The 144,179-nt window shown below is 43.6% G+C and overlaps 4 protein-coding genes across 4 annotated transcripts; 2 read left to right on the forward strand and 2 right to left on the reverse strand.

The window, feature by feature from the left end:
* Nucleotides 1–14,680: 14,680 nt before the first annotated feature.
* On the forward strand, nt 14,681–38,973 carry LOC8033972 (monocarboxylate transporter 2-like). The gene is made up of 5 exons (XM_029982635.2): nt 14,681–14,760; nt 17,368–17,656; nt 21,849–21,992; nt 23,869–24,696; nt 38,254–38,973. Exons 2-5 carry the CDS (start codon nt 17,401–17,403, stop codon nt 38,475–38,477), a joined length of 1,452 nt encoding a protein of 483 aa, XP_029838495.2. The 5' UTR covers nt 14,681–14,760; nt 17,368–17,400; the 3' UTR covers nt 38,478–38,973.
* Nucleotides 38,974–41,269: 2,296 nt separating this feature from the next.
* On the forward strand, nt 41,270–64,086 carry LOC8033971 (monocarboxylate transporter 13). Its single transcript, XM_040220399.1, has 5 exons — nt 41,270–41,496; nt 52,294–52,558; nt 56,259–56,402; nt 57,193–58,023; nt 63,821–64,086. Exons 2-5 carry the CDS (start codon nt 52,297–52,299, stop codon nt 64,054–64,056), a joined length of 1,473 nt encoding a protein of 490 aa, XP_040076333.1. The 5' UTR covers nt 41,270–41,496; nt 52,294–52,296; the 3' UTR covers nt 64,057–64,086.
* Nucleotides 64,087–65,888: 1,802 nt separating this feature from the next.
* LOC8033970 (MFS transporter asaE) lies at nt 65,889–78,580 on the reverse strand. The gene is made up of 4 exons (XM_002407035.5): nt 78,364–78,580; nt 76,022–76,165; nt 67,102–67,923; nt 65,889–66,142 (listed from the first exon to the last, which is right to left on the reverse strand). Exons 1-4 carry the CDS (start codon nt 78,578–78,580, stop codon nt 65,889–65,891), a joined length of 1,437 nt encoding a protein of 478 aa, XP_002407079.3.
* Nucleotides 78,581–92,910: 14,330 nt separating this feature from the next.
* Nucleotides 92,911–102,665, reverse strand: LOC8033975 (monocarboxylate transporter 12-B). The gene is made up of 4 exons (XM_029982624.4): nt 102,500–102,665; nt 98,970–99,113; nt 94,010–94,849; nt 92,911–93,164 (listed from the first exon to the last, which is right to left on the reverse strand). Exons 1-4 carry the CDS (start codon nt 102,573–102,575, stop codon nt 92,911–92,913), a joined length of 1,314 nt encoding a protein of 437 aa, XP_029838484.4. The 5' UTR covers nt 102,576–102,665.
* Between the last annotated feature and the right edge of the window lie 41,514 nt (nt 102,666–144,179).

Here is a 144,179-nt window from a genome sequence, read left to right on the forward strand (position 1 = left end):
TGGTTCACACTGCGATATTTATATAAGCTTGTAAAAAACAACCCTCAATGTCCGACACAGCTACCGACGGTGCTCTGTCAAGCTGTCAATAAATTGTTGTCCTTTTTACGGGTTCTGATTTTATGTATGCTGCATGATTGTTAGGCTGAAGGCTGATCACTAATTTCTGAGGAATTAGTAAATATGCCCAACAAAGTTTAAAAATATTAAAAGAAGAGGAAGTCATTTATTGGAGTGACGAGTTCTAATTGTGTCAAAGTGCCATGTGTAACTAAGAGTCCGCTAAACTGTGAAGAAAAAAAAAAAAGGCGTTTATCTTTTTTTCACAACCTCTCAAATGTCCGTAAGTTTTCCTCCGCATCTCTCACTTTTGGGGTAAAATGTTCTCCGGTGAGGTTTTCTCCGGTGAGCTTTCCTCCGCAGTCCCACCCATCAACCCCCCCCCCCCCCCCCACACACACACACACCAAAAACAAATCACGAGGTAAATTTGAGACCAAACTACGAACCAAGAACAGTCGGACTGAAATATTTTGAGTGTTCTCTAAACTACAAAACACACATACACGCACACGCACCCACATAAAATAGTATAGCTTCATATTTCAAGTAACATTCTAGATTAGTCGCCAAATTGTATTGAGACCTGCAGGTTTCAATAAAACTTAATCTACGGAGAATTTTATATGCCAAAGGGAACATAATTCTTTATGGATCTTTTTTAATATTATTATTTATCGTATGGCCATTTTTATATCAATTGATTATTTGTATCAATATCTGTGTCTGGCCAAAATGCACCGCGATTGGGGGGATGCACTAAAGCACCTGATGTCAAAAGTTACCTCTCAAGTTCCCCGCGGCGAGCGCCCCCTCCTTTTTGCTCCGCTTTAAAAAGCTCCAGTTTCAGAAGATCATGGATCGAATCCCCAGTGTCAGGTGATCTGGTCCTCAACGTGACGGCGGAGCATTGAGATTTTTACAAAGATACAGTAGGTGTGCACTGGAGCTTGTTTAACGTAATCATGCCGTACCCGTTACTCAAGTAAGAAATAACTAAATAAACCTTCACGTTCTTCAGGCCGAACACGCTCATTCAAACTAAACACATTCACGTCTTCCGATGTTCGAATTGGAAACAAGAAGACAATATCAGTCACTAGCACAACATTTGGAGTTATAGCTATTATCAACAAGCATTGAACCAAAGGTTTCGTCGACTCTGGAGCCAGTGCGGATTCACAGATCCGACAAAATAAGTTCTGACAAAAACTGGTAACCCCGCAGCTCATGGCTCCATTCAAATCACAGAACCAAACACTCGTTCCATTCTTCTTACGTTGTTCTAAAAAAAAGTATTTGGATCCATCTAGGTTGTTGAATATTATAATTACGCTTCTGGGGAGCTTTCTCCTTGAGAGCGGAGTGCACCGCTGGGGATGCAGATTTATACAATATGCCAATGATACGTCATTCTAAGGTTTTCGGCGGTTAAATATAACCTTATTTTGTTGTTCCTTTCACATGAAACAGTCTTTGTAGATCCTGAACAGATTAAGTTAATACAAGGAACAATGCTAGCTGAAGCGTGAAGAGGGTAAGACGGGGACAGTGAGGGTGGGGCTTTTGACACGTGGGGAACACGAGACGGGGTAATTGAACGCGGTTTTCTTTTTTTTAAATAGTGCTAATGACGCGGGGCTTCTGCGACAGGAATTTTCCACGCGGGATAATCGCACTACATCCTGCAACTCTTGTCTCGCTAATTGTGAGTTTGTCTTTACAATTCCTTTATGTTTTAAGAGACTATCATTCACTCATCTCAAGCTTTATCCCATGTATCTGAAACCAAAAGCAAGCGAGATCTCACAAATATACTATACTTTCTTTAGGGAGGACCGGCATCTCCCAATCTGCCTTTTGACATATCTTCTCCAATCCCGAAAAAGTGTCAGTCAGTTCACTTTATAATCTTCAGGTAACACCGCGTAAATTAAGAACTTTTTGGCTTTGGCTTTGAGACTGTGTGAAATATTATAGGCAGAAAGTTTGGTGTGAAGGAAACAATTCACTGTCTGATAGGTCCGGGCTGAGTCATTTTTCGGCAAGCACAACAGAAACGCGTTACACGTTTCAATCAATCAGGTCACGTTGGCTCTTTTTGGTATCAGGCTTCTAATGTTAGTAACTAAATTAGAATGATCAGAAGATTTGTTATTGACAACATCGGGTTTCGCCTTTCTTCTATGAGAGGATGACCTAAACAAACGCCGGCGTTGCTATACCGAAAGAGAAATCAAGTTTTGTCTGACACCTAGCGTCACCTGGCTCAAAATATTTGCAACCCTGAGCAGGCTGCGGCGCGTCGCTGCTACCATTCTTTCTCTGTTTGTATAGTACTTGCGTCAATCGTTGTTGTCGCGTGTTTGTGTTTGCCAAGTACGTTGTTCCGTGCATACATGGCTTCAATGAAGGAGAATCCAGGGAAACGCCGGAAGTCGATCAAACTGCCGCCACCGTTGCGTAAAATATTGTCACAGCCGTGAAGGCGTGGCGGAAGTGAAACTCCACAGGTTCTCGTCGCGGCCTTGGGATACGTAACGGCGTCACAAATCGGTGAATGCAGTAAGGTGTGTGAAGTAAGTATTTCATTTACATTCCAGAGCTCCAGATACAGACCTAGATCCACTATTTGACCCGATATCTGCAATTAACAAACTCGTAGCACAGCAATACATTGTTGTTGTTGTTTTTTTGTTGTTTTTTTTTCTTTTTTGGGGGGGAGGTGATTATATTACGATTACGAAGGCTAGTTTCGATTCGACGACTCTGTAGGCACAGATTGTTTTTTAGCTGGCAGTCGCGCTAGTGTTCCTTCAAATGCTTGTTGGATCAGCGTTCGCCCAGGAGTTGTTTTGCAAGCTACACTTCCTGGTACTCACACCTTCTACCGCTTATTTTTCTACTAGTTATGTGAACCACACCACCTCTTAACGATGGCAAAACGTTGCGAGCATGTGTCGTTGTCGTTGTTCAAGCAGCTTTCAACAAGATGATTTGCATCGCCGTTAAACGAGTACCCAAGTGGTTTTAAAAGTTAATTTTGCACTAGAGTTTAAATGTGCATAATGAATTAATTCCTGGTTCACCGGCTCTATGAATTTTTTGGGGCTGGGGGGAAAACTAGGAAAACATATTACCTACAGATTCGTATGAAGCAAAAGTTAAAGTACACAGTTCACTTATCATTCTGCAGTTTGCATACAAGTCAGGTTGAAGCAAATTCTTGAATCAAATGATCCAGTGACGAAGATGGCACAGACTGGGCATCCAACGAGAACTCGAAGATTTGCTCGCTCTATTTCGTCAACAATGAACCAAGAAACATTGAAAAGCACCCCGGTTACATACCGACCGTGTTCCCAAAGTTTTACAAGAAGCCGACTGGAAATCCTGATGCCTGACTGGGAAGGTTTAACAGGAGAATCTTTGCTCTGATTGACTATGTTTTAATCATCATTCTGTGTTAAGTGCCATTCAACAGTATACCAACAGTGTCTGCTCTTGCTGAAACACCACACTCATGCGCTGTTCAACGAATGAACAGTGTATATAACTGCAGTCAGAAAGTGATCCTACAGTTCAACTTTCAGCAGTTGTCGAAAAATTTTCATGACATCCAAACAAGATCAAGATTGAGAACATTTATTGGCTGGTGCATGGTATTTCCCTTGGCATTCCTACAACTTAAGCAGTGAGAGCTTTAAAAAATGTACAGGTTCGCTCAAAGTAAAACGAAGCGCCGGAGCAGCGGCCAAATTGCATCACCGGGATACCTATCCGCGCCGGCTGGAACAGATAGTGCCGTCTGCGCGTGCCGTTCGCGGTGTCCTCTGTGTTTGTTGCTTAATCTTCGCATTAACGGCGTCTCGAGCTTGCAAACGCTGTTCCGATAAGCACCGCTAGGTGTTCGACTCGCACTGGGAGATAACGCTAAGGGCAAGTGGGAGAGAAGAACGAGTATCTTTCCGTGTGAGCTGAGCACCTGGGGGTATTTTTAGGAAAAGCGCTGCGCCCCTCGAGCCACCGATAGCGTATGCGTCAGAAGACATCACGAAGATTCGTCCGAAAATAATCTACCAACAATTCTTGAGAGCCGCAGGAAGCGAGGTACTCGTAGATAGGCTGATTTTCACGACGAACGCAAAAACCAATTTAATCACAGTAACGGTATACGACCGAAAGCACTTGGAGAACATCCTCCGAATCACGGAAATCGAGACAACAGATGGCACGGTGGAGGTAAACACGTACCAAGCAACGATCGGCTCGCTTCCACGTGGCGTTGTACATGGCATCGACCCCTTAGAAAGCGTCGAGGAATTTCTCGAGAACTCAAACACAGACTACCTCGAGACACACCAGGCGATACCGCTCGAAAAAAAAGGAACATATTTGTTGACGTTCAAGGACGACGGAATTCCCCAAAAATAAGATACAACGGAAAACTGATCAGCGTCTACGCCTACCGGCCTGCTGCGATCGTGTGCTTCAACTGTCACGGCCTAGGCCACAAGGCCGGCACATGCACAAATGAGTCCCGCTGCAAGGACTGTGGGGATTTATGTGAAGAAGGTCACAAGTGCCAGAAACTATTTTGCTACACCTGCAAAGGCAACGATCACGTCGCGCTACAGCAGCTGTGCCCAGCTAAGACACAGGCCGACCTCAAACTCCAACAAAGAGCCAAGGCACCCCTTCTCAACAACCAACAAAGAGGACGTCTGAGAAGCAAATTTGAAAAAAAATCAACAGCTTTGAACCGCTTCGGACGCGATCACAAAGCAACAACTATCCTAAGCCGTCACGAGACAAGAGCACCTCATAAGCACCCGAGCCCGACGCACCACAGAAGACCACGACGAACGCACAGCCTACCTTCGCACAAATAATGACGGATCATAGAGAATCGACGCTACAGCTACTCAACAAGAGAAAGGAATACGAGAAACTCAGGAAGAAACTCAAAGAAGAAGAGAACAATCTATTCAGAGCAGCGATAGAAAGACGCAAAGAAATTGCCATGGTGCAGGAGGAGATCGACAGGATCCACAGATGCTCGCTTTCCGCGTCATTTTCACCACCACCATCAACACAATCGCAATACAAACTTCAACAGCAGCAACTGAGGTCGACACCTAGCACATCGGCAAAAACGACCAACAACGAATCAAGCACAGACGATTACACCGAGACATCACACACCCTTACGACGGAAGAAAAAATAATGAAGTTTAAGCAAACGCTGCAAACCAGAATTCAAGCCCAAATGCAAGCTCAGAGGGGAGGCCATTAACAAGAGGATGGAAACGTACGAATATATCCTAACCCAACATGGTCTCACCAAAATAATAAGAAAACGATGAGTGGCCCTTTAACAATTCTACAGTGGAATTGTAGAGGACTGAAACAGAAGCGGGAAGAACTCAACTTACGATTAGTGGAGAACCCACGAGATGCCCTACTAATACAAGAAACGAAATGTGACATCATCTCTTTAAGGGGATACAAAGAGTTTTTCACACCGTCTATTCACCACAAACAAAAGGGCAAAACAGTAGTACAAGCACAAGCCGGGATATACCTCTACAAAGAGCTCCCTTTCACACAAATAGACACCAGCAAATGGTGCAACGCCTCTCAAAAAGTCGTAGCGGTCCGAACGGAGATAAGCGACAAAAGAATTTGTCTTCTGTCCACGTACGCCAGATCAGGCACCCTTGAACACGAGAACGATGACTATTCGTGGATGCAAGAAATTAGGCGGTCTTTTCCCAACGACGAGATGGTAATCGGTGGAGACTTTAACGCTCCAAACACAGAATGGAACTACAGAACAACCTTCGTCAGGGGACAGAAACTGGCAGAGGCATACGAAAGGGCAAATCTACTCTTAATCAATTACTTATCCGTAAACACCAGATATGCCACAATTCAGAGACACGAAGATACCACACCAGACCTGACTTTTACTACCCAGAAAATCAAAGCGAACTGGGAACTGATCAAAGACAAATGGGGAAGTGACCATCACCCCATTGAAATTCAGATCGGAAACGTCGCAAAGCACAAGAGGAAAAGAACAACAAGGACGGTCATATGAGATAGATTCAGAGTAAAAATGACTGAGGATTTACAGGACGAATCTATTGAACAGTTCACCAAGTCATGCTAAGGGCCACAGACGAGGCCAACAAGAAACGGCAAGTCGACTTCGACGCACCAATCCCAGACACCAAACTACTGTCTTTGTGGCACCAACGATCCAAAACGCTCGATGAGTACAGACAAACTAAAAATCCCAATACGCTCAAATTAGTCAACGAGTTAACGACTGAGGCCAAAGAATACTCGGGAAAACTAAGTCAAGACAACTGGTTTTCACTATGCGAATCGTTTGACGAGCATAAATCGCTTGCAAAGCTATGGGCAATTTTAATGCCATGTTCGGAAAGACCCAAAACCAAACAAACAGTACCAAACATGGCCCTCGGTCAAGATCTAACAATAGAAGAGATTGCCGAAGAAACGGGGCCAATATTCTTCCCCCAACCGGGCAGAGACACCAGATCAAAAAATATACGAGATCGAAGATGTCAACGTGAACAACCCGAGTAATGTAGATTTCACACCTTGGGAATTAGAGGCGGCGATAGAGAAAGTAAAAACAAAAAGCACACCCGGACCTGATCAAATCAGCGGAAGCATGATCCGGAATTTACCTACAGAAGTCAAACAGAATGCGGTATGCCCGACAATACGAAAAATCCTAGATGCGGCTAGAACAACACAGGAGGAGAAAAATGTAACGATACTCCTGCGTTGGATCCCGGGACACACAGGGATTAAGGGAAATTAGATTGCCAACAAAGTCGGGACAGAGTATGGTCGTTCCCTCCTTTCCGACAGACCAGGCCAATCTCAACGAGATCACCCGTACTCTACTGTATTAAAAAGTTTGAGTAAAGAATACGATCCTATAGCTACCATAAATAAGGCAAAGAAACAACTACAGCAACAACTACGAAACAGGCATCCCGAAGAACAGGATCCTATCCCTTCTGGGCTCAAGAGACACCAAACAGTTTTCTTGAGAAGGGTAAGGACAGGAAGTGCTATAACCCCGCACCTCCTCAAGAAATGGGAAACACAAGCAAAGTTCAGACAGGACCCGAAATTCATACCAAAACCACCAGAGTGTAACTTTTGTAGAGAAAAGATCCCACCAAATATCGATCATCTCCTGTGGGACTGCAAACACTTCAGAAGAGAAAGGGAGGATGCACGTGCAACTATAGATCCCGAAGATAAGCCCGAAAACCTTAATAAATGGATAAAACCAGCAGTTCACAGGAACCCCCTTCTGTGAACTTGTTCAGTTCACAGAAGGGGGTTCATTACCGTTGTCTTGAATGCTCGCATCGTTCTGCGTACCTTTCCGCAGTGGTCGTCCCCTCGGACTGTTCTGACCGTTCTGCCGAGGGTGGTCCTCCATAGAATATTATAGTAAACGAAAAAAGAGAGGACACAGAAGCCGATTCGCGGCCCAGATATTGCGTCTAAGGCAGTCAGCTCAGCGGCGCTTATGAGTAAAATATCTTGAACTTAGTAGGCAGGTTTTGCGAAGAAATAACTCGGCTAAAATTTGCAATGTTTTAAGATTATTTTGCGCTTTTAATATGTTTAAATAACTATCATAATTTGCACTACATAGACCACTTGATTTACCGCGCCGGCTCAAATGAGCGTACACGGGTCTCGCCGGTTTCGCGTGGTCGCACGCAGCCGCTTTCGACGAAGCGGCCGCTCCGTGAGCAGCGGATTGCTGGCCGCCGGCACGCTGATCCGCTTGTTGTGAGTGCCTGGAACGAGCTTTCTTCGCAGAAGCTTCGGTAAGCTCAGGTGTCCTCCCTTGAACAGAAGGTAAGTTCACGGGTTCCTACCGTTTCGTCAAAACACATTTCATGGAAACACCGAAACGCGTTCCGCAGACCACATTTTATGGCATGCGTTTCTTTGACACTATCACGTTTCGTGGAAACGGTTCTAGTAAAAACGCGCTCCTGCGACATTTCGTCGACGACGTATTTTCTTTTCCCAAGTGCGTAAAGCAATCACGTAAATGAATGAAAAACTCCCTCCCCCCCCCCCCCCCCCCCCGCCCCCCTATTTCCAAGCTAGCCAAGACACAAATAACTTGTTGCGAAAACAGCAGAGATCTGTTCGACGAAATGCCGAAAGTTTGGCAAGCTGTGCGGTTGAAACTGCGCGGGACGTTTTTCAATGAAATGAACTGTTGATGAAACGTAGCATGTTGACGAAACGATCCTTGGATGCGACGAACTGATTCCCACCGCTATATAGTATTCGCTACGGTGTATTATCGTTCATTCTGGCCACCGCCTATTTTGAACTCTTTCGCAATGAATCTGTGGAACACGTCGTTGATGATCCAAATGATGTCTCTTACTCTTTTCTCGCGTTCCCAGGTGATATTCTACAAAAGATACTGCTGTGTTTCCTGATGCCTCAACAATGGGAACGCATTTAAAAACCAGGCGTTAAGTTTTTCCGGATTCCATGTAACCCAACTCGAATCAAATACTCAGTAATGCTAAAAAAGAATATTCATGAGGACATTGTTTCTTAAAAATTAACTCGGCAGAATCGATCCTCGCTATAGGTTACGTAGTACCGGGCACTATAAGAAACGCCAGTTCTTCCGCAGTTAGAAGGACAACTTTAACTAAACAGGACAAAGAAAAAGTAAGTGTGAAAACCTGGTTGTCTACATATGAAATTTTGCCCTCAAATGTTCGCAAAGCAAACATCATAAAATGTTGACAACAGACCCAATAAATATTTTTTTCGATTCCGATTTACTTTGTGTTGTCACATTCAAGCAAAGAAGAAAATATTTAAAAAAAAAGATTTATTTTATGTTCCGAATAAAACTATCGTCTAAGGTTACCTCGACAAGGGCTGGAATTTGACTATATTTTAGTGGGCTCGGAAGAGATGAGTACTGCTTCTTTAACTACGTTGCACCGCTGAGTAATAAGTAAAAAAATTATGTCAACGTGAAACCCTTAACATTTCGCCTAGCACAGCAAAACCAAACAATGTCACAATCTGAGAAACCATTTCGTATTTTCTTTTGCCCCTTCACCTTCAGTATGCGAAATGCAAGGGATAAAAAGAATGTGGATTGCAGGTCAAAGGCTTGGATACTTTATGCCAGGTTTTTGTGGAACGCTTCTTGTTTATTATTTTGATCTGGACCTTGATTCGTTGATATGGACTGCTCACATTATGAAACATAGTTTTTCTGTTGAATGTAGGTTTCCATGGTAACGAGATATGACTGTAAATTAAATCACTATATTGATGACACCAAGCCTTCTCTTGCATGTGTGGCATTTGCGTTGAACCTTTATTTATCTATTTGCGGACTGCTCCATGCTGCTCTCTCCGGCTTAGGACACTGTGTACTTGTACATAGCTCTTGTTCGTCAAATTTTATAGTGGTGTGTTGCGTGCCATGTAAAGAACACGGGTTATGTACTGTTTTAATGCCTTTTTTTTCATGAGCCAAAAATATTCTGTTATCTAACTTTGGGCATCTGCTTCTGTTGTGTCTGACCATGATGGATGCTGCATGATTTTTTATTGTTTGGTAATGGCTCGCCTGCAATGAGTTTCAGGCTATGCCAATTCGTTTCTTTTGTATTAGCCGGAAATTAAAACTTTGATTTATCCGGTGAGTGCTTCGCACTTTTATTATGCTCTTGTGGCTGGTAATCAAAGGGATGACTTGTTTATTTATGCACTTACTTTCCGTGCCCTAGTCGGCTCGAAAGCGAATGGATCATTCAGCATGTTCCCTGTAAAAAGTTTTTTTAACTCGGTCCCGCTAAAAATCTATTTCGAAATGTCCGATATGCCGAACTTCTTTGTATTCATTTATTTTTGTCACTATCTGTTTCTTATAAAACATACGGAGCTTATGAAGAAAATTATGTATATATGTGTGTGGTTCAATAAAATGTTCTTGAAACACTTACTGTTGCTTAACTCGCAATACTTCACGAGCTAGGACTCAATGCCGCTATTGTGTAACTTATATGTTTTACAATAGAAAAACAAGATATTCACTTTTTTTGCTTTTTTTTTTGTGACGTAAGTGGAAATTTGGTTTCACACATTTTGCGCTGCTTTTATGAGAAAAAAAACGCGACTATATTAAAGAACAAAAAAAAAAGAACTAGTGGGACCGGAAGAGCCCCGAGAGCCTAGCAAGGCGAGGAGGAAAAGAGAAGGAGAAGGGTACCGGAACGGAAACGCTCTAACTTAAAACCGAAGCTACCCTGACCCGAACAAGAACCAAATTATGTTTCATGTCGCCTGCAAGGAGCGCTAGCTGTCACTGGTCTATCTGGGCAGCTGGGGGTTAAGGTAGTGCCCCCTCTTTCCCTTGTGTATATTACTCTATGGGTCCTCCATTCATAGGGTGCGCGGACCGCGCAGTGGGCGCAAGGAGCGAGCTGCCGCGCGCGGCTGCCTAGCGTCCGGCCGAGCGTCCAAAACATGCACGCGTAAATCCAGAAATTGCAACAACCCTCCATCCATCCTCCGGCTGCCGTAAGCCTAAGCTCCGGAGCTGCTGATTTCGAAAATATTCACAAATGCCGTGATTGATTCCCATGAGCCGAGCAAATAACAGTGCCATCTACATATTTCCTCACTACGCAACCATTCGAGGCATCCTAGTCTAAACCTGCCTGTTGCCCTGGCTTGCATGTAACGCTTTTGCGTTGCACTATAGCGTTACACGTTTCCAGAATATGCAGCCCATAAACACATTGTATGTTAAAAAGAAATGTTGCACATTATACTTGCGCTGCACAAAGTAGTTCTTAGAAGATATGGTTGTCGGAGAAAGGGGCTATACACTTTATACGTTTTAAACGTGCATATCTTTACGAAATAACGGCAAGCTGATATTAAATTCACCGATGTACATCCTAAATCAACACGTAAAAGAGTAAACAAAATGATGCTCCGCGAAAAGCCGGACTTTTTTCACTGCGGTTCTTAAGGTGAAAACGACTACTGTTGGCAAATGCTTGGAGCACATGCCATGCTTCGGATAGTAGAGATATTTAGAATTGGGGGTCCTGATGCTTTGGATGCCCCAAGTTGTTTGGCGGCCCTCAAGTGTTGGGGCCCCCTATTCTGAAATTCCTATTTTTTGAGCGCCGATGTGTTGGTGGTTGCTAAGCGCAGGGAGACCGGTGCCCTCTCAGGTACCGAGCTCGTGTATAATCCGCGATACGCAGTCGGTCATAGAAAGCCATCAAGTTTTTGCGCTGAGAAGGAACAAGAGCGCAATATGCAGTTAATATAATCTAAACCTCTTATTCTGGCCTTTACTTTTGTGGATGTCGCTAGCCTAACATGTTTGAATTACTTTTTTTTAACGTTATGTTTAACAAACATTAGACTGAATTTTGACCGTTATCCTCACACGTGGAAATTGAAAGCCAGCTGATGCGTCTAATGTAGCTTGAATGTAATATTTAGCGGGTGCCTTACTTCGCATTAACAAGCTAACGATGTCATTACAAGATTAAACGAGTCATTCTATAATGTGTAAAATGTAGAGCAACATACTGCATATATATTTTTTCGCAAAAATTTTACTTTTTTGTGCTGCATTCGGGCAACATTTTTTTTTAACAACGAACGTCCTTGCATTTTTTTTCAAAAGTTTTAATGTTCGCAGAACCACCCTAACCTCACACTTGCAAACTTTAGCAACCTTCCTAGTATTTTCAATGAACGAACTTTCTATATATAGTTTATGCAGCAGAATTTACAGACTTGTATGCTTAGTTCAACTACTCTACTCAAGTTACTGTAGTTTAACCACTTTTCTATGTAGTTTAGTAAATTTCAATTGCCGTTTTCGGGGGTAATTAGTAGAGTACATCAATTACTTTTTTTGAGAAACATCTACTCAAATTACAAATTATTTTTGAATTTTAGTGGTAGGTTCGCTGGTCGTCAAACATTTCTGCGCAAAAATGAGCGAACCAATATGTCGCAAGTGAGGCTCAGTAAATGCGGGGCTAGTGCCGAAATCTGGCATTTTTTTTGTGTCCCGAAGCTCAGGGAGACTTGACGCATTTAGAGAAAGGGTTTGTTCCCGCTTCTCCCCAACGTAGGAACTCTCACCAGACACAGGAGGTGTCTACACAGCAGCCTCACTCAAAGGAGGCAACAAAATGCAGCACCCGCCCTGAAGCCCATCTGGTGCTCTCGTAGTTTGTGCTGTACTTAAATCGCGTGCTAAGGGGGAACGCATAGGTGACCTCTTGGCTTTACCTTTCCACCTAAAACTTAGCATATGCAGGTCTTCCGAGATTGGAAGATCGTTTGGGAGACTTAATAATTCCCCCAACATTTTTACCAAAAAAAGAAAAGAAAAGGAAAACAAGCTGGAGTAGGAAGTACTTTAAAGGGGCGGTGCAACGATTTTCAGACTTCGGTCAAAGATTTCTGGAAGTTGCCCCCTGACACTTCTGAAGTAAAGAACAGAAAACCGATTTCGCCTGCGTGTCCTAGTTGTTGCGTAAAAAAAAGATAAAGATTGACATTTCGGGCACCCCTCAACTCACTCCCAGTCTTCAGGGTCACACCTGGTCGCACTCCCAGTGACGTCATTCGGAGCGCCGTGTAGCTTCCCGTGTGCTATCTCGGAGGACGCTTCCCCTCCCTCTCTCTGCGTACATTAGCGGGCGCTATGCTGCAGCTTAGAGCCGAGCAAGGTCTCGTAATCTTTCCGCCGTAGTTCCTTCGGCTGCCACTTGGGGCTGCAGGTGGGGGAAAAAGCTCGACTTTTGCGTTGCGATTATGCAGCGAAATCGCGACATTTTTAATGAAGGAAGTGTTTTCTCTATCCTCTGGGATACGATAAACAACGTAAAAGTGACGAGATTCAAATTGTTTTAATCATAAAATCGTTGCACCGCCCCTTTAAGAACATGGTACTTAAAGTACTATTTCAAGTAGGATTAAAAAACTTGTACTTTACTTGAAGTACATTCTCTGAGCATGTACTTGTGCTTTACTAACATCTTTTTTCTGGCGTATCTTGATGTGAAAACGCGCTGTCGTTTTTCGAGAGGATGATCTGGTCATTTCTCTGAGTGAATTAATGGCAGTTATAAGACCGATAAAAATGAGCGTCTTATAAGTGTTAAATAGTTCGTCAGCGAGAGTAAAGCAACTACTCCATGGCGACTTGACTTTATCCGATATTTGTTGCCATTTCCGAAAAAAACAAAAACGGATGCTCATCCAATTACCCCTGGAGCAATGCATACCAGATAAAAGAATGTAAACAGAAAGGGTAAGAAAGGACAGCATGAAAGGTTGTGTTAAAAAGTATTTGTACTTTACTTTAAAAGTATGTTGTATTTATAGTACTTCAAGTACATTGCGCTCGGTGTACTTACGATACTTGAAGTACATAACCTCTAATTGACTTTGTACTTTACTTCAAGTACTTTTTAGATGTACGTTACGCAACACTCTTAACAAGCAAACACTGTCTGCAAAATCAAGCTCAGGCAGTGCTAAACCTCGAAGTAGAAATGTTACACTCCCAGTACATCATTGACCAGAAAACAAAAAGTACAAAACCAGTAATCACACACAAGCGGAGCCCGCTGTTAAAGCATTTATGTGAATACACAAGCCGCTCTATATTCGGCTAGCAAAATTTTGCTAACGAATCAAAAACAATATTACGTACTGTACATTTATGTACTTTCTTGTTACTATAAAAATATAAAAGTAACTTCAAAAGTAATTTGCTACTCTGTTACGGTAGTAATTTACTTAATTACTTTCCATTTGAGTAATTTGTACTCCACTCAAATTCCTTTTGAGGCCAATAATCAGTAACTTAAATTAATTACATGTTTTGAGTAACTTGTACATGTCTGACAATCTATGATTTCCGTCTTAAACTCCCGTGAAATACTCTGAATTCGCTATTATATAAAACATTCTCAGGATCCGGTAACTAAAATACTAAACTGAAAAAGCTAGCCGGAAAAAAAAATATAAAAACACGCGCTTCACTTATGCGGGAGAGAATTCTCAAATTTCACGGGCACCCTATCGGAGAGATAGTGGGAAATATGAAGCCAGCCGGGAATGACCTTTTTCGGAATATCAACATAGAAAACGTTCGCAATATATATATATATTTTAATTTTATTTGTATATTTTTTTACCCTCTTCTTTCCGTCATGTCTGTGTTGTGTCGCTTGGTTTCTCTCTCGGTTTCACGCCCTCTATCTCTCCACAAAATGCATATGAAAACGCCGACTGATCCTTGGTCGCAGTCGATACCACGCGCCTCTGCGCTTCTCCCGCATATTGTAATCCACTTCCTGCGGCTAAACCGCAGAGATAAGCCAACTCTTCCGGTGTCCAAAGAGAGCGTCCGTTTTGCCTTGTTCTCGAGAAAAGTGCGCATCCTCATTATCGCGTGCGATAACAATCCGGCAGCAACAGCGGCTTTGGAACTGGATGCAAGAAAGTGCCTAGCGTTGGCTTTTCTCAAAGAACCTGTTATATTTATGCTTTCTTGCCTCGGCAGTTTAGGGAACAAGCGCGTGCCTCTCGGTAAGTGTGTCTCTTCAATTCTTGCATCTCTCTTGTGAAGAGAAATAAACCCTTCCGGAAAATCCCAGGCGACCCCGCGGCGAGGGGAATTGTGGGGCTGTTCCGATATACGCTCGGGGGCCTACACAAACGCTTAGTTTGTCGTGGAAGCGGCAGAATTCATTATCTTTCATAATTAGGAGCTCAGAAACACCAAAAAATAAAGCGAACACAAAAATAGGTCATGACATACTCCTGTTTGCTTTCTTTTTCTTAGTCAGGAGGTGTGTTTACCCGCCCATTGGTGATGTTTTAGAGGTAATTAGCCTCAAATATTGACTTGCAATCGCCTAGCGTGGACACATTTTTTTCTTCAACCAATGCACGAATATGAGAAGTTTTAAGACGGATGGTGTACTGTGTTGTATAAGTCTTCAAAATAAAGTAAGTAAACAAGTGACTCGCTCTCAAGTGTATGGCATCAGAAACCATTTCTCATCAGAACGCCAGTTGCAACAAATTGATCTTAAAAAGTAAATATTCTGGTTCAGTTTTTTCTGTGCACTGGAATGGCGAAAATTCTGACCTCACTTCTATTTACGCGGGTTAAAATTCAGCACGTGCAGGTACAAACTTCCGATCCTCAATTTATTATTCATAATGCTAGACATCCATTAAAATCATCAAATATCTGAACAAATGCATATATCAAACTTTTAATTATAACGAAACAAATATGAGATAAATTGTTGATGTGCTGATAAAAAATTAAGAGATGAGTATTAATCACCGACAAAACTTTTCTATTTCTTTTGTGATTACTACGCATAATAATAATAATAATAATAATATATTTATTTCACACAAATGGGAATTTAAGTACTAGATACGGGCATATCAAAGCCTGCAGAGGGCTTGTATGATGACGCCCATAAAAAAAAATTCAAAATATAATTATCATGATTCCACAATGTAAGACTGAAAGTCGAATTTAAAACACAAAAAAAGCTTGAAGAAGAAAAAAGCATCAAGAAAAAAAAAGCGAAAAGCGTTAAAAGAAAAAAAAAAGAAAGCACGGAAGAAGAAGAAAAAAGCACTTAGAAAAAAAAACACGAAAAGCGTTAAGCGAAAACGAAGTAAAAGGGGAGAAAAAATAAACAAAAGGCTAAACTAAGTTAAAATTAACTTAGCTAATTACAGTTCAAGCTCGAAGCATGCAGACACGGCAAAGAGATGCTAGATGTTTTTCTTCAGTTGTTTCAGTGATGTAATGTCAATGAAAATGTCAGGGAGGGCGTTGAACAAACACGGAACGTAGTAATCCCGAGTGCATTTACCGTACCAGGTCGAACAAACTGGCACTACAAAACGAGGAACGCGACTTCCTATAATCCTAACTTCCTATAATCCTAATATAATATCGTCGAGAAATAAATGTAGCCCTTTAATTACATTTAGCGTGTACCCACGTGTGGTTCTATGAAATTTCATGGTTTGTAGGAAAACGTATCGGCTTGGCGTGCAACAATCATCGTCCTATTTCGCACGCTTTTCATTCAGGATACCAAGTAAATCCACGTAGGCAACGGATAAATACGAAGATGATATGCACTAAATAATCTGTCATAGTAAAGGATAAAGCGTAAATGGCATACATACCCTCCCACTATTTGTTATAGTGCCATTTACTTCGACCGAATCACTTTGTTTACACGTGAATGAAAAGCGATTTGACGACGCAATACTATAACAGGTCGAGTTTTCGGCTTGCGTTCTCTTCGAGGTTTTACTGTTTGACAAGATGGAGTTCCCATAGTAACAGTACATAAATGCTCCTGTCAGAATTACTCTTTCTGGTTTATCCGAAGAACCGCAAACTAGTGTACAGTGTTTTAAAATCATTGCTCGGTGGCAACTTAGTTAAATACCAAGTCGTCTGGTTGTGAAAGTGCCTGTTTCGCTGTCTTAGCTTTTCCCTTGTGTAGAAGTGCGCTAGGAACCTTGAAGAGAAGAACTATGTTTTAAAAAAATGGTTTACTGTATGCTCCACATCAAAATACATGTACAGTACTTCAGAAAGCCCGAATGCTTTAGAAAAACATATTTTTGGCGCGCGCACTCCGACACACATTGCACAGTTCATACTACGCTCTCTCACCTCTGAGTTCGGTAGCGCTGCATATAATTTGTGATCAATGGCTCTCACGAAAAACGTTCGGATGTCACACAATGAGTTCAAACACAAAAGTTGAGCAAATTTAATATTGTTATTTTATATTTCCCCTAAGTAGCTCTTCCGGCATTACGTGCGTGGAGTTTATAATAAAATAACCGGTTGGACAGTGCTAAAAATACAGAAAAAGCAACAAAAAAACACTGGGGGATTCTTCTGTTTTTCTTATGCCAAGAGCGTAATGTTCGACCTCTGGTAGACTTAAACACGGAGGAAACTAGAGGAAGTCAGTGCTTGACCCTTAACAACGCAATTACTTACATTCCTACATACTGAGCCTCACAATTAATTCAGTAAAATATATGACTTGCTTTGTGCAATGCCACGGTATAGTGTAGCTATTTGAGACGTTGTGGAAGCTCAATTTTTACTTGCTAATTTTTTTCTTTCTTTAGGTATTTACTTTGGTGAGACGCTAAGAATCGTCGATGATCTATCTCCACCTGGTCAAAATGAACGGAAGGCACGAAAGATCTTTCTGTCGTAAATGGTACAACCGGCGGACCAGGGGTGTGGACACGTGCTGGGGCGTGGCTGCCGTGGCCTTCCTTTCTCAAGTCGTCCTGTCGTTCGGCGAACGGAACGCGGGTTTTCTTTACGTCGGCTACATGGAGCTATTCCTCATCGACAGACAGCAGGCAATCTGGCCCCAGACCGTAGCTTTCATTGTCGGATACCCAGCAGGCAAGTGCTCGACCGACTGGACATTCTAGCCTGCGATGTTATTTTACATGAATTTTATTCCAGCATATAAGAGTATTTAAAAAAAAACAGTAAAGAAGCTGCGCATGACCTGCATGAACGTGTGTTTTAATCCTCGCCGAGAAAGATGGACAAGAAAAAGACAGAAATGAGCAAGACACGGCACGGCGTACGCAGTGTCCTGTCCAGTTTTGTCTTTTACTTCTTGTTTTTATTCAAGTTTCAGACGTTAACTTGTGGAAAAGTTTGGATTATGCACACCTTAGTTTAAATTTCGATGTTGCGGTCGGTATTTTTTTAATCATGAAAGTATCAGCTGATGTTTTGTGTTCTAATTTGTGGTGTTCCGTGTTATTTCTTAAGAATGCCAATTTATATAAATCTATTGCTATCGTTCATTTAACTTGTTTGATGTATTTGCTCTGATTTGGTTTTAGAGTGTCACGTATTTTATATCAAATGTACTTTCCGCCTTATTGAAATCTAGGCACCCCTCTATTATGCTGGGCTTTATGCCTTTATATCTACCAAAAAGTTTAAAATATATTAGGAAAACATAATTGTTAGAAAACATAAAAGATGGATGTGATTTTTAGTATCAAGACGGGTGCCCCCTTTCACCAATAATGGCTTTTCCTGTCTCCTTAAAAGCTGCTTCAATCCAAAGATTTAGTTTTGAGATTTTGTACAGTGACGCATCGCCGCCGATCGGGCACAAAACACGCAATACTATTTTAACCATATCCGAATACATCGTTTATGCTTTGTACCGTCTGAAATTAAGTTTATACAACCAAATATGGAGAAGTTATAATTATGGCAGGAGACAAATCTAAAGAGTCATAGAAAGTAAATATTTTAATTAAAGAGCAACAACAAAAAAGCGGTGCGGCGCTTCTTTATTATTTTTTTTTTGTATTTCCCTTTTCTCAGTTACTGACCGCGGCCAATTTTACGCATAAAGCAATTCCTCATGATGTCCCTCGGTCGAGTTTTTCCATTCGTAAAACACGGGCCATTTCCAATGTACTTATGATGGTTCAAAAGCTGCCTCATTTCTATGTTTTTCATTTTTTATCTTGCGCTAGGGGTGTTTTGTTTACCAGGGGGCCGCGATTCTCACTTGGGCCCCTGAAAAGTCGCATGAGTCCCGCTGGCCACGGTTTTGCCAGCCCTGAATGATAATAATAGCCCGAAAAAAAAAATTCATTCAGCTTAGATCTTTAAGCGCAGGGTTTCGGAGTGAAATTAACATTAAACGGCTTAACTAATGGGCATTACTTAAAGTCAGATTATTGCGAACAGAGTTGTGGCCTTGCTGCTTCTCAGACAATTATTTCAATATTATGCTCTCTATCCACGTAGAATTACATTTTTCGACTACTCTTACGTATATTTTCTTTCATTCCAAGCCACAAAAGCTCAGGTGGTATGAATATTAATTAATGTTACCCAAGCCCGTCCCCAGCACGTAATACGTACTTAGAAATAACTGATTGATACAAAACAGTGTGCGACTTTTCAAGGCTAAAGAGGAACCATAGTACTCTATAGAACAGACTAAAGAGGACTCTAGGTTCAGCCCTATTTAGTCAATGCAGCGAGGAAAGTTTTATGAACGAAAAACGCACCGCCTTGAAATATAATCTTGGCACTCATGACATAAATTTAAGACGGTTCATGTCATTCGAAACTATCAACAAACGCGTAACGTTTTGCCTTAAGAAATAGACAAACTTTGCGGTAGTGATGAGTCCAAACTTTATTCACGCCGACACTGCACCGCGTGAGTGTGCACCCATTATCGAGCTCGCGTATTTGAGAAGTGTATGCTGCGTGCGTGTTTTGATGACAAGCATAGGGAAGAAATGTATTAACGCAAAATGCTCTAAACGTGGGAGAAATACTTTGTTCGTGTAGGGCGGAATGTTAACTATGCATTGTTTGAAGCACTACAGTTCAACGTTCTTGAACTAAAATAAGCAAAACGCCTTAATATATGAACACGTGCTTAAACAAATCATTCACCAAGCGTAGCGCCGGAGTAGAACATTGCGGTCCCAATGTGATTTTCCGCTTTTGTGCTAAGATTGGCTGTGTATTCACCAGGAATGTTTAAAATGTACCTTTCACAAATAAAAGTAGAGTTGGGACTCTAGTACTACGGTAAAAAATCAAAATTGAACGAACATAAATTTGTGTGTTTTGATTTTGCTGTGATTTCTGCTTTTTTTTTTTCGTGCCACAGTTTAGTTTGTCTGTGCTTGTGCCGCATCTTCATAAAAAGTGTTTTGCTATTTTGTTTTGTTTTTCGCAACGGCTGCTTTATTTAATTTTTACAAGCTGGCTTGAAGTAGGATGCTAATCACTTTGATGCCGATTAAATGCGCTAGATTCTCGGAGGTTGTGAAAATAGTTATATCTTAACCGGCCATTCATTTTGTTCTAGTTATGTATAAACTGTATACTGTGTTTTTTGCCCTTCCCAACTACTTCATATTTTTACATGGCAACCCTCACAATAAAACCATCTGTAGAAATCGGCAACCGCAGTGGCCACTATTTCTGATCACTCTACTCAAAAGTAACGGGCCTGACGGATTTTGTCATTGAATATTTCTAACTACTAAATTATGATGTCTGCAGCTAGCACCCCGCAATCACTTTTGGTACCGCTGTGTCGGAAAATATATATTGGCGTATCTAACAGAACCACTGTGAACCCCTTATTTTCGCGGCCCCGATGTTTCGCGAAAGGGACAGCTGGGTCTTACTCACGAGAATTAAAGGTGCCTCAAAAAGTTTTTGAAATTGCCTAAATATGGCCATTACTCACTCTTCTGGCTCCAAACATCCTAGAAATCTATATATCATGACGATAAGCGGCAGATTTTTTATCAAAAAAATAAATCAAAGGTCGCAACACACCAATTTCATCTCCGGCGATGGGAGGGCATGCGGCGAAACCAGAACCATTGTCAGTCAATGGCAAGCGAAGGATCCTCGCCTCCGCCCGCTTGAACCGCGGAGTGATATCTCGAAATTGCGCGGCTCGTTTTCCACACAGCCCGGACTGCGATTCAACCCAGCGGTCGCGCGTTCGAGCGCTCAAGAGCTGACGACCAAACACATCACACCCTCGAAGGACAAGAGAAAGAAAAAAAGAAAGTGGTTTGTTGTTTCTGAGACGATTATTAGAATATTATGTTCTCTCTCCACGTACAATTACATTTGTCGAGTACTCTTTACCTACTTCTATCATCTACAAAAGCTTACACATTTTCTAATAACAGCGTTTGCAACTTCAACAGAATGTCGCGTTTTCATTCATCACATGCCGTCGCACGTGCCGACAAAATGGACCTCCCAGTGCCGGAGATAATTTTGATCTTTGATTGTTTCTTTTTATAGGGAAATTGGCCCTGCATCGTTATAATTTATGAATTTCTAAGATGCTTAGAACCCGCAGTGTGAGTTATCACTATATTTAGGCTATCTCAAATACCTCTTCAGGGCACCTTCAAGTTTCACCAAATCTAAAGGCTGGAATTCACTTCTCCAGACCAGACAAAATATTTGTGCCGATCTAAAGCTCAGGAAATTTCTAAGTCGCTAAAATCGTGAATATTAGGGGCTCGCGAACATTAGGGATTTTACAAGGTTCCATATATTTGGCAGCTTTATGCAGGATACACTTGCCTTTTCATTTAATTAACGTCTAAATCTCATACAGTGAAATGAAGCAGTACTTGCTTCAAGATGTGCCAGGTAGCTGCGAGGGTGCCTATCTGACGCGTACCATTATTTTTACTTTGAACAAGATGAGCTTGCAATATCCAATTTGAAAAAGTACAAACTTTTACTGCTCCCTTTATAATCACTGGTCAATACGTTTTGACAGCTTCGAGGCCACACATCGGCCTACAGACTCCCGTTGGCGGGAATGAATCCTGGTCGAGGTGCGCTAATCTGACGGAGGCTTAATGCGAAGGAGGCACTCTGTAAGCGACACATTAGTAGCACGTCAGAAGGTTCCCGGGCGGTCTGACGTCTTACTCAGTATTTTTTCTTGGCGTGCCAGATGCCTTTTGCAAGTTTGGCAATTAAACCCCCAGTTTACCTCGACTGACCAATGAGTGAAGTGCTAACTGTTCAAAATCTATATTGTTTATAGGGCTGGTTGTGTCGCTGCTTCATCGATGGCTCTCTCTTACCGCGATTGCGCTCATTGGTAGCCTCTTTACGTGCGTCGGACCAATTGCTGCAAGCTTTGGAACAAATATTGTTTGGATGTCAGCTGCTATGGGTTTCGTACACGGTTAGTCAATTTACTAAAATATGCTTTCTTCGGTATTTTTGTTTTAACACGCTGTTTGGGCAGAGTATTTGCGAATTGTCACTTTCTTAACCCATATTATTTATCTTGAAAACCTACTGAGGTTACTAAGCTCTCATAATTTATTCACTAGCCTGAGATAAGGTGAACTTTATTCAGACACCTCAGTGGTGTAACCAACGTTACTAGAACCCTCAGTTGGGAAAACCGTTGAAACATGGGCCGCTGGCGTCCGCCGAGACCGAGCTAAATACGATAACAGCGCCACCCTTTAAAATTTGCTTTTACTGTGGTCACCTTGAACTTTCAAACGCATCTTTATGCGTAAAAACCAACGGGAAAAAGCTATTTTTGTAGTAACTTTTATTAGAGTTTAGTACAAATTGAGGGCGCGTGATGTTTTCTAAAATCTTTAGTCTGCAAGGTTTTGCGGCTAAGTTAATATTGTTTTTTATACAACCATGCCTCAGCGGTGATTTCAGGTAGCACCTCCCGACCTAGGTGCATCTTACGTTCGGTAGTAACTCCCGGCGCGTCCGCTGGGGAGACGGGGGTGGCGCCTCTGTAATCCCTTCCACTGTCTTTTTCGGCGCGATAATGGCCGATTAAAGCCGAAATAGAAGTCCCGCGTAGTTCCTCAAGTGGCCACTGCGGGAGAAACGGCGGCGTTGTGATCGAAATTAGCTCGGTTCTGGAGGACGGGTTTGTGCCAATTTTTCAGAGCAGTCTCTGTGGCAGTTTCCCAACTGAGTAATATAGTAACGTTGGTTGGAACTGAATTAAAAAAAAAAAATCTAAGTGACAGCGATCTTAACATCTGGACAAGATTCACGAAACAAAGAGCAGCATTTAAAACCACTTTTTTGTTTTCTAAGAGGTTTCTTTTTCCGGCATCCTCTACCCTGAATGTTGAAATTGAATGGTGGCCGATTAGTTCATGAAGAAACACATGTTATTTAGGTAACAGAAGGCTCCGGTTATGCTGCGGTTTGTATTTGTGAGCTGTAAGGTGTTCTGAATGCCCAACCGTCACCAGACGGTGGCGTTAGGGCCACAAATTAAGCTATGCTTTAAGTACGGGGCCCGAAACGCTTCTCCGACTGGTGTGTTTAGCGTCCTACTCCGCCCATGCATAGAAATTGGTCCCCAACTGGCAACACAAGACGTCATAAAAGCTGAAGGGTCATGCTTTAGAACGTCGCTGCCCTAGTGGTTTGTAGTAGAAGTTCCAACAAAGAGTACGAGGAAACTAGAATGTCGCTGTCTTCAAGGCGTTTCAACTCCTGACTGCCGAAGCTTCGGTGGACTTTCAAGCTTAAGAGACCTGCAGCAGAACAGGCACCTGCAACGACCACCGCAGCTGCTGCGACGCAGCCACGGTTTCGGGCGCCGACAGCCTCACACTTCATCGGGCGCAAAGCGGGGGACCACTTTTCTGGACGCGGTAAACACACCAGTCGGAGACGCGTTCTAGGCAGCATTATTCAGTGTAGCGGAACTTCAGCCATTTGTCGCCTTATATTAGTGTTGTCAATTATGTCAACCTATATCGGAAATAACGCAAATTGCTTTTCCGCCCTCAGAAATGCTAAAACTAAGTCCGCTAAACAGCGAAGGCGCATCGCCTGAGCTTCCTAATTTTGTATCTAAAGCTGGCAGTGCTCGAATTTTGATTGTCGCCAACTGCGCGCAATCTGCACCTAGGTACCAAATTGAGGGCAGTCACAACGCAATTCGGATATCTAGTGTCGATACTCTCAGCGTAGATATTTTGGGGCTGAATAGTGATAGCCTGTGCATCACAGGCTAAATGCTGACTTGATCCTGCTTGAAATTTTTCGATTTTCATTACTTTCAGGTTTAGGGACTGGAATCTTCTTCGTTATAGTCTCCATGATCCTGATGATGTACTTCAAACGCTACAGAGGTATAGTAACCGGAATTAAAAATCTAGGAGGAACAGCGTCTTCAGCAGTATTTCCAAAGCTGCTATTATTCCTGAAGGATGCCTATGGATTTCGGAACAGTCTATTTCTGTACGGTGCCTTTTCTATGCACCTCGGAGCTTTTGTTATTTTACTTAAAACACCACCCTGGACACAAACACAAACCGTCGAACTTAAATGTGACAATAACAGTGATGACCGTACTTCTGAGGTCGAGGAAGGAAAAACAGAGCGTCCAGTAACCAAGAATCTCGACAGCCATGAAGAACAAAAGTCAGCGCCAAGTATCTTCCGAACGCCCTCGTTCTACGTCATTCTGGCATCGGGCGTCACCGGCTTCTACACCCAAAACATTTTCTTCTCTACCATCGTCGATTTCACCGTTGACAAGGGGTTCGTCGAGTCCGATGCCGCGTCCCTAATGACGTATTTTGCTGTGTCAGAAATTGTGGGACGCCTGGCGCTCCCGCTTCTGGCTGATCACGGATACATTCGTCGTACGACTCTGATGACCTGGAACTTCTTTCTCATGGGAATATCCATGCTGTTACTTGCCCAATTCACGGCTTTCGCCTGGGTGCAAGCAAGCTGCGTACTTTTCGCAGCGTTCTTCGGCAGCGCAGTGACCATCGAAGGTGTCCTCATAGCGGACTATCTGGGGGTGCCGAGGCTGTCTCTTTGCTTTGGACTCATCGGAATTCTAAGCGTGCCTCTCTTTCTGAGTAACCCACTCGTTCTCGGTGAGTATGGCTTAAAAGTAGGATTGACCATTCTAAATTGCTATCACTTCACCGATCGCCGGTTCGCGACCGGTCGCTACGAGCTCGTTCGAGTGAGATGTCAAAACACGAGAGCCAGTGGTCAGAGTTTACGTGTCATCTGCACTCCCCAGGCATCTCTCTCAAACTACAGGCTTTCCTGGTTCATTTTAATCCAAATGGTGGTCAATTTAATCAAAGTGCCACTCAATGTACTTCAAGCGCCATTCCATTTAATCTCGGCGCTACCCGATTTAATTCCGGGGTCAGTCAGTTTAATCCACAATATACTTTTTTTTTTTTAAGCTTTACAGATATTTTTTTTAAAAAGCCCTGAAAGTTACACTTATGCGGTTTGTACAGGTGAGTTATACGGCCAGGCGTACAGAATATAAGGGGCTAATAGTAACGATCAGTCGGATATTTAAGGGAAATTTGTTCATTATCTTTGAATTAGATTAGTGAAAACAGACATATGGTTCTAATTAGAAACTTGGTGCCTGCAGTGGCTAAAACGCGCAACACACGTGCGCCCTACTTCACTCTATCCTACGTGGGAGGCGAAGGGGTTACTTCGCGCCACGACCACCAGGGAGCAGGACCGCGTGCGCTCCGATGCGCTCCGATAAGAAACCGAAACCTCGAAACGCATCTACATGAAGCGTTTTTACAGAACGCCGTAAGATGCTGCTTCTTCAATATATTTTTCTTAAAAGGGTTGATTTAAAGGTTTTCGATGAGGCTCAGCAGGTTTCTGGTTGGAATCATATGTTTATTTTAACGAATTAAACAGTAAATTAACAAAGTATGCTTAATTAGGAGACCGATCGTTACAATTAGCCCCCAATACTATGTCCCGCTGGCCGTATAACTCACCTACACAAACCGCACAAGTCTGGCTTCCACGCATTTTTTTTAAACGAATCTGTGAAGCTTGAAGAAATCATTCTGTATACATGCACGTTTTTGTCTTCAGTGGTAGTGTTTCACTTACACTTTTGATAAGTTAGAGTAACTGTACATTTAGATTTTGTTGGGGACTACTGATATACTGGTCACTATTTCGATCATTTGGAGTTGTTATAGGAAATACAGCTCAAGAAGGCCGGGCGACGGAAAGGAAGGCTGGGAAGGGAGCAGACAGAACGCTGGAGAGGAAAGGGAGAAACCTCCTCTTTTTTACCAGCAATTCGTATGCTTTCTTCTACCTGGCAATCCTTTCCCTCGGCCTACCTTCTTGAGTTGCAACGGACTGTAGTCGCACGAGTGACATGTGAATTACTCTTTTGTAACCTCAATATATTAGTGGCGCGATGCACTTTAGTTATGGATGAAGAAAGAATAAAACAATTAAAAGAGGGACAACACAACCACATCTTTCAACTAGCAACAGACGAGTAAACTTTCAACAGCGAGCAGCCGGCTATACCCAGAAGGAGTAGGGGAGAGAAGGGAGAGAAGGAAAGAAAGAAATGCGAAGTGCAAGTCAGGGTGGTATGGTTATCTCAGATTTTAAAAATTCAACCTCAGCTCTGCCAACAAGTGAACAACAACAGGATTCCGGTTGGCTGCACTGTCAAACACGAAAAGAAATTCGTTCCATGCAAAGAGAAGAAAATTTACTCCATCCCCTTGAGCTGCGGCCATCAATACATCGGACAGACCGGCAGATGCACCAGTCACAGACTCCGAGAACATCACAACGAAGTTTCTAAGGCCTCTCCAGATTCTTATCCTCCCATAGTCATACATGCCCGTTCGTGTTTGCGTTGTCATCCCCTCTTTGATGACACAAAAATCCTGGGGGGGGGGGGGGGGGGGCATGCCAGCAGATTCGGCAGGGAAATCATAGAATCATTCGCCATGACCACAGCAAAAAACAACGTGTAAAACCCTTCCCTCCTGCTGATGAAAACTGAGGTTGAATTTCTAAAATCCGAGATAACCCTACCACCCTGACTTGCACTTCGCGTTTCTTTCTTTCCTTTTCTCCCCCTTCTCTCCCCTACTCCTACTGGGTATAGTCGGCTGCTCACTGTTGAAAGTTTACTCGTCTGTTGCTAGTTGAAAGATGTGGTTGTGTTGTCCCTGTTTTAATTGTTTCATTCTTTCTTCATCCATGACTTAAACCAACACGCTCTTCTCCCAAGCACTTTAGTTGAATTTGTAAGCGGGCCAGACGTCGGGTGATGAAAGATGTTTATTCAGGAAAGGCAGCGGCTTATATAGCCGAGGCGGGACGTGTCTTGTCACGTGTACCGGCTTGGTTTGAGACGTCACGATGACTCAGACTTGAGCCATGCTACACCTCCCCTCCACTTGAATGCCTCTCGGGCAGAGGGTACCGAGGAGGCTCTTGACGTACTCTTCAACTTCTCTGAGGCTCTGGAGGGTGTTCGACGTCTTGAGCGTGGGAGGCTTCCCATGCTCCAGGCGCCCCAGCTGTGGCAGGGGCTACGTCGAGCGGGGCCAGAGGCTTCAGAGGTTCCGCGTCGTGCGGGGCGGCTACCTCCCGGAGGTGCTCTCGGGTGCGGCGGACTTCGCGGCCGTCTTCGGTCTGCGGGATCATCTCGCGAGGCGTGTTAGCTTGGCTCAGGACGGTAGCAGAAGCCAATGTTTGTTTGTCTTGTTCGTAGGGCGTGACCTGTTGTCCTCTTGACAACGTCGGCAGGTCCCTGGCGCCGCGGTTGTAGTACTTTCTTTGCCGTGGGCGGATCTCTTGTAGTCGATTCTGGACGTCCTTGTCGGCACAGTCTCTGGCTCCAGGTGGCTTGTGGGCAAGAAAAGTAGGGTTCGTGTCTGCCACCCCATCGATCTCTGCCAAGAGTATCTAAGAATGTCATCCCGAGGGGTGTTCCGCTACTCCATTAGAGCCAAATAAATGTCGGCAACTTTGAGGGAACATTTCTTACGCAGCTTCTTAGCTTTCTGTACAGCTCTTTTTGTCATGTCGTTGGAGCGTGGGTGATACGGACTGGAGGTGACGTGGGTAATGTCTAGCTCCTCTAGGAAATCACAGAATTCTCTGCTGGTGAATGGTGGGCCGCTGTCGGCGACCAACCTCAGAGGTAGTCCGTGAACAGAGAAGATCTCCGCGCACCACGTCTTAACCGAGTTCGCGGTGGTGCGCTGTAGTTTTCGAATGTAAAAGAAAAAAGAATAGAAGTCCACGATGACGGCGAACTCTCGGCCACCATAGGAGAAGAAGTCTAGCCCCACGACTTCCTACGGCAGCGCAGGGACATCATGGCTCAGAAGAGGCATTTTGGCGTTCTGTGGCTTATGAGTCCGACAAACCTTGCATGCCATGCAAAACTGCTCTATATCCGCAGATATGTTTGGCCAAAACACTACAGTCCTAGCCCGGGCTTTCATCTTTTCCGCTCCCGCGTGAGCCGCATAAAGAAGACGCATGATTTCGACTTTCTTGGAGCTAGGTATGATTACCTTGTTGCTGCGAAACATCAGACCATCTTGCGTGTGTACCTCTTCTCGGTATGTCCAGTATGGTCGAACCGCCTCTGGAATAGCTTGCTTGTTGTCTGGCCATGTCGTTTCAGCGAAGTCACAAAACATGACGAGCTCAGGATCTTGGTTAGTAGCTTCTAGCAGATCTCTCAAACATCGCTGGGAAGCTGAAACATAGTCAAGCACATTTACTTAAAACTGTTCGGCTTCGACTTGCATTTTGACTTTGCAGGGGAACCGTGACGGAGCATCCGCTAGGAATAGTTCTTTCCCCGACTTCTATTGCAATCAAATAGGATAGCGTTGCAAGGACAATCACATGCGTTGCAACCGCAGTGGGCACTGATGCAACGGCTTATCGAAAATTGCAACTAGGGGACGGCCGATCAGTTTCCACTGTCACACTTGCCTGGCCAAAGATGTAATCGTGAAATTTTGCGCAACCATGCACAATCGCCAACGTCTCTTTCAATTCGTGCCCAGGTTTTTGCGAGTCAGTGAGTGAGCGAGACGAAAAGGCGATAGGTTGGCCGTCTTGGATAAGCACGGCGCCAACCCCAAACTGACTAACGTCAACCAAGAGCGTGACGGGCTTTTTAGGGTCGAAGTAGGAAAGAACCGGTGCCGTTATCAGTGCCTGTCGCAATTCTTCAAAGCTTTCTTGCTGTTTTTCCGTCCAGACCCATGCTATATCTTTACGTAGCGAGGTCCGAAGCGGCGCTGTTAATAGAGCGCCACTTCGCTTGGGAATAAAACGCGGCACGAAATTCATTGTGCCGAGCAAAACTTGCTCCTTACCTTTTTTGACTCCGGCATCTGCAGGATGTCGTCCACCCGCTCTGGGTGGAGGCGCAGACCTTGCGTCGTAACGACGTGTCCCAGGTAGCGGACTTGTTGCTGCAAAAAGATGCACTTCTTGGGGTATAATCTGAGGTTGTGTTCTCGACACCGTGTCAAAAGCAGAGTCAGGTTATAGTCGTGTTCTTTCGTTTTCCGCCACAATAGTACACCATCGATCACGATAGCAACACAAGGCAACCCTTCTAGCAGTCGGTGCATTGCGGTTTGAAAGATTACAGCGCAGAAGCGATCCCAAAGGGCATGTGAAGAAAGCGATAGCGCCCGTAAGCTGTGCTCATCGTGCAGAGTTTAGAGCTAGCCTCCGTGAGTTTGATTTGCCAAAATCCGGACGCGGCATTCAAAGTGGAAAAGTACAGTGCTAATCACACTTGCGGCTCTCTCCGGGGAGCGCTAGACTGGTGGCATTCGCGGAAACTAAGCTAGTCACGTGGTGCAACATGGAATGGCCCGCTCGAGGGGTGTCCTGCCCACTCTATCAGCTGGCGGCGAACGCGGAAGGCTGCTCGCACGCTTTTTACAAACATCATTGCTCGAACAATAAACAACCTAAAGCATAAAGGCGTATCAACGATGTTGTCATCAAAAAACAGAAAAAAAATATATCAGGAAGCACTCTTATAGCTTATCAAGCTGGTATAAGGCTTGCTACTATGCAAAAAACAAAAGTATATCAATTGACCGTATTCAAAAGGACTGCGCGTAGTATCGAGAGAATCCTACAGGAAAAAAACACTGATCGCCGACAATGACACCGCGTTCGCCGCCAGCTGATAGAGTGGGCAGGACACCCCTCGAGCGGGCCGTTCCATGTTGCGCCACGTGACCAGCTTAGTTTCCGCGAATGCCACCAGTCTAGTCCCCGGAGAAAGCCGCACGTTCGTGCGTTATAGACAAGTGTGATTAGCACTGTACTTGGACTCAGCAAGCCGCGGAGCGGCACCCTTTAGCGTTGACATGGGGTAGTTCTCGCACAACAACGCTTTGATAAGTTCTGTTGGATCCAGACAGATACGTATCTTGTCCTTTTTAACAACTGTGACCATGTGGCTAGACCATTCCGTTGCCTCGGTTACCTTTGCAGTGACGAATTGCTCCTCCATCCGCTGTAGCTCCGCCTTCACCTTTTCCTGAAGAGCCACGGCTACTCTTCTAGTTGGCACGACGACACCCACGCTGCCCGGCTTGAGCTTCGTTGCGTACCCAACGTCCTTCAGCTGTCTGAGTCCCTTGAATACTTCTGCAAAGGGTTGTGCTGGCGGGTAAATCTCTTCGAGATTGACGTTTTGCACACGGCGTATAAACCCAAGACGTTCGGCGAGTATACCACTTAGTCACCGGCACATTGTGGTCTACTACAAAAAATGTTTCTTCGTGTGTCCTGTTGTTTGCGAAGAGCGGCAGCCTTACTTTGGGCCTGCGAGATGGTCTTGTGACCAAAGAAAGCAGTGAGCGTAGCGTTACAGGCTTTGCTGGAGCTTTTCGGGGAGCCTCGTCACGGCATGCCGTGAAATAACGCAACAATTTGCACCAGTGTCCAACTTGCGAGTCATTGGCTGACCCTCTATCTCGACGGTTGCGCTTCACTGGTCTGTCGCGATTGTGTTGATAGATAAAGCCTCAAAGAAAAAATCTTCGTCGTCCTCTATGCGCAGTTCCCGAAGATTTTTCTTTTCTTTGTTCGCCCTCGTTTCATTTGTTGCTCACGAAGTTTCTGACGACTTGCACGCTTGAGCAAAGTGATTCAGCCTTCCGCATTTGTTGCGCGATTTTTCTTGCGCGGGACAAGCTTGGGCACGCTGCACTGTGTAACCACACCTACTGCAGGGTTTAGCCCTCGCTGCGACGGTGTTCACTGCGGTGTCGAGCACCGCTTCTGCCGATTCACTTATTTCGCGGAACTGCTGTTTTCCTCGCTCCTGAATGCGGCACATTTCGACTCTCTTCTGATAGGTCGGGTTTTCTGCTGTCAGTTTCTTCTGCAAGCCCTTATCTTTAATGCCAAGGATAATACGGCTGCGAGCATACGCTCTTCTAGCTCTCCAAATTCGAGTTTTTCGCTAGAATTCTGAGTTCTTTCAACCAGTCGCTGAACGACACGCCTTCCTTCTGATCCCTTGACCCAAAGCGAAATTCCTGGACGGTCCAATTGGTTGCCGGTCCGTAGAAGTCCTCAAATTTACGAATCAGGGTGTTAACATCATTTCTGTCCTCCTCAGTCTCGAACTTGAAGCTGTTGAAGGCTTTTGGCCTTCTTCGCCAAAAGTCACCAGCAACGTTTGTGCCTGCACTTCTTTCTATTGCTTGCTCAGTTGCGACGCTGTAGAAAACAATGCAAACTCATTCCTCCACGTTTTCCATCCAAGCAATGTGTCGCCTGAGGTGTCCAAGGGCTTCGGTGGCGGCAGCTGTAGTTGCCGTGCTGACGGCGTCGACAACTCGACTGTTTTTCTGGGGGCACCACTGCTACCATGTAAGCGGGGCAGACGTCGGGTGATGAAAGCGGTTTATTCAGGAAAGGCAGCGGCTTATATAGCCGAGGCGTCACGGGTCTTGTCACGTGTACCGGCTTGGTTCGGGACGTCACGATGACTCATACTTGAGCCACGCTACAAATTGACGTTTTGTTTACTCTTTCTCATTACATTGACCTATTATTTATACAGTTCAGAAGATATAAGTGCAATTGCAATTTGTGATTACGCTTTTTTTACTTCTTGCTATTATCGACACCGCTGACTTGAAATCGCTTTCAGTTCTAATTCTTCAACATATTAATTCCACAATTTACATAATAAAAGTTCAACAACATGTTTATTACCCTCTAGGTTCGAGGAATTTGTGACTCAAATATTACTTAGAACAAGCTCATTTGACTCATTTGACATTCTGATTACGTTTTGGTTATAGGTACTATTGTCACAAGAAAACTTTGAAGAAGCCAACTTTTTGTTACTCAGTCAATTACTCTAAATAATTAGTGACAAAGGCGGCTTTATGTAAGTTCAGCTAAAAGTTTGATTTCTCTTTTGACTAATCCGTGTTACTGTTCACCCAATTGATCTTAAATTAACTAAATTAACTTAGTGATTATTTGTTTATATTTTAAAATTTTAGTCACATGACTGAGTTTACATCAGCATTATTGACATTTTGATTACTTCTGAGTAACTACTGACCTATTTGACTTTATACTCGTCTGATTGACATAGTCCTCGCTTTCAATAATACTTTTAGCTTTTAGAGCGCAGCTCTTAGGCGCCCGTTTCCGGCTTGAGCGGCGTCGGCGTCGCCGTCGCCGTCGGCGTAACCGCGCGGTGCATTATGGGTAAATTTTCCCGAAGGAACCCGAGGTCCTCCCAAGGTCCTCCCGAAGGAACCCGAGGTCCTTCGGGAGGACCTCGGAAGGACCTCGAATTCCTTCGGGAGGGCCTTGGGAGGACCTCGGGCTCCTTCGGGAGGACCTAGGGAGGACCTCGGGTTCCTTCGGGAGGACCTAGGGGGGGTTACGTGACGATGACGTCATCAGTGATGATGACGATGGCGATGCGGATGCCGATGACGTCATCAGTGACGATGACGATGGCGATGCGGATACCAATGACTTCATCGGCATCCGCATCGTCATCGTCATCATCACTGATGACCTCATCGTCACGTGACCCCCCCCCCCCCCCCCCAGGACCTCGGGTTCCTTCGGGAGGACCTCGGAAGCACCTCGGGTGTCTTCAGGAGCACCTCGGAAGGACTTCGGGTTCCTTCGGGAGGACCTCGGAAGGACCTCGGGTTCCTTCGGGAGGACCTCGGGAGGACCTCGGGCTCCTTCGGGACGACCTCGGGAGGACCTCGGGTTCCTTCGGGAGGACCTAGGGGGGGGGGGGGGGGTCACGTGACCTGGGGGTCACGTGACGATGGCGTCATCAGTGATGATGACGATGACGATTCCGATGACGTCATCAGTGACGTCATCAGTCATGATGACGATGGCGATGCGGATGCCAATGACGTAATCGGCATCCGCATCGTCATCATCACTGATGACGTCATCGTCACGTGACCCCTCCCCCCGAGGTCGCGTGATCTCCCAGGTCACGTGACCCCCGAGGTCACGTGACCCCCCCCCCCCCCTTCTGAGGTCAACTGATCCCCCAGTACCCTTCCCTCCTCCTCCTTAAGAGCTGCGCTCAAATTCGGCGTTACAGGGAGTTGTAAACGGCTTTCATTTTTTGCAACCAAGTCATTTATTTTCAGCTCAGTTATCATTTGGGTCACTCTTCTGATTACTTTCGGTTACTATGACCCAATGGAGTTTGATTCGCCCTAATTGACATCTAGATTATACTTGACATTATTATGAGCAAATTATAGACTAACCATTTTATTATGAGCACGACTAACATAATGATAACTCTTTTGATTACTTCGAGTCACTATTAACCCAACGGACTTTGATCCATTTTAATTGACATCTTGATGACTTGAATATTGTGAGCTAATATTTAACCAATTGCTTTGTTATGAGCTTAACTGCTGTTATAATTAGTAGTTTGATCACTTCAAGTTACTATTTACTCAATCAATTTGATATCAGGTAATTGACAATATTGTACCTTTCTTGATTACTCCGATTTATTATGGAACCGGTTGACCTATGATTAGCTCAATTCACAATATTGTTCCTCTGTTGACTTCTTCGAGCTACTTTTGACCTATAGATTGTAATACGGCCTAATTGGCATTATGATAACAGTTTTGATTACTTTGGGGTAATATTCAACTAAATTATGTTTTATGAGCTCATTTAACATTATGAATACTGTTCTTTTAGTACTTCGAGTTCCTATTGACTTAATAGATCTTAATTCAGCAAAATTGACATTTTGGGGACTCCCTTGATTACTTCAAGCTACTATAACACTAGTTCACCTATTACGAGCTCAATTCACAATATTATTACTCTTTTCATTACTTCAAGTTACTCTTGACCCAGTTGACTTTAATTTGGCGTAGTTGACATTGTGATGACCGTTTTGATTACTTTGAGCTAATATTCAAAGAACTGATTTATTATGAGCCCAATAGACATTATTATGACTATACCTCTTGACTACTTTAAGTTAATATTAGCCCAATGGACTTTTATTTGTCATAATTGACATTTTGGTGACTCTCCTTATTACTTACAGTTATTAGATCACTAATTGATATATTGCGAGCTTAAATCACTTTATTATTTCTCTTTCGGTTACTTCGAGTTACTTTCGACAGAACGGGCTTTAATTCGGCCAACATATAATTTTGATAGCTTTCTTTAGTACTTTGAACTAATATTAAACCAATTCATTTATTATAAGCCTAGTTGACATTATCGTTACTCTTTCGATTACTTTGAGTTACTATTGAGCTAATGGTCTTTATTCCGGCATAATTGACACTTTGGTAACTTCCGATTATTTAGTCTTATTATACCGCAAAAGGATCTATGAGCTCAATTCAAATTATTACTCTTGAGTATTTCTATTTTGATTACTGACATTATCATTTGACATTATCATTGCTCTTTTGACTACATTGACCCATCGAATTTTAATTCGGCTTAATTGACATTTGTGTGACTCTCTTGGTTAGTTAGAGTTATTATACAACCAATTGAGCATTTATGAGCTCTTTTTAAGTTATTATTATTAATTTTTAAATATTTTGAGTTAATTTTGACCCGCTGGACTTAATTCGGCCTACTTCACATTGCAATGACTCTTCTGATTACTTTCAGCTAATTATCATTCATAATAGATCAATTCGATTAATGTAGCTCAAAGTAATAAAAAGTTACTCCAATATCAATTAGGCCATATTAAAGTTTATTGCGCCCAAGGTAACTTGAATCAATCAAAAGAGTACAAATAATGTGATTTGAGCTCGTAATAGATCAATCGGTGGTATATTAACTCGAACTAATAGGAGAATCAGCGAAATTTCAATAATGCCAAATTAGAGCCTCTTGGGTCAATACTGGCTCAAAATAATAAAAAGAAGTATCATAATGTGAAATAGCCCCATAATAAATAAATTCGTTTAATATTACAAAAAGTAATCAAAAGGGTCCCCACAATGTCACGTGGGCCGCATTAAAGTCCATTGGGTCAAACATAACTCGAAGTAATAAAAATAGGAATATGACTGTGAATTCTGCTCATAATAGATCAATTGGTGCTATAACTCCGTGTTAGCAAAATAGTCACTACGATATATATTGGGCCGAATCAAAGTCCATTGGGTAAAAGTAACTCCAAGTATTCATGTCAACTAAGGTTATAATTAATCAGTTGGTGGAATATTAGCTCAAAGTAATCAAAAGAGCCATCAAAATGCCATGTGGGGCGAATTAAAGACGGTTGTATCGAAAATAACTTGAAGTAGTCAAAAGAAGCCTAATGAAGTGATTTGAGCTCATAATAAATTAATCGGTGATATAATGACTCTAATTAATCAGGATAGTCACCAAAGAGTCAGTTACGAGGAATTAAAGTCCATCGGGTCAATGGTACCTCGAAGTAATCAGAAGAGTAATCATCATGTCTATTGGGCTCATAATAAATCAGTTGGTTGCATATTAGCTCGAAGTAATCAGGAGAGTAACCAAAATTCTAATTATTCCGAATTAAAGTCCATTGGGTAAATAGTAACTCAAAGTAATCAAAAGAGTAATTACAATGTCAGATAGGTTTCAATTAATCAAATGGTTAAATATTAAGTCAAAATATTCTAGAGTCATCCAATTGTCGTGTAGGCCGAATTAAAGTCCATTGGGTCAAAAGTAGTTCTAAGTAATCAAAAAAGTAATTTTCGTGTCCAGTAGGCGCACGAGTCAATTAGTTGAATATTAGCGCTAAGTAATGAAAATGGTCATCACAATGTCAATTAGACCAAATTGAGATCAATTGGTGAATAGTAACTCGAAGTAATCAAAATAGTAATAATAATAGTCGAATCAAGCACGTGAGTGATGAAGTTGTGGCAGAGTAACTCGAAATAATTAAGTCTCCAAACTGTCAATGACGCCAAATTAAAGTGCATTGGTTAACTCAAAGTAATCAAAAGACTAATCATAATGTTATCTTAGCTCATAGTAAATAATTTGGTTGAATAATACGTCAATGTAATCAAAATAGTCATCATAATGCTAATTATTAAAATCTATAGGCCCACAGTAACTCAGAGTAGTCAAAAGAGGAATAATGTGAATTGAGTCAATATTAGATCAAGCGGTTGTAAAATAACACGGAGTGACCAAGAGAGGCACTACATTATCAATTAGCTGACATAAAGTATATTGAGTGAATAGTAACTCGAAGTAATAAAACTACTAATTATAACAACAATTAAGCTTATGAGAAAGCAATTGGTTGAATTTTGGCTCAAAGTAATCAAGTCATCAAGATGTCAGTCAGGACGAATTAAAGTACATTGGGTCAAACGTAACTCGAAGTAATCAAAAGAGTAATTATTATGTGATTCGTGCTCATAATAAATCGGTTAGTCTATAATTTCCGCAAACTAATGACAAGAGAAATTATGATGTCAGTTAGGCCGAATGAAACTCCATTGGGTAAATAGTAAGTCAAAGTAATCAAGCGTGACAAAATGGCCACTAAGCTGAGAATAAATCATTTGGTTGTGTAAAAGCTCAATGTAATAATGAGAGTGAGGAGTGTGTTAATTGGGCCAATATAAAGTAAAATTAGTCACTGTAGTTACTCAAAGTAATCAAGATACCAATAATGCTGATCTAAACCAAGTTATGTGCTAAAATATCGGCAAAAGATTGAAAAAAAATGTTACTACTGTTGTTTAAGTTAATTTTAGGTTGATTGGGTGAATAGTAGCACGGATTAATCGAAGGAGTAATCAAACTCTTTGCCGAACTTCGTTGAAGTCGCCTTTGTCCATAATAATTGAGAGTAGTCGACTGAGTAACGAAAAGTTGGCTTCTATAAAGTTTTTGTGCGTCAATAATTGCTTTATAACCAAAAAATAATCAGAATGTCAAATGAGCTTCTACGAAGTTTTATTTTGTCAATGATTTCACGAAGTCATCGAGAGAGTAATCAAAATGTTCGTTGAACCTTTATTTTCTAAAGTGCGTTATTAATAGGTCGAAGCACCTAGAAGTGCAAGACATACGTCCACTAAGCTTTAAGTAAAGTCAGATCTGTCAATAATGGCGCAAAGTAATCAAAAGAGTAATCACAAAGTGCAAATATACTTATATCATCTTAACTGTATCAATATTAAGTCGAAGTAATGAGAAAGAGTAAACAAAAACAATTCTGGGCACATAAAATTAAAGATTACTATTAATATTATTAAGACGCCAATTCACCCAAGGAAACGTTGAGTACGCCACTAATATCTCGAGGTTACGAAAAGGGCATGCGCGTGTCAGTCGTGTGACTAGCAACTCAAAGTTATCGAAATAATGATCAATATAGTCCCCAACCAAATCTGATTGTATATATAATTACTCTAATTCATCAAAAGTGTAAGCGAAACACTACCACTCAAGACAAAAAAGTGCATGTATAAATTGTGGGTTAAATTGACTGACCCCGGGATTAAATCAGGTACCGCTGAGATTAAATTGAATGGCGCTTGAATGACATTGAATGGCACTTGAATTTAATTGACCACCATTTGCATTAAAATGAGGGGGGAAACCTGTATAACGTCCCCCTTATTTATTTTAACTCAAAGCAAAAACCTTGAATATGGCTGCAATATAACCAGGCCATTCTTGTTATACGTTAAGACCGCAATAAGAGATATCCTAAGATATGCTAATATTACTCCAAGTCTAATTCACCTTCTTGGTACAAAACTGGAGTTTTTATTGCATCTTCAACGAGCCCCCTATAGTCCACCAGTTTTCTATATAAAATATGTGCTACAAAACATATTGCTTGGTTATTAGAAAAGCGACAAAATGAAAATTCTAGCTTGTCTAAACCCGCGCTCTGCCATTTTAAATATATATATATATATATATAAATATAATAATAATAATAATAATCTAATATATATATATATATATATATATATATATATATATATATATATATATATATATATATATATATATATATATATTTACGCACAATAGCGGACCCCTGTGGTGTTACAAAGTCAATATTCATTCCGAGCATTTACTTCTAGGGTTTTCCCGGGACCAGCTGGGCTCGTACGACAACCTTTACCGTTTTTTATCGGGACTGTATTTTTTTATTGGCATTCTTTGGTCCCTCCTGCTTTGGTCAGAACAGAGAAATGACGCGACTTCAAGTACCAGAAAGAACCCCGAGGACTGTGCAGTGTCAACGGCATTCAGAGGCGTTATTGCGAATGATGGGAACGGACATAGTTTAATAGAAGAACTTTAGATACCATGACGACAGCACGCCAAGTTTGACCGACTATTTACGGTTTACCTTGAACAAAGAAATTTATCTACACTTACATGACTCAGTGAATCGGCATAGCCAACGACCACCCCCGGATTTCGCGGGAATCTCGCTTTTTATTTTGTGCGATCTTAAATGGGCAACAAGGCGGTTTGTTTGAAACCTACGCAATGAATGGCCTCAATGTGCATAAGATAACCAAGCAAGAAGGTGTTAGCAGCCATGTGGTTACAGTATCTTAAGGCATCTGTTGCTATACCAACGGGCCGCCGAACGCACGTTGAAAACTGGTTTTGTGTAAACGTCACTTATGTAATTGCTGAACATATCATGTGATAAATCTGTTCACATTTTTAACTTTCGAAAATTCCGAGGCGACAATCATAACGTGCAACGAGTGCCTCAATACCTCGCTCCACCAGGTCCCCGAACTTTAGACGAAAGCTGGAGACAATAAAACTATGAACTTCTGTGACCCACTTGCTCCGTGTCTTTTTGTTTGAGCTATCGACAGAGTAAAGTCCTATAGATAATTGCTTGCAGATATACGCAGACCACTGCACAACCTTATCACCATTGCGCTAGCTCTCGAATGCGGCAAGTATGGACTACAAAGCGCCGACACAAATGATCAATCGAAATAGCTTAACCAACATTATAGGTATTTTTGTCACTGGCTCATTCAAAAGTTTCATGCAGCACACAAATCCGTCGTATTTTCTTTCTTTTTTTGCGATAACATTGGACGATTACAAAAGACGCTGACTATTCGGAGCTGCCCCTTGATTCTCGTAGCCAGCCAAGACATGCTCGGTGATCAGTCAGCCACTTCAGAGGTTCAAGCAAATATCAGGTGTTGTTCCAAGGCGGATCATGTCACGTCTTATGAAGGCTAGTAATATTTATGTTGTACAAGACGTCCGACAAAGGAATTTAGAATAACATGTTGAATACCTCCTACGGAAAGTAGTGAGAGATTTTTTTTTCAAGTTTCTCTAAATAAAGACACTTGATGCACAAAGGCAAAAATGATAATCTAGTTCAGCTACTTCCAAAGATACTTGGCAAGAAGACAAAAGCCTGTAGTGAATTGATTATGTTGATCAAAAAGGTAAAAATAGAGCCTGTTGTTATTATCACCTCATTAAAAATTGAATTTTCTGGTGAATTTTCATATACGCTATTTGCCGTTGGGCACATGCCTATCGCGAAGCACCTGGTTGAAATAAAAGGTAATTACAGGATAATTTGTAATACGCAAGAGAATGGAGGATACATCCGGAACGGTCCTTCATACAGTGCAAGTGATAAAGAGGGTTCATATATTGAAGGCATGGCATATATATGCTGTGCTTTAACTCGCTGACAGTCTCATCACATGAAGCCATCTGCAGATCAGTTTGTTTGCCGATACAATGTACCGTGTAATCCTAACCAATGTGTTCAAATAAAACTAAGCTTTTATAAAGCGTGCAGAAGACAGCACAAAGGGGCGCGATATCTGCTTGAGGTAAATTATCTTGTTATAAAAAAAAAAGGGTAGAAATGCCCATTTGGTGAAATTTAGAGAGCTTTTCCTAGTATTATCTTAGTTTCAATTAGAAACATAAATAAAATGATGAGTAAAAAAATAGAGGTATAATTAAGATAGTATGTAAACTCTCTAATTCCAATGTGTTCCTACATGTGTTCCGACATGTACATGTGTGATTGAAACAACAACCGCTAGGATTGCCCTTTACTAAAATGACCGCACTCGCGCAGAGGTGTTGCAGTTCATTTGCAGCCCATTCTTAAATGTCGTTTTGTTCTGGTTCAGAATATTCCTGAACTTAGCGCGTGCATAAGAGTAGCGGTAGCACGCTGCTTGAAGACAATTGCCTTTCCGCCACCGACGCCAAATCCGCTGTGCCTTTCCGTGTGTTTTCTTTTTTTAGATGCACAATTTGGTTTTATTAAACGGTTATTTTAAGTTATAAATGAATCTGGTTGTTTTTATTCATTTTGTTATTTTTACTACTGTTCCGATTCTGATTTGGTTCAATTAGTGTAAAGATAACATTGTGGTATTGCATAATGTTTTTTGTGAATAAACACGTGATACGAAAATAAAAATCCACATGAACGTTTTTTTTTTTTAACAAATCAGGGTTACACTTTATTTGTATTTCTTGATCTCACGAGATATCCCTGGTGAAATCGAGGATCCTCCCAAGCGGTCCGACCTTCCTTCTTTCAGAGAAAGCAAACTTTGCATCTTTCTTGCACCATGAGGCAGGGCACCAAGTACTGTAATGTTCTAATTGGGGACATTAATAAAGCGTCACAAGCCAAACAACCGAGTTGACATTTGTTTTGCTTTCCAGGGAGAAGCAAGAACATCAAAAGGTATTCAGAAAAATACCTGAAAAAGGTGAAAGCTGGAAGTAAGTGGTCTCAAACACAAATGTTTGTCAGCAAACAAAAATTCCCAGAAAGTAGACGCCAGCAGCCCCACGATGTCCCTTGCCGATTCGTTGGAGCAAAGGGTATCAGACTCCAAAACCACCTTAGAGATATATGTTGCTATCCGTATATCATGTTATTAAGCGCGACATATTCTCAGCTGTCGAATAGCGTTGTAATGCTGGTTATACACCGTCCCACCCATTTTACGATTCGTAATTTTCGTGTATAACTCGTGGCGAAAAGGTGGCCACGAAGATCTCGTTTTGTCGGTGTTCCCTCCTCAGCAACCTCTCTTATCTTTGTGGGTAACTTACAGACACGATAAGGATAAGGCACGTTACAGGCGCAGCACAGAGGCGTACCGAGGCCACGGACAATGCGCCAAGCTCCTACAATGGCTGCGCCACTGAAATTGCGGATCCTGGACACGCCTGTTCAGTATCGCTTTGTTGGGCCAGCTAAGCAGCGTGGGTAATCGTATCCAAGGCTTCCGAGACACTAATTTTAGTGCTCTACTAAAAGGACGTTCTACGTGCGGTCATTTGCATGAGTAAGTATGTTTTTATCCTTATCTGACAGTTTCTTAGCTAAGCGTCGTAATCCCAATTATCGCAAATGCTTTTTTAGGGTATATCGGGTTGTATGCCCGCGGTACACAATCCCGAAAGGGCGAAGCTTGAGTAGAATAAATACTCGCGTACAGTCTAAAACTGCCAAATGTTTTCCTCGCGCTGCTGAACACAAAACGAACTCGGAAGAAAAAAGAGGGGGGTGGAAGGGGGGGGGGGGGGGGGGGGGTAACCAGCATTGCTAGCCGCGCTTTCACAAATATCAACAATGTACAAGTACCCTCAGGATGTCGCTCGTTTCCGAAGCAAAATAGAACACCCTCTTATCCGGTGCAAAGGCGAGCACTCGAAACTGCTACAGCGTGCTCTTTGCGTCGACCGTGAATTTAAGCAAAGAAGCGAAGGCTTCACGTTGAGAACAAGGTGTTGACAACAAACTCGCTGCATTCGCTGCAGTTTATTATAGTTACGTTGGCTGCCACTCCATATCTGTTCAAGACGAAACGTCTTAAGGATTGCTTATGAGGGCCTTAATTGGAAGCGCGACCCCTTTCTTGTTCGCTTCCGATTCCCAGAATAGGATTAACAGAAAAATTCCATCACACACGCTGCTCCGCATTGCATGGGATATATCGCCCATAATAGTAAGTGAAACTATAGACCAGGGGTGCTCAGGCTGAAATATGTCACTAGTTACATAGGAGTACCATTTTAAGCGAAGAGCTGCACTAAAAAGGGAACGGAAAAGTTTTACTTTTAGATTTAATGTAATTTCGTGGTTACGGAGAATTCTACACTTGAAGCAATCGCTCATTTTTTTACTGACCCTGATTTCGTGGATGAAAGTGCCCGTATTAACGAGACATCACTGTATATGTCGTGAATGATGACGAAAATACATCATTGTCATTATTCAAGGCAACTGAGCCAAAATATTATGTTAATAAAACAAAAAGAAACAGGTTGCCCCCAACATAAATAACCCCTTCAGTGCGCATGGCATTGTTCGCAGGTGCCTTTATCTTCACGTCGTTATATGCCGTACTTCCAATGTAAACATGAAAAACTCAACTCAATTTTATCGTAACCCTTGACGTTTGCTACAGATGGGACGCATTTGTTTCCAGCTCCAACGTCCTAACTCTCGCAGATATCACTGAGAAAAACATGTGGTCATAACAAAGAGTTGCGCTTATTTTTCTTCCCCGGCTTGTGCCGCTAAATCACGATCGCGGACTTGGATTGGCAATTCTCCATTCACGCGTTATTTTGAATTCAAGAGCCTTGCGTCACCGCTAGACAGTGATATATTTGCGAATCCTTGCGCTTAACGCGAATGATTTTGAAAGCTCCAAGGCAAACCCAGCCTACAGGCTGATTACGAGCGCTATTCCAGCGAGAAAAAAAAACGTTTGCATAAATAAGCCAATATTTACTAAGTACTATTAAACGTTTTCACAGTGGCATAGGAAAAAAGATACTGCTTTTTGTTTTGATTTTTTCTTATGCAAAGTGCGAAAAATGGCAAAAAACGTTCTGGCTAACACCACTATACTCACAGATGGCATAACATGAAGCAAGAAGCGTGAAAGCTTCTTTGAGATCCATACCCAAAAGCGCATCCAGCAGATTCCCATTGTGTGGTACCTTCTGTAAGAAATAGCAACAACCAATTATCTTTTTCTACATTTTCCTTTTTGTTCGGGGTAAAAATCAAATGTTTTTTCTGGCCTATTTTTTTTTTCTCACTCTTACTTTCAGAATTTCATCGTGATAAATGCATCACCTAAAGATAGCTTTGTGAAACCGTTTCATTGCACTCCGGTCATTGGTTTGCTTATACGAATGGGTTTTACGCCTGAATAGCGCTAGGAAACACACAGTAGTAATGAAACGGATTATTGAATTCCCGTACTAACATTTCCCCATGAACGTGTGGTTATCCTTATTAAGTTATCTATATACAGGGCCTTGGTTTTTAAGCTCAACGGTTTTGTTAAAACAAGACAAAAAGCCTTGAAAGCTGCACAAATGCAGTTTGTGCAGGTGAGCTATACGGCGAAACGGCCGTAGTATAGGGGACCAATCGCAACGATCATTCCAACAATTAACTAAAATAGGATAATTAACGTTTTAATTATTGAAAATAAATTTCGCATGGTTATAATTGTAAACTTTCTGAGCGTCACTGGAAACCACTAAATTAGTCAATATTAGACAAACTTGGAGCACGTGGGAAGCACTGAGCTCACGGTTTTTCTGCCTTATCATACGCGTATTCACAACCCAGTATTTTTCCTGTGACACTTCTGGCGCTCTACTGCGCTTCCAAAGAGCTCAGTCATTCTCAGAATTACTGATTTAGAGGTTTTCAGTGAAGATCAGCAAGTTTCTAAATCGAACTATAACTGAGTCTATTTTAGCTAACTAAAAACGAAAGCCGTTTACAACGTCATGTAACGCCGAATTAGAGCGCAGCTTTTGAGGAGAAGGAGGGAAGGGAACTGAGGGGAGAGTATACCCCTTCTCCCTCCTCCTCATCCTGTCTGCTACTCCTCCCTCCGAGTGGCGTCGCCGTCGCCTCACGAGGGTCACGTGACCTCACGTGACCCTCGTGGTGGAAGCACCGTATAAAAACTTCAAAGAACGAAGTTACCCGAATAAACAGTAAAAATATGTCAACCGGTTTTCTCTACCTACGGCGTCCGTCTGCTAATCGCGCACCCTCCGACTGGCTCAGCAAGCGACAGTTGGCGGCGGCGGCCCCGGCAACTCAGAGGCTCTGCGACGGCCAACGCCAGCACAACAGCCACCGCTGTCGCTGTGGCCATCTGTCTGTTGCACAAGTCAGAGGGTGCGCGGTTATTAAACAGACGCCGTAAATTTAAAAAGAAAAATTAAAAAGAAATAGTTTTAGTTTCTTTTTTTACGTTTTTTTTTTTATTTAGGTAAGTTTTTTTCTGTGAAACTTCGATTCGATGATGCCACCACATTCGGTCGCTTCTGTAATACATCGTAGCGTCATACGTGAGCAAGCCGATCTATGCGGTAACGTTTAAGGCTTCACCCGGCTTCGCGACCTCGCTGTAGTTGCAAATAGGAAAGTACAGTTGCCGAGAGCAAAATAAACTCACGTCGCGGCAAGTCCCGGGTATCTTCTATAGCTCCGCACAACCAACGAGCTTGCGGCTGTAGCTGATAAAAAAAAATGCCTACGAACGCATCACAGACCAATAAGCGTTCACATTGCAAGCCACGCCCCCTGTTGTTGTTTTTTTCGTTTTTGTAAATATAGTAATATTACGTAAATTATCATACGACCCTTTTTTTTACCTGCACTCCAGATATGCCCAGAGTAATCAATTCAAATAATTAATATTCAAATATTTTTGTTCATCAGCAATAAATTTGTTTGTCACGACAGCCACATGTGGCTGTCTAGAAAACCTTTATCTACTAAAGACGTCGCTGTCAGTGACAGCCACATCTGGAGAAGATAAAGTTCCGTAGTCGCTGACCGACTCAGAGGAGCAGGGCACGACTTATCCTGATCACGCTGCTTGAGTCGTGATTGGTGGTTTTGACGTTCTCGTCGTCTAATGCCTCAACCTCATTGGCTGCGGAACCATATTCTCGAGACTCGCCATGTAATGCGCCTATTAAGTCGTCAGTATTATAGTTTGTAATATTGGCTATATTAGATGCACCGTATGAATCGCACCGGTTTTACTGCGACGACTTCATTTCATTTCATTTATTGAACCTTAAGGGCCCGTAAGGGCATTACATAAGGGGGTGATCATCCATATTATACATTGGAAAAACAGACACCAAAATAAATACATTCAGGAAAAGGTAGCTGAATGGTTAACAAAGCAAAAAGTGCAATTGCAGACTTGATTTAAAGGCGTCTGGGTCTACGATGGTGACGATGGAGGACGGGAGGCTGTTCCAGTCATTGATGGCTAGCGGGAGGAAAGATCGGTTGAAAGCGTTTTTTTGAGCCAGAGATGCTTTTGATGGTACAGGCATTATTAAAGCGAGATATTGTCCGATCGAGAGGTGATAATATTGCTGTTTTAAGACTTTTTCAGGACACAAAAACAGTCATCTACGTACCGTAAAAAAAATCTTGAGTGCTGGGGTTAGTGACTGCAGTGCCTTCTGTTCAATAGCTTCCGTGCAGAGGTTTGCCATGGTGACGGAGATGAAAGTACCCATCGCGGTTCCCGTGTGTGCTTGAAAAACTCCCCCTTGAAGCTGAAAGTTGAAGCCGAATTGGCCTCGGAACGTGGGGTCCCTATTGAAGGGCTTGGTTGGTGTTCGAACTTTTTAATAATAAATTAAATTGTTTACTCATACACTGCATTGTGTGCAGCATAGGACTATAAGGATAAAGGTCGCTGACTTTTTTTCTTTTTTGCTTTTGGCTTTTGGTGCTGCCCAGATATCATTAGTATCTTGTCTGGAGCTGGCCGAGGAACTATGGTGACAGTGGCTCTGTGTGCACGACTATAATGCCAGAGGAATCTGCTGCAAGCCTTCAAGATCAGAAGAAAACAAATGACGCAAGTTCTTTCCTCAAGGTTTCGATTATATAAACTAAAAGTGATTCCTGCTTCGATTTGCAGATGTATTACCAAAACTACAACAAGAAAGATGCTTTCTAACAAAAAATCATGGGTGGCCTACATCAAGTGCAAGCAGTTTCTGTTTTCTAATCAGCGCACTTTAAGCCATAACTAACTTTATAGTGAATCAATCCTCCATGCTGTTTTCAGTAAACAAGCACCGTAAACACCATTTATTAAAATGTAAACGTCAATCTCACATGCCTAAAAAGACAACAAAATACAAAGACCAGTCTGGGTTGATAAAGATACTCCAATAAAAATGTCGGACTTACTCAAATAAATTTATTAAGAGTAAAACAAATCTGCTTTACTTAACTATTTTAACAATAATCTTGTTTGCACTGCCGGCGAGTTAGCCATCCAGTAAATAGAGAGTTTCAGAATACGGAGTCCCAGTAAAGAACTGAAGCCACGCTTTACGTTTTGGGCTTGAGTTAAGAGCGCTGGGTATTGTTCAAAAATGGCGAAGCAAGCTCGCCCCAATTCAAGAATGCGTCGCTCTTGCTACCGCCGAGATTCCGCGCAAACGTGGCTTTGGCTATGGCGCCTGGATACGTTTTCAATATATGTGTTTATGGCATAAAAAAAAAAATTGGCACTCGATTTGCGCTTGCTGACGTAATAGATGTGTCATACTTTCGCCCTTTGCAATCCTGACGGTGTCCCAGCAGTGGCAGTGTATGCGGCAGACGCGTGTTGTGCTGCAGGTTGCTCTCTAGTTGGACAGTCCAGGGAAGTTTCGGCAGCCAGGAGTTCGGACAGCTCCACTTTCATTTGCTCGTGTTTTTCGTCAGCATTTCTACGAACAACCGCCAGAACCGCGACATTCGACAGCATGACACTCCGGGTTTGTGACGTGGTTTGTTGCCACTTCGGGACTGCCCTTGGTGTGTTGGTGGTGAAAGACGCTAAACATATCAGTCGGAGGCGCGTCTGCTCCCGAAATCTGCCAGGCCGAACGAACCAAAGTATATCCGAAACCGGAAAAACTAATTTGCCAAACAACCTCTCTATTTTCACCGAACATCTGTTGTTTGTACCGCAAGTAACAAAAGGGGTTCGTTCAGTGCGACTACTTTACTTTTTTCTACAGCTTTCTGTTATGTATTGAGGTGCGGAGAACGGTGTGAATAAAGACGACAACGACGGCGCTCGGGCAGTCCGAGCCGAGGCTGATAGCCAGCCATACATCACTTCGCGTTCGGTCTCTTAATTATGATATTTCTTGGAAATATCACACTTTCATTTCTAAAGATTTCACTTTCTCGCCGCAATGGCGTTGCAAGCGAGAAAAGGAAGCATGCCACGCTGCGTTGTGACAACTTAATCTATAAGTCGGCGTCGCGAGGAGTCGCTGCGTTTGACTCCCCTTGTTATCTTGTGCCACCTAGAGTGCCTCAATGTCCTTCTGTTTAGGGTGATGCCATCGTTTGTAGTACCCGATGCCGACAGCACGTGTTCACAGGAAAAATACAAAGAAATCGCAGGAAACAAAATGTCGCTGTAGCACAGTCAGCGCCACGAGCGCGTGCATGGACACGCTCTTTCACGTGCTTGAGAACAAAAAATAAAAATAAGCGTTCGAAACAAAATGGCCAGATGTCATCACCCCAAGCAAAGCGCACATGAAGGCACCCTAGTGCCACCCATACACGGGGATTGCCTTTTCTAAAACTGTCCACTAACCCTCTTTGATATTTTATTTATATTCACGTAATCCTGTTACGATCGTTAGGGCATTATAGCAGTGTTGATGACATGGTTAATTAGACACAGTGATAAAAGAATAAAACTTCCAACATATTCCTAAACGTGAGGAAACTCAACTTTTAGAAACCGGCCCGGGTTTTTCTTTAGGGGCGACTATGATCGTTATAGAGCAGTAGTTATTAGTTGTTAGTCTTTATCTACTGTACCTTGAATTAATTTAAAAATCTCAATAATTACTTCTTTTTTTTTCAGTTAACTATTGTTATGTATCCCAGGCAAGGACTCAAGCTCGGCGTAGACAAGCGTCCGGGCGTTACTTTAATGGCGCCTAGAATGCCCGTCTCGAGGCCCAGAAACCCGTGCACCAGTCCCGTGCTCTTGAAAGCGCGGGAGTCCGCTCACGCCCTGTCCTGGCCACCGGCCGGTACATTACACTTCCCCCTCACTTAGTTGCGACTCCTAATCTTTCCGGTGGTTTTCGCACACGGTTGCTGGTGCGTTGGTGTGTTTCACTACGCGCGGGCTCCGGCCTCGGAGGCGTACGTGATGTCTCTGGCTTTGGAGGTGCGGATGACGGCTCGTCGGGCTCCAGGATCAAGTCCCACACTGGAGCGGGTGTACTGCTGTTTCTGTACTGCGAGGTGCAATTCCTTGGACGAATATGATCCATGTGCCGTCTTTCCTGGCCCTCCTCGGTGTCGATCATCCACGACCGGGGACCTAGACGGCGTGTAATAACGCCAGCTGTCCAAGTCCTTCCGCTTGGGAAGTTCCTGATCCACACGGCCTGACCAACCGAAAAGTCCTGCGAGTGTGTAGAATCTGAGGTTATCAACGTGGTTGGAGGGTCATAAGTAGGCCGCTGCAGCAGTCTCTGTAGCGGTGATGGCAACTCTTGACCAAGAAACATCCACGCCGGCGTCTTGCCCGTTGCAGTGTGTACCGTGGTATGCTGCTTGCATAAAAACCGTGCCAGTGTACGTTTCACCGCGTCTTTTTCTCCCGTCGCCAGAGCCTTCTTTAATTGCTGTACCATTCTTTCGGCTTGGCCGTTCGTTGCCGGGTGATAAGGTGCGCTTGTTACCGCTGTGATTCCATTGGAGTGGTAAAAGCTTTTTATCTCTTGCGATATAAAAGCGGTTCCGTTATCCGACATTACTTTACGTGGTATGCCGAACGTTGCAAAAATGTTCCGTAATTCACAAATTACAGTTGATGACGTCATGTTTCGAACTGCACGAACCTCTAACCATTTAGAGTATGCATCTACCACGACAAGATAGACTTGTCCATCTACAGGCCCTGCAAAATCCAAATGGATGGTGTCCCAAGGTACTGTAGGTCTGTCCCAGGTGGGACTGGTGGCTTTTGGTGGTGCTTTCTGGTGTAGCTGGCACTTCTCACATTGAGCTACACATAATTCGATCTCTTTGTCTATACCGAGCCACCACACGTAGCTTCGGGCGTAGGCCTTCATGGCTACGATGCCTCGGTGTCCTGCATGTAGAAGTCTCATAGCCTCGGGTCTCATTGACGCTGGGATTACCACGCGCGCACCCCAGGTGAGACAACCACGATGGATGGACAACTCAGTTGCCTTGAGCTTGAAGGCGTTGAACCGATCGCCCACCAGTCTCTTTACCTCGCCATTCTTGACTGCTCTAAAGACCTCAGCCAGAGTGGAATCAATTGCCGTTTCGTCTTCCAGTTCTTTTGCAGTCATGTGAGGCTTCGTCACTGCCTCCAACATCAGGACATCGCTGGGGGGATCCTGTTCGTCCTGCGTTTCCGGCACCGGTAGTCGGCTCAGAGCGTCAGCATTTTGATTGCGTTTTCCCGCTCTGTAGATTAGGTCATAGTTATAGGCCGCGAGCTTGATACACCAGCGTGTCATGCGTGGCGAAAGCACATTCGGTACTGGTGATTTCGGGCCCATGATGCCCAACAATGATTGATGGTCCGTCGTTATTTTCACGGGACGTCCCGCGACATAGCGATGAAAACGGTCCATTGCGAAAATGTTAGCCAGCCCTTCACGGTCCAATTGCGAGTAGTTTTTTTCAGCCTTGCCGAGCGTTCTTGATGCGAACACGATCGGAGCCTCATTTCCGTCTGCATCTAACTGTGCTAATACTGCGCCGACGCCGTAGGGGAAGCGTCACATGACACGATCAAGGTTTTGTTCTCGTCGTAGTGCGCGAGGACCGTACGTTTTGCGATGGCCTGTTTCAGCTGCAGAAAGGCTCGTCGATGATTTTCTTTCCATTCCCAAGGTCTGTCTTTCTCTAGCAGTGCGTAGAGATCTTTTGCTATTGTTGCCCGATTTGCCAAAAATCGGTCGTAAAAAGCTAGAAGTCCGAGAAACGACTGTAGCGTTGTTCGACAGGTCGGCTCTGGCATCTCGTGGATAGCTTTGAGTTTTTCCTCAGTCGGGTGTATCCCGGCAGCATCGATGGTGTGTCCGAGGTGTTGTACTTGTTCCACTGCGAAGCGGCACTTAGATCTTTTTAGCCGTAGACCACATATATATTTTTAGTCGTAGACCATATACAATACGCAACGTCCAAGCTAAATCTGCAGAAAAAATATTACCCAAATAGAGAAGCTTGCACACACCTTTCTAACGCGCAGCCGTCTCTTCTTATACACAAGTTCGAAATCTGTTCTTATATTTACCTAGAAAATCTCACGTGCTCACCTTTTTTGTGTTCGTTCCATTTGACATTCTGTCCATAATTCCTTCACGCAATTTAAGGCAAGCTACAAAGCGTTTAGTCTATTTTTATTACTTATTTCTTTGTAAATTATACAATAATCAGGAACTGAATAATATATAAAAATGTATGTGCTTTTTTTTCAACTAGGCTTAATATTATTTTGAAAAATTAAGGGTTCCAATGCTTACCCTTGGTCGCATTGTAAAAATGTATGCAATATATCTCTAAATATTCAGAAAGTATCGTCAAAAGTAAATGAACAGTCTTGTCAAAATAAGATAGAGGAGGACTAATCGCTAGAAATGTATACTTTAGGTGAGTTAGAACTACGGTTCTTTCTCAAAATATAGGAGTTTAGGAAGACAAAGATTTTGTAAACCTACTGAGAGTATTTTATTCAAAGTAAAGGTAGCGATTCACCGATTAAAATAGAAAATAAACCCATACTATCAATTAAATATAGCTGAAGTCAGAGCATAGAACACGTGACACAGTGTCCCAGGGGGGTACTTTTGCCTGCTGAACAGGATACCAGGTTATCGCTCTAAGCCCCTCTACGTCGTTGGTAGACCCCTTTGCATCTATCACTGAAGTCTATCCACTTTTAATCAGAGCCAATCAGCGCTCGCCGTCGTTTTGACGTCACCGCAATTCCTGCGCAGAAAGCAGGCGACTTGCTCTCCGCATAGGACTGTGAAATAAAAAAAATTCTGTAAACAAAGCGAGATTCTAATTTTAATTGTTCATTTAAAACAGGGGTGACAAATCAGTTTCGTATTTCACAAACTTACGAAAGAATATGGCTCCCGACGTAGGGGTGAAATACAGGTTTCTAAAACCGATAACTAGTGTGTTACTTAATTGCCGTGAATGTAGAGAGGACAGTTTTACATGACGTAGTATTTTTAGTTGAGAAATGCAAGCCTTACCATGAAAGGGCTTTCTTGTCCGCCGCATAATATATATGTTTTCTCCGGGGTGGCTTTTCACTTACATGAATCAAAACACTCTCACGCGGAGCCTCAATTGTTGTTTTTCATACTTTTTTCGCATATGCCGCCGTTTGTAGCAGGTCCCATATCCTCGAATTAAGAATATAGGAAGCATTCCAAGACTAGTGGAATTTAAGAAAGAGCCACGACAGAAATCCATTACAAATTGTTTCACAGATATATTTCAAATACGATCTAAAGCTGTTTTTACAAAAACAAATGTAAAATTCCAACAAAAATTTTGAATTTTACCGGGAAGAGAAGCAAAATTATCATTTTCGTGTTAATTTCAAAAACACAAAACAGCCGAAACAACACATTTATGGCAAAATACTCGCCAATCAATTAAAGTTTTTTCATCAATATTCTTAAAATGTACACCGGATGTCGCATGCTGAGAGTCAGACTTTCATTAAATCGGAATTGCAGATTACGCCTACCACAAGCCTGCCGACTGAAAACATAACATGCAAAAGCACCTGTTTTTTTTTTGTTTTTTTTTTTTGTTATAATAGTGTCATGGCGCTTATAAAGAAAAAAAAGAAGGTATGCCGTGATGCTCTTTCTCGGGATCAATCACCTTCGCCATCCTGCTTTCAGGCAGGAGGAAAGAGGAGGTTTCGAAACGAGTTTAAAAACGGCAAACTAACGGTTAAATTTTTAGGAACAATTGGGAGTACGCCAGTTTTTATCGGTCGTAAAGTCGTGTCATTCACGTGTTGCAGAGCATGGAGACCTCGCAGAGACATGGCACCGAAGAATTAAACTGTTCCGCCAAGAAGCATCGACTGCGACGGCGGCAGTCACCGGCCGGTGGGGTGGACACTTGCTGGCATATTGCTGCCGTCGCCTTTCTTGCCCAGATGCTACTTGCGATATCCGACCGCAATTCCGGGTTCCTGTACGTCGGTTACATGGACATGTTCTCCATCGAGAGGAAGCAGGCCATCTGGCCGCAAACCATTGCATTTATGGTGGGCTGCCCCGCAGGTGAGGCCTTAACAGCAGTCATGTCGGTTTCACCCATATTCCAATTTTGAACTATGTGAACCTTTTATTTTTAATAATTTTGTTTTTAAATGTTTTCCCGTGTTTGTTTTATTTATTGCTTGCAGTGCAGCTCATTCCGATTTATTTTTCAAATCAACGTTTTTCGAAGTGCCCAGAACGCCAGAACGCACAGCCAATGTTTCTCAGACTTCATATCGTCGTAGACTGTATCCAAAATGTTGTTATTATAAGATTCCGCTTGAACTACAGACGGAACCTATAATAAACTGCAAATACGACGGGGAAACAATACTGTATATATATATATGCAACGGGCATGGTGGCGAGGGGCGGAAGGCGTGGGTATAGAAGAAAAGAACCCTTAGTGAAAACAGCAACAACGGACGATTTAATCTTCGACGTTTCGGCCGGAGTCCGGCCGAAACGTCGAAGATTAAATCGTCCGTTGTTGCTGCTTTCACTAAGGGTTCTTTTCTTCATATATACAGGGTGTTTTTTTTTATTCTTACACATTTGTTTAAAAAAAAACGTGAAAGCTACAATAATGCGGTTTGTGCAGGCGGGTTCTACGGCCAGGCGGACATTATGTGGGTGGCTAATCTTTGCGATAAGTCGGCTAATTACTTAAAATTCGTTAATTAGCTTTTTAATTACTGAAAATAAATACATGGTTTCAATTAGAAAATTGCTGAGCATCATCGAAAACCCCTAAATCAACTATTTTTAGCAGGATATAACGCCAAGGCGGCATTTTACGGCGTTCTGTAAAAACGCTCAATTTGGACGCATTTCTAGATTTCGGTTTCTTATCGGAGCGGATCTACGCGCCCGCTATCCTGCTCCCCGGTGGTCGTGAAGCCGAAGCCACCTCCTCGCCTCCCTCGTAGAATGGAGGGAACCACGGCGCACGTGTGTTGCGCGTCTCAGCCACTGGGGAGCAGGACCGTGGGCGCGGTGATGCGCTCCGATAAGAAACCGAAATCTAGAAACGCGTCCAAATGAAGCGTTTTTACACTTTTACAAACCATCATGAAGTGGTTTTCGATGACGCTGAGCAAGTTTCTAATTGAAACCAAATGTCTATTTTCATTAATTAAAAGTTAATTAACGAATTTCAATTAATTATCCGACTGATCGTTACGATTAGCCCCCTATAATATGTCCCCCTGGCCGTATGACTCACCTCCACAAGCGGCATAAGTGTACCTTTCACGGCTTTTTTTAAACGAATCTGTTAAGCTTAAAGAAAAACACCCTGTATATATATATAGTGGGAAACATTCCCAATTTTGAATATTCTGGATCGTGGGTCAAACTGAAACAGAGCATCGTGTTTTGAGTGATCATAATTCCCCCAAAACAATAATCAATAGAAACTGGAAATACGAAAATAAACCCTGGAGAAGGAGAACAACAGGGACAAAGGACAAACATAAATCTCCAAACACAGCTAAGTGAGTGGTGAGCGACCGAAGAAATCCGCCTGGTCCGGGTTTCGAACCCGCGACCTCTCCATTACAGGTGGAGCGCTCTACCAACTGAGCTAACCAGGGGTTAGACGTCAGTAGAGCAAACGGGTTTTAGCAGCTGCCACCAGTCTAACACCCGGGTTCAAAACCCGGGTTCGAAACGCGGACCAGGCGGATTTTTTCGGTCGCTCACCAGTCACTTAGCTGTGTTTGGAGATTTATGTTTGTCCTTTGTCCCTCTTGTTCCCCTTCTCCAGGGTTTATTTTCGTCATTCTTGTCCAGCTCGCTTGCACCTTTGCATTTAATTGCATTATAATTGGAAATACGTATGTTTTACTTTATACTACACATTTTATTGTTCCTTATTCGCACTTCTTAAATTCGCATTTCCAAGAACATTCTACAGCATTCACACGTTAAGCTCATTCGGTGGGGCACATATGTATTATGTATACCATGCATAACATGGTAACCATGATTGCAGTAAAGAAAAGAAAACATTGCTTGCAAAGTATTTTCTGGGGTCAACACTAGGCACGGCAGCCGAACATTCTCCAAGATTCACTTGTACCTAACAATTCTTATCAAATATTCAAGCCCCGATTAACTAATATCAGTCAGCGAATGACGAATCTGCATGGCAAGGGAAATATTGGATAAGGGTGGCGATGTGGGTTAGTTGGTTCATACTGACGAAATGGCAAACAGCGCACAGTAAACGGGGACTAAAGGAAGTGCAAACAGGACAAGCGCTTGTCCTGTTTGCACTTCCTTTAGTCCCCCTTTTACTGTGCGCTGTTTGCCTTTTCGTCGGAAATATTGGCAATAGGCATATACCTGCCGGCATCTCCGAAATATTATATCAGCGAAGTTATGTGTGATGTTATCGAGTAATAATGTAGTTTAAAACTGACCTGCATATAAAATTGATCACAATTGAGTCTCGAATTTTGTAATGCAAATAAATACATTTCTAAAAATTGAATTTGTATTAGTATACAGACTTTCTTGTATATTGTCACTTTCACCAAAGAAGCGTAAATATTCTACTAAAAATGTTATAAATATAAACGTTCATATACGACGTTTACATCGCAGTGCCAGCAGAGGGACTATAGTTACTGAACTAATGAAAACGGTACGGAGGTCTTTCGATTGTCCCGCTTCCAGCACGGAACAAACGAAGGACCTCTGACAACACTTTCGTGCCCCGTGACCTTCGAGCGTTCCGGTGCATTAAAAGCTTAACGAAAGGCAACGAGCACGTGTCCGGGGCCGGGGATTTGGAAGTGATGTCCTGATTTTCTCATCGCGTCATAATATACGGCGAGAGCGCGCGTATTTTCGATGTGCTCTCTACACGTGAGGGCTCGTGCAAACAAAGCAACAAGCCATCCCGAAGTGTTACTTTTTCGCATTCGCACCTTTCCTAGCACTACATAGAACTTGTAAGGCAAACTATAGCACAAATGATCTGAATTTCGATCATTTCACATAAAATAATTGTAAGTGCTCAGAACGAGTTTTTATTAGAATTACCTCCAATTACCCACAAAAGCTGGTGTTTCTCGACATAAGCGACCTATGGCGAAAGAGTTCAGTACTTTTCCTGTAGTGAGATAAAGAATACGAATAATATATGTTGAAAGTAAATCTCTATGAATCCCTTTGTCCTGGACGCAATACACAACGCCGTTGCATCATCTCCAAGCGTCATGCACCTATAAGCTGTCATAGAAACCGAAACGGGAGCAAAACTTCAAACTTTTAACATGCAAATAACAAATACATAAAATCTAAAAAAAAATCGTATATTCTATAACAAAATTGTGAAAGCAGATATCCCAAATATAACATCCCCGCTCCTATCTTCGTGTTTCTCGACCGATTTGAATAAAAAAAGGCACGAGTAAAGCTCAAATATTTAAGATACAGTCCTACATTTTGTGTCACAGTGCACAGTTTGGAAACTCTTACATAGATAGTATTTCAATAAAATACATAAATAGTTTGTAGCTATCACGTTAAAATTGATTACATTACTCTCCAACCTTGCGCGTACCTTCTTGGGGCTAGTGGTATTTTCGAAAAGAGTACAACAACGCATAATTAAGAGCGCTGATATTGTTTTTCTTAAAACATTCTCTTAGGTTGCTTGTAAGGTTCACGTGACTTTTACCGCTGTATCCTTCCGATATTCCCACTGCAGGATTGGCGGTTGCGCTGTTCCATCGACGATTTTCCCTGTGGACGATCGGATTGACAGCTAGTACTCTAGCTTGGGTCGGGCCAGTGGCTGCCAGTTTTGCTCCAAACATTGCCTGGGTTACTGGAACTATGGGATTTCTTCATGGTAAGTTAAGCATTGTAAGCAATACGGTACTATTTTAACGATCATTATTCACGTGTCTTGAGTGCAGTTATTGGTTTAAGATATGTCTAACGTGCTTCTGGAGTCACTGACAATGTGAGAGCGGCGGGGAGAAGCTTCTATTGCCCCACATTTCAGCATCAGTTTCCTACGTTTGGCAACCCTTGGACATCCCATGCACCTCAAGCCCTTGCGTGCAGCCAAAGCCCGGCGGAAGGCGTGGAATGCGCTTAGAGTATCCACACACCATGCATACCCCGACTGTCTTCTAGTCCCGCTATTTTTGTTGCCTTTCAAAATAGGGCGCGCAAATGGCCACAGTTACAATTCAAAAATGAACCTACCAGAGTTTTCAATGTGGCGTCAGAAAGTTCATGCGACATGGCTTCGCTTTGTCACAGAGTATTTTAAAATTTCAGGAAGACAAACACCCGTTGCCTGCGATTTCAAGTAGAGCTTCAGAAAAATTGAAATTTTTATTTTAAGAAGCAATGCGGCTGAAGTGTCGTCACCCAGAGCCGTACCTCATTCAGAACCTCTAGACGATACTAAAGACCAGAATCCATAGTCTGCATCGAGCAAAACACAGATTCACTTGAAGGATCTTTTTCGCCTTGATATATAAATGTGTAACGTCCGAAAAAAAAAACACACTTGGGTTCATTCAATACATTTTTTCACTGATCTGTATTATTTATGGGCAAATCCTCGTCATAACAGAACCACGCGAAACTTTATTGTGCCAAAACAAATGTTTTTTCCGCCATTGCAGGTCTTGGAGCTGGAATGTTCTTTGTCACAATGTCAATGGCTCTTCTGATGTACTTTGATCGCTACCGAGGGGTGGCCAATGGCATCAAGAGCATGGGAGGAACGTCGTCTTCTTTATTCTTTCCCAAGCTTCTGGTCTTCCTTAAGGAGAGCTATGGATTCCGGGGTACTCTTCTCTTGTTCGGGGGCATTGCGATGCATCTGGTCGTATTTGCACTTTTACTGAAGGAACCACCATGGATCAAAAAGCGGCCTCACCTGACGAAGGAAGCAAAGACACCTGATAAGCAAGAAAGCATTGGCGACTCGCAGCACGAAACTACAAGTGGCGTATCGACTGGCATCGAGCCTACCCAGACTAAGTCTTCAACGTTACAGCTTTTTCTATCTAGAGCATTTTACGTCATTATCTTTTCCGGACTTGTCGTCTACTACAACCAGAACATTTTCTTCTCAACCATCATTGACTTCCACCTCGATAAGGGATTTTCAATGTCCGACGCTGCCTTGACAATGACTTACTTCGCCGTGGCCGAGATCATCGGGCGTCTCGGTCTTTGCTTTCTGGCAGACCAAGGTTACATTCGCCGCACCTCTCTTCTGATTGCGAGTTTCTTTTTTATGGGAGTTTCTATGTTCGCTGTCGCTCAGGTTCAATCCCTCTTGCTCATGCAAGTCTGCTGTCTTCTCCTTGCGGCTTTCTACGGAACTGCGTTCACGACTCAGATGGTCGTCATCGCTGACTATTTGGGCGTGGATCAACTCTCCTTGACCTACGGATTAACAGGACTTATTGCCGTTCCTCTCTTTCTCGGCAATCCATTTATTCTCGGTGAGTAGTTCTCGACTTCATCGGACTTGCCGCGTGCACTACTTATAGTCTGTTGTAACATTAAAAACACAGGACAAGCTCCATCCACAAAGCGCTTCACTCTTTTCCCTTTAGCAATGCGAATGCTGGAGTGAATGCGAGAGGAGAGAGGTAAACCATCAATTATGGCGAACGAAGAGTATTGCGGGAGGGACCTGGTTCTATGTTCTTTAACTTGTAACAAACAGAGCACACCTTCTAAATGTTATAATTATTTGCTTACTCAAAATGCAGACTTCGAAGGTTTATTATTTAGTTATATTATTCAGCAAGTGCATAAGTAAAGCGTGTAGAGAATGAGTACCAAAGGGCATTAAACATAATTACTAGTATTGTTATTCTTCAAGTGCTATATTCACTTCAGATAAGTTTGATTCTCTAGCCCTGAGGTCTGCAAGCATTTTTGTTAAGGGGACGGATAGGGGATCTGCTGCTGTCTCGAGGGCAAGAAAATAAAAGGTATGGATATAAATGAGCAGTTAACTTAATAAATAATCTTAAATCAGCATCTCAATACAAAATAAATCTTAGAGTAAAAAATAGAAGCTAAACCGGATGGAAATATATACTTTCTTTTGTAATTTAATATTTAGCTACTCATAGCATTGCACAATAATTGGGACACAGAAAACTCAGAAGGCAAAAATGAAAGTGCATGGGACCTTTGGCATTTTCACGCAAGGCAGAAGACCAATGAGAATGATATAACTGACGCAGACCATATGCCAATGATACGACAGATTACATTAAGCGCAATTACAGGGGAACGTAAAAGGAATCTCAAGATGCGTAGTTTCACAGGAATGAAACAAAGAAGTAAGAATAGTGATGCTCGTGGTGACAATATCCAGTCAATAAAATGACGAGAAGACAGACATAATGAATAGGCAGATTTATCACGTTTTTTTTTTTTTAAGGTGTCTTCGCTTAAGTGGTTGGAGCGCATGGCTATGCCGTTTCTTTAGGCGCGCTTATTTTTAGCGCCGGTAGCAGCGGGCCTCCTGAGAGCGAGCTGTGGGCCGGGCTTCTGCGGCCAGCCACGGGCTGATGGGAAGACTTCCGCAGGTCGGGGTTCGGAGACCCCTGTTTTAGCCCGATATTTCGGAAGAAATGTGGGCTCCAAATAGTTAACATAATTTTCCCATAATACTCGTTTAAATATTAGACGCTTCGCAAAAACATACTTCCTGGCTATGTCCTTAAGTTATTGTTTCGACCTTTTTTTTCCGCGTCCTGCCCATTAAAAATACGTAAACAAAAACACAAACCCTGTGGTGAGGTCAGAGGCTCATCTTGCCACACCGCCGTCTCCTTCCGCACAATAAAGACTGTCTACTATGGCCATCGTCACCATAGAAACGACGGATCTCCTGAACAGACGTATACGCGAATGCAGGCCTAAAGCCAGCAACAACCCGGGCTATTTTTCGAATGCCGTCTGCTGGCGGCATTCGACAGATCCCCATGACAGAACAGCACACGACATAACAGCACGCGACAAAACAGCACGGTCAAAACAGCACGCGTCAAAACCGCACAGCGTCAAAACAGCACGGCGACAAAACAGCACGAGTCAAAATAGCACGCGACAAAACAGCACAGCGTCAAAACGGCACAGCGACAGAACAGCACGTGCCAAAACAGCACGGCGTCAAAACAGCACGCGTCAAAATAGCACGCGACAAAACAGCACAGCGTCAAAACAGCGCAGCAACAAAACAGCGCAGCGTCAAAACATGGCATTGACAATATAGCTCGGGTTCGGCGTTTTTGGTTTGTATTATTTGAAATTCCGCGCACTTTTTTTCGGGTTTTATTCCAAACAAAAGTTTTCGGTTTATTGCGTTGAATATCTGTAGACTCATAAACTTCTCAGTTTTTTTAGGTTTATTCACGAAAACCAGTATACTAACGAAAACGCAATAATTAAAAGCGTTTGAGTAAAATGTCTATTGAGTACCAGGTACTGGTCGTCTTATTTGTTGCCGTCTTCGGCAGCCGACGCGACCTGTCCTGTAAGACGCATTGGGGCCTTATCGGGATCTGACATTATCGTCGTGTGCTCGTATTTGTACACAGGACGAGCATGAGCTTCAGTATACCACTTCGGTCGGAGAGGCAAATATCAAAATGGAGAAATTAGTAAGCATTGTACTCGGTGCTTTTTCCCCCATTTTCACGATTGCAAGAGGTGATGAATTCGCGCCGACGGCAGAAATGACACTAAAACACTCGCATTTACACCCTCCTCTATAGTAGACGGAAGCTAGGGGTGCTAAACAATGCGCGGCATTTGCGGACGCTCTTGATTTCCGTTGTTTGATTTCGCGATTAAACTCTCTTCTTTTAACGAAGAATTCGGCCCAAATCCCTATCAGGTGAAAAACCCAGATTTAGTCCTGAAGACCCCTGCGCCCCCGCAGCTTTTGTTGAAAGTTGAACCGATCTCGCAGACAAGCTGAAAACTGCGGAAGAAAGTGGTGATATGGTCAGTAATGAGTAGGGTTCCGTGTTTTCGGAGTTTAGTTTTCGTCAAGTTCAGAGGGTGTCTTTCTGAGTTTATGTTTTGCCGAAAATTCGGAGTTTATCGGAGTTTATTTTTGTTTGATTCCGAATTCTCCGAAATTCAGAGCTCAATTTCGCAGTGTTTCTTATTAAAAATAAACAAATAATATGCAAATGTAAACGTAGGCTGGACAAAACACAAAACAAAAACGCGATTGTAACAATAATATTTTCTTCAGTTTGATTTGGCGTTGGTGCCATTACTACTGGCAATACTAATTTGCCCTAGATCAAGAGTGGCACACAAGTGTTATTTCGATCAATTTCGATAGCTTAAAATCAATACCCTACTGGAGGTAGTCGCTGGGAAGCCTGTATTCATTCCATGCTATTCCATCAACCTACCGCGCGGCCGCAAGAGCTAGAGTGGAACAGGATGAAATTGAGAAGTTTCAACTGGTCCTCTTCCTCACTTTATGTAATTTCTATGGTCCTTAGCTTTCACGGTTACAAAAACACACCCTCTCCTTCCTCTCAGGCACAAATAGTATGACCGAAACCAAAAACATAAACAGTGACTTTTGTCTTGACCTGATAGTACAATGACCTGCTGTCCTGGCCGAAATTTGAAAGATATGTGTGGTGGCATTTTCCCAGGACCATTTACTCTACGCTCAGATTAAACCATTAATTTTAAATATATTTGTGTGTGTGGGGGGGGGTGAGGGGGGGAGGGGATCGGCACATCGAAATTCAGAGTTTATCAGATAAATCCGAATAGACGAAACTTTTACCGGCGGGTGTTTTTTTGAATTTATCCTAAAACACGAAACCCTAGTTACGAGTCACATCCCCCTCCCCCCCCCCCCCCCCCCCCCCCCACACACACACACCACTCCAAACGCACTCGAAAATACTAAACGTTTTCAGTTAAGACCGAATTTGGAAAAATGACTTTGGCCTACTTTTACCGGTTACATTCGGTTTAACCCGAAAACGCTGAACACTAAATATAGCGTTTGAAGTTCAAAAATGCACGTCTCAAATAAGGCACTGTAAAGGAATTCGTTCTAGGCATTTGTCGACAGCCAACCCTCGTCGACGGCCAATTTTTCGAATCTGTTCTTTTCGAAGCGAGTTCGGAGTGGGGAGTATACTCGATGCGCGCATGACGGGTGCCTGGGCAGTACCGAAGCCACCGCTGGTGCGTATTCTGGCTATTTTGTAGCGTGAGCTCCACTCGCCGAGGTTAAGCAGTTTCGCGTGGCTCGCATATTAAACCGTGCTCCGTGCTGCGCATGCGCGAGGAGCAGTGACGTCACACGGCGCACAGCTGGCTCGCCGGAGCCGCCGCCGCACGCGCCTCGCCGGTCTGCGCATTCCAGAGGAGTGACGTCATAGCCGCGGCAGACGCACTGGCGCCGCCGCGTGCCCAGCTGTGCGCCTCCGTTGCGCAGTAGCCAAGTCTGACGCTGCACCGGAGCCGCTTCATAGCGCCTCTCATTTTGTGCGCATAAGCTCACGCTACGTATATCCTGGCATAGCCGAGCTAAGCCACAGCAATTTTTTCGAGCAGTTTTGCTCATTTTGACGCGCAAGTTTGCTGGTGATATTGTCTAGAATAAATAATTCAATCGCACGGCAATGTGCTGTCGTTAGTTGTTAAAATAAAAAAAAAAAACAGAAAGAGTGTGCGGCATCGGTGTGTTCAGCCCATGCTGCAGTGTAACGCCACAGCATTGAGGCTGCGGCATGTTACTGCTTCACCGGTTTCCACTCAATCAAAGCCTTCGTCGGCAATGATCTGTGAATTTAACTCAAAACGTACAACTTCTCGCCTGCAAGCTCCAGCCGCGTTTTTCCATGTGATTTTATTCACGGCAAATGAACCCCGCAGAATCGGTACCCATGGTACACCTTGAATACGCTCCACATTAAAGTCATCTTATCTTACCGGTTCTGTCAATGCATCTGTAATCGGCGCATCTCCCGCTTTTTTTTTTCTTTCTTTTAGGAGGGGGGGGGGGGGGGGCATTTCGTGCTTAGGTGGGAATTCCGAAACGGCGAGTACTACGGAACTTCACCGGACCGACACAAACCAGGCAGTTCATAACTTTAACCTATGAATATATTTTCCCAATAACTTTTCCTCTTTCCCTGATACTTCAAAAAAGACCAGACAACGCAGCCAACATCGACGCGAAGGTATCCCTTCTAACTACCCAATCTCTTCAGAGATTAGCGTAGTTAAATAGTTGTAACTGCTGCTAACTTTATATGTTTTTAGCAATCACACAACAGCAGCAGCACTGGGGACACTGGCTTCAGTCCGGTCCCGTTGTCGCCAGCGTACATTTTTTTATTGGTTCTCCACTAGCTGTTAAATAATGCCATGCAATGTCCAATCCTTTTTTTTATGTTCTGTTTTGTTTTTATAAAACGCTACCTATTACAGCCTTTTTACATGCGTGCTGTTTCGTCGCTGTGCTGTTCTGACGCCGTGCTGTTTTGGCACGTGCTCTTCTGTCGCTGTGCCGTTTTGACTCCGTGCTGTTTTGTCGCGTGCTATTTTGACGCGTGCTGTTTTGTCGCCGTGCTGTTTTGACGCTGTGCTGTTTTGACGCGAGCTGTTTTGACCGTGCTGTTTTGTCGCGTGCTGTTTTGTCGTGTGCTGTTCTGTCGCGTTCCCCCGTCTGCTATGTAATCACAACATAGTCGAACGTTGCGAAACGGTACTGCCTGGGGTCTGTCTTTAGAAGGTGTTGATTGAGCGCGCTCTCAAATGTGATGAGAGCGCAGAGGGTACGAGAGGGAAGAGTATACACATATGGCTTCGGAGAAAACGGAGTCGCAAAATCGAGGTGTTAAAGTTTGGACGTGCGACCGCAAGGGACGCTAATTTAGCGCTTCTTTCCCGGTGGTACACCAGATTTAGCAGGCTTTCCTTCTGATGCTCTACGCACGACAATGTTTTCGCCGTGGAGGCATAAAATGCGTACAAAATTCCTTTCGTGATACATTACCACGATGTCACTCACAGTACAATCTGTGTTACCGCTAATTTTGCAACGATAGTGCGGAAAAAGTGCAGCTCTTATGGTTGATTTCTGCTCGAAGAAGCTCGTGACAGCTAATTTAACAAAAACAATTGTGTTTGCCAAGATTAATACATTTCTTCTTACTGCTATTCTTTCTTAAAATAAGTTAGATTAACTGTTTGCCTTCTTTTGAACATGGTGATGCATTTTTACAGGTGCCTTCAGAGATGAGATGGGTTCATACGACAACATGTACAGAATACTCTCTGGATTTTATGTCTTGAACGCTTTGTTGTGGCTCTGGCTGGTGTGGTCAGGATTGAGACGTAATCGGACAACGTACAGCGTTTGTAATACTGACGAAGTTGTTCCTGTGCCCGAGCATAGAACTACAGTGACCAAAGACGATGTAACCCTAAAAGAAGTTTCAGTGCCACAAACAGTAAATTAAGGCTTTAATAAAAATATCATGGACTCCAAATATATTGTCAACTGAATGCCTCCAATAATTATAAAACCAGCGATTACATACCAACCGGGAACTGGTTCAAACAAATTGCTTACTTTTGCCTCTACGTTTTAGCAGATGCAACAGAAACTATGCTGCATCTGCAACAAAGTATGTGCTGTTACAATTAGAACCGTTGTAAAACAGCGGTAATATTTGTAACCTAAAAATTGCGGCAATTAGTGCCTTGTGCGTTTTTATCACCACTCAAAGTCTCGCAGTTTTTTAAGCAATTAATGACGCTCCGTTGGAGAAAAATGCATACCCCGATGTTTTGGGACCAACCTCACTTCTGAGTCGCAGATCACGCCAGATCACGACCGGGTACTACTTATATGCGGTCTCCCGTACGTCATCAGAAGCTCCCAAGTTGCTGCACAAGTATATTTCTCACTCTGGTCGAAAGATATAAACTGTTATACAGGGTGTCCCAAAAATATTTGAAAGTTTTAAAGGTTTTTTTTTTTTTTTTTTTTTTTGCAAAAAGAAACTACGCAATGCTGGACGTTCATTTTTCGAGCTAAGCAGCGCTAGCAGTCCGAACCCGATGCCGAAGATTCAGCCCCAACTATTATTTTATGCAGAATTTAAATGTTTTATTGTTTTCAACGGGAAAATGGCGACCGACAAAGCCATCAAATACATGGAGCTCTATGGCGCCAGTCACCAAAAACGTGCCAAAGTGAGCCCCACTTTCCCATTAAAATTTTAGAAAATCACAGAACTTTTTAATAAGAAAGCGGTTAGCGCTGAAACGTTGTCATCTGGATTGGACGGCTTGCGCTATATCATTTGGGCGGAAAATGATCGTTCGGTGATGCGCATTTTATTTTTGCAATACAAAAAGCACTGTAATCTTCCTTCTTTTTTGGGAAGAGGGGGAGGGGGGGGAGGGGGAGTGTCGGGAAGGGAGGAGGTTAATACGCTGCATAAAAATAATTGCCAACCGTGTTACGTCAGTAGCAAGGGTACTTGCCTGAACATAATTTTTTAAAACATAAGAGCATGTCCCAACGATGCTAGGGAACAACCGAATAACCAGGCAGAAAAGCCTGACTCTAACACTTATTTCGCCCAACAATTTGGCGAAAAAAGAAAAAAGAAGACAATTTGAATGGGTAAACGCAACCATGCCAAAGCACTGCCATCGTCGTCGTCATCATTGTTCGGAGCTCATTTTTGTTTAGTTCTTCACAACACATGTCTGCTTGGATTGGTCTCCATCAAATGGTTTCCTTATTTTATTATCACGAGAGTGCTCAAAAGCGTCTGTAAATGCTTATATGCAATCATTACGACTACGGGTGTTTTATTGGGCAATATTCTCTTATAGCAAAAATACCCCTTTTTGGGCCGCAGTCCAGCCGCCGTATACGAAAGGTATCTATTACATAAGTACCGGCTTAACTAGTTAACGGGTAATAAAACGCTTACAAAGGTTTGAATTAAAATAAATTTATTACAGTAAATATTTTCACATCGAACGTGTTCATTATGAATCTCTAAAGTATGACACGCATGAGACGCATGCACTAACATTTCAGGTAATATTATATCCAACAAAAATTTTATGCTTTTGTGAATCCTCCAAGAACGAACGAATTTTTTGTTTATGTTCTTCGCGAGATAGTGTATCTTTGGACATCTTTCAACGAGCCTCTCAACGGCATTTTGACATGACCTTGGCAACTGATTGGCAAAGAGATCTATTTGAATTCACCGAGGACCTATCAGCTTGCTTTTCCCCTTCTCGTCACTCCGTCACAATTCACGCCCTACACCATCCGAGAGTAGGGCAGATCGACACTTGGATTGCCAGTGTCTGGACCACTCTGGATGCGAGAATGGGTAGACATGTCAGGGACGGTGCCTGATTTTGATGTGTCTTCTCGACGTATGGTGGGAAATAACGGCAGACATCTTCTCTCCCAGTACACGATCAGAAACCACAGCAATCCCGAAAATAAAATGAGTCCACCTTGAAATCGATACAGGTTGTCATATGACCCCATTCGGTCACGAAAGATTCCTGAAAAAAAAAGTCAAAGATGTAAAGTTTTCGAGAACGAAAGCAATTACATTGGTGTGATCAATACTGCATTATGCGCTGCAAGTATCCCAGGTTCTTGCTTTGATTATTAGTAGTAAGTAGCGATTTGTTAGTATTAAGTAGCTAGTCGCAAGAAACAAGTAGATAGTAATGTGAAGTTAGTGGTAAGAGGTACGTACATAGTGGATAGTAGTTACTACGTGCTACTTAGTAGTTTGTAGTTGGCAGATAGTACTTAGTACTTAGTAGTTAGTAGTACTAGTTAGGTTTCTGTCGTAGTAGTTGGGTTGGCAGCGCATCTGATTCATCCAGGTCTTCCTAGAAAGCGAATCACATAATCCGGTGTGTGCTACGCATATATAACGCCTACCAAAGAATAAACAACGCTTTTTCGCTCTCCCCCGCAGTCGGAATTTGTGTGGGTTATTCTTGCGGCTGCCCCTCAGTGCGGCGCGATTGATAACGCGGCAGTAGTAGTGGTTGTTAGTAATTACCAGTTAGTAGTTAGCAGAAGCAGTAGAAGTAGTAGCAGCAGTAGAAGTAATAGTAGTAATATTTTTTGAAGTCGTCTAATGGGGGGAGGCGGGCAATTAACCTGGTATAAGCCGACCCTCTCAGTCTTACTCTCTGACCGAATTGTTCATCTCGAAGTTGAAACTATTTGAATTCCGATTGACTTTAAATAGCCCCTTTGCCCGCTGCCTAGACTTTCTAGACAATTTGAGTTGACTCAACGGGATCCTGACCCCCACTCCCTTCATTTCGACGAAACTATTTTCATTTAGGCATTGCTCTAACTCGAAGGTGATTCATTTCACAAACTCTAAAAAAGACCTAAAAGGTATTCAATATAAACAGTTAAATAACATTTTTATAAAACAGATCGTGTTACAGCCTCTAGCTTGCACCAACGTATCGGCGCACTTTAACGCACTTACCAACAATAGCAGGATTGAAAAGTTGCAGTGGGGCTCTCACGATGCCAATGACACCATGAAGAAAGCCGAAGCTTTCGATGCCAAAGTAGTCGGCCAATAGCACTTGGTGCAGAAGGAGCGAACAACCGACAAAACATGAAGCTAAAGCAACAATGGTCGCGATGGACCAGTAGGTGGCTGCTAAAGGAGTTATCACCATGACGGCACCCGTCATAAGTTGTGTAAGCGCCAACAAAGTGCTGCGGCGAAGGTATTGTCTGTCGGCAAGCAAGGGCAGGCACAAGCCTCCCAGAAGGTTCGTTGCCGAAAAACACGACGATATCCAAACAGCCTCGTCTAGGGAAAGACCCTTGTCTTTTGAAAAGTCGGTCATTGTTGACAGAAACATCAGGTCCAGTGTGTGTGTAGCCGCTGTCGACCAGACGACAATGTGCAAGACTGGAGAACGAATCATGGTACTGATAGCCCATGTATTGAGGCGTGATTTCAAGGAAGGTAAAATGCGTGTCGGATTCTTAACGACAGCGTCGGATGTTATTCGACGAAGCGAGGAGGTCGATCCTTTCTTATGTTCGAGTTTGCTCCAAGGAGGAACCTTAAGCAAACAGATAAGAGGTGTCGAGTTCATGGAAAGGGCACCCAGAAGGAACAAAGTAATCGGGAAACCATAAGCACTCCTTAAATACAGGAGTAACTTTGGAAAAACGAAACCTGCGGCTGTGATTCCGGAAGATGCAACTCCTAAAGCTACAGACCTGAACTTGTCGAAATACATAACCGTAAACATTCTTACTGCCAAGAAGATTGCGCCGCTTCCGATACCTGTAAAAAAATGTGTTTTTCAGTTAATTTGTTCTGGAACAGTTCCATAGTCATTCACAGTTCATATGCGCTCAAACATATTAAACATTTTCCGTATTACAGTATCGATTCAAATATCACTGCGTCTTTATGTGAGCATGCTGCTATTCTTGAACCTTGCTGAGATAAAAACACTGACTAAGTTGTTTTTTCTTCAGAAACCGCAGTAAAATTAATACCTAATGACAGTAAGCCCTCACATTCATCGCATTTCTTGCAAGAACCATTTGCACATTTCTTAACGAGAAATAGTTTTATATTAGCTCTGTGAACGTAGCAGAGCAACCTAATTTACATCCTCGAAGCGTGAAATGAGCAACAAAATTCCTTTAAAATCATTGTTCATCCTCACAGAATTTTCACGCAGAAGAAAATAATATATTTCGCAGGCTCCCTACGGTAAACCACATTTAATCCAAAATAATGTTGTTGTTGTTGTTGTTGTTGTTGTTGTCGTCGTTGTCGTCGTCACCATTGTTGTTGTCGTTGTCGTCGTTGTTGTTGTTGTTTGTTGTTGTAAGTTGGGCGAGTTGGTATGACGACATGGTGAACACAACAGCGCACAAAACGACGAGGGCAGACATCAGGATCATGCGCAACACACAAGCGCTGACTCGAAACTGAATTTATACACAAAAGGAAGAAGAGGGCGTTCCGAAAGACACGCAGGGCACGCAGTGCGTGTCACGCGCGACACAACACCATTTAACTACAATGCCTTTGCCCAATGGTCACGGTGCCCATGGTCCGATCTAAGAACGAGGTTTCGGTTTGATGCAGTGTCACTGATGAGTGGCTAATACAGCTGTCCCCCAAGCTGTTGATGCAATGCGCTTCAGAGATTTCGCGAGTCGTTTTGTCTTGGTAATGTCCAATTATTATTGTGCCTTGGACACTATCGATTGGACAATTGGACATTATCGAGACAAGACGACTCGCGAAATCTCGGAAGCGCAATGCATCGAGAGCTTGGGGGACAGCTGCATCAGCAACCAATCAGTTTTTGTTTTAGATCGGACTAAAAGGAAAACACATTGTAGTTAAATAATGTGTTGCGTGTGACACGCACTGCGTTCCCTGCGTGTCTTTCAAAACGCCCTCTTCTTCTTCCTTTTGTGTATAAATTCGGTTGCGAGTCAGCGCTTGTGTTGTTGTGCATGATCCTGTTCTGCTCACCATGTTGTTGTTGTTGTTGTTGTTGTTGTGGTGGTTGTCATTGTCGCTGTTGTTGTTGTTGTTGTTGTTGTTGTTGTTGCTGTTGTCGTTGTTGTCGTTGTTGTTGTTGTTGTTGTTGGTGGTGGTGGTGGTGGTGGTGTTGTTGTCGTTGTTGTTGTTGTTGTTGTTGTTGTCGTCGTCGTCGTCGTCGTCGACGTCGTCGTCTTTGGCGATTTCGTCTTTATTACGTATTTAAAGGCTCGGAAGAAATTATGGGTCGCAAAGGGCAACCGCCAACGTAAGTTGGGTGACTAACGAAATTTAATGGCCCCCTAAGTTATAGGTTTCATTAGTAAGGTTATTAGTTGGAGTTTTAAATTCAGTAATTTATAAAGCCTACACGTATTTAAATGGTTTGCGAAAAAGCCAAGATGCTAGGAGATATTCATCGTTCGTTTTTCACGTTCTCGTCGCCTGATTTCGAAAGCAGGAGCAGAAAGAGCGGCGGAAGTCCTGCCTGTAATGGTGTGGAGAACGTAGACCTAACACGCAGTTTCAAGTACCTCGTCACTATATCAACAGTGCGCCTTCGGCGCATCTATGAGGACCCGCAATCAAGTTTTTTACGAGGAGGTTGAAATGTCTCTTTTCCGTACGTAGTTCTACACAAAACATTCGTTTCTGAGTCCAGTTTTGAAATCCGGCTACAATCACGCAAAACTGTTCGACGATTATCTCAAACTTGGTTACCAATCTCAATTTTATATTATATAAGCCAATTCTTTGATAATTATTTCCTCTTAAAACTGTGACTTCTCTGTAGCCCTTAGATATCTTAATTAAACATTTCAAAACATTTTACGAAATTGGGTTAATTTGAACGGTTATTAAAGTACGTCTTCTTCGTTTCGTCTGTTTGATTTATTTTTTCATTTACGTTCTTATTACTTTTAAAATGATAAATTTGCGTTTGTGTTTTCGTGTAAGGTATTTCTTGTATCGAGCACTGTCTTTGCGAATTTTGAGATTTTGTGAGTGTCTCTTGCATAGAACATATTTATATATTTTGTAAATTTATTCATTCATGTTTTGATTACATGTAAATGTTCACGTTTTATTTGTAATGCTTTTCTTCTGCTGTCCCTTCAACAGCATTTTTCCCGTTTCCTCCACGGACATTGTATTTCTTGTTTGAAATATTAGATATGTTTGCAGTTAATTAACCAATTATTGTGACAGTTACCTCTCCCCCCATTTAATATCTGTCGAGCACGTTAATCCCAGTGGGATAATATAGTCTTTATAACTCTAATATCTTTCTTTTTTGATATATCTTTCAATTAAAAAATGAAAGCCGTTTACAACTCCCTGTAACGCCGAATTAGAGCGCAGCTCTTGAGGAGGAGGAGGGAAGAGTACTGGGGGGGGGGGTCAAGTGACCTCGGGGGGCGGGGGGTCACGTGACCTTGGGGGTCACGTGACCTTGTGGGAGTCACGTGACCTTGGGGCGTCACGTGACGTCGGGGGGTCACGTGACGATACCGATGACGTCATCAGTAGCGTCACTGATGACGCCATCAGTGATGATGATGACGATGCGGATGCCGGTGACGTCATTAGTGACGTCACTGATGACGTCATCAGTGACGATGACGATGCGGATGCCGGTGACGTCATCAGTGACGTCACTGATGACGTCATCAGTGGCTATGACGTCAACGGGGGGTCACGTGACCTCGGCGGGTATCCCCAGGTCACGTGACCCCAGGGGGGGTCACTTGACCTGGGTAACCATCGTGACCCTCGTGAGGGTAACCCTAGTAACCCTTGTGAGGGCAACTCTCGTGACCCTCGTGAGGGTAACTCTCATGACCCTCGTGAGGGTAACTCTCGTGACCCTCGTGAGGTTAACTCTCATAACCCTCGTGACCCTCGTGAGGGTAACCCTCGTGAAGGTTACCCTCACGAGGGTTACTAACCCTCGTAACCCGCGTGAGGGTTACGAGGGTAAGTAACCCTCGTGAGGGTCACGAGGGTTATGAGAGTTACCCTCACGAGGGTAACCTAACCCTCGTAACCCTTTTGAGGGTTACGAGGGTTGGTAACCCTCGTGAAGGTTACCCTCACGAGGGTTACTAACCCTCGTAACCCTCAAAAGGGTTACCTTCACGAGGGTTACCCTCACGAGGGTTACTAACCCTCGTAACCCTCGTGAGGGTTACAAGGGTAAGTAACCCTCGTGAGGGTAACCCTTGTGAAGGTAACCCTTCTGAGGGTAAAAACCCTCGTAACCCTCGTGAGGGTTACGAGGGTAAGTAACCTTCGTAACCCTCACGAGGGTTACGAGGGTTACGAAGGTTGCGGTTACGCCGACGCCGACGGCGACGCCGCTCAAGCCGGGAACGGGCCCCTAAGAGCTGCGCTCTAAAACAATCCCCTTTTATGGGGTAATTTATTTATTTTGGACAAATATATTTTTAAAAAGCGTGAAATGTACACTAATGCGGTTTGGGCAGGTGGGCACAACACAGGCAGGGGGCCATAATATAGGTGGTGGTTCCTCACCTTAAAAGGGATACTCAACTAAACTTTTGTTGATTTACGTTTTATATTTGGGAACATAAACCTATAGTTCTAATTATAAACTTGCTGACAGTCATCGAAAACAACTAAGTTAGTCAGTTTTATAACTGCTTGAAGCTCATCGGAAGTGCTGGGATGCGCCAGAGTACCTATTTTGCAACAGGCACAATGCTAGCTGAGGTGAAACGGGGATGATAAAAATATCATTTACGTCTACCCACCTCTTGTCTTGTGCCTGCTGCACGAGTGATAACGTTGTCCCACCCCGGCGCTTCCCACGTGCTTCAAGTTAGCCTGCAATTTATTGATAGCGTTGTTTTTGGTGAAGCTCAGCAAGTTTCTAATAGGAATCATGTGTTTAATTTGTTTTCCAAGCTGAAAAGGTAATTAACCAACTGCAATGTTCCAAGGTAAAGACATGAACAAAGACGATGCTAAAAAAAATTAAAGCCGTTTACAAATCCCTGTAACACTGAATTAGATTGCAGCTCTTGAGGAGGAGGAGGAAAGGGTACTGAGGGGAAGGTATATCCCTCCTTCCTCCTCCTCACGTCCTCATCCTGTCTGCTACTCCTCCCTCCGAGTGGCGTCGCCGTCGCCTCACGAGGGTCACGTGACATCACGGGGGTCATGTGACGTCACCGGGGTCACGTGACTTCACGGGGGTCACATGACCCCTATGACGTCACTAGTGATGATGACATCATCATTGACGTCACCAGTGCCGTCACTCTTGACATCATCATCACTAGTGACGTCATCAGTGACGATGAAGATGACGATGACGATGCGGATGCAGATGACGTCACTGATGACGTCATCAGTGACGCTGACGGTGCCGGTGACGTCATCAGTGACGCAGTTACGATGCCGATGACGTCATCAGTGACGTGACGCGTCCCATAATGCACCGCGCGGTTACGCCGACGCCGACGCCGACGCCACACAAGCCGGAAACGGGCGCCTAAGAGCTGCGCTCTAGAGAGGGAGGGGAGAAGGGACAAGGTGGGGGATATTATAAAATAAAACACCATTTAAACCTGTCACATATTTTGGACCTCTATACTTGGCGCAGCCGAGAAGATCCGCTGCATGATGTGAATCCAAAAATGTTTGACCCATGAAAAAAAAAAAGACGGACCATTGTGGAGAGCTACCAAATAGACGGTAAAAATTAGTACATCTATCCTAGCAATCTAAAAGCTCGGAGCTCATCACCTTTATCTCCGGTAAGGCGAAATTGTCTCCAGAAGATCTTGTCTAAAGAAAAACAGTAAAGCTGAATATCGAAATGAACAACTTCTAAAAGTGGTTTCTTAAGCCAACCGCCACTCAACTTCAAGAGGCTCCTGCCGAAGAGAACCTCTCATCAGTCGTTGCTCAGCTGCTGCAAATGCAGCTATCGTACCTTGAGCAGCAAAGGCAGCAGGTTGAAAAAATGGGAGCTCCCGACCGAAGATGGGAGGAAACGGTGAAGCCGGATATGTTCGATAGCGAAACTTCAGCTGCGGCTACCTGGTTAGACTTCTACGAGTACGCCTGCGAAAAATATCGTTGGATAGGAGACACGAAACGAATAAACAATGTGCGGCTATTTATGGCAGGGAATTCTAAGAATTGGTATGAACTCCGCGTTCGTGAAAACACGAACAATTCGTGGAAACTTTGGAGACAGTGTTGCACTACTCCATTCAAGGTGAATTCTGTTGAACGCTATGAAAAAAAAAAATCTTCCACAAACATCGGGGAGGCACCTTGCTGAACTACTTCTATGAGAAGAGACGACATCTCCCACTCGCTGACCCTGCATTGCCGGAAACATCCATCGTCCCACTGTTTAGCTATGGCATGGACAAATATGTACAAAAGCAAGTAAAAGTAAAGCCTCCAATGAACACTGAGAACCTTCTACACTCACTAAAGGATGTATGTGTGAGCTCCCCAACTGCTTACGGGCAACAACGATCAGTAACCAACCCCAGAAGTGCGATTTCCGACACTCGTAGTGGAGACGAGCTCCCCGGGTACCAGGAAAGTAACACGCCTCGCATGAATTAGTCGGGAAACAATTCACTCAACCACATCGCAGAGAGCGGTGCTGACGAGCAACCAAACAACGAATAGAGAAGGGTGTACAGTTCCAACCGATGCCAAAGAATGTGACTGTCTACCTCGTTAGGTACAACACTCTCTACACTAATGTTATCGTCATTTGGCAGATAGCTCGATGCCTTAGCTAACACCGAAGCCTCTATCAGTCTTGTTAATAAAAAATCGTGGACGAAAAGAAGATGCAACCTGAAAGCCTATCGAAGTTCATAGCTATGACAACACCGTTAAGCTGATGGGAAACTGGGTGACACTGGAAATGAAGTTCCAGGGAAGGAAGCTTACAGTTCAAGCACTTATCGTCGAACAGGTCGAGTTCATGTGCATCGTATCGGGACCGGGTGCACTTTTTTGGAAGGACGAAGTGACTCTGGATTAGGACGTGAATATCCAGCATATGAGCGCACTGAAAGTGCTCCGTATTGTGAAGACCTCAGATACGGTACCTGCACCGTACACCGACCTAATATGTGTTGGATTATATCCGCCAGCAACCTCAGTCATTAACGTTTCCTTTGAGCTACGAGATAGTTCCGGAGTACAAAAAAACCCTTAGAAGTATGTCTCATGAAAAATGATGGGGCTAAAACGGGAGCTGCAAAGAACGCTAGACGCTGGAATCATAACGCCATCGACGTCAACATTAGCATCTCTAATCACCACTGTATCTAAAAAAATGGCACGCTCCGTTTAGTTCCGTTTATGCACATATTACAGCCAAGTTAATTGCCAAACCGAGCTCCTCCCATTCCTAATGCCATGCGTGGATGACATCATCAAAGAGACGGGTAGATGCTCATCGGTTTTCCCGGATGGACCTCTGCAAAGGGTATTGATAAGTCCCCTAGATGAAGAAACTAAGAACTTCACCTCCTTCATGACGCTATTTGTTGTCTACGAGTATAATCAGCCACCATTCGAATGGTAGAACTCAGGAGACTGGTTTCACAGGACGATGAATAAGGTGCTCAAAAGCCTCTTGGGTGATTTCTGTAACGTCTAAGCCGATGGCAGTATTATTTATTCCCGGTTAACAGAAGAGCACGTCAACCATCTGTTCCCGGTTCTCAAAGCAAAGGGGGTAAAGAAGACGCCAATTTTGTTGTTTCGCTGAAGGAACGAGAAACATTCCAGAATACGAAGGACATTTTCTCGCACAATGGACCGGCCTGTCGCAGCAAGAAGTTGCAGAGATGCGCGCAAAAAAGAGGAATCATACTCTGATTTACTGCTCCATATCACCCAGAAGCAAATTCTTTAGCTGAGCAGGTGATATGAGACACCAAACAAATCATGGGAATGTATCTTAATTTCGCGGGTGGGTGGAAGTGCGCGCTTGAAGCAGCCGTTGCGCACCACAAACAATTTTCATACGATTGTACTAGGATGTAGCCCACAATTCGCCGCGTGTGGAGAGAGTCCGTGGCTACATGCAGATCACCTACTGTGTTCAACCGACAAAATCAATTTGCAGGAACAGAAATGACTATCACGGCAATAAAAAAAAATACGGGTAAGCAATGGAAAACAATTACGACAAACGACACCAAATTACAGTACCAGAAAAGGGTCCAAGGCCGCCTTTTCTCGGCCTTACATGGTCCCAAAAACATACGGACAGTAAGAAATTCTCAGGACTATGTGTTACTTTGGACCTAATGACACCCCCGAAATTACTGCTCTTAAAAACGTGGTTCCATATCACCCTAGGAGGGTTGAGCACAGAAGGTCCGGCGTGTGTAAAGTTTCAAGGCAAAGACGAGAACAAAGAGGAAGCTGAAAAAGTGGGGGAACGTGGTGAGAAAAGGCGATCAAATAAAATGCAATTTACTCCTGCTACATACTTTGTACCTCTATACTGATTTTAGTTAATTATTACAATTAACTTGAGAAATAACCCTCTGTATTATGTCCCACTGACTCTATAACTTACATGCACGAACCGCATTAGAGTACATTTCACAATTTATTTAAGCTGAATAGTTTCGAATTAAGACCACGCACCCCGGATAAACTAAACATAATAGTCCGGCTGTCCACCCAATGTGATTTGAAGGTTGTATAACAAACGATGCAATGCAGTACACTTGCCCCTCAGGCTGCGTAATCGACTCTATACTGAAGACGTTATCACTTTAATTTGTTGATGCCTAGGGTTAGCCCCATAGAGCACCGGGCAGTAACCGCACTAAGAAACAAAGGCTGTACGTACTATGAACGACTCCGATGGCGATAGACATCCAGATAATATTGGGAGCAAATGCCGAGGCCATGATACCAATCCATCCCAAAACGCTCCCAACAATTGCGATGTGCCGGATTGAGTATCTTTTCTGAAGCAGTCCCACGGAGAGACCTTGTAACGAAATATCATCATAAAAAATTTATATCACCTTATCACTAAAACATCGGCACATTTTTCAACCTCCATCACCGGGAGTGGGCAGCAAATAAGAGTTTATAATATATCCTGTGATAGCTCTATTTTTTTGTACTGTTACGAACATTTCAAGACCTTTGAAATAGAGCGACTGTATGTTACGTTATTGCTGCTGTCATCAGCTGTCTATTGAAAACATTGTACTTATGCAACAGAAATACAGTTAAACGCCATATCTTAGCTTCTTTTCGCACGGAACAAACACAGCAGGGATGGGCAGTATTTCAAATACAAGTATTTAAAATACGTATTTCAAATACTTTGTGTATTCTGCATTAGTATCTAATTACAAATTGTGTAATGTATTTGACGTGTGAATTTAAATACTAAAACGTGGGTATTTCAAATACAATTGTATTTAAATACAATTTTGTGGGCGAAAATACATCAATCAAATTCATTGTCACTGTCCAGAGCAGGAAGAAAACTATGTTCTGCACCGAATGCAGTGTCTCTCAATCAAGCACAAGCGTTTAGTGACTTTGTGATTACGGTGCTAGTCTAGGGCAAGAATAGTGACGAAATCGATGTTCACAGGCAGACTGGCTAAATAAGTGCCTGTGACAACTTGTGATGCTTTCCAGCCTGATTTTCATCCATATTTTTTGCCTGGAACAATCTAAATGCCGGGTCGTCCAGATTTTCATAACTGGTGTGAGTTGCAACAATAAAAAAGTCTCTAGCTAGTGCTGCGCGTCTTAGTCGTCTAGGTTCTTTGTTGGTCTATACCAAAATGTAATCAACAAAAAAGCTGCTTGAAGCTCTGTACTTTTTTCGCCTATTAAGTCCAAGCTGATTACATTTTTTTGTGATTATATATCTATTATGTCACTGCAAAATTAAAATATGGTACCCAGAAACCCGTTCCAGGTGCCCTGAAGTCGTTGACCCAAATTTTGAGGAATGTATTTGGAAAAGTATTTGGAGGAGACCAAATACATTTGGTTGTATTTGTATCTTGTACTTAAATGCTTTTTTGGAAATGCAATTAGACTTGTAATTAAAAACATTTTTGACGAAGTATTTTGTGTTTGTATTTCGATCATATTTGCATGTATTTTGCCCATCCCTGATACACAGCTATTATCTGTGCGTGTGCGTGCGCTCGTGTGCGTGTGTGTGTGTGTCAAAACGTTATTTTCAAGAAGAGGCGCAGTCTCTTTGACAATTTTTGTTGAACATTTGAAAGCTGCGACATAAGAGTTGTGGTGAACTTTGTGGAAACCCACTGTCAGTATGCGTGCACGAGTAGCGGACACTCACAGTCACTGCGGCCAAGAAATACCACCAATTTGGGGGCATGGAGACAATATTTTGATAATTCATAACCTAGATCCGCGCATGCGCAGGTCATGGGAAGCATTTCCGGTTGACAGTGGTTGAATACTGCTAGCATACTGATAGTGGAAGGTTCTACTGCAGATGGTGTTATGCCGTCACGCTTTGCATGTTTAATTTGCATCTTACTCTATTTCAAGTATTTATTTTTTACTGTCAAATCAGTTGAGTACCAAATTAGTAAGATATTAAAAAGTGGTTTAGTGCGAATTACATTACCGGTTCGTATTCAGTTCAATCATAAGAAGCCACGCAACGAGGTTTGACGCCAGAAAATTGAACGGAATCACTATTTAGGTTCGTTAAACGCTTTATTGATTCCTTGGACTAGCATCTTGTGTTCTAATAATTGTCTAATTTTATACTTATGGCAAGGCTCATTCGATGCTTAATTCATAGACTAAATCTGGCCTAATATTATTGGTTCACATTATGACTAATGCTTAATGCGGTGTTGTTTTGGAAGGGCGTTCTGGCAGGTTGTAAAAACGCCAAAAAACAACTTTTATTTAGATTCTTTCTGCGTTTTGTTGTCTCGGTCCATCTGAACAACAAACAAGTTAGGCTTCTATCGGAGGGAGGCTATATCGATGCGTATTGTGTAAAGGGTTGTACGAAGAAACCTTGTTTAGGACCAGGAATTTCAACTAGCTGCCGCTGTAAGGCGAAGTAGGCTTGCAATTGTACTGTACTGCTACAGTTAGGTAATATTCGGAACAACCCGGGCTAAAAGGCATTCGAAGATAATGCGCTGCATTTCTGTAGGGTATACTTACCACTGATGCCGCTTAGACACATCATAAGGCTTTGGGGCCAAGTGGCAGTCTGACGGTTCACCCCAAATTCTTCCATAAAAGCGACATATAGGAGTCCGGACGATCGCTCTAGGGCTACTCCAATAAAAGTCACGATGAATGTAATCACTACCACGCTCCAGCAGGTATCCACCGCCAACGCTCGTGGTTTCGTTGTCACAAGATCTGAGTCTGCCATCTTTTGAAGCTTGTGCCTATAGGAAAATAAGGGTAATGAAACCGCGACGTGTAACTAATACAAAAACGAGAAGGTAGAAGGTAATTTCGCAACAGAGGAAATTGACTTGCGGAGGCTGTGGTCTCGACGTCATGGTACCTTCCTGGGTGTATGGATACTTATCATAAAGTTAGTAGTGGAGGCGCGCCTTGTCTGTATGCTCTTGATGGCCAATTTGGTTAATGGATGACTACTAAACTGGGTTATTCAACAGACATCACGCAGTAGTGATGATACAAACTCATTCCGGTACACCAGCATTTTTTTGTTATTACATAAAACTGAAAGTAAAAGAGCATACCTCCAGTGAAAAAAACTGTTTTTGGTAACAAAGTAATCCAAATTACTTGTAGTACGCCGGCGGCGTTTAAAATAACTGTTTCCTGCAGGCGTCACTCTTACTTTTTCGTTCATGAATTTACTGGCTACGATCGAGCGTATTTTTATGTAGTTATTTATACAGACTAACCTTGAAAAAGGCAACTACGCATTACATAGGAAGAGTATTGATGTCGGCTTTGTCACCACCATTGGACATTTTTAAACAGGTGCATATCTTCTCGGACAATGAGGTTCTTCAAAAGTTTAGCCTTTTAACTTTAGAAATATTAAAAATTATTATGATGATGATGATATTAAAAATTATTTCTGAAGAAAGGATTAGCTGGCTTGATGGGGCCAACTAGCCCTTTCTTATAGTTCATGTCAGAAACTTGCTGGGCGTCAGAGAAGCCTGTAAATCAGAAAGTTTCGGGAGTATTTATTGCACGTGGGAAACGTGGTGTTTTTACTGAGTTTACCCTCGAATCGGCGATTCAAACGAACGTAGCGGACTGATCACTCCGGTATGTTTGCACTTCAATCTTTTTTTTTTTACATGACTAACTGAGCGGTTTTAATTGACGTCGACCGATACGTTTCTAATTGCAATAATATGTTTACTTTCGCTCCTTTTTAAATTAATAAAAAAAAACAATGACGCAATTATCCTCGACGTCATGTGCAACAATCAACTTCATGTCGGAGTCATGGTTTGTTGTTACTCAAACACTTTAGCTTCCATTTCGGAGGTATGCTAGACCAAATGGTTGCCAATAGTAATGTACTCAGAATAAATAATAAAGGAGAAATGAGTGGGTACAGGTTTTCTCATACGTACCTCAAGTGTGTCTTGAATACCTTGGCGACAGAAATCCACCGCATCCGAACAGCAGATAAGTTTGGAAGCAGGACAGGTTGTTTTAGCAGAGTGCATTAAAGTATTGAAAAAATATATGTCCGTACCAGCCAGCTACTTGGCTCAAACTATTTTAAAGCTGTACAGGACGTGGCATGAGTTTGAACATCTGGAAGCATCTACTGCACGTAGGTGCGCATTCTAGTGTAGCCACTGACATCGGTGATCCAACGTTTGTGCGCGACGCCGGCAACATCCGGAAACATGCGCTGCTCCGGTAAGCACTGGCGACAACTTCCTGCCGTTGACAGCATTCTCTGTTTTATTCCAACATCGGCTTCAAACTATCATATATTTTTATTAAGTATTGTTCGTTTCCCAAGAATATGCCAATATTTTAAATATTTTTACGTACTGCTGTACCAGTCCCAGGCGCAGGCTGGGGTTGTTTTCCGTTCGTAGCCGGTGGACATTTTTTTTTTAAGTTAGTTGAAAAATTAATAGGCTTGTGAATAGAAACAAACGTTAAAGAAATTCGTGATGAGAGCGGATGTTTATATTTGACTTGAGACTGCAGGTGGAATTACTATTAGCAAGCAGAGACAGGTTTCAAGTTATGTGACATTGAGTAGACGACATTGTCAAGATGGAACAGAGGAAACAAAGGCCGAAATAAAACAAGAACAACAGGGATACACGAAAGTGAGCCGAAAACTAGGACAAACGTGGGGACTTGCTAGTTACGTAGGCATTTTATAACATGACTTATAACCAACGTAGCAGTTCAGCCGCTCGGGTTACTCAGAAATAAGTTTTCTTAATAAAATAAAATTTTAAAGGCTCAGGTGCCCAATCAACGGAGAGCATCCAACGTGCCCCAGTAAGAGGCTGGGTAATAATTTCACCCCCTTTTGGTTTTTTCGGGGTGCGGCCAAACTAGGCAATAATGAGCCTACGTTACATAAGCCTCGATCAGGCTGAGGCAATCTTCGCCAAGATAAATAGTAGTATTATAGAAAACTAGAGTTCTCGACCATCCCCGATTCCCCGATCTTGACCGTTTCAAATGACAAGTCTTTTAAAACCTCCGACTCTTATAACAAATATAAAAGACCAAAACTAGTCCAAAAATTGTTTCCAGTAAATCTTCTTCCTTCATGTGTACTGGACGCTAACACGGAACACCATCGCTTAAAACTTCTATTATTCGAGGGACTGCGGTTGTATAATTCTGCTTTACCCCTTTTTAAAAAACTCTTTATGCCACAACTTCAAAAATTTTATTTGTTTTGTTTAGCTCCAGAAGTTCTTCATAAACTTGTAAGAAATTAAATATGATTATTTTCTTTCATGTACATCTATAGTTTGGTTAATTGCATCGACGATTGAAATACTTAATGTGAAATCAGCTTAGGGAATAAAAACAAATGCAGTTAATCCACTTGCCGAACAAACAATCATAGGGAAAGCGAGAAATATACTCAAATTTTGATAAGAATGGTTGTATATTTTGAATAAGTGTACCTTCTTCTCTAGTTCTTCCATCTATTAGTAAGATTAAAAAAAACATAATCAATTGTTATCATTATGTTGTGGATTTCATGAAGCGTTTTCTATATTATCGCATTGTTTTACCCAAAAGACGATTTAAAATACAGTGAATACAATCGTGACCTCATAAGGTGTATATACTTTGAATTCATGATGAATTATGGAGTATGTTAAAATTACTTGTTCTCAAATAGTTTAATATATCTTTAACAGGGGGTAAACCAAAACTATCAAGAAATGCAGTACACTTTGAACCATTAAAATAACAAACCCATTGAGTTCAAAGGATGTAAAATTATCATTATCACACCAAACTTTGCTTGGTGTGGTAATTTGTTTATGCAACATATTTTATGAAAATACACAACTAAATCCTGGTATCTGTTTTAATATATTAATATCTGCAGAACTTAGTGGCGACCTTATTAGTTTTTTTTACAAATTATCGTAACACCCTGGCCAGCAGCTTTCGCAGCTCCAGCCGTTGCGGCTCCTGTTAAGGCCGCCCCTTTAGCAACAATGGCAGGGCTCTGGCTGTTAAGCCTGCTAAAGCCCCAAAGATTGGACAACAAATACCTTCTTGAATCTTTTGATTTCTTACCTGTGTTGTATGTTCATAGGCCCATGTGCACAGGCGTCGCTTTCTTTAGTTTCGAAATTTTTGTGGAAGTAAGAAACAATTTAGAATTTGTGGGATAAGCCCTCGGATCAGTTCGTACTTTCCATTCATCTACTTTCTGAAATATAGTCTTAAGTTTCTTTTGTTGACCTTCTGATGAGTATACTGGGTACCAGGATAAGCATTTATATATAAAACAATATTTCGGCTAACCACATTTTACCATAAGATATTGTTACATTAATTTTTCTGTCAAACTTCTACATCATATACATTTTGTACCTTTTAGCTGGAGTACTTCGAAGTATACCATGTACCTGAATGAGAGATACGTGACCATTTTCGACTGCATTCATAGGCATATATGTAACATTGAAACAGAATATTGGATAGAGACTTGCAAAAGTTCGTTTTGTTACAACTGTCCCAGTATCTACGTCTTAAGTTTAAAATCTTGCTTCCAAAAAGGCATCGTCAATAGCAAAATTGGTTTGTTTGAAGTCGGAATGAGTTGTAAAAAACTATGAGAATTTATTTCCAGATTTATAGTTTCTAAATTTTTATTATCAAAACAGATATTGTTTCCAGTTTAAGCTTGATTCTAGAAATGCTTTGAAACATAATATAGATATATTTTGATTTATATAATATTTCTGAAAAATCTATGGTGTGTTCTACATTATCAAAGTCTATTGTTTTAGTGGTTTTAAAACTTTTCCATTTGCATAATACATTCTCATTACTCTTTAGTCGCTCGGTTAATAGGGGTCGGGTTTCTAAATTTGGTATTATCTTTTGGAATCTTCCACAGTAGCCTGCAAATAAAGCTTTGTAATTTCCTCCAGTATAGATTAATATGTCTGTGCAATTATGTTTAGCTAGAGTTAGCTTAAATGTTATTCCTTTAAATGCCTTGTCAATTCTGAAAAAAAGAAACATATTACATCTCTGACCTTAACAGACACTTCTACAATTTTCGAGTTTATGGTGATTTCATATTCCTTGCGAAATGTTTTCTTATATCATGGCTTTAACACCAGTAAAAGTTTTCTGGTCATCTACGATGACTTTGTATTTGTTTAGTTTATACGTTTAGGCCGTATCTGGATACCAGAACTCGGGCGTGGCTATAGATCTTGAAAAATAATCTGAATAGATGAATAATTTTTTATCGTTGAACTAATTTCTGGGAAAAGATTATGTTCGATACCTTTATTCATAACGGTTAATCTAATTTTTGAAAATGCATTCGCGCCAATAATATTAACAAATGAAACAATATCAACATCCTTGAGATTGGCATCATCATGTTTAACAATCTACAGTCTGCATTGAAGTATACTCTCAGAAAACCTAAAAACTTTCCTGGTGTTGGGACATGAGATTTTATAGTGTTCCTTGAATTTTTAACAATTTCAACATTATGACGTTCATCAGTTGGAATATGTATTCCTGCTTCTCTTAAGCTCTAGTAGTCCATTTATAAGATAAAAAAACTTCATGCAAGAAGGCGATTAAGAACTTTCGATTGTTTGCCCCTTCTTTTGTTTATCAGTGATCCCCCTCCCTGTAAACTTTTATATCTGTTTGTACATTATATTTTACTATTGGAATAACAAGTTCTTTAAAGTTGTAAATTTCTTGAGCTTTAATTTGTTTGAATTGGTTTAGACATTTTCATCTAGTTTTCATGCTGTTTTTTTGTAATTTCGGTCTGACCCCTGTAAATGTGTATTGAGCAAATCAAATTATTTTAGGTTTCGCTCGATGAAAAAATTACTTACAAGATGATGCAAAGATTCTTCAATGGATTTGAATGAATTCGTTAAAAATACATTTCTATGGATATCAAAATCAATATTATTTGAATGCTTACGAAAGTGTTGAGAAGATTTTTAAGTAAAGCCATTTATTATAGAATTTTTTACAGAAGTTCAGAAGAAACATCTACGAAATGAAACATTTTTGTTAAAATCAATTTGTCTATTTTTTACCTGTAATTCTTAAAGAAAACTTCATGATCTCACTATACTGGATCTCCAAATTCATTATTGCGTTGGTATTAAATAATAGCCACGAATTGGGTGCTTTGTTTGGAACAAACGTGTAAAGTAATTCATTTTTCAATATCATCTTAATAAGAATCTTTGACAAAACTTGGGTAAAAGTATGTTGTGAATGAAGAATATTGGGATGCTTGCTATCGAAGCAGAGGTCTGCATAGCCAAGGCGTCCTCTAACCTTCAGTATTCCATCTTTTCCAGGTAAGCATTTGAATCTTGCAGCGGAGAGTTGCTTTTGATACGTGCTGAGGGGTTAATCTATTGTAGCTCTCTTTGAAAGGCTTCCTGTTGAACCTGCAGGATCAGACACGTTTGAGCTCGTGAAACTTCCCTAAAAAATAGCCCGGCCGCGATGTTTTTCCACAGCATATCAAAACGCCCTTCTCCCCAACGCAATTGTGGACTGGAATGGCCTTCCCGGTGACATTGCAGCCATCGAGGACTCCGCCGCATTTCGCGAAGTGATTCAGCAATATTGTAATACCCACTCCCCTCTCTAACGCCTCACGGCCTTGAGGGTATGGTAAATAAATAAATAATTATGCAGTGAGCAGACGTGCAAGCGGGTAAGCGTTCATTCGAACTGGAAATGCCGAGATTGGCAAAATAACGGCGCATAAAAATTAAAGAAAATAAAGTTCTAAAAAGATTTGCAAAAAAAAAATGCATTTGGTTTGGAAGGATTGGCGGCGACTTTGCAAGTTTTGCCGATTGTCAAAAGTCGCGACTTTGATAGTACCGTATGCTTTACCGACAATTCATGTAATTTTACATATATCTCTCAGATTAGCTAGAATCTTTTAATTCATTTCAGACAGGTTAATTAAAAGTGCTGCGATTGGCAGCAGTAAGGATTATTTTGACACTTTGATTGCTATACTTGTTCGCATGTTAGAATGTAGATCATAATAAGCAGCATATAATATTAGAGTTTGATAGACTACATATTAAAATATCAATTTTATTATTATGAGTAATACATAATGCGACAATGTAGGCCCCCAATAAAGGCGAAGGTCACAAAAATATGTCATTTAACCAATACTGTCTCCAGAAAGGTCTCATTTTGTTTTCATTTTACATATGAAAATCTGTGACATTGTTATCAAGGTAGACATAAACACTGCATTTAATATATAGTCATTTACGTCACGCATTGCTTTAAAAGACAAACTCACTTTTGCTGTCTCGCTCGGATTCCGCCTTTCGGTTTTTCTAGTGAGAACCGCGTTTCTTAATTTATACGGTTTGTGAACATATTCTAAACTCATGACACGTACCAATATTTTCTAAACGTTTGATTAATTCTGTTATTCTTGTGCTGAGAATAGTGCTAAAGCAATAATCATCTAAATACCCCAAAACCAACCAAAAGGCCCGCAGTTTATTTTTTTTCGCGTGACACTTATCTGAGCGAGAAAAGGAAGCAAAATCACACAAATATTAGCGCTGATTTTTTTCTACAAATATAATATTCTATGTTACGTCTAAAGTTTATGAAAGACCCTGCGTTTAAAGGCACGCTGAACTCTCAAAAGTGCCTATATCGGACACGTATGTCACAAAATAAAGTTTCCGCGAACAACTTTTTAGATAATTAATTACGCTGTGAGACACATCTCGAGTTATGAAAGAATCCGAAAATAACACTTATGCCGAGAAATTAAAAACAAAATAAAGATTAGTTTCGGTTTCGTTCCAGAATTAATACGTGCCTCCTGGCGTAAATATTCTGCTAAACACCGTTTTTTAGTTTCAGGATAAAGAGGTGACGTCCTCTCATGACACCCTGGCTTCCTCTTATAAGTAGGAATACTTGTGTCACTGAGTTTAGCCAGCACATGAGACAGGCTCAGCAACTCGTATACCGGAACGCATCTGAAACCCTGACTATAACCGCCACATTGGAAAACGAGTGGCGCTACCTATAGTGAATAGCAGTAGCGAATAGGAGGGTTTGCCTCTTGCTTCCTCGGAATGTGCTCATACAAGAAAAATGGTAAAGTGTCACAATCTTCCTGTATCACCGAGATCTGCAGAAATGATATCACAATGTCTGCCCTGAGGCCGATGCCATTAATGTGAAAGTTCAGAATCATTATCAGAAGGTCCGTTTTAACTTTGTCCCCGGCTAAAATGCCTGATTTAGATTAACACATCCTTCTTAGCTTAATGACGGATCAAATACCTCTGGGACTTTGGTCGAGAGGCTGCCTAGTTGAAGTACAGCACGGTGAGAATTGTAATATACTCGGTCTTTTGTCATGTCGTGTGCCTTCGGTGGTACTTTTCTCCCCAAATCCTTCTTGGAGGTACTGGCGGATGGTTTCATCACACTTAGCGTCGTCTTGTCCCTCATCAGCTTTTTTGTGAGGTTGTCATAACGTTTTCTAGCGACTACTTCGTCGTCGCCTAGCTGAAGGTCCATTGGCTTTCAGGGAAGGGCCACTTCCCACCGTTTGTCAATGAACGTGATGGATGGTGTGAATGTATTGATGACTTCTGGGTCCGCTTCCTTTGGTGCGAGGTCAGGTTCAATGATGCCTATGCTCTTCAACTACCAAAACGACCAAAGCTCGGTGGACAATAAGCACGTGTTCTCACTACTGCCAGCTTGAAGTACTGCAGCAGTCGAACAGGTAGCAGTTTAATACCGTCAAACATTCATGTAACGTGGTTAATATTAAAGTGTGTAAGTAGTGAAGGCGGCCAAGTAGAAATTATTCAAGTTCACTTTCAGCAAGTATTTGGTTGATTTACACGTTGAGTAATGGATATTTCGTTCAAACATCATGCGAGGTTGTAAAAAACGTGTTTTGGTTCGGTCATACACGCATAGCCGTGTAGCCGACCTCGAAAACACGCATCACCCCCGGCGACGACCGCAGCACTGCCGGCTATCGAAGTACTGGAATGCTTGGGGACACACCCAGAAAGGACGGTCGAAACAAATGCCTCGGAAAGAAACATGTCTCGGAGACAGATATCCACCAAAAGCAATTACGCCATGACGCGGGACGGGGCGAACCCCGCGCTTACCGCGCTCGCTGCCATTGCTGCCATTGATTCTGGTTGATAACCATGCGGCTTCCCTCTTGTCGTCCATGTTTGTATTTATTTTAGAAGTCTTGAGAATATCTTCTTACAGACCACAAATAAAGTTATGGGTCTAATCACTCGTTTTAAACAGTTAAAATGCATATAAAAAGCGTACCCTGGATCTGAACGCGTGACACTGCAGTTGGTTTCGTTTTGGCTTCAACCCTTCAACTGCAAGCGAAGGTGCCGCCGCTTCCCATGCAACCTCCTCAGAACTTACGGCGCTCCGCGGTGGCCGCCATATTAAAACTGTATACCAGTGTTGCTGCATCTGTAGGTCATCTTTAAGTTAGAGCTGACAGAGAAAATCTGGCCACGGCGCAACGCCGATGTACGCTGGAAGCTAGAGCCGGTTTGCTTTCGTTGTTTTTGTTTGGTCGGAGAAAATCTGGCAACAACGCACGTTTCACATGGCGCCGGTATTGTGTTGGTTTGTCGAAACGTGAGAAGCTCGTCGGTTTGCAAGCACATGTTGCGAAGACGTGACCGGACAATTGCCCCTGTAATGTTCCCGGAAGACGGAAAGTATCAATCGTAATTATCGAGTGTGCTTTGAAATCGAAGGGAGTCAGAGGGTCCACGAGTGCGCAATCACAAGCCAAGGTTCACGACAGCGCTGCGTTGACTTCAGCGATCTCGCTCGGTTTGCTGCAACTCGGCCATGCGAAAAAGAGCTGAAACGTTCGTGGTGTGTGGTGCGGCGCTTGGGGGTAGAAACCCGCACTAACACGGAGCGCAAATTGGTTGTTGTAGGGTTGACGTTCAACGGGGTTCAGTCCCGTCGTCGTCAGCTGATTCGGTCCAGCTGGTCCGGGAGGACGCAGCGAGCGTTTTTGAAGTAAATCTTCCTTCGTTCCGTTTCAAAATGTGGAAGTATCCCGACGCATACCGTGAGTAAAAAGCTTCGGGCGTTTCCAACAAAATTTTGTCGTTTTAATTAAACAATGGACTCCGGATTGTTGTCCTAAATCTGCCTCTTTTATGCTTCGTGTTGGACTGCGTTTGCACAGCGACGTGTTTGCACAGCGACGCACACCGCTCGAGGAGATGATTCGGCCCTGCAAACAACCGGTTACACAAAATTTCAGGGAAACTTAAGTCATCACCGATATTTTCCTGTAAATCGCGTGCGTTTGTTGCGCTCATCATGCGGTGTGAATGAATTAGGCAAGATTTCCTACCGGACCACAGATGCATGAACTGAGACAATTTTTTGGCAGTGAACGTAGTGCTTTGTGTTTATTTTGGGAAGAGGCGTTCGTGCATTTATTATGGTAAAGTCACTTGAGAGTTGAGAAATTGGAGAGAGCGATCAAGCTTTCCCAACTTTGTCTCTTTTCTCTCTGGCACTGCCCTGTTTTTGTTTCAGTAGGCATATATACTAGCAGGTACAAACTGCTCTAAAGAAGGTAAAAGACAGGGGAAGCTTAGGACGGTGTGGACTCCGTGTTTCGCGCTTTTCGCAAGGTACCTGGGTAAATGCTTTTGCGAGGTCTGCGGAATATGCAAGCGATTTTGTTTTGCCCGTCGTTTGCGTCTCTCCAGCAAAACGAATAAGATGATCTACAAAGGCGCAATCACAAGCCAAGATTTACGATAGCAGTGCGTTTGCTTCGGTGGTCCGTGTAGTTGTATTTTACCCTGCTCTCTGCAACACCGTGTCATGACGAAGAGCTGGAACGGTCACGGTTTGTGCTGGCCTCCCGGTTGACAGAAACCCGCATCGCTCGCATCGGCACCGAGTGCACTTCGGCTATTGATGCTCAAGCCTTTCATCCGCGGCTTGTCGCCAGCTGCTCCTGCTGCTGAACGGTGAGGAAGCGGCGAGAGTGACCTCTGAAGTAAATGTAAATCCTTGTTCATCCAGTGATCCGGTGTCAAAGTGTGGAAGATGTCCAACCTGTACTGAGGGCAAGAACTACGAGCGTTTTGCCTTGCTTTTATAACCGAAACCAGAGCAACGAGATAACTGCCTTGCATACTCCAAAATGATGGAAGAAATACGTTTTAACAGGTTCAGTACGTCACCGGGGATGTAGGCGCGGCGGTGCGCACTGTTTAAACGCTTGAAGTATCCGCAAGTGGTACCAGAAAAACGACGTCAACAGAGAAGGAGCTCGCGATTCAATATAATGCAGTGCTACGGTCCCGTTAATCTTCAATGTTCGTGGTGGTGGCAGTATAAAAAAAAAAAAGATGCATCAGCGCCACACCAGTGATCACAAATAACACCGGTCACAAACTCCCGAGCTCCACCACTCCACTCGACAGGGACACGACATACGACAACAAACTGCATAAAAACGCCCAAAAATGAAGGCGTCTGCTCCCGTACTGCAACCAGCGGAGGTGAAGTGTTAGGGGGATGTCCTTCACAAAAATATATAAAAAATGCTTTGCGCAAGGATCATTTCCATTTAATATTGTATACGTAATAATAAAATCCCAATAATTTGTTTTTCTATCTTATTCAAGCTAGTCGAAGTGCTCATAACACTGGTCAGGCAAGAAAATAACAAAAATTTGAACTTTTTCATGGCCGGTTTAAAATTTATTGTTAATATATCGTTATTTGTCCCAACGGACTAACATTATAGATTTTGCCTCCAGACTTTTTAAATGCAAATAGTTCTAACACACGGCTGTCCATTGTGCCGTGTTTTCTGTCTTCTATAAATCTGTAACGGTCAGCGACGAAAGAGCTCACCCGCACATGTCAAGCGTCAAGCTTATATGTGCCGCGGGGAGAAAGGAATGTCGTTGTTGTTTTTGTGTATTTGTCGGTGCTGTGTAATACGTGGTACTCGTGTTGTCTGCGATGTATGTAGGGTTGTGTCTAGTTGTGATGGTTCGCAGCGTATTAAACATACTCGCTTTTTTTATATATAGGCTGCTATAAATCTCGCTAGGTGGCGCAAGTTACCGCCCGATTCCAAATATTTTGCTAGAGTTATTTATCGATGTGAGTTCGGCCTTCGTTTTTCTGTCTGGCGGCTGCGTTTGTCGTAGCTACCGACGCCGCCGACCGCCGACGACGCACGTACGTACCTTTGCACGCAGCTACGTCCGCCGCTTGGAGACTGTTTACTGTGTATAAAAGACATCGAACGAGAACAAACGCGTCCCGTGTGCTTTCATTTCGGCTGAAAGGCGCGCGGCTCGCTGGGCTCGTCTCTCGCCTGTTCTCGGCTGCTGGCCGCCAGGTTTCATAAGGAACACGCTCAAATCGTGTTTTACGGAAGGCAGACGGGGTGTAGCGTGTTTAGTTTACACGGCACCTCGTGTGTAGACGAATAATACACATGGCTACGTGTAAATCGAACACGTTTCGACGTGTCCGCTATGGGACAACGGTTTACACGTGTGGGCGTGTTATTTTTGCTAACAGTGTAGGTATGCAGAAGCCATTTAATCGTGTTCACCATGATGTTATTTTGGCAGTTCTAAAAAGGGCGAATGTTGGGAAAGTTTTATTTGAGGGGGTACGTATGGCGTACACTGGGTGCACCACTAAACTGGTCTTGAGCAATTCTTGTGTCGCCCTCTGTAAGGCAGAGATGTCCATTGCCTCCTTTATTGTTCTTGTTGTATTTAGAGCCATTTTGTTCAAGTTTAATTCGAAGCCAGAAAGTGAGCGGGTTTTTTATGGGTCGTGTTGAAACGAAAATATTGTCATACGCGGATAATATTTCGCTAATTTTAATTACAAGAGAAGTGTCACGAAAGTTTTTCAAGTTGTGCTCTACGTTCTGTGCGGCAACGGGGGCTGCAGTTAACCTAGAGAAATGCTCTGGATTACGGCACGGCGAGTGGGCTACAACGCCAGCACAATTTGAAAGAATCAGTTGGAGCACCATTCTGTGCGAGTATCTAGACGCCCCCTTGCAACAGATGAAGATCACAACACGGTATTGGGAGGGTGTAGTGGAAGACCTCAGGAAAAAGACATCTCATTGGCGTAACTGCAATTTGCCAATTGTTACTCGCGCAACTGTGTGCAATGTATTTTTAACTGCAAATATATGGTATGTCCTGCAAGTCATGTGGTGTACGAGGAGCTGCATCTAGAATATGCACAGAGTTTTTTGCGCTGTTTGTTTGGTTGCTGGGTAGTGAACCCAAGTACCCTGATAACCTTTTCCGTTGTGTATCCAAAGGAGGGGTAGGGCTAGGCCATCTTTTTGTTCGAAAAACTGTTTCTCATTTTCTATATTTGAGGGATCAACCTAACCCACTGTTGCAAGTTATGATACAGACCCGACTAGCAGAAGCCCTTCCGTATTTTGTTATAACTTCAAAGTTTGGCCCCCCCGGCAAAGCTACGTGGTTTCGAAAAGGAGGTTGTTGATTCTTATTATTTTTTGAAAGTAAAATTTTCGCGTGACTATCTGGCGACTGTCACGCGTAAAAGACTGACGCGAGACCTTCTTGACACTGTACCGTTTGCAGTACGTCTCAGGGCCTGGGCAAGATGTTAAGTTTTAAGAGAATGTGTGTGCCGCCGACACTAAACCGTTTTTCTTTCGGCCGCGCAACTCCACTTTACCTGTGAAGGTCTGGCTTCAGGAGTGTGGGTTGTACGTCCCTTGAGGCGTGAACTGGCCGACAGGCATAAACTATCGAACACGTGTTCGTGCACTGTTGGGACGCTGCATTTTTTGGGGATCTTTTACAGCGTACCTTGAAGAAAGATCTATGCGTTGACCATTTCAAAATTAGGTTTCTTCCTATAAAGAACGGGGATAACGTACCTTATATGTTTATGGCGCTAGGGCTGTGCAGTCTATGGCGGTCACGCTTGGCTGTGCGACACGTTGAAGTTCAACCAAAATCGGCGCATTTATTCTTTATCGAGCTTGTAATCCAGGTAAAAATGTTCTTAAAACTGAGACCCCGCCTGAATGGATTGGCCCGCTGGATAAGCTAATGGGCATGACAGAGTTTTAGCGCCGCCAGCGGGCCCAAGTTAGGGCCCTTTGTGTTTTAACCTGGTTTGTCGTGTTTGGTGTGTTTTGTGTGTTTTTGCACAATAAAGCAAAACAAAAGGCCTTTTTGAGGTCTAGACAGTAGCGTGACTGGCTCGTAACCGAAGGGCCGTAAGTTCAAATCCCGTCTTAATTCTTCAACAGTTTTCTTTAAGGTAAATGACTTACCTTAGAAAGTGAAATCATTTGAGACATATGGCATCCTTTAATTGGCACGTCATGCTTTACGTGAGCGTTGTGAGTTGTTTGAAATTCCCACGCAAGATCATTTGGTTGTGACGTCATGACCCTATCGACCAACCAGGATTTTCCCGTCACGCCACCGACGCCGGCGCTTCTGCGACGCGAGCTCTTTAACGCCCTCGCGTTAAAAAGGGAACTGAACGTTCGTCCGCGATCATGACTGATGACGGCATTGAGCGTGCACGTGAACTGATTCGGTTGGATAGGCGAGTGGCAATAGATGATGCCCCAAATAATTTGCAAATCGGACGAGCCAGAATGCAGATCTTTTTTAATCGCCCTCGTAAATAGTGAAACAATTACAAGTGCTCCAAAAAAAATCTTTTATTAGAAGCAGTGTTATTACGTTCATAAAGGTTATAACGAAATGTTTACAACAGATTTTCTAAAATCCTATTATAAGTTCATCTAGTTAAGATCTTGCGTACACAGAGACCTAAATAAAACTGAGGAGCAATTTGTGTACATATTATTCTTTAAGATTGTGCTTCGTTCTGGGCTTCTTAATTAGTGCATCTCTTTTCACTTTGAGTAACTTCGTCACCATTCGCGACCTATATTACCCGGAACTCAGCCGAATGGTCACTTGGATTGCCAGCGTTTGGTGAAATCTGCCTGCCAGAGTGTGTTGACATTTCAAGGACGGCTTTTGATTTGATTGTCTCCTCTGGTCGCATGCTGGGAAAAAATGACGGACACCTTCCTTCGCAGTACACGATCGTCCACCACAACAGTCCGAAAAAGAGAATGAGTCCTCCTTGAAATCGATACAAGTTGTCATACGCCCCCATTCGGTCACGAAAGATTCCTGAAAGAATGCGTCACAGGTTACGATTTTTTTAAAACAAAAATAACCGTGCTTTTGTCATCCTTACTGCATGATTTACCTTGAGTTTACTGGTGCTATTTTACTAGTAGTAGTAGTATTATAGTAGCAGTAATACTAGTATTAATGTAATAGTGGTAGCACTAGTATTGTAGTAGTAGTAGTAGTATATCGGTGGTATCATAAGTATAGTAGTGGTGGTAGAATTTAGAGTTGGAGCAGTATAGTCGTAGCAATATTGCAAATTCATTAAGAAAGGGGTGATAAAATCGGTATGGACCAGCACTGGCGCTCAAGCTAGTTTATCCGTCCGTCTGCACTGACCGAATTCGCGCTCTCGATTTTAGGATCTTATAGTACATTTGAAGTCTGATCCTTCCCATGCACCCTTCACCTTTAAGCTGAGACTAGTAGCTCCACCTTCAGTGCGAGCTCGCTGGCTTCCACAGTGCTTTAAATTTGCGTGCATGCGCTTTCGGTTTCGCACTTGTGTTAGCAAGGGCAGAGTGGTCGCGCTGAAGGTGGAGCTTCTTTTCTCAGCTTTATGGGGAAGGGAGTATACTCACTGCTCAAACTCACAAACCAATTCGACTTTTGACAGAAAGGGCCCCGACCACCCCCATTTTCATTCAATTAAAGCTTGGTAATTCGTACATTAGGCTAGTGCAAGAAAGATACTTAACGAACACAGCATTACTTGACAAGAGCTCATATATAAACACCTAAATAGCACTTTTAAGACATGTGCCTTAACATAATACTGTTTCTACAAACGAATACGCAGTGAATCGTAAGGAATAATTCTATCCGTACTTAAGCGTACTTACCAGCAAGAACAGGATTGCAAAGTTGAAGAGGAGCTCTCACGAGGCCAATGATACCTTGAATAAATCCGTAGCTCTCGACACCAAAGTAGTCAGCTATTAGCACTTCGTGCAGAACAAGCGAACAGGCGACAAAACATGATGCTAATGCGACAATGGTCGCGATGGACCAGTACGTGGCAGCAAAAGGAGTTATCACCATGACGACACCAGTCAAAAGCTGTGTAAGCGTCAACAATGTGCTACGTCGAAGGTATTGTTTGTCGGCAAGCAATGGAAGGCACAGGCGTCCCAGAAGATTGGTTGACGAAAAACACGACGATATCCAAACAGCATCATCGAGGGAAAGACCCTTGTCTTCAGAATAGTCGGCGATTGTCGTAAGAAACGTTAGGTCAAGTGTAAATGTAGCTGCTGTCGACCAGATGACAATATGGAAGACGGGAGACCACATTATTGCAATATTCGCCCGCGTATTTTGAGATGATATAAAAGAAGATTGACCAGCTGCCGGATATTCGCGATCTACGTTGCCTTCAATAACATAGACAGTCGTGAGTGGACGAAGTGAGGACGTTGACTCTTTCCTTTCACTAAGTTTGCTCCAAGGAGGAACCTTAAGCAAAAAGATGAGCGGAGTCGAGTTCATCGAAAGGGCACCCAGAAGAAGCAGAGCATTTGAAAATCCATAGGCACTTCTTAAATACAAGAGCAGCTTTGGAAAAACGAAACCTGCGACTGTGATCCCGACAAGAGCGATTCCTAACGCAGTGCTTCTGTACTTCTCGAAATACATTACTGTAAATATTTTCACCGCCAAGTAGACTGCGCCGCTCCCGATACCTGGAAAACAGTTGCGCTTAGAGTTAGTTTTTGTATCGCGTTTTGAAATTATCTAATTTGCAGAAAACTATTTCGGTGATATTCGAAACGGGTGTCTTCGTGTAGGTATTCATCTAGCATACGGAATATACCGAAAACACCTCTCTCGCTTTTATTATTTTCGCTAAATTAAGTTTTGTTTTGTTTGCTTCCCTTGCTGCCGTTTGCTCTGAACTGATGGTAAACACAAAACAAATGTTGATGTATTGATAGATTGATGCCACTTTATGGTTGTACAACCAAGTGAAGAATAATTTTCACTTTTTAAGGGGGGGGGGGGGGTATAAATTATGCCTGTATTGAGAATTGTTTATCTTCCCATTACAGTCTGGATTGAGATATCGCTGCCTTATTACGTAAAGACGCTGATATGTTTTTGAGTGGATAAATCAAGGGCATGGTTCAGATTTCCTAATGAGCTACTTCATTTAGAAAACTCAGCAGCAAAGTAAACTGACTTCCTTAGACGCTACACAGCCCCAGCAATCGGTATTCTTTTCGGCTCCATTGCCACATTATTATATGTTAATGTTTCTGCTTTGTATTCCAAGGTTGCATACCAACACTACTGTCCGAGAGAGTCAATCAAGTGGCGCCAAGATTGCATTGTCACGCCGCTCGCCACCTTTGAAGGATTTTTTTTACCGAGAAAATCAATCACGCACAGTAGATCCGTTGCGATCCTGCGCTTTTTTTTTTTTGTGAGTGATCGGTTTAGCTTGGTGACTGAAATCACCAAAATCGACGAACGCCATGATAATAATCGTTTGTCGCTGCGTGATCGCCTCCTCCGGACTGTATCATCGGCTGCGGTCAGACTTAGAGTGAAACAAACGGTTTAAACTGAAACCCTGAGGGATGTAATATCAAAATGCATTATCCTCCTTGATATAATGCCAGCACCCTACCAAATTTAACGCAGGAAACAAAATTAATGTTTTGTGATTCCCCACAGTGCAGCGTTTTAAAGGCACTCCCTGTTGGGAATTAAACCCGTTTAAACGGTTTGCGCACACGCAAAGGTCTCTGGGATATTCACCGATCAATTTGCACTTTTTTGGCAACCCGATTCTAAAACCGGAAGCAAAGAGAGCCCCGGAAGTTCCTCGCCACGATGGCAGGAAGAAGAATGACCTACCGCGTTGGGTGCCTCGCGACTAGTTGCTAAAGCAGGCAGTTCGCTTTCAGACAACACCTCGAAGAATCATCAAAACCCGTGCATTATAATTTTGCTGTCTTCAGTAAGATCAAACGCAAAAATAAGAAAACAATAAGAAACTGCACCCGAACGTTACGTCAGAGTTTTGAGGAGTCTCGCATTCAATCAATGCGTTGAGGGACGCTCGGCGTCAAGCTCAGGCCTAATCGCTTAGTTGTCACCATCCTACCGACATGACGTTCCATGGAGGTAGAAGAAAGAGCAGGAGGAGGAAAAATAGTTTAGCCAAGGAGGCTGCCTCGGTTGTCTACTCTGAGTTGGTGAAGGGTATAGTAAAATGAAAGGAGGAGCAAAGCGAGCAGAGGTGGCATGGTTAAAAAAGCGAACTGTCGGAAGATTATCGTCATCGCCACCGCCGCCGGGTGACACTGGACTGTGCCCTATGCTTCCGCGCGCGGACCCCCTCTCCACCGGAACGCGGCCAGACACGGCACGACTCACACCTGTATTGCTATGCTAGAATAAACCTACGCACTTCAATCAATCTTATTTCGACCACGACATAGAGTCCTTGAGGGAGTGGAAGGCCAGGCTTGCCTACAAGACGATATTATCGTCTGGGGAAAAACACTCGCCGAGTACGACGCGAACCTGGTTAAGGACTTCGAACTACTCAGCAAAGCCAGCATAACACTACACTTAACATCGACAAGTGCGCCTTCCCACAGCAGGCGGTCAAGTTCCTATAGGCCACATCGGTTCTGGCGAAGGTGTGAAGCCTGATCCGGAAAAAGTCGTTGCGATCATACAGATCACACAACCATCAGATGTGAAGGAACTGAGATCGTCCTTGGGAATGGAAAACCACCTTGTCAAGCTTTTGCCACACCTGGCACATACAACGAAGCCAATGCGGGATGTTCTCTGCGCCGACGCTGCCTGACTCCGGGGACCCGACCAGCAGAGAAGCTTTGAAGGAGTGAAAGAAGCTCTAGCTAAAGCGCCAACTTTGACGCACTAAAATCCCAAGAAGTCTATGCTCATATATTCTCAGCAGACGCATCATCTTACGGTATTGGAGCTGTCTTGCTACAAGAGACAAACGGCAAGCGGCTGTCCATTGCCTATACATCGCGCTCTCTCATGAGACGGAGCAACGTTATGCTCAAATCTAGAAAGAAGCGCTCGCGATCAAATGGGCCTGTGATCACTTCCGCATGTACATCTTAGGACTGCAGTTTCACATTGAGACAGATCACAATCCGCTGGTTCCCCTCATGATAACAAGGCGACTCGACGAGCTGAGTCCACGACTGCAGACATTTCGAAAGCGCCTGCTCCAGTAAAACTACGCCATAGGACACGTTCCTGGAAAAGCGATGTACACAGCCAACGTGCTGTCCCTCAAGCCGTTAGCCGACCTCCGTGTAGACGGAGGTCGCATCGCATTTTGGAACAGGGAGGATTATGGGGAGGCGCTCGCTACGGGATCGAGTGAACAGCTGAGAAGATGGCGGGGGCCAGCCTCGGCGGCGGCGGAGAACAGCGGTCCTGTGTGGTCGCCCGCAGTTTTCTTCCAAGAAACGCAAGCTTTTATTGCCATCATAAGTGAGCGGAATATAGCTGAGCTACTCAGTGAGGGCGGCTCTCGCCCAAGCCTTGCGAAGTAGGACTTGCGAATCCGAAGCGCTCTCTAAAGGCTTCGGCGCGAACACGAACGACGCCGAGAGCTCCGAGCACTGCATGATAGCGCAGAACGAGTAGCTCTTACCTCGATGCCCTTCCTGGCCGCGCCGCAGCCTTTCGATCTCTCGGTCTGGTTGGCCCGCTTCCGGTCGACGAGGTTTGGCGGAGCGCGGTGGCGTCTTAAGGCGAGTTGGAAACGATCTCGCTCGACAGAGCGTGCGCACACACGTCGCCTCAGTTCCAGAAGGGCCCGGTGGCCCGGTCCGGAGCCCAAAACGCTTGGGTTTGGATGTTTCTTCCATCTCGTAACTTCTTGCGCAGCATCGAATACAGCGGGCACGATTTTAATGTTCGCCGAAAACGTCGAAAGGTCTTTACGTGCGATGCACCGAAAAACGTGGTCACGTGTGCGTCTGGCGCCGGAAACGCAGCTTTAACTTTGAGCTTTGACACAGCGTGACGCCACCTTCGCGTAGGGCTTGGTGCGCATTCATGTACACGTTGCCTTCGTCGGCTTCATTCGAAGGACGATTGGAGTCGATACGCTGATGTCGCATTTATGTAAACGCGGCTTTTGACGAAAACGAAAGGGCTCGTTTTGACGAAAACACAGCGGTGTCTGTCAGTTTGCCAGCGCCGGGGAGAGTTGGAGAGGTTAACGCGTGCTGGCGTAACCTCTTCGAACCAATTGGGAGCGTCGCGCGCCGTTGCCCTCTCCCCTGACTTCTCCCTCTCTCCCCGGCGCTGACAATCGAAGGACACCACCGGGGTTTCGTCAAAACGAGCGTTCAAATGCTAACGCATTAATAAATAGAAAACAATCCATTGTCTAACCGTCTTAATAGCACCGTTTAATGACAACCGAACCCTATAATGAACCCGTGAAGGCGGAATCGTTGTAAATGTCACCTCCACTTTTTTTTCACCCGTTCGATCCAAAACGCTAAACACGCTTTTCAAGCAAATTTCAATCACCTGCATGTCCTTTTAATGTTACTGAATAACATTCTTAATTAACACTAGCACACACATCCTTTTTCATCAATGTGCATAATCTTCGTTTTCGTAAGATATGAACATTTTTATCGGTAAAAGTTTAATTCTTAGCCTTGGTCAACACCAATCTATTAAAGGAACAATTCTCAACATTCTATTTTTTATCGGAACAAGTATTTGATATTGTGCAATAGCATTATTTAACTTGTAGCAGTCGAAAAGAACAAACGTTGTACGTACTGTGAATGACTCCCATAGTGATAGACATCCAGATAATATTTGGAGCAAATCCTGATGCTATTATGCCAATCCATCCCACAACACTTCCTGCAACTGCAATGTATCTGATGGAATATCTTTTCTGAAGCAGTCCCACGGCAAGACCTTGCAATGAAACATAAACACAAACAATGAATCACCAGCTTACTATTAAAATATAAGAAACATGCACAAGATTTTGAATTGACGTTTCCGGGAAAGCCAGGACTTCTACGAGCAGTGTTAAAGAAGGCCTGACTCAGGCCGAAATGTCGACTCACTAAATGCGTTGAAACACCAAAAACACTGAAAGTGCGACTCCATTACCTCAGATTCTTCGGCATCCTGCCCTATATATATATATATCAGGGTGTCGAACCGGAACCGAACCGAACCGAAAACCGGAACCGAACCGGTATTTTTTTCCGGAACTGAACCCGAACCCGAACCGTTATATTGTTATCGCGATGAACCCGAACCGGAACTGAACCGGAAAAAAATAACGGTTACCGGTTCATGTCAAAACGGTTCGGCCACGCGTTGTTGACAATGAATGTGCTATCAATGCCATTTGTTTTTTAAGTGCCGTCAACTGACACAGACCTCGCTTACATATTTTTCTTCTCCACTCAGTCTTAAGAATATGAACGCTGCATCCATGAGTCTTGACAAAAGCTGCATCCATGGATCTTGACATAGGAACCAGTATTGCGCTGGTCGCGGCTTGCACGGAAAAAAAAAACAATTCGAAGGCTGTGCAAAAAAAAAATAATAATCGCGTCACGGGGTTTCATTTTTTTACAATCTCGTAAATCCTAAAAGCTGCTGTGTGCTCATTTCATAACATGTTTCTAGAACGCGCGAGTTCTTGAAGCTTGCTTCCATCGGAATGAGAAAAGAAAAGGCTGTGGAGTTTGATAATAATGCATCCGGTTTTGTACAGGCACTTAGAAGCTAACATCTTTGTGAGACAGCGAACTCTTCTATTTTAATATTTATCCTATTACGTCCTTCTGGCGTTGCGTTCGGTGAAGTGTTTTTCATATTCCGTATCTTGTTTAATGAAAACTTCTTTAAGGGTCTAATTTGAGTTACCGAAGGCTAGTTCAAATAAAGAAAGCTGTATTTTCTCCCCACTGTTCCTTCAATTGCTTACACGCCGAGGTGGCGGGATAGTTAGCGAGTTCAACTTGTAAGTGGGTTTGTAAGGAGGTCGCGGATTTTACAGCTACTGCGTCGGACCCAATTAGATGAAGGCCGAATGCGTAAACGTCGGTGAGGTAACCTTTGAGTGCACATAAAGAAACCATTCCTGGTAGAAATCCCTGAGCCTTACACTACGATGTATCCCGTTTCGTATGTGCTGATTTCAGATGTTTTATTTGTAATTTATTTTGATGTTGCAATTTGTCATTTATAATTTCCGAACCGGTTCGCGAACCGGTTCAGCGCCCCGAACCGGTTCGCGGATCGAATTAATCGAACCGGAACTGAACCGGAACAAAATAAATTTACCTGAACCTGAACCGTAACCGAACCCGTTATTTTTTCGGTTCGACACACTGATAAATATATATATATATATATATATATATATATATATATATATATATATATATATATATATATATATATATATATATATATATATATGTGTGTGTGTGTGTGTGTGTATAGGGTGCTTTTTTTAAGATTTACAAATTTGTGTAAAAAAAAGCAATGAAAGCTACAGTTATGCGGCTTGTGGAGGTGAGTTATACGGCCAGGGGGACATTATGTGGGTGGCTAATCTTCGCGATACGTCAGGCTAATGGTTAAAATTCGTTAATCAACTTTTGGATGAGTGAAAATAGACATTTGGTTTCAATTGGAAACTTAATGAGCGTCATCGAAAACCACTAAATCAGTTCTTTTTAGAACGACTTGAAGCTCGTGGGAAAGTCGGGTGCGCACCAAAGTTACCACTCGTGCTTTACCTTACCACTAGTGCAGCAGGCGCAATGCTAACAGTGGTGGAACGCGATGATAATCTAATCATCCGCGTTCCGCCACTGCTAGCTTTGCGCTTGCTTCAAGAATGGTAACTTTGGTGCGCACCCAACTTTTCCAGGAGCTTCAAGTCGTCCTAAAAAGAGTAGATTTAGTGGATTTTGATGACTCTCATTGAGTTTCTAATGGGAACCATATGTGTATTTTCTCTACTCTAAAAGTTAATTAACGAGTTTAAGTTAATTAGCCAAAGATCGTTAACATTAGCCCTCTATACTATGTCACCCTGGCTGTATAACTCACCTGCACAAAGTGCATAAGTGTAACATTCACGGCTTTTTTTAAACAAATCTGTAAAGCTTAAAAAAAACACCCTGTATATATCTTTTACCTTTTTTTGTTTGAGGACAGATCCCACCCTCCCGAGCTGATCCAGTAAGTCTACAGATTGCGTTTCAGGGTATTGTTGGTACAACCGACGATTATTATTATTAAGAAAACGTACTTTTTTATGTACCCATTTTGGGTAGATGCAAATACAAGACCACCGAGACATTATGGTTTCCCTATTGGAATTGATGCTGACGATGGTGTTATATGTAGGATTTAAAATATCGAGCCGTAAACATGGTAACAACTTTCTGTTTTAGGTGTTTGTTGCGACTTGGACGACGTCAATCAAACAACATTCGCTCAGATGGAATGTAGCTTTCACCTTCAGTCGAACAAGTGCAGGCGCGTTTTACGTACAGGCTTGTGCGAGTAAGCCTGTACAGTAGCACAGTTTCAGTTACCCTAAAATGTAATATAGCTCGGGTTAAAATTAATGGGAAGATATGATGTGCCATATTTTCCGGACTGTATACGTTTAAACGTTGAGATTTAAAGCGCGGTGGACTATCTCCGCGAACAGATTATGCAAGGATTTGTGTTTACTAGATGGTTCAATTGGACAAGACGTGACGAAGTTTTTGACTGACAAAATAATGAAACGACAAGTTTTGCATGGCACCCCTATTGAAAAATCTAATTTGTATGAGAGATTTTTGTGTCCAATAAACATATATGAATCATACAAGATATATAAGAGCATATAAGAACCATAATATAAACCTGTGAGAAGTTTCTTATAAGTTTGTTATATGGTTCTTATATGTTCTTATATATATTTTATACTTTTAATATAGTTCTTTTATGGATCTTATATTTTCTTGTATACCTTGTATGATTCATATGTGTTTATTGTACACAAAAAATTTCTCATACAAGCGGCTTTTTCACTAAGGACGGTCTCTTTTGCCTGTAAATAGAGGAGATATTTTTCAAAGTGTACCGCGAATGACATTTCCTTTCTTGCTGGTTATGTACGAAGATGCCGACCTCTACCAAGTGTGGAGTATGCGCCGAGTGCGGACCATCTAACGACAAAGTTTTTTTTTTATTTTCGCTGAAATTTGTTCCTGTGTACCACAACACAGGTTGTGCGCTACGGTCTCAAATATATACTATTTAAGCGAACGTACCACTGAGGCCGCTTAGGCATGTCATAAGGCTCTGGGGCCAAGAGGCGGCTTGACGGTCCACCCGAAATTCCTCCATGAAGGCTATGTATAGGAGCCCGGTTGATCGCTCGAGAGCTAAGGCAATAAAAATCACGATTAACGTAATCAATGCCACGCTCCAGCATTTGTCCACCTCCGGAACTCGAACTTTTGCATCAACATGGCGTGGATGCGTCATATTTTGATGCTTTCACCTGTAGAAAAAAATATTGGAAATGAAACAGTTGACTCATCGCTGTTGACTCATCATGACTATACTACGTTTCATGATAACTTGCCGAATTTTGCAGGCTGTGGCCCCCGCGACCCAATAAGGGCGCCGGAGCAAGGCACGAGATAACACTCCATGGTCGAGGCCACCGGGGCCTCTTTACCGCCATAGCAACAGAACCGTCCGCGACAAATGTAGTTCTAGGCTTCTTTTTTTTTAATGGCAGTTGAATTCGCGCGATTCCATCTATAACGAGAAGATATAAAGAATAAAAAATATACAATTAAAAACATATGCGTTTTAATTTTATTTAAATTTAAAAAGGGTCGCTACATCCATATCCGCTCGATTTGTTTTACCTTGTCGCGCCGTGGCCGTTGGCGATTGCCGGCGATCGCAGCAGTGTAATCGGCCGTTTCCGCTCACAAAAACACACTGTGCCCTGGCATTAGCATCCGTCACAGATTCGTGGCTGAATTTAGCATATGGTCGTTTCATGAGCTGCTCCCGAAGTGCTCGCTGTTCTAGCGGACGGATATGGTGCTGCGGTGGACGTTCATCGGAAGGTGGTTGGTTTCGGAGCAGACGACTCTTAGCTAGCAGCCGACAGCCGGTTCCTCCAGGTCACGCGCCTCGAATTTGGTGTGGTGGCACAAATGCTCCCGTTTCGTCAGGTCACGAGCGTCGCTCCGACGCTCTTATTGGGTCCTGGAACCCTAGCCTTTACAGTTCGCCCTTAAATATACCTATATTAAAGGGCGGTTTTTTTTTTTTTTTTAATACTTTATGTTATTCTGAACTCCAACCGCAGCCAGTGCTCCGGTCCAATTGAGCCAACCAGGCAGCACTGAAAGTGCGTCGTCACGGCTCTGGTTGATTTTCGGCGTCTGCATTTCCCGACTAAATCAAATCACGCACCGCGAATGCTCCTCAATCCTCATGAGGTTTCAGCTTTACGTGATTGGTTTAGCTCTAGAGGATGCGGTATGAACATCGACATCTGGAAGCAAGCGAGTAAGCTGCCCTTATAGGTGCTTTGCATATATGCTGCAAATGATGTAAATTGGCGCGTTTATTTTTCTAATCATTTGCGCCAGTATAGGCTGGTGGCGCTCCTTGGACACTTTAATTATGTTTGCGAATTAAATTATAGAACGCCTACTAGGCCCCAGTTAGATAAAAGTGAACGCTTGTTACTCGAGGTAGTTGAAGAGGGTGACTTGATTGACGTTGCACAATTTCAACCCGGAGCCAGATATATTAAATCTACACGCTTTAAACGTGGGTCGCATGTCCGCCTGGAGAGGTTATAACGTTCTAGTGACCTTCTACACTTGCTTAGTGCCTCCTCAGTGGAAACCGTGTTTTTTACGGATCACTGCAGTGTCATTTTAACGATTGGACAGAGGCAGAAAAAGAAAAAAAAACGCAATGATTGGAGGCTGTGGAAACTAAATGCCCAGCGTCTAAAGGACGTTGTGGCAGAGAAGCGTAAATTACTTGAATACGGGGCCAAAAAAAAGACCTTGTCTTTGTAAAATACGAGAGCTTTAAACAGGACGTAAAGCAGCTTGCAGTCGAGGGGGCAAGCACCCTCAACTTTTATGAGCACCAACCAGAGAAAAAACGCCAATATTGTTTGCATCTTTTATACAAACTTGAGTTCGTATAAAATAAACCCCGCCAAGGAACTAAGGACATAATGAACGTAAAGATAAATAAGACAGCCTTTATCAGGGTCGTTATGAAAATGCAGTGGTACGTTCTCGCAGAGAAAAGTTCCTCCTGGTAGAGCAGCCTACAAAACAGGCTTTGGAGGATGAAAAGCGATATTCGCTGACAAAAGAATTTATAGAAAATAGAACCGCAGTAGAATAGTCGCTGACGAAGAGGGAATAGAGCGCGTCTTTCTGGAATACTATCCAGTGTTGCTGAGTAACCCTGCAAGCACAAATGGTACCGAAGATCTTTTCTGAATTTTACAAGGTTCACAAGAATGCAGTTTCTATTGTATTACTAGAGATTTTCCGAGAAGCGTACAGGTCAAATGCCCTGCCGCCATCGTTTATGAAGGCGCGCGCTCTATTAAGTACGAATGAACCGGTAACTGCAAACTGCGTAAGGTGAATGGTTATCGCCCAATTACATCGTGTAATGTAGACCTTAAAAAATTTTCCAAACAAACTACGAACTGTTATTTGCTAACTCGTCGGGAAACATCAAACCTGTGGGATAAAGTTCTGGGTAATCCAGAACAATGTTCATTCGGCCAGAAGAATATTGGAGCGTACATTCAGCGAAAATAGTCGTCACAATGCATCAAATCGATTTTTAAAACAGCGTTCGATCGGGTCCTCGACGATAATATGATCGCAGGGTGTTAAAATTGCGTATAGAAACTGCTACACGAGCCTGGTGCTGAAGAATGGAGTGAGTGGAAATGTCCCCGTCAAGTCTTCTCTACAGCAAGGATGTCCCCGTTACTTTCTACTTCATACCTAAAGCCACTTTGTCAAAGCATGATCAAGAGTCTGAATGTCCTGGGTTACACTTAGGAGAGCACGGAAACCAGAGCCTGGCTTAAGGGCCGCCCACACTAGCGAGAAAACGCGCCCGGCGCGCCGATAAATCGGTTAAGCGGCAAGATAAAGGGCGTGTGTCTGCACGCGCTCGTGGCGCTGACTGTGCTTCGGCGACATTTTGTTACTTGCCGCGATCGGCGTGCCACGCGCGTTTTCTCGCTAGTGTGGGCGGCCCTTTATGCAGACAATGTAGCGTTTTTCGTCGTAGACAAGAAAAGCATGAGTCACGCCTTGGCACTGACACACAACTTTTGTCGAACTACCGGTGCTTCAATGAACCTGCAGAAGTCCAGGGGTTTCTGGCATAGAGCGTGTCATTCCCCAAGACGGGTAGCACAGCGTATTGTTGAACCATTGCGTTGTGTCACTCTCCAAGATGGGTAGCCCTTGCTGCTACCCGTCTTGGAGAATGACACAACGCGATGGTTCAACAACACGCTGACATTTATTCCATTATCGTCCCTGTCGCGATTCCAAGAGCCCCTGCGCACAGGCCACGACGGCCTTTTATCCGCGGCGAAGCGCCGCTCGCGTGGCCAATTTCCATTGGCCCCCTCGCGGTGGAAATGACCACTGACGATTTGGCAGACGAGCAAAATAGGCAAACGCTTTGGATCCCCAGGATGCCCACAGTGCTTATCTTATTTCCAATCCAAGCGAATATTTTTACACTAAAACAACGGCCAGCGTGTTTCGTGAAATACCAGGAATCGCTCATGTATAAGAGATAAAAAGATTGGTAGCAGCAGTGACCTCAAACTACACCAAAGATGCTAAGCACTACGGGGATTTTCAATCTCCAACATACCCTTTGCACCTTTGTCGCCGGAGACCCACCGCGTATGGAAGGGAAATATGTCTTGTAACGGGGAACGTTGTTTCAGCAGAGTACGTTTGAGGATTGCATAAATAAAAAATATTAATATCAGCTTCGCGACAAAAAAAAAAAGTATGTTGAAATGCTGTAGGGGACCTCACGTGGTATGAACTTGAACACCTGAAACTAAGGCAAGCTGTGTGTAGGGGTAATATTTTTGTGGGGCAATCGCACCAGTGATTAGACGTCTCTGCGTGGTGAGGCCTAGCAACAACTGGAAACTTGCGCCGCTCCCCCGGTGGCACAGACGGCAACGTGTTTTTGGTTGCTGCTTTTCTCTATTGTCGGCTTTCGGTATTGTAGTCCAGACATTTTAGTTTTAATAAGTATTGTCTGCTCTTAGAAGAGGTCCTAGTATCTTGGGTATTTCTTCCGTACCCTCGCACCAATCTCAGGCGCAGGTCCGGTTTCCTTTAGTTCCTTGAAGATGGAAAATTGCAAAGGAAAGAATCAAAGAAAACAGACCTGTTGTGGTTCTCTATAGTTAACCCGAGACTGAAGGGGTAATAAGAAAACAAAAAAATTACCCAAACTTATGGTATTGCGTTTGCCGGGATCACGACATTGTCCATTCATTTAAGTAAAAACAGCAAGTAAAAATAAATCAAGAAATTTATTTAGCATAAACGCTAAGCTATAAAATTGAATGTGACAAAACCTATTATCATCCAGGGTAACCTATTGTCAAGGATGCCAGGTTCTGAATTGTTTACGAAGACAATTAGAAACAAACACACGTTTTATTAACATATGGCGATTTCACGGTAATTAAAAAAAAAAACATGCGAAACGATTTTTTTTTTTTTTTTTTGCAGAAAGTGTACGAGTAATATTCCAAATACGCGACCTTTAACGACCGCAAAAATTCCAAAATTCGCCTTTGGTCTTTTATAAATCAATAACTCGAGAACTGAAATAAAAATATACCACACAAAAATGGTTTTCAGCTTAATCCTAAAAGAAATTGTCCAGCATATTTTTGTTTTCATAAGCGTTTGAGACATGATTCCTTCTTTCTGCAAGATTTGAATTAAAATCGCTCAAAACAGATTTCTGAATTTAACGGACAATAAGGCACAATATGAAATAAGGATAACTTCTAAAAATAACCCCATAACAAATAAGTATACATTTCACTAATGTGGAACACAGGGTAACAAGTTTTTGTCCTAACTTGTATCTTGCAACTTTATAAAATAGTGTTTAAATATACCAAAACGTTACCTTTCACTTTCACATTGCTAGGTACGTCATCCCAAATTAAGGCAAAGTTAAACTCAATTGAGTGGGACATCGTTGATCCGTTCCCGGTTTTTGCGTTTCCCCGCCCTTGCGTTCAGAAGTGGCGATCCAGCCGAGCTTCCACAGGGACGCATATATTTATTTCCTGCTTAGTGAGTTTGCTTTTCCTGTTCTTATAACCAAAAAGCAGCCGACATAGCGCTGACGGCGCCGGCCCAATCACACGACGGACCAATCCGCCGACGGACTGATCACGTGACGACGCGCCCGTGGATTTTCGGCCTCTCAAGAGCATTGCCACGGAGGAGGAGACGAGGGACATCAAGGATGGGCCAAACCAGGACCGGGCTGGGTCGCAAGATGCCAACAGCATAGAGTGGTATCGTCGTCCAAGAGCTAATGCGACGTTCGACCCTATCGCATTAAGAAAAAAAAAATCGTCTGCTGCTGTTTCGTGCCGAGCGAGACGGAACACTGCGAAAGGCTTAGCGCGAGGCGCGACTATAGCTTTACTACTGATCTCTATGACAAAGGACCTTTTCCAAATACCGACGGCACCAGGCGGTGGCTGCACGAACTAAAAATCGAAGAAGTGACCTACCTGCGCTACCAATCGATAATGGGAGCTACGCTACCAGTTGCTTCGCTCTCTGAGCTGCGTCGCGTGCCCAACGCGACTTTAAAGAGGGAAATCCGTAGCGTCCACCCAAACGTCGTGTTTTTCTTTCCGTCCACTTTCTTTTTTTTTTTGTGTAACAAAATTATATATATGCTGCAATTACGTGTTCTACTCGTCGATCTACAGCCTCATTCCGAATTTCCTGGATTTTTCGTTCCGACTTCCACCGCTTGGCATCGGGCGCTCGCGCGTGCGCAGAACGCTTCTCGGAAAAGGTCCATTGCTAGATCGCGCTTCCCCGCGGACTCAGTCTTGCCCCAGCGCTCGATCCTGCTGTTGCACCGCCATGGACGCCTGCGACGCTAGCCTTTTTCTTCTTCCTTTTTTACACAAGTTCACCCAATTAAACGTTTAGTTTTCTTTACAAAATGGAATCAGCGCGCAAACAACGAAGACACAAGGAAGAGAAATTGACAGGACAAGCGCTGGACAACGAAGACACAAGGAAGAGAAATTGACAGGACAAGCGCTGGACAACGAAGACACAAGGAAGAGAAATTGACAGGACAAGCGCTGGACAACGAAGACACAAGGAAGAGAAATTGACAGGACAAGCGCTGGTTTTGTTTTGTAACGATGAACCAACTCGCCTGCATTGCCACTTTGATTTAGTTTTCTTCAGTCTTTCGTCGCCTCATCATTTGTCATTCGTGACAAAATAAACAAACTTAGGGGAAGTTAACTCCTGGATTACATTCTTGTATGGGCTGTTTTGGCAATGTTGACTTTGAAAACGGATGAAGGAGAGAACATGCGAACTGATTGAAAAAGAGATCAGCTCGGGTCAGTAGCTCCTGTGTATGTAAGTATTCCCAGAGCCTTTTTGTGAGCCAATAATTAGTTCCGGTATGTGGTATGTGTGCCACTCCAAGATTATTTGCTGTAACTCAGCTGACTATGCACAAATGCGAAATAAAATGCGAGCACAATAATTACATCACAACACTCCAGTGCTTTTAACAAGGTATGATATGCATAATCAACCTTCGAACAGATTTCTTTTTCCAGTGCCGATAGGACTTAAAAACAACGAAATATTTTTAGTGGAAACATGCTGCAACTGCGTGTTATGTAAGTACAAGGTGTTATAATATATCATTAATGTCATAGTCATACATACGGCTCGTGTGTAGTGAACCCTCCATAATTTGTGCATTGTCCCCCCGAGAGTGGAAGAGTGTATACTTGCTTTTCTTAACGTTAAGAGAGTTTATTAGTGGTGAGCTAAATTAGAACCCCGGTCACTTCCCCACTTTTTTTTCTCTTCCAGTTCAACCTATGTGTATCACGCAAAACATTAAAGCAGTATAATTAGTTTAAACGAACGCTTGAGACTATTTTAATTTCGGCGGAAAATAGCTTGCATGTAAAGACAAAAGGTTAGCCCAAGAACTAAGCCTCGGAGTACACAAGTTAACACGGTTTATAGCGTAAAAATATAATAATTAATTATTAGATATCGTTGGAATCGGCCAAATTACTAGTAAATAAGTGGAATAATTTATATCTGTAGCCATAATTATGAAACGTATTCAGTGAAATAGTGTGATGAACTGTATCCAAGACCTTGCTTATATCTAAAATACAACTATACAGCAAACATGCCGTGTAAGGCCCTATATTATGAAGATGAGTCTGTACAAGTTCGCGAAGGAAGTAGACCTCTTTGGCTAAAATCCGTGTTCGTTATGGCAAACAATGCAGCATTTAATTACAAATTTATGAACCTGTCTGCAAATTATTTTCTCACAAAGAGTGTTGCTTAAACTTAAAACGAGTATTGGTACGTAATTCGACAGTTTAAAAAAATCTCCACCCTTAAAGTTACGTGTCACTTTACCCGTCTTGGGTTCGTCGGGATATACCGCGCGGCTTGAGGAATCTGATGCAAGAGTTGAAGTTCTAATATGTCAATGTTATTCTTGATGAATTCATAAGGTATTTTTTCATCGAGTTGACCTACGACACAACCACCATTTTGTTCATCTAAATGGTGGTCGTGTCCATAATTGTACTATCGCGGACAATTCGAGCTGATAGAGCCCTTCGGGTTTCTTTGGCGTAATCGCCAGTTTTTGAAAGAACTGTTTTATGACCTAGAAATAAAATACGATGTTGAAGTTCCATACCTTCGACTTGGTGATAATTTGAGAAATGATAAAGCTCGTGGGGACCGCCGACGCAGAAAAGGGCAAAATCGGCTGTTGCAGTTATTGTCTGCGATGGTGCTAGTCAACTGTACCGGAACGAGCGCAGTATCTTAGTAGTGCCTAGGGTATAATTAAGCAAGAACGTTGCTTCCCGTAGCAACGCAATAAAAGTAAAGGTACGGACATTACTTTGGGCAACGACTCTCCCAGCGCAACAAGCGTCCGGACCGGAAAAAGTACAACCATCTCAGCGCGCAGCTGCTTTTGCAAAACCTTATGAACACCTACCACGTTATGACGCACGTGGCTTTGTCCTTTGCGAAGAATCAAACGTATCGCGCTAAGAACACCTACCTAATTTGCAATTGCACCCTTTGTCTGCGTCATCGGGCTTGCATTAAGTTATGTTAGTAATCAGGAGGTTTTTGTTTTTTTAACAGTTTCATCATTGCGTTACAGGGCTGGCTCTGACAGGCTCTTGTAATGCCAGTTCTTCTAAATCTGATTCCTGCAACGCGCTCCTGTAACGCCGGAGCGTCGCACAACAATTCCCCGGTATAAAAAAGCACAGCTGAAAGCGTGGAAGCGCTCAATTTTTATTTTAGAAAAATCTGGCTGGGAATTTAAGGTGCAACCCCACCCTTGTTTAGTGTGATTCTGAACCAACAGATGGCAGTGGGATCGCCTTCCAAGCCTGTTCATCAATCCGAAATATCGTGTGTGGTGGCGCTTCGATACAGGGGGATATTTTTCTATATCCTGAATTTTACATCCCTGGTCCCTTAATTGCTTGTTATTCTCTGCACGAGCTTTCTTTGGAACGCGCACAGCTGCGCCAGTTCTCGTGCAAGGGGTACATGCCAACGCTCCGAGCTCACGTTTCTAGCAAATGTGGGCAGAACAGAACGCGAAAATCGTCCTGAGCCAAATGGTGAAACACATGCACAACCAAACCACCGACGCGTTGAAATATATAAAATTGCCTGTGCGCCGTTACCGGAGATTTCAGAGGTCAATTACACAGATTTCAATATGATTAGATTTATGTTGACAGAAATGAAGGTGACAAGAGGACGAATAGTGTACTGAAAAATAAAGGCTTAATCGGCAAACTTGTGCCAAACAAAAAAAAAAGTAAGGAAAGAGCGTCGAGGCAGCAGAAAAGCAGGCGGCGATTCGGCAGCGTGACAGAGAGCGAGAGCGAGAGTGACTCGACAAGGTCGCCGGCAGCTGCTTATCTACAGTGCGTCACCATCTCAAAAGTTCGGCAAAGAAGGTTCGAGCGTCGCGCGCTCGGGCGAGGATGAACTGGCACTTTCGAGAACAAGAAAACAGGGCGAAAGTTACGCCTGCTGAAAGAATGAACGCAAATCTTCTAGAAGTCCGTGACTGAGGCCTGGTTCACACTTACAGCTAATCCGCTGCCGCCGAAGCGGAATCGGCCGCGGCAATGCACAGTGGACGCTACGCCCGGCGGCCGAATCCTTGCAGATTCGCCCGCCGATTCGCAAGTGTGAACCAGGCCAGAGCGTTGCTTTCTCGGCTCGGCGGGCGGCAATATGACGGGCCGGCGCTTTTGTCGTGCATGTGTTTGGCTTTTTGCGGATTTCCAGGAAAACGAGCTGAAAGAATAGACTTGGGTGTTCAAAATTCTAGCCTAAGGAATCAACCACCTAAAAATAAAGAAATAAACTATTTTTGGGTGGTTAGGTGCCTCATTTAGGTAGCTGAGTGTTCATTTTGACCAAAACCACAAGTCTGGAAAGCACAAAAAAATGACACTCAGGTTTAGATGTTGAGTTTGGTAAACCCAAAGTACGGCTGGTGCGGGGGTCAAAATAAAAAATGCCGAGATAAAAATAAACTCACAGCAATAAAGAATAATTATTAATTCTAATATAAATTCGGTGATAAATGCAATGACTGACCAAGCAAAGATTCTGGGTCTGTTGATAGCTTTTGCACATAGTTTAAGCAACTTGCAGGGTGTCACAAAAGAAAAAATACGGGGGTTCTTTTTACCGAAAGAATAGACTAGGCATCGCCTAACGCTCATTTTCCGCCCTAAGGCAGCGCTAGAGGTCACAACCAGATGTCAAAGTTCAGCCCGATCCAATACTTTATTAAAAATGTAAGTGATTTTCTGAAACACTCATTGAGAAAATGGCGGCTGACGGAGCTTTCGAATACATGCGGCTCTATGGCACCAGAAACCGAAAACGGGCAAAAAAGGGCTTCATTTTCCCCAATGAAATTTTTAGAAAATCACATAACTTTTGAAGAAAGTTTCCGTTCGGGATGAAACTTTGGCATCTGGTTGTAACTTAGCGCTACCTTTTGGCGGAAAATGAGCGTTAAACGATGCGTAGTTTATTTTTGAGGTAAACAAAAAACTGTATTTTTTTTGTGGCATCCTGTACGAGTTTTAATTTGGTGATTTGGTGATTTGTGCACGCAATTAGTGGTGTGCAAAGATAAAAAGAGAGGCAAACGGGTACAGTTTGACATTGTATAAAATATAGTGTAAGCACTCACATGGTACTTAAGAACGAAACAGGCCCTACATTTTGCACTAGCGTTGAGTGTATCGAAAGTTAAGGGTGCATCAAAGGCTACTTGGACACATATACTGCTCAGGCCATTATGTTTGAAAGCTCATAGTACTTTATTACCCTCAGATTTGGTTTAAGTCCTCCCCTCATTGCTTGCAAGAAAAAGAAGGAAACATTCTAAGCTTGGGTTGATAGAACAACTCCACCTGCTGACAGCTATACCAATGCGCCGATTATGAGTATTCACTGCATGCCGACGGTCGCGTGCTTAGAACGAGTTTTTTCCCACGTGATTTCATACAATCACAATTGTTCTTGACAAACAACAATGTTTACTCAGGCAAGCGGGCATATGTGAAGCTTATATTATTTTGTATTGATTGTGGCACACGTGGCAAGTTGCATAGTCTTTTTTACAATCCGCGAAATTGAATGCTCCTGGGTTACCTTGGTCTCTAATGCATGTAGCACACAAAAGAACACGAACGGAATTGCAGTTGGAAACGAAAATACATGATGATAAACAAGCGTGTAGTCACGCGAAAACTGAGGGCATTGCAGATATACAGAAGATAAGCTTTGGTTCACTAAATACATTACCACTAAAGTATTTGGGTTACCCTGCGAGCGAAGCGGAACATACAAGTGCGAGCATACTGCCCTGAACTATACTTTCAGTGCACAAACGCACCATCCAAAGCATCGAGTTCGTTTTTATAGCTCTTGGTACCCTCAAACCTTTAAAAACACAATTATAATCAATTCTATTAGTTTAATTAGTTTTATTAAGTGCGCCTATCTGTTTTTTTTTTGTCTGTTGCGTTCACATGCCATTTTCTTAGATATATAATATTTTTCCAGAAGTCCGACACCTATAGTCTGGTTCATCATAAGTAAGGGCCGAATAATCGAAGATGTAAACAAAAAAACAAAGAACGCGAACAAGCGAACACACATTAAAAATGCAATGTAACGGCAGATTCAAAACTAGTCGTTAGTTTTTTAGAGAGCAGCAGTTTCGTAGGGCGACATTGTTACCCGTTGAAGGTTAAAAAACGTGCAGTACAACTGTTAGCTCGGGGTCTTTAACGTGCATTACGCTTTATAGGTGGTACACGATCGCACGACGGTAGGATGCAGATGGGCGACTGAACCCAGGGTCCCTGCTAAAGCCCCTTGATAAAGGCGTTTTTTACAAGTACCGCCAACCATTGTTGGGAAAACGCGCAAGACACGTGCCACGAGCGGGTGCTCCGCCGCCATTCGCTTTCAAGGGCCAGTCATTTTAGTGCTGCGCCGCCATTTGCCTCCAAGGGCCACTTGAGACACGGGCCTCGTGCACTGGCACCTTTGAGGTTATTTGAAAGACCAACGCAAACACATCGAGGGGATTTAGTCCCTACGCGTTCCGCCAACGTTGGGTTTCGAAGCGTGAGCTCCGTGCTTTGAACGGAGCTCGCGCTCGAGCATTTTTCCACGTGCTCTGATCTGCGGTGCCACGCCACACTCGGCCAACGCCCCCCCCCCCCCCCCCCCGCACTTGGTTTAGCCTGTGAGTTAAAACAAATAAACTATGCTTAGAGTATCGGCACTTTTTCCCCAAAATTATTGTGGGTGCCGCCATCTTGGTGGTTCGTAACCAATCAAACGCAACTGCCGATTGTCATGATTCAAAAGTTTCGGTGTCAGGCAGCTCACGTAATATTTCTTTGCTTTGTCACGGACGGTTTAAACATCTGGGGAGGCCGGAAAGGTGTTTCCTGTGATTTCAAAAGCTTCAGATAACAGACAACCATTATTTTAAGCACCAAGATGTCTATGAAGCGTAACTTACTTAGTTGTTCTAGTTTAGCCCGACCGCATAGGCATAGAAAGGGAACAAACAGCTTGACCTTGCGCTCTTGGCGCTGCTTCAGTGGCTTCATCAGCCCGTAGCGTTGGCTGCGTTCCGATCTAAGGTAAAGCAAAGCAGATATTCAGATCTTAGGGTTTTACAAGACATACCAACAAAAATCACTTAACACACCCCAATAAAAAGAAATTGCGGGTTTATTTTGACTAATTGGAGATCTCTTGACGTGCAACCGAAATCTCAGATTGGCCTCCGCCGGACTGCGGGCACCTCGGCCGATATTTAAACCCAACAAATATAGATTTATGGGCCTGCGCGTTGGCTCAGAGACACTACGACAATTGATTGTTTTGTGTTTTGTTTTAATATCATTGCCACTTAAGAACCACCGAGGTGGGTTTTGAAACAAAATATAGTCAAACCATTCTGACAAGCATAGTTTGATTGCGAAAATGGTGTTTCTATGTGATAAAAACATTAAAATATTTTTGCATACGTGGCGGAATCTGAAATGGCAGAATGCATTTCAAGGCGCCCATTTCATTTGGATCGCTTCGGGAATGCGTACCGCCGCACAGTAGAACGCGCGCAAAAGTAGCTGTAGTGCACCCGCAGCCTCGCGCTTGTGTTTCTGACAACTCTGGCTCGCTCACTGCGGGCATCCAGGCATCTGACACCGTGACATCTGGCGATTTTTCTGTCTTTCACGTGGCGTTCCAAGCGGCATACGATGGAAGATGCACATCAAGCTGTTCTTGAACACGTGTCGCCATCTGTACTTTATATTAAGAAACCACAATTTGCCGTAACTGAACGGGAAAAGTTTGAGGTCTTATAACATTTTAACTTGCAATATATCAATACGGAAGTTCTGGAAAATGTAATATCGAAGGATGCTTCATAATTTAATGTCTCGTTATTTTGATTAGTTTACGTGATTCCGTTTTTATAGCGCCTTAAAATGATGCCATTTAAAACTTTATTTTTTATTTTAAAATATACACTATCTGTACAGCTCGTTGCTTACTTTTTTCATTTATTGCATGCAACCGAACTCTCACGTAAATTATCGTGGACAATGGGACGTTATAACTCGAGAAATAATTTTTTAAACATTAGAGACTGCGGTCTATTAAAAGATAAATTATTAACTAACAACTAATAGTAATCGTAATTTTGAGACATTAAAGGATTGTCGAAAAACAGCTCTTTAATCTGACATTAACTTAATAATTGTAAGTTACTAAGAACGAAAGTTATAAGCCGTCAAAAAAGCACCAAAACGTCCTGCACGGTGGGGTTGCACCTTAATGTCGAATCAACTTTGTCAACCATGTGCACGAGAAGAAGCGAGTGTGGAACGCTATAGTCCCGTTGCTCTGGGGCTGGGGGCGCGAGCGCATCCGCAAGACGCGACCATGTTGTGATGGCTGAACCATCCAGGTGGCTCTGTAACGTTCGATTCTGCACGTGGCACGTTCGAATGCAAGCATCTGAAGATGCGCGATAACAAAACCTATAAAAAATAAAAATTAAAAAAGAATTATGCAGCTCGCGGCCGCAGCGTCCCATTAAACATTCTTTTCATCTTTGCCTTCTTTCATAGCTTCCGCGAGCACGTATGTTTCATTTTAAGTGTGCCTGTACTTTCCAAAGATGGAAAGTGTGCCATCTTTGGAAGCTTGCGCCTGTACAAGGATAGAGGCAGTGAAAACGCAGTTAGTGACTGATACAACCCGTGTGTGTTGCCTTAGGGGCCTCTGTATTCTAAAGAATCTTCACTTCAATGTCATACGAGTCAGTACACATCGGTCAGACTGGCCGATGCTTCAACGATCGCGCACGTGAAGTTGACGCGGCCACACGAGCAACCCCATCTGGACGTCTGTAAACACACTGCAGCCGCTGCCATTGCTCCCCGTCATTTAAAGACAAAATTTCTGGCCAGATACCCAGATAGGATATCCAGAGAGCTGCACGAGGCTTTTGAAATCAAAGCGAAAGGCAAGATGTGCACAGGTGACACGTCTTTAGCCTTATCGACAAAAGAATTTCATTTTCTAGAAACGGGTCTACACCGTGCCTAGTCGTGACGAAAGGTTATTCACGGCTGCATAAGGGATTCGTTTTAGAGCGCAGCACTTAGGCGCCCGTTTCCGGCTTGAGCGGCGTCGCCGTCGCCGTCGGTGTAACCGTCAGGTCACGTGACCCCCGTGAGGTCACGTGACCCCCATTAAGTCACGTGACCCCGGTGACATCAAGTTACCCTGGTGACGTCACGTGGGTACCGTGAGGTCACATGACCGCGGTGACGTCACGTGACCCCTTCTTTTTAATATAATATTAAAACAACGCCTGGCAAAGGAAAAACAGCGTGTAAAGCACTAATAAAACGAAAATAACAGAAAAAACTGAACAGGACAAGCGCTGACACTTATCTGAGCGTTCCATGAAAAAAAATGAAAGCCGCTTACAACTCCCTGTAACGCCGAATTAGAGCGCAGCTCTTGAGGAGGAGGAGGGAAGGGCACTGGGGGGGGGGGGGGTTAAACTAACCAGGGGGGGGGTCACGTTACCTTGGGGGTCACGTGACCCCCAATGCCGATGATGTCATCACTGACGTCACTGATGACGTCATCAGTGACGATGACGATGCGGGTACCGATGACGTCATCAGTGACGTCGCTGATGACGTCATCAGTGATGATGACGATGACGATGCGGATGCCGGCGACGACATCAGTGACGTCACTGATGACGTCATCAGTGATGATGACGATGACAATGCGGATGTCGGTGACGTCATCAGTGATGATGACGATGACGATGTGGATGCCGGTGACGTCATCAGTGATGATGACGATGACGATGTGGATGCCGGTGACGTCATCAATGATGATGACGATGACGATGTGGATGCCGGTGACGTCATCAGTGATGATGACGATGACGATGTGGATGCCGGTGACGTCATCAGTGATGATGACGATGACGATGCGGATGCCGGTGACGTCATCAGTGATGATGACGATGACGATGTGGATGCCGGTGACGTCATCAGTGATGATGACGATGACGATGCGGATGCCGGTGACGTCATCAGTGATGACGATGACGATGTGGATGCCGGTGACGTCATCAGTGATGATGACGATGACGATGTGGATGCCGGTGACGTCATTCAAAACTAGTCGTTAGTTTTTTAGAGAGCAGCAGTTTCGTAGGGCGACATTGTTACCCGTTGAAGGTTAAAAAACGTGCAGTACAACTGTTAGCTCGGGGTCTTTAACGTGCATTACGCTTTATAGGTGGTACACGATCGCACGACGGTAGGATGCAGATGGGCGACTGAACCCAGGGTCCCTGCTAAAGCCCCTTGATAAAGGCGTTTTTTACAAGTACCGCCAACCATTGTTGGGAAAACGCGCAAGACACGTGCCACGAGCGGGTGCTCCGCCGCCATTCGCTTTCAAGGGCCAGTCATTTTAGTGCTGCGCCGCCATTTGCCTCCAAGGGCCACTTGAGACACGGGCCTCGTGCACTGGCACCTTTGAGGTTATTTGAAAGACCAACGCAAACACATCGAGGGGATTTAGTCCCTACGCGTTCCGCCAACGTTGGGTTTCGAAGCGTGAGCTCCGTGCTTTGAACGGAGCTCGCGCTCGAGCATTTTTCCACGTGCTCTGATCTGCGGTGCCACGCCACACTCGGCCAACGCCCCCCCCCCCCCCCCCCCCGCACTTGGTTTAGCCTGTGAGTTAAAACAAATAAACTATGCTTAGAGTATCGGCACTTTTTCCCCAAAATTATTGTGGGTGCCGCCATCTTGGTGGTTCGTAACCAATCAAACGCAACTGCCGATTGTCATGATTCAAAAGTTTCGGTGTCAGGCAGCTCACGTAATATTTCTTTGCTTTGTCACGGACGGTTTAAACATCTGGGGAGGCCGGAAAGGTGTTTCCTGTGATTTCAAAAGCTTCAGATAACAGACAACCATTATTTTAAGCACCAAGATGTCTATGAAGCGTAACTTACTTAGTTGTTCTAGTTTAGCCCGACCGCATAGGCATAGAAAGGGAACAAACAGCTTGACCTTGCGCTCTTGGCGCTGCTTCAGTGGCTTCATCAGCCCGTAGCGTTGGCTGCGTTCCGATCTAAGGTAAAGCAAAGCAGATATTCAGATCTTAGGGTTTTACAAGACATACCAACAAAAATCACTTAACACACCCCAATAAAAAGAAATTGCGGGTTTATTTTGACTAATTGGAGATCTCTTGACGTGCAACCGAAATCTCAGATTGGCCTCCGTCGGACTGCGGGCACCTCGGCCGATATTTAAACCCAACAAATATAGATTTATGGGCCTGCGCGTTGGCTCAGAGACACTACGACAATTGATTGTTTTGTGTTTTGTTTTAATATCATTGCCACTTAAGAACCACCGAGGTGGGTTTTGAAACAAAATATAGTCAAACCATTCTGACAAGCATAGTTTGATTGCGAAAATGGTGTTTCTATGTGATAAAAACATTAAAATATTTTTGCATACGTGGCGGAATCTGAAATGGCAGAATGCATTTCAAGGCGCCCATTTCATTTGGATCGCTTCGGGAATGCGTACCGCCGCACAGTAGAACGCGCGCAAAAGTAGCTGTAGTGCACCCGCAGCCTCGCGCTTGTGTTTCTGACAACTCTGGCTCGCTCACTGCGGGCATCCAGGCATCTGACACCGTGACATCTGGCGATTTTTCTGTCTTTCACGTGGCGTTCCAAGCGGCATACGATGGAAGATGCACATCAAGCTGTTCTTGAACACGTGTCGCCATCTGTACTTTATATTAAGAAACCACAATTTGCCGTAACTGAACGGGAAAAGTTTGAGGTCTTATAACATTTTAACTTGCAATATATCAATACGGAAGTTCTGGAAAATGTAATATCGAAGGATGCTTCATAATTTAATGTCTCGTTATTTTGATTAGTTTACGTGATTCCGTTTTTATAGCGCCTTAAAATGATGCCATTTAAAACTTTATTTTTTATTTTAAAATATACACTATCTGTACAGCTCGTTGCTTACTTTTTTCATTTATTGCATGCAACCGAACTCTCACGTAAATTATCGTGGACAATGGGACGTTATAACTCGAGAAATAATTTTTTAAACATTAGAGACTGCGGTCTATTAAAAGATAAATTATTAACTAACAACTAATAGTAATCGTAATTTTGAGACATTAAAGGATTGTCGAAAAACAGCTCTTTAATCTGACATTAACTTAATAATTGTAAGTTACTAAGAACGAAAGTTATAAGCCGTCAAAAAAGCACCAAAACGTCCTGCACGGTGGGGTTGCACCTTAATGTCGAATCAACTTTGTCAACCATGTGCACGAGAAGAAGCGAGTGTGGAACGCTATAGTCCCGTTGCTCTGGGGCTGGGGGCGCGAGCGCATCCGCAAGACGCGACCATGTTGTGATGGCTGAACCATCCAGGTGGCTCTGTAACGTTCGATTCTGCACGTGGCACGTTCGAATGCAAGCATCTGAAGATGCGCGATAACAAAACCTATAAAAAATAAAAATTAAAAAAGAATTATGCAGCTCGCGGCCGCAGCGTCCCATTAAACATTCTTTTCATCTTTGCCTTCTTTCATAGCTTCCGCGAGCACGTATGTTTCATTTTAAGTGTGCCTGTACTTTCCAAAGATGGAAAGTGTGCCATCTTTGGAAGCTTGCGCCTGTACAAGGATAGAGGCAGTGAAAACGCAGTTAGTGACTGATACAACCCGTGTGTGTTGCCTTAGGGGCCTCTGTATTCTAAAGAATCTTCACTTCAATGTCATACGAGTCAGTACACATCGGTCAGACTGGCCGATGCTTCAACGATCGCGCACGTGAAGTTGACGCGGCCACACGAGCAACCCCATCTGGACGTCTGTAAACACACTGCAGCCGCTGCCATTGCTCCCCGTCATTTAAAGACAAAATTTCTGGCCAGATACCCAGATAGGATATCCAGAGAGCTGCACGAGGCTTTTGAAATCAAAGCGAAAGGCAAGATGTGCACAGGTGACACGTCTTTAGCCTTATCGACAAAAGAATTTCATTTTCTAGAAACGGGTCTACACCGTGCCTAGTCGTGACGAAAGGTTATTCACGGCTGCATAAGGGATTCGTTTTAGAGCGCAGCACTTAGGCGCCCGTTTCCGGCTTGAGCGGCGTCGCCGTCGCCGTCGGTGTAACCGTCAGGTCACGTGACCCCCGTGAGGTCACGTGACCCCCATTAAGTCACGTGACCCCGGTGACATCAAGTTACCCTGGTGACGTCACGTGGGTACCGTGAGGTCACATGACCGCGGTGACGTCACGTGACCCCTTCTTTTTAATATAATATTAAAACAACGCCTGGCAAAGGAAAAACAGCGTGTAAAGCACTAATAAAACGAAAATAACAGAAAAAACTGAACAGGACAAGCGCTGACACTTATCTGAGCGTTCCATGAAAAAAAATGAAAGCCGCTTACAACTCCCTGTAACGCCGAATTAGAGCGCAGCTCTTGAGGAGGAGGAGGGAAGGGCACTGGGGGGGGGGGGGTTAAACTAACCAGGGGGGGGTCACGTTACCTTGGGGGTCACGTGACCCCCAATGCCGATGATGTCATCACTGACGTCACTGATGACGTCATCAGTGACGATGACGATGCGGGTACCGATGACGTCATCAGTGACGTCGCTGATGACGTCATCAGTGATGATGACGATGACGATGCGGATGCCGGCGACGACATCAGTGACGTCACTGATGACGTCATCAGTGATGATGACGATGACAATGCGGATGTCGGTGACGTCATCAGTGATGATGACGATGACGATGTGGATGCCGGTGACGTCATCAGTGATGATGACGATGACGATGTGGATGCCGGTGACGTCATCAATGATGATGACGATGACGATGTGGATGCCGGTGACGTCATCAGTGATGATGACGATGACGATGTGGATGCCGGTGACGTCATCAGTGATGATGACGATGACGATGCGGATGCCGGTGACGTCATCAGTGATGATGACGATGACGATGTGGATGCCGGTGACGTCATCAGTGATGATGACGATGACGATGCGGATGCCGGTGACGTCATCAGTGATGACGATGACGATGTGGATGCCGGTGACGTCATCAGTGATGATGACGATGACGATGTGGATGCCGGTGACGTCATCAGTGATGATGACGATGACGATGTGGATGCCGGTGACGTCATCAGTGACTTTGACGTCATCGGGGGGTCACGCGACATCGGCGGGGGTCACGTGACCTCGAGGAGGGGGCCACGTGACCTCAGGGGAGTCACGTGACTTCGGGGGGTCACGTGACCCCCCACGAGGTCACGTGACCTTGGTGGGAGGCTCGCGCGGTGCATTATGGGACATTTCCCATGATGCACCGCGCGGTTACGCCGACGCCGACGGCGACGGCGACGGCGACGCCGACGCCGACGGCGACGCCGCTCAAGCCGGAAACGGGCCCCTAAGAGCTGCGCTCTAAAAGTGAAAGCCGTTTACAATTCCCTGTAACGCCGAATTAGAGCGCAGCTCTTGAGGAGGAGGAGGGAAGTGTACTGGGGGGGTTAAGTGAGCTTGGGTGGGGGTCACGTGACCTAGGGGGTCACGTGACGATGACGATGACGTCATCAGTAACGATGACGATGCGGATACCGATGACGTCATCAGTGACGTCACTGATGACGTCATCAGTGATGATGACAATGGCGATGCGGATGCCGGTGACGTCATCAGTGATGATGACGATGACGATGCGGATGCCGGTGACGTCATCAGTGACGTCACTGATGACGTCATCAGCGATGATGCCGATGACGATGCGGATGCCGGTGACATCATCAGTGATGATGACGATGACGATGCGGATGTCGGTGGCGTCATCAGTGACGTCACTGATGACGTAATCAGTGATGATGACAATGACGATGCGGATGCCGGTGACGTCATCAATGATGATGACGATGACGATGCGGATGCGGGTGACGTCATCAGTGACGTCACTGATGACGTCATCAGTGATGATGACGCTGACGATGCGGATGCCGGTGACGTCATCAGTGACGTCACTGATGACGTCATCGGGGGTCACGTGACTTGGGGAGCCACGTGACCTTGGGGGTCACGTGACCCTGGGGGAGGGGTCACGTGACCTTGGGGTGACCTTGGGGAGTCACGTGACCTTGGGTGTCACCTGACCTTGGGGTCACGTGACCTTGGGGTGACCTTGGGGTCACGTGACCTTGGGATGACCTCGGGGGTCAAGTGACCTTGGGATGACCTTGGTTACGCCAGCGGCGACGCCGACGGCGACGGCGACGCCGCTCAAGCTGGCAACGGGCCCCTAAGAGCTGCGCTCTAAAATCATACTAACTAAAATAAGATGAGTCAAGACGTGTTCATAAAAAACTAAAATAAGATTAATCATACAAACTAAAATAAGATGAATCAACACGTGTTCATAAAAAAAAAAATCTCACTTTGCTCAGCACAATGATTGAACCTTGACTGAAAGAGCGATCTCGCACTTTCTTTTTGAAAGCGTAAACCTCTAGTAGCTTCCTTAAATTGTGATTCTTGCCATCCAGCAATTGTTACTTTTCGAAGTTAACCGGACACTCGCATTCTGCACAGTGGTGCGGTGACTGGTCTCTACAAACAACGGCTGGAGCCGTTGTTCGTAGGGACCAGTCACGCTCACGCAACTGGTCATCTACACGTCGGCCTCCTTCGCACCCTCTCCTCCTCCTCCTACAGAGCTGCGCTCTAATTTCGCATTACAAAGAATTACAAAACGTCTTTTATTTGTTTTTCTTGTTTTTCTTACGCCAAGCGGTGGCCTCACCGCTAGGCGTGAGCAGTACTCCTAAATTATTTGTTGAGCTGAGGATATTCTTTTCATCGAAAAAAAAAATCCAAGCGTTCCAGCCATGATCTCTAGTTTTCACCAGCGTCCAACCCCGAAATTCGTTAAATGAAGTTCGTAGGCATTCATTATCAGGGTTCGTCAATCTTCCACATGGACAAATAATACAGCTTTTTCTTCAAATACACGAGTTCCTTTACAAGTCTCGGACAGAAAGTCCTCCACAGCACATTGCGTCCGTAAAATGTACCAACCCTAAGCTCGTGTTCAGCGCTCGCGCCAAGATTCGTTATCGCATTTACTGACAGTGATACCATAACCTCCTTTATTCCAGAAAGCCTGTCAATTCCACGATGGAGCCAATGAGCGCACGGCCCCGGGACAATGGCGAAGAGCGCCCCGAACGGTTATTAATAAGGTAGCGCAGGGCCATTCCGGGGTGATCCCTCAGCCTGTTCCAAAAATACGTGCGGTGGCCTCTCCGCGAAACAGCAGCAAACCGCAACGGAGAAAAAGAATAAAAGACTCTACCGGCGCATGAAGATACGGGAGAGGGGCGGATGAGTGGAGGATCGACGTAAACTTTTCTCCTTTCCCGAAAAAAAACAAATAGTAGCGCGTCCGTGTTTCCAGATTTTACCGCTGAGGCATTGTTTGGCACTACCCGAGTGAACCCCTGAGCACACTCTTTTCCGTGGTCTCCCTTCCCCTTCACAGCGGCCTCGTTCTTCCGAGATTTGATACCTTTTTATAATGAAAGAAGCTATGGTGGTATATATAAAAGTAGAGTTTGTTCTACCCCTTGCTGGGTACCGACTTGCCCTCATAAAGGAAGCCCACATCTCTCCCGGCTATTGCCATTTTTTTCTTAAAAAAAAAAAAAAAAAAAAAAAAAAAAAAACAGGTTGTTGCTGCTCTGCAGTGCGAGCTTTTGCTTCGCCAGCTCTGATCATTAGTGTGCTTAAACTCTGGGCTCCCGGTGCTTTTTATATTCTTAATTCTAGGAATGAAATACATTTAGCTGTCTTAGAGCGTAACCCAGGCGAAAAGAAAATGCTCGAAAGAGGAAAGAATTGTATAAACAATTTTCCTCGTGTTTATCTTTTATTTTAAATACAGAGCTTAAAATTTTGATTTCTACATGCGTCACGCTGATTCTGCAATTCTTCAACAATATATTGAGAAGCTAAACTTGAATTGAGTGTTACTTTTTTTTAACCGTAAAACAACAATAAACTAGGCGTTCGTAATTAGACAACGTGACTTTAGACTGTCAGTGAATGGCGACACTGCTACTCGCTGTAGATGAGGAATTTAGCAGTGCATTACGACTACTAGCCTGTAATTTTTTAAACCTGTCTCATGCTGGCGGACTACAGGACCGCACGCTCGTACCATTCTCATCCAAAACGAAACGGGCAGGTGTCGTGATTGGACCCAGCAGTATCCCTATGTTCTGCAGCGGAAGCATTCGTTTTGTGTGCTCGGAGCTGCAATGCGTTGACAGAGTCGGCCATCGATTTTCCCTTATTTAGCCGCATTCATTCCGCACGCTTTTATTGCGTAGCTTTTGTATTAGAGAACATAAAAGTTGTCAACAGTAATGTACTCAAAACGAATCAAAAAGTATAAAACAAGGTAGGCATATTTGATCTCCAACGTACCCCTCGTGTCTTGGGTAGATTGCCGCCAAGGATCCACCGCATCTGCAGAAGAGATCAATCTGTAAACGGGGAACGTATTATTTCAGCGGGGAGCTTTTGAGAGTTGCAACAGCGAGGCGCATGGCTTAAAAAAACATATAATTTCAAAACGTTGCAGATATATGCTATGAACGTCGACATCTAGAAGCGGACAAGGTGCAGGTAGGTGTATATTTTTTTGTAAAACCCTGGCACCATTGATTCGAGTTTTGTGTGCGGTGACGTTAGCAGCAGCTGGAAACCTACAGCGTGATTCACATTAAAGGGGCCCTGCAATCATATTTAAGCGTCTACCTTTTTTGTGGTTTCCACATCTCTTCGGGTTCGGGCAAGCCAGCGGGCACGGAGAAAGTAACTAAATATCAGTGCGTCATATTTTAACCGGACGGCGCAAAAACCTCCTCCACCTACGAGGGCGACCCGCGTTGCCGAAAGCGCGCAATATGTGACGTCTTTGGTCCTGGGCCGACTACTGGTCAGAGCCGCTAAAAGCTTCTTTTTTTTCTTTTTAGTTGGGATACAAAATATAAGTGTGGCGAACCGTTTCATTTATGTATGAAAGTAATTTTGGTTCAGTATTTTAGATCATAAAAGAAACAAATGCAGTTTGTAAAGTACGGAAACATGAAAAGACCCGTCGACAAACCCGCTAACAAGCGGCGGAAAAAACGGCGCATACTAGAAAGGGCTGACGGGATGAGGCTCCGACGAACGGCGAGCGTAGAAAGTTTCCGGGGGTACGCGGCGGCGCGCTGCGGTCGAGGATCTGACCGGTTCCGAGCGTTCCGAAGGCTTCCGGCGTGAGCTTTTGCCATACCGCCAAATTTGGCCATTTGCCTTATAGCAGCGCGAAGTGGCTCCCGTTCTGAACTGATCTTTACCCCGTGTTTGCTGTCGTTTGTGGCCAATGAAGTGTTATGCCGAATTAGTCTTTAGTCGCGCAGCAAATGCAAATGCGAGCCGCCCTGGCAGCCCGCTTCATGCAGGCTATTCAACACGTGCTTTAGTGGCGCCCTCTCGAGCCGTTAACACGGAGTGCGGCAGCCGGGAGCGCTCGATGAGCTCACCACTCCTCCTCTAGTTCACGGCCACTCAAACCAGGACCTACGACGTCATGAAGGAGGCTATTTTTTGCCTGCTTTTGTAATTCTAATTTGCCTATAACTTTTAAAATAAAGCGAAATTTGAGAAAAGTTTCTTTAAGTTACTACGTTCAGTGCGCTCATGTTCGGTGCAGATTAAAAACCAGTCAAAAAGTTGTTGCAGGGCCCCTTTGAAACCGCGACCCCAGCCAACGACATATGAACTGATGGCACCAATCAAGCGGCAACAAAAATTGCATTTTCATGGCGCTCGTCGTTTTCGTTGGCTTTTCATCACCGGCTGAGCCAATCACGCACAGTAAATACGCCATGATTCTGCGCTTTATTTTTCTTCATCCGGTGAGAGTAAACGCAACCAAAAAAGACGAGCGCCGTGAGAATGCACTTTTGGACTTTACTGGATCGCACCGTTGACAGCGGTCGCGAACTAAATGTGAAACTGAGCAAAGCAGCAGCTCAATTGGTCGGGATGGCTCGCATATTGCGTCCGCTGCGGTACGTGGTATAGGGATAAATATTTAGTGTACCCGAGTCATAGCGACTTTTCGTAGATCGCACATTGTGAATCGAGGGCCCTTCGGGCGACTGGTCAGTTCACGCTCAATGTGAAAGTACAAGCTCCCGCTTACAACGGAAAGCGCTTGCTTATTATCTATAGAAACCTTCCCATTTATAGTAGTTTTTTTGTTGTTTTTTTTTAAGTGGAAAAGGGGGGGGGGGGTGGCAAAGACAACGTTTGGAAGGTTAATAACATGACGCTCGCCGTTGTAGCGCGCTCTTCACTTCGGCCTGCTCAAACCCCGAGGGCAGCTAGTCATGTCACGTGGCTCCGTGTTTTAGTGGAATGCATTCTTCCTTTTCGTTTTATTGTTTTCACAACGAATCTGCCCAATCTAACTAGAAAACTACCGAGCATTACTTGATGAGTGTTTATACTATTTGGGACTAATCTCCATAATGCGCCAAGTATACGGCGCGCAAGTTCGTCTGCTCCTTCCGCACTTCGTAGGTTTTGCTTACCCCCCAAACGCGTTCACGGGCCTTCGTTTCCCCCCGACCACAACCAACGACGTCGCTTGCTCGACTGCCTCGTCACCGTGCGCTCCCTGCGACTTATCTATGTTATCCTTTGATTGGCGTACACATCCTGGCGCTCCGATGCGCCAAAGACACATTTTGGAACCCTTGCTGCGGTGTAGCATCGTAACATCTTACAGCCAGGTTGTTTGTATAATTATGAAGTGCCACGAGAAAGTCGTGAGTTTACCCATAAAACATTTTTTACACGCCATCTTGTCCAGAAGTTGTTGGAATGGCAGGGCAGTTTTTCCCTCGTTAAAAACATGTTTAACAGGGCCAAACCGTTCAGATTCCTGTTAACTAGAACGATCCGTGCAGATCCAGAGGGGCATAACAAATAAATAAAATCTAGTTTTTGAGACTCCAGCACACTTACGTAAATTTTGGAAGGCATCCTGCCGTTTCACAGAGTTTGATTTTTTGCAAGAATGTCTTTAGATCAACGCACCCGAAAGAGCACGGGAAAGAGCTTATACCTGAGCTAATAACGTTCAGCCCTCATTTCGTAAAGCGAGGCAACTATCCATCACACTTAACTGTACTAGACCTGTCGTAATTGGCAGATAGTCAACTATTTATTGTCACACACACAAAAAAAAACTGACTTAATGATGAGGACTGGCCTTGGTTGGACTTTGAGAACATCGACAGCGGTTTTAACCCGCTAACTCAATGATATCATAACGTATGAAGATAGTACTTCTATTCCTCCAGACATTTGCAAAAATCGCCTTCTACGCGCTGCCTTCTTTGTCTGCTGGGCCGCTGCACGCCGTCTGAGCATGCTCTGTTCATCTCCTGTTAGGTATATCGGACGCTGCGCATGCGTCCACACCTCAGTGACTCAGCATTTTTCGGCCGGGTAATTAGCGACGCAAAGGTCTATAATCCATTTGAAGTCTGAATGCAGCCGACGCTGCGCTTAGACGGAGCCGCTTTAGGTATCGCCAAAAGTGCATAGTCACGGCACTCGTCGCCTTTGTGCGTTCGCTACCACCAACGTTAGTAAAACACTCAGTTGGGAAACTCGCCGTCGAAACCTGGGCCGCTGGCGTCCACCGAGACCATTTGTCTGTACTGTGGTCACATTGAGCTTTTAGAAAGCATGCTTTTGCATAAAAACAAACGGAAAAGACCCTTTTTGTATAAAATTTATTAGAGTTTAGTACGAAATGATGGACGCGTGATGTTTTCAAAATCTTTAGTTTGCAGGGTTTGCGGCACAATTAATATTGTTTTTATACAACCATGCCTCAGCGGTGCTTTAAGGTAGGGCGTCCCGACCTAAGTGCATTTTAACTTCGGTAGTAAGTCGCGGCGCGTCCGCTGGGGAGACGGGGGTGGCACCCCTGTGACATCTTCCACTGTATTTGTTTCAGCGCCAAAATGGCCGATTAAAGCAAAAATAGAAGTAACGTGCGGTTCGTCGAGTGGCCGCTGCGGCAGAAATGGCGGCGTTGTGTTCGCCATTAGCTGGGTTCTCGAGGACAGATCGGGGCTAGTTTTTCACAGCAGTCTCTATGGCAGTTTCCCAACTGAGTGGTTTAGTAACGTTGGCTACCACTGACAAAATCAATTACGCGGAGTTAATGCGCCGTAATCCTGCGGTATTTTTCTCTGCGTTATTCGTTTAGTCAGAGACACCATTCCAACAAGCGCAACTTGATTTTGGCTTTATCGGTACGGAGCGTAGGACTTAAAGCGAAACCGAGTATAACCACCAATGCGACTTTAAAGTAAACATATTCGGCAGAAATCTGCCTGGTTGGGTGAAAGTTAAAGTCCAAAAATGTTGCTCCAACCAATATTTGAAAGGCAACCCGATGTTTCAAAACGAACTCGGTTTTGCTGCTGTCCCGCGTGCCTTCAGGCACCCCTGAAGACGAAACCGAGTTGGTTTCGAAACGTTGGGTTGCCTTCCAAACATCGTTTGGAGCTGCATTTTTGAGCTTTAACCAACGCGACTTCAATGAGAGGGTAAACGAAAAACAGGGAATGGGAAACAAACTGCGAGAGAGAGAGATTAGCTGCTTTATTGTACAAAAAGAAGCCCACGCCTCAATCTGAAGTTCTGATGTTCATAGGCCTTATGCTACACAAAGGGGGGGGGGGGGGGGGGGGGGGGAACCAAATGGGATTAAGGGTCCGGAACAACGCCGTCTGCTGCGATTGGTCGACGGCGCGCTCCCTGACCAATCGCAGCAGACGATCCTGTCCCCGTCCCTTGGTTCCGGCCGATCCCGCCGTGTGGCATAGGGCCCCGCGTCTTTCGTTGCCCTCGGTGGTGCCGGTCGCACACGCGCATGACGATTCGTGCGACAAAATCACGAAGGTAATATGGTCACGAGACGATCCTCATTAAAGGATGAAATAGTTTCAAAGTACGGTTATATTCCGGATAGCCGCGGGATCGTGCAGTTTGTAGCACAGTGAGACCTCTATAGTATAGAAGCTCCGCACTGGGTGCACTGCACATGGTACACACGACAGAAGCCAATGAACCCGACCTGTACTGGAGAGGAGTGTCGTCTACGCGGAGATCAAGTCGTCTGCTTCATGCGCAGGGGTTGCGTTGACGTCAGAACAACGCCGAGCTCTGATTGGTTTTGATTGAACGGATAGTGGGCAGACCTCAATGCTAAACGGCTTGATGTCTATCAACTATTCTTTTTTTTAAAAATCCAATAAGAGCTCGGCGATTTGACATCCTCGCATTCCTTGTGGAAGAAGCATACGAACTTGCGCTCCGCATAGAGTTTCTGCGATTTGAGCGACTATATATACAGCAACTTGCGCTCCATGAGACGCAGGGCGTGGCTCGTTGTGTTATTTCACACTCCCTGCTTCGTGATTGGTTCTATCGGCGTTCTTATCGACTGGTGCGACAAACTGATTGGCTGCGAACGCTAATGAAATGTTCGGGACTCGCCACGCCCGGCGTTTCTTAAACTGTCGGTGACCATATATTATTCCAATAATCGCGCGTTCTGCGCGCTGTCAATTTTATCAACTGGGTATCGAAACCCGTTTTAAGCGTGCTAGGTTTCTCTATTGTCCGAGATATCTCAAACCACGCGCATATGTCTGCAGCTAAATGCCTTGACATTTCTTTCTTTACTTTTTTTTTTGCATGGTTGACATATTTGTTAGAAAGCTGCATATATTAGGTGCTCACCAATATCAACACGTTCAATTTAATTTGTTTGAATGTCACAGCTTTTGTAAAGGCGCATGAACTTCCATATTTCTATCGGATTTGATGAAAATTCGACGCTTTTACGTGTTTTTTTTTTCTGCACAGAATATTTACACAAACTTATAAAACCCGTAGGAAGCAAGCACAGTCCCATAGACAACATCAGTAAACAAGTGAGCAGGTACGCAATAAATCTGAGAAGAAATATTAGAAACACACCCTGCCACACAAGCAGGCGGTTTCGAACTAATGCCGGCTGTATACTATAGCTCGCAGGTATGAGAGTAATAACGACGGTCGTATGACCTTTCATTCAGTGTCGTGGAACTAAAGGTAGCAGTAAAGTGCACAGGCACGGATTCTGTGTCATAGACGAGTCTATGTAAATCAAAACAAAAATGCTTCGAAGTAAAAATTATGCATAAAAACTACTGACTATTGCAAAGCAGTAAATGTAGACGTCTTCACGTGCACCTTAACAGCCTGTCTCCCAGTGCACGTGGGTTTTCAATCTCTCGCTATGGGCGAGGTACGCGACCAAAAACCATCGCTGCAGTGGACTTTCCACGACTGGCTATAAGCTCACTTTGACGTCTCAAGTATACGATGAATTCTACGCTTATTAATGTTGATAAAGAGGAATGTCAGACTGTCAATTTTGACGGCGTTGGTCTAAGCACGCGATGACTTCGAACTTATGCGGTGATTTTCACGCACGTCGTCGAAATGATTGCCGGCAACTATACTTCTGGTTCTCACGTCTCAGTTAGGAACCATACGAGACAGGGACCGAAATATCTCGTCGCCGATTCCCGCGCGTCGCACCAAAGAGAGGACGCCGTCTCTCTGCCCACAGCTACTCTTTTTCAGCCCTAACAACAGCTGTATTCCTTATGGCGCATTTCGGTTTTGACTCCCACTACCGCAAGTTGGTGATATTTTAAGCTTTCTTCGGGTACCATGACCGGAGTCGCACTACAACACCGAAGCCAAAGTCCCTCTGGTTATACATCACACAGAAGTCTATTCTTTCGCACACTGTCGATCCTTCTATGCCGTCCTGTCACATTTTTTTTATAAAAAAAAAAAACGGCCAGCAGGCATGTTTGAAGCATACTTACATGGCTGAGGCGTGTCCGCATATAATACTTTTTCTGTGTCTTCAGCGAACGCCGTGTCTTTCGTAGAATGTATGAGCAGAGGGACTTCGGCTTTCAAATATTCAAGTGCGTCTACTTGCCCGCCGAGCACTATGACAACCAATCGCTGGAATCTACGGAGAAAACTCTGCCAATGACGAGGCTGATTGTCCCGAGGCTAGTCAGTCGTCCGTGGTGGAGCCCATCGCCGAATGTCTAAGGGCCGGTTGCACCAACGTCGCTTATCTTAACCCAAAGCGGCGCTTTCCTAAGCCGGCTTAGCGCCCTAAACCGAGCTTAGGTAAGCACGGGTTTAAATTCCGGTTGCACCAAGGTTAAGCCGGCTTTACAGACGCGCCCCTAGCTAAACGCTGGATTTGTGTAGGGAATCTAGGGACAAACAGAGCAAACTAGCGAACGCTCAGAGCGACGAATACGATTGGCGGAGAGGAATCACGTGATGTAAACAAAAAAAAAAGAAAAACTGCCGTAGTAGTCGTCGTCGGCGTCTGCTTTCGGCTGTATTTCTTCGGTGAGTAACAAATTAAAGGTCTCCAAATTCAATCATTTTTTCGTTGAACTTTCAATAACAGAAGTCAAAGCTTCAAATAAACACGAATGCTCTTTACATCTGTGATTGTGTGTTTAATATCGGTTGATAACAGGATATTTTGACAGTGGTAGTAGTTTTCGTGCTCACATTTTGAGGCGAAGGAGCCATCGGGGGCCCCAAAACTCACCGAACGCGAGAAGGACACTCTACTCACTACATCACTGAAGACAAAACATCATGGATATAAGTAGGCAGGTAAGATGACTACTAAAACCAAGTCAAGCCTGAGACCGATGAAGTTCAAAACAGTGACGAACTCGCCACGGCAGCTGCGAAAATGCCCGGAAATCGTCGAATAGAAGTCGTCGAGAGGTCAGGTCACGAGACCTTGCATCGACGGTACTCGTTGCTATCAGCAAGGTGACAGAACTGCACTGTACCGTCGTTGAACATCCGCTGCAGCCTCAAACGGACTTCAGTTTCACACTGTCGAGTTCAGAAAAAAAAAAAAAAAAAAAACTCCCACCAGTACATCCCGTATGGAAATCTTATATCTGGGCCATATCTGGCCATATCAAACATTATATGATTATATACGGCCTATATACATTCTTATCTGGCGTATATACAGACATATCTGGCGTATATACAGCCTGATATGGCGTATATACAGACCTATCTGGCGTATATACACCCCTATGGAAATCTTATATCTGGGCCATATCTGGCCATATCAAACATTATATGATTATATACGGCCTATATACATTCTTATCTGGCGTATATACAGACATATCTGGCGTATATACAGCCTGATATGGCGTATATACAGACCTATCTGGCGTATATACAGTCTTATCTGGCATATATACAGCCTGATATGGCCTATATACAGACTTATCTGGCGTATATACAGACTTATCTGGCGGCCGGTTTTCAATATATTAAAAAGTTAAAACAAGTAAAAAAATTCTTTGTTAGAAAACTCTGAATGACTTATTGTTCGCGACCTAAATGTTAGCACAAATAATTCCAAACTTCAGCTTCGACAAGCTTAAGTTTAAGATTATTTGTGCTAGTTTTCGCTAGGATTTCAATGTAGCTTAATTATTTCAAAGTGTAAACATTACGCCCGAATAGACAATTTGCTAAATCCCATAAGTGCCTCGGCCCGTACTTGAGGAATCATTGGGACGGTGTTTCTTCAGCTGCCTAGTGATCGAAACTTTCGAGCGATTCTATGGTTACACAGATTTGAGTGTAATTCGGAGTCACCCTGAACACGTGCCGTACAGAACCCAAGTACCTGCCATACCACTTTTAAAATGTCCCGCCAGTGTCAGTACTGTGCATTCCGTCCAACCTTCAACCTGGGTGAGCCGCAGACATATCTCTTACATTATTATTATTCTCGTACAACTTCAAAGACGCTGATATTAAGTTACAAACGCTAAAAATGTCATAAACAGCTACGCGGAATTCGAGCTAAATCTCGGTTTTGGTTGTTGTGATTTCTCAGCTTTTAAGTAATTCCTGCTAAAACAACAATCACGAGAATGATAATATGGTAAGAGATTTCGGCGGCTCAGCCTGGTTGAAGTTTGGACAGAATCCACAATATCCTGAACGCTGCCATTGACGAAAAACTTAAAAGTGATATGATAGGTACTTGAGCCCTATGGGAGGCTTGTTCACGGTGACTACGAATTACACTCGAAACTGTGTAATCATGGAATTGGTCAAAAGTAGCGATCAATAAGGAGCTGAAGGACCACCGTTTCCATAACTCCTCGAGTGCGGGCCGGGGCACTTGGGGGAATTGTAGACAATAAAAAGATATAAAGTGCTGATTTCAGGCTTTTGTACTTTTGAAATGCCTGGCCAGATCTGGAATTTCCTTACTTAGCCAGATCTGGGATTTCCATATCTGGCCAGGGGTATCAGGCTATATCTGGCGTTATGAGGCTATATCTGGCAGATATACCGTATCAGGTTATATGTGGCCAATTTTTGATATGGCCATATCTGAAATCTTCAGATCTGGCCAGATATAAATTTTTTGTAAGGGATCACATCGCGCCGATAAGAACGGTCGTCTCTTCGCATCACCTGCCCCAGCCTGCCCCGATACAGCAATGACCGAATATAACATAGTAGTCGTTACGATTTGTCGTCGCCACGAATGAAAGATATAAAGCAAAATATTCCTAAAAAATCGCGATCACCAAAAAAGTTACGGAGGAAACAACAAGGCGCAACTTTCAACTGAATTTTATTGAAAACGTGTTCCAGTATATAGTCTCAACCATCGTCACAATGACAACAAACGACAAAAGTAAACGGAAAACACCATCACAGAGCACAACTCGGAAACAACAGTATCTCGTTCTCGGGAAACGAATGAAAGATATAAAGCAAAGTATATAAAAAAATGCGATCACCAAAAAAGTTACAGTTATGGAACGATACAGTTTTCTGAAGCCAAGATTCTACTCGCGAGATAAGGAAAATTCACTGAAGATTGTCTCAAAACTCAGAAAACGAAAGAAATTGAATTTTCGCTGTTTTATTACTTAAAAGCGCCGCAATCTAATGCAAACGGCAGAGGTGTCGACAATCAGCTGATCGCCGAGATCATGTACTGCCACTATTCAACGCGCTGATCAGATTGAAGGATACGCGCTGCAAGTGTAAATAAACAAGGTGGTAAATAACAATACGTTACAGCTATGCGAAAATTAGTAAGTACATACGAATAAGCTCGTTGACAGAAGAACCAACGGGAATACAGACGTGAGCCCCACAGCTCCGTACGTTTCTCGGTTAGGGCTAACACGCCCTGAAAGTGGAGAGCCAACTTGAAAACAGGGGTCGATAAACACTTCACGCGACAATATTTTGCATCCTTGTCACAATCGAAAGTCATTTTGTCGAGACTTTCACGCTGATGTAGCCTAAAACACTTTGCACAACCAATTTCGTCCACCGCGTCGACCGTGACAAACCAGCCGCCATGTTTTTAATCCAGGATTAAGAAACAACCAGAAGCAAAGCGCCCAATGTTGGGCGCTCAAGTTAAGCGTAGTTTAGTGCTAGGTTTAGCGATAAGCGAGTTTGGTGCAACCGAACGAAACCGAAACTAAGCTTAAGTTCCCGGCTAAGCTCCGCTTTGCGCTAAGCGACGTTGGTGCAACCGGCCCTAAAAGGTGTTGCTCGACTGTTCTCAAGGACTAAGCTATGCCTTAAAATTGCACGATCTAGGATCCCCCCTTTGTTACCGTTTTCATGTAATCTGAGCTCCCTGTCTGCAGGCACCGAATTTTGAACTCGTTCCAGAGTCATGTTCCTCTATTTACGCTACCCGTATTCGTCATTCATGTGCAATGAAGCGTTCGACGACAAATCGCCATCTCTCGGCCTCAAAAACATTTCAGTTACTCGATGGAATGCAATATTGTCTCGTTAGTCTGTATACAAGTAAAACATTAACTTAAAAGTAATTTTATCACATTTTAAATTAATGTAATTTTAATTTTAGTTTTGTTTCCCGTAATCAGCTACTTTAGTTTTCAGAAATTTTCAGGCACGCAACTACATAGGTATTAAATTTATGAAATGTTGACACTAACTCGCTAGTAATATAATGTCCGCTGAATAATGCACGGTTGCAGACATATTTAACCTGAGAGAGCTGCATATTTGCGTAGTTTAGTATTTTCCTATGTGCCCGTATTCGTGCTTTTAGGTTACTTACGTGTTGTTTGACGTTTTCTTTCCCCATAAAATTCATGGTACATCTTTGTGTCACGTAAATACGCCTGACTGCGATTACGCTTTACTGTATTTCTGCATCAACAATCTCTTCTATGATGTAGAGTAGTTGCACTAGACCCTTTTCAAGAGGTCCGCGCCATCACCTGTACTCCATTGCTTGATCGCGTGCTCTCAGCACGTATTGGACACGAGGGCTGCGTCATCGTTCGGCGGGGACTCGGAATCCAATCACACGCTTCGGGACCAAGAAATGGCGACCATCAGTGTTGCTTGATGACCTCTTGAGAAAAGTGTTAATTGAGACTATATACGTACCTGTCATCATAAGACGAAAACAGCTGTCACAAAACAAAGTGCGGGTTGTTTTCCAGACCCCCTCAACGAGCGGAAGCAGACTGCAACGGCAACCGTCAAAGCTTTTTTATGTTTTGTTTTAATTTTGACTTTTACATTGCTCTAGCCATCCCCGCCACAAAGAGAACATTTTCACATGCCTACCTGGAGTACATTTAACATCCAGTATTTCGCTTTGAAGCACCATTACCGAGCACACGCATGAGTAGATGCTGCACATAAGAGCTAAGGCGATTCCTACAGATGGAAAACTACGGCTGTGGTCGACATTTATGAAACCTTACTGAGAACAAGTCCTAGAGAACTACAAGTATAATTGCTAAAACATTACTGCTTCTACGCTTTCGATCAATCCAATAGTAAAAGTTGAGCTTCTTTCTTTTTTGTTAAGTGTGCAGATTAGGGCCCCAGCGCGGAGCACGTGGAGCGAAAGCTCGCGCTGCAGAACCCAGGAATTCTGGGTTCAATTTCCATCCCTGCCCGTTTCCATCTGGATGAGCATCGTACCAGTGTGCGGTCCTGTATCACTATCACTGCGTGATGCACGTTAAAAACTCCAGGCTAGCTATTGTACTGCTCTGGCCAAATTTCTCACCTACAGTGATTAGTGATACCGTCATGTTTCTGGTAAACTAACATCCCGCTGTATAAACTACTAACGACTAATAACTTTTTACTACTATGGCGGACTGTACTCATACAAAGCAACTTAGGCGATACAAGTTGGTGTTTGTTAAAGTTACGTACGAGCAAAACGCAAAAAACAAACGCGGCGAAGTCCTGTTCGCACTGACAGCGTAGCACAGGATTTACAACCAGAATATTGTGTGAAACCTACTCCTCAAAATGTTAACTCTCAGCGCAAGTTCTTATAGGTCCAGAACGTGTCGCCAAAAATGTCTTCGCAACAACCTACAGAAAAAGATCGCCCAACTGTTGACACCTGCTGGCACGTGGTCGTCATCACGGCAACCGTAACGTTCACGAGTACATCTTTTGAACGAGCGACAAGTTTCCTCTACATTGCCCTTATGGATGAATTTGGAGTGGGCAGGCAGGCAAACAGCCTCCTGGTCAATAAACACCATTTTAGGCCAGGGAGGAGTGATTGGTGAGTAGGCCTCTCCAGATTTTATACCTTAGTGAACATTTTATGCACGTGGAATAATTTTACAAAATGTTCTCCTACATAGAATGTGCCTGCACAAAAAGATAAAGTACTTTGATAGTAAGGCACGTTTTGGGAACACCCTGCATCTCCTTTTCTCTCTCTCTCTTCCTCTCTCTCTCTTCGTCTTTTTTTTTTCCTCTTAATCTCTTTTTCTCTGAGGATGCGAAGGCAATACATCGGCGTAGCTCACCTAGCGGAATAAGCGCTAAGTCTTGAGCGCAATTTGAATGCTTACCTATGACAGTGTTAATATATGACGTACGTCTCACAATAATTCCTACTTCGTTTCACCTTAGGTTCACATGCCGCCGACGCTACGAGCTGATACATGTGATCAATCAGACAGCGTCAGAAGCGCACTATCATGGTGTTCCTCATGTTTGTGTACGTCTTTTATCATCGTTGAACTAATCGTAAACAAAACCATAAAACCTAGAGACGCGCTTTTGACGTTGACTGATCCGATCACCTCGTACATTCTTAAACAAAAGCTTGTACTATGTACTAGGTAAAAGGTAACAACCGTGTGTCATATATGTTACTAGGTACCTAGTAACCGTAGTTAGTAACGGTTACTAGGTTAAGAAGCTGGCAACGGTTACTAACAAACTTAGTAAAATTTACTACCTTTAGCTAGTAACTGGCATTAACTCTCACGAGACCCAGGTGGCTGTCAGTCAACGTCAAATTCATAATTGGCAAAATATTATTATCGCTGCGATAGATATTTTATGCTGCTAACATTCACAATTGCATATCATTTATTTTACATGTGCACACGTATTATACATTTAACAACGTACAGGGAATTCGAACGCAGGAGACCCACGCAGGCATAACACACATGCAACGACACGATTCCCCAATCGCTGCCCCGAATGGCTACCCATGCGTCTTTTATACTGATTATTTGAAAAAAGTAGATTGGTCAGTGACCAGTTCCTCCGTAAGCAATCTTACAAATATCGTGCTGCGGTTGCACCAATATTGTTTTATGATATTATTTATAAACTTTTCAAGGAACGTATTTCTAACTAACAAGTAACCGTACACACAGTAATTATTTGCGAGAGTTTATAAAACAGCGTCCCCGTTTGTCCCAGCAGTCAAGTTCTCGCTTCCCCACATAGACTACCCCATTTAGCGCATGCGCGTCTCCGTAGCAACAGCATCGTCTCTGTATTGTATTCCGGCTTCCTGGTCGGTACTTTACGCTTTTGCGGCCACTGTCACGACCGAAGACAGCTCCATGGGAATCATCTCACCACCGAGCACACAAAGACCGCGAAGAAAACGTTCTCAGTGTGAAGTAGGAGCGAAGCAGCGAAGCTTCTTGCACGGCGAAATCCATGCCCCTGAACCGGCCGAACGATCGCCGTTAAGCGGCGGATCCGGTGACGAGTGCACGTTCGTCACCGGCTTGTTAGGCCAATCCTCGGAGCCGTCCACGTCCACGCACGCACTCGCCAAGTCGAGCTCACGACCGTTAACTATACACACCAACACGGGAACTCGAGAACAGCAGACGACACATGGTAAACTCCTACAGGCCACTGGCCCCAACCCCCAACCTGCTTGCCGTACATTGTTGCCAAGCGCCTCTTGCCAAAGAGAAACACAACTTTTAAATACAAAAATAAAAAACATGAACCTTATCTTTGGAAACATTTTAGCACATGCTGCGTGGCGATTTTCATCCCAGTTAAAACAAAAACGAAGATATAACCACCACGAGAGGAATGCAAATGGGAAGGAAAGTCAGAAGCCGCATGGCCATTAAATCAGCGATTCAGAAATCAGAATTCAGAAATCAGCGTTCAAGGCAGCGCTGGTTTCCACGACGTTCTGGAACAGAGGCTGCGAACGCTATGAAGTTAGCCCCAACCATTAAACATTTCCTTTTCTACAATATTTTATGCTCTGATTGTGCATGAATATATCTCCCTGCGTTCCAAAACAGTGAGTTTGTCGCTAACACTGGGCATCGGCGATGCACCGCACGCCGCCATCTTGTCCGCGCGTTTTGTGTAGTAAATAGCTAGCGAAAAGGTGGTAACGATCAAAAAAATGTAACTGCTTCATTTATTAACGTTTTACCACCTACCGCGCATTTGAGGTAGTAAATATTTAGTGAAAGGTAATGATGTTCAGAAAAAGGTAGTGACTGCTGCGATTACTAGCTTTCTACTAGCTTTTTTTAAGAGTGATAGCGTCGGTTGTGTTTGGCTGAAATGAAGAATAGTACCACTCCAGATATGTACGCCATAGAAAAGCCTAACTTGACTTAAGTTTGGCGATCCTCGGGTCCTAAGTTGGGCTTAATACGACTTTGTACCAAGGCGTATTATGGTCCTAACTTGGGCCTAATACGACTTTGCACTAAGGAGCATTAGGTTCCTAACTTGGGCCTATTACGACTTTACACCAGGGCGTATTAGGGTCCTAACTTGGGCCTAATACAACTTTGCACCAAGGCATATTAGGGTCCTAATTTCAGTCTAATACGAGTTTTCACCAAGGTGTATTGAAGTCCTAACTTGGGCCTAATACGACTTTGCACCAAGGCGTAATAGGGTCCTAACTTGGGCCTAATACGACCTCGCACCAAGGCGTATTAGGGCCCTAACCTGTGCCGAATACGACTTTGCGCCAAGCCATATTAGGGTCCTAACTTCGGTCTAATACGACTTTGCACCAAGGTGTATGAGGGTCCTACTTGGGCCTATTACGACTTCGCACCACAGTGTATTAGGTTCCTAACTTGAGCCTAATGCGAATTTGCACCAAGGCGTATTACGTTACTAACTTGGGCCTAATACGACTTTGCACCGAGGCGTATTACGTTACTAACTTGGGCTTAATACGACTTTGCACTAAGGCGTATTAGGACAAAGGGACAGAGAACAACCACAAACAAAAACTGTTGTTTGTCGTTGTTGACCGTCGCTTTGTCTCTTCCTCATATTCAGTACCGTTAACAACACGCTCATCCACGGAATTTTTTTTTTTTTCGTTCTGGGGTCTTTTTTTGGTTGGCCATGTAATTTCCAAATCGACAAATACGAGCAAAATATGCTAGGCATAAACCGAATGACCAGAAGTGAAGCCTAGCTCTGGCATTTGCTTGGCGATGTAGGGCCAATATACCCAGTCCTTGGCAGTCTTGAATAGTATCGCGATGCTCGTATCGGGATACTGAAACTTGTTACGTTTTTGTAACTTTTAACTCTAACTCGATACATTCTTTTTAAGTAACTGTAGCGATAACTTGAGTACTTATTGAAAAAGTAACTAAAAAGCATCTGCAAAGATACAGATTCATTTCGCCAAAACATGACTTTATTTGGTGAACATACAGCAGGTTCGATTATGTGCGGAGGTTAGTTCCTACATTAGACGTGACAGAAGAAAACAAGAACTCCAAAACTTTTTTTGTCTGAGCAAAGTGCTGGAGCAGGGGGCAAACTTTTCTCTACTTCTGTCTTCTTTTCTTTTTTTCTTTTTCTTCATCGAACGGGAAAGCGCATTTAGCATTTGCTTTATTTCAACCTTTTTGTCCGTGGTTCTCTTCATCCTTTCCGGCCTCATCGAACGCCGCCGCCTTTTCAGGCAAGTGACAGAGCCACCTCGCGGAAACACGCGGCGCGTAGACAGCTAACGGTGAACTGTTCAACGCCGAACAAGAGCCTCTGTCGTCGGTTCCGCAGCAGTCGCGTCAATAGCTTTCCTTCCGAAAGCGAGTCGCCGCCAGTAGACACTTTCTCACCGCGACCACATAGGATGTTTCTTCTGGTCGACTTTCCCTTTCCCAGGGGCTGTGAGCCCGTGATCTACGGTCGAGTCTTCTGTTCTGCGTTGCATGGAAGAAATAAAAAATAAAAGCGGAATGCATTCCCAAACCACTTTGTGTTGTTTTTGTTAGCTCCCATCTTTACCTTGTTTGATGATACGGTCTCGTCCACTTTATTCAGTTCCAAATGGTTTCGCCTTCTGCGCCCCTCCCAATTATTGTAATAAACCCGTCTGTTCATCGGTATCTCCCTCTCCTGTCAGCTGAGAAAGGAGAATAAAAGAACTCTTAAAAGAAAGAGAAAGAGGGACAGAACGTGGAAAGAAATAAGAAAAATAGTTGGACGTTAATTAACCGTCGTCGCTCAAACGAGAGGCTCTCATGAGCGAAGAACGGCAGGTGTTACCGTGGCCCGGCTACAAACTGCACTTTGACCGTGTCGAATATAGTGGCGATAACTTCTCTGCTCGCTGAAAACACTGCAAGCAAGTATATGCCGTTGGGAGGTCCTCTTCCTCAAACCTACTCAAGCACCAGAAAAAGCCAAATTACTTTCAAAAATAATTAAATTGCATCTTTAATTACTTTTTAAACTGCAAAAATGTCATTAGTCACATTACAAATTACCGCAGACTAAATTTAATAACATTACATTACAATTACTTTCCAAAAGTAACGAAATTACTTTGACATCACTTTTGAATACCTTGAGGCAGTAATTTGTGGTGATTTTATTTACACTATGTGTATATAAAACTCGGATCGTCCTGTTTACACCACAACAGCCTTATGCGCCACAAAGTAAACTATACTGAACAGCCGGTTTGCTGGCAGATATTACATAAATGTTAACCATGATGAATAGCTCCTCCTTTAGAGGTGACTCGAAGACAGTCGACTCACCGGTTTCGCTGTTCATTCAACGGAGAAAATTCTTAGTTAAAGGGTGATATGTCTCCGTTTTTCTGATCTAGAAGAACCTACAGCCGGTGTCAGTGTGTTAAATCGGGCCATGGGAGGTCGTTCATAGGCGTCGTCACGTGAAGCGTTTTCCTTCCGCCTCGGACGCAATTTAATCGTACTCTCCCAAGATCACTAGTTGACGTATTTCCGGTCATTCCTCTGGAGGAGTATTTTTCCCAAACACCCGAAGAACCCAAGTTATTGCGCATTGTCACACAAGGGGCTGGATCTTTGCTAGGCAGGGTGTCGCCAATTAAAGAAAGAGATGGCCCGAGTTTTCTAAATTGTGTACTTTCCCGACAAACGGGTGGCGATATCTGTTCGTAAGCTTACGCCCGAATAAACCTCCCAAGGAAAGGCAGTGAGGCATACCGCGAGTGACACATGCTTTGCTCGATTCCCGTCTTTTCCGACTACAAAAAGCACCTTTACTTAACAAGGTCAAGGGCGCGCACGAAACGTTTGCGGTTCTTGGCAAGTCATTTGGGAGGTCCGGTCGTTTGATGTTCACAATGGTTGAAGCTTATGGTTTGGTCTTGCTTGACTAAAGAGCAAGGAGGCTGGGATCTGTTTGTCCTGCCATCTTGGGTTTTAAAATCTGTTGACCTCGCTGGTACTGTGCCCTTCGTCTTGTAGACTATGAGCCGTTCATCTCAAAGCTCACAATGTGATAGAAGCTACGTGCTCGCTGAAACTGTCACACGTCTATCTTTCGCCACGTAACCACGCTCTCGTTCATATCCACAAGCAGAGAAAGAGAAGGGTGAGGTGATCATAGGCAGGTGGTTGATTTGTTCTAGTGAGATCTTAGCTGTCACCACACTGTCAGCTTAGGGATGAAAAAGGTATAATGCCGCGCGCGCAGGTGGCCAAGCAAGCAGTGCGCTCGTGGAATAACGGCTATTGCCCGTACCTTCCGCGCAGAAAGCCAGGGTTCGATTCCCGGCCGCAAAGACGCATTTCTGTTGATTCTAACGTAATGTTCTGGTAAATTCGAAAACCGTGTTGCTGATTCGAGGTTAGAATGGTCGACACACCGAGCCCTCTACGCTGGTTGTTCCAGAAGACCACGCGTGTACAGAAGGGGCCCCGTGTGGCAAGCCGGAGTCAGTTTCGCCCCAGCGTTCGACTCTACTGTCACGCCAACTTCGACGCCCGTGACGCTCTGCTTTATTCTGTTCCCTTTTTTTTTTATTTTTGACCACAAGTTCGCCCCATTAAACGTTTAGTTTCTCCAGTTATTATCGCCTCATCACTTGTCATTCGTGTCATTTTGGTGGAGGTGCGGGGTATCGCTTTCTATGCCCGTGAAGCGTACACCTACGAAGACATCCCGGCCCAGTTAAAGGGGCGGTGCAACAATTTGCAGACTTTGGCTAATTAATTGCGGGAATTGATCCCGGCCAGATATAAAACGAAGGACCGAAAACTATTCTTTCCTGCTTGCCCTAGTTTCCATTAAAAAAAAATAAAAGAAATTGGTATCTCTGGCACCCCTCAACTCAACATTGAAGCGGCACCAGCTTCGCCTGTGACGTCATTTGGAGTGGCGTTGGTTTCCGGTTGGGTGCCTCTGGCTTCCGTTTCCCCAGCGCTCGCCGGCTCGCCAGGCTTGCCGCTGTCCCGCTCTCCCGTCGATTCCCGACCAACATGGCGGCATGGGCGGACGGCCTGAGCGACGTCGAGCGCAAGATGCTTGCGTATAGTAAGTCAGTTGGACTTGTGCAGCGGG

Source organism: Ixodes scapularis, unplaced genomic scaffold (assembly GCF_016920785.2).
Source record: "Ixodes scapularis isolate PalLabHiFi unplaced genomic scaffold, ASM1692078v2 PGA_scaffold1__304_contigs__length_218370807, whole genome shotgun sequence".
Lineage (NCBI taxonomy): Eukaryota > Metazoa > Arthropoda > Arachnida > Ixodida > Ixodidae > Ixodes > Ixodes scapularis.

Excerpts from the sequence above, each read along its gene's own strand:
- LOC8033972 (XM_029982635.2), top strand. The coding sequence starts at position 17,401 with ATGATCTATCTCCACCTGGTCAAAATGAACGGAAGGCACGAAAGATCT. Across the intron at positions 21,993-23,868 it reads TGCTATGGGTTTCGTACACG|GTTTAGGGACTGGAATCTTC; the intron begins GTTAGTCAATTT and ends CATTACTTTCAG. Across the intron at positions 24,697-38,253 it reads GAGTAACCCACTCGTTCTCG|GGTTTTCCCGGGACCAGCTG; the intron begins GTGAGTATGGCT and ends ATTTACTTCTAG.
- LOC8033971 (XM_040220399.1), top strand. The coding sequence starts at position 52,297 with ATGGAGACCTCGCAGAGACATGGCACCGAAGAATTAAACTGTTCCGCC. Across the intron at positions 52,559-56,258 it reads TATGGTGGGCTGCCCCGCAG|GATTGGCGGTTGCGCTGTTC; the intron begins GTGAGGCCTTAA and ends TTCCCACTGCAG. Across the intron at positions 56,403-57,192 it reads AACTATGGGATTTCTTCATG|GTCTTGGAGCTGGAATGTTC; the intron begins GTAAGTTAAGCA and ends CCGCCATTGCAG.
- LOC8033970 (XM_002407035.5), bottom strand. The coding sequence starts at position 78,580 with ATGGCAGACTCAGATCTTGTGACAACGAAACCACGAGCGTTGGCGGTG. Across the intron at positions 67,924-76,021 it reads CGCCATCGGAGTCGTTCATA|GTATCGGAAGCGGCGCAATC; the intron begins GTACGTACAGCC and ends ATTTTTTTACAG. Across the intron at positions 66,143-67,101 it reads TTTCAATCCTGCTATTGTTG|GAATCTTTCGTGACCGAATG; the intron begins GTAAGTGCGTTA and ends TTTTTTTTTCAG.
- LOC8033975 (XM_029982624.4), bottom strand. The coding sequence starts at position 102,575 with ATGGAGGAATTTCGGGTGGACCGTCAAGCCGCCTCTTGGCCCCAGAGC. Across the intron at positions 99,114-102,499 it reads ATGCCTAAGCGGCCTCAGTG|GTCTTGCCGTGGGACTGCTT; the intron begins GTACGTTCGCTT and ends TTTCATTGCAAG. Across the intron at positions 93,165-94,009 it reads TTGCAATCCTGTTCTTGCTG|GAATCTTTCGTGACCGAATG; the intron begins GTAAGTACGCTT and ends GCATTCTTTCAG.